The following is a 123,765-nucleotide window of genomic DNA, read 5'->3' as shown; positions in this document are numbered from 1 at the left end:
GGATGTGGGGATGAGGGGATGAGGGGATGAGGGGATGTGGGGATGAGGGGATGAGGGGATGTGGGGATGAGGGGATGAGGGGATGAGGGGATGAGGGGATGAGGGGATGTGGGGATGAGGGGATGAGGGGATGAGGGGATGAGGGGATGAGGGGATGAGTGGAATGGTAGAGGCAGGAGGAGGAGGAGAGATAAAGGGAAGGATGAACGTGGACAGGATAAGATTGAATAGTAACCATGGGAAGAATCAGCAGCCTGCTCTGAAGTGTGTTTGGAACTAATAGTGGAAAGTAAGAGCTCCCTTTGAGCGCACACACACATATATACACATGCACACACATATACACACACACACATATACACACACACATATACACACACACACATATACACACACACACATATACACACACACACATATACAAACACACACATATACACACACACACACATATACACACACACACACATATACACACACACACATATACACACACACAAACACTGCTGTTATGACAGTCTTGCCAAGATGAGTGTTAGACACTTCCCAAACCAATAGTAGCTTCTGATGCCAGATGTTTGGAAGCCATTCTGAACAATGTTCTACTGGCAATGACAAGATGAGGCCATTCACACACACACACACACACACACACACACGGAGGAGATGGAGCCATTAAGTTCATTGGCCAGAGTCCCTGCTAGTGTCCCTTTATGCAACTGTTTGATACGAGTCTAAAAACCCTAAACTGCTATTTAAACAGAGAAAACGAAAGAGCTGATGCAGGAGAGAGAAGAGAGACCAGATCGTGGTGAGGAAGGCACAGCTGTCCTTTTCCTTGGACTTTAACACTTTCATACAATTCAATTGATTGCATTTGGAAGTGAACAGCTAATAGGACCAGAGCCCCATGTCGTGCACTCTCTGTGTCCAGCCCCAGGTCTTTGTGAGGGAAATGTATGTCTTACAGTGGTTACCTGCTCAGGTGTCACCCAGGGGAAGTCAAGTGACATGAAGTTGACTGGACGGACAAGGCAGGTATGTGACAGGTGATATAGATGCCATACACTGCCCTCTGCTGGTGGCTATGCTGAATTCACATCACATGACAACATCGACAGTGTTATCATTGACTCAGACAGGCCCCTGCTGTGTGTGTGCGCGTGCGTTAGTGTGTGTGGGTGGGGGGTAAGCTACAGGGTCTTGTGAGGGGCAGTCACCACAAGCGCCATGTTTAATTATCAGCCTCTCTAAGACCATTAAAGCTGTCAATAGTTCCTTTCAAGTCAACCAGGGGCTCCAAAGCCCGCACGCACACACACACACTCACAGACAAGCAACACACACACCTCACACAGTTTGTCCTTTAAAACGGGAGACAGGAGAAATGGCCACAAGCGTTTCCATTTTATTCCACATCTGTTGATCTTTAGGGTCCTTTTAAATTAGCCCCCCTTACTGTGTAGGAGCCATTACTTATTACAGTATCCCTTCCCCCCTCCCTCCCTCCCTCCCTCCCTCCCTCCCTCCCTCCCTCCCTCCCTCCCTCCCTCCCTCCCTCCCTCCCTCCCTCCCTCCCTCCCTCCCTCCCTCCCTCCCTCCCTCCCTCTCTCTCTCTCTCTCTCTCTCTCTCTCTCTCTCTCTCTCTCTCTCTCTCTCTCTCTCTCTCTCTCTCTCTCTCTCTCTCTCTCTCTCTCTCTCTCTAGTTCAGATTCCTTTAAACAAACAGAGGTGCACAGCTCCACTTCAAACCGTCCGTGTCTGTGACCTCCCCCTTGTCCTTCACCGAGCGTCCTAGGAGGTCTACGCCTCCAATCTTTCAACCAGCTCCCTCCATCCAGGATCAAAAGATTACTGCCATCTCCTCCTCCCTGGCTCATCACCTGACGGTACCTTACGGGCACTCAGAGATTAGTATTGCACAACCGACATGACTTTGTATTCTGGGTGTGTTTGTGAGTGTTTTACTGTGTGTGTCTCTGTGTGTGTCTGTGTGTGTGTGTGTGTGTATAAACCTTGGGAAGTGAGCAGGGCATACCTCTTCTAAATTACATATTGGTTGTTCTTCATATTTCTGAGGACAGAAGATCTCTTGTCCAAACACAAACGACAACAGACAGTGCGTGCGCACGGGAAATACCCAAAACTTTAGATCTACATCTTTATAGTGATTGACGGTATACATTCACTGTATATCGAAAACTGGAGATGGCTTGAGATTGGATACGACTGTGAGCTGTCTGCTAAGGCGTGTGTGTGTTGAACACAGGCCTGCTTCCGTCTGGTCTTGCGTGCCTGCGTGCTGGATGGGAGCAGCTGTGTGCAGGGCTGCAGGTCTCTCTGAGCTTACTGCTGTCCCATCGTCCCAGACACAGGCCAACACATTTCACTTATCATCAAATGGATAGGGCACCTAAACCAATTCTCTTCAGACGCGCTATAAATACCCCCTGTCTCCTGTTGAATGAGCCTGCGCTCTGACAGAGAAGACACTCATAACCACCCCGGAACCAGAGAGACCAGCATGGGCCTGAAGGAGAGGAAAAGTTAGAGAGGGAGAGAGATAGGGAGAGAAAGACAGAGAGAGGGGGAGATAGGGAGAGAGAGAGATAGGGGGAGAGAGAGAGAGATAGGGAGAGAAAGACATGGCACTTGCCAAAAGTGTGTGTGCGTGTGTGCGTGTGTGCGTGCATGCGTGTGTGTGTGTGTGTGTGCCAAAAACACTTGGAGACAATTGGGATAGGTTCTGTGGTTACACAATGCCTCATAACTCAAACTGCCTCTGTCTGTCTCTCTCCCTATCTCTCTCTGTCTCTCTCTCCCTATCTCTCCCTATATCCCTCTCTCTGGAATATTTAGCGCCTCAGACACAGGCAGCTGATGTGACATGCTCTCCTTGCATCCTCAAACTCTCCAATCCTCAGGGGGCACTCTGCTGAAGGTAAAGTCCGTTCCATTTGTTTGAGGGGGCGGCACTGTTATCGAAGCACGTGGCTTGGGGATTCTGGGTGAACTAAAGGGCCGTACTCGAGTTTCAGATGTCACTCTGAGTCTAGTCTGACTCAGAGTGGACTGGTTGTGTTGTTGTGTTGAGCTGCAGTGGTTCAGCTGAACACAATGGACTGTGAAAATAGCCTTTCCAGAACATCAAGATGGTGCCAGTGTCAAAATACACACACACACACATCAATCCACACACACACGCACACAAGCACACACACACATTCCATAAATAACCCGAGTGGCATTCTGTTTCCTTGAAAGTGCGACGGTCAGAAAGCATGTGTTGGTCAACTAAAGGACACAAACACAGACATGTAAAATAGTGTGGAACAAACAAGCCAACTGACTGACAAACACACACACGTATATTCAATACACACACATACCCATCCACACATGCACACACACACACACACACACACACAATGGCACAAATATGCATCTGTCACTTGTGTACTAAGGAGGTCTCTTATAGAAGGGTAAGGGTTCAAGGAAACAATAGGGTTCGTTGGGCTTAACAGGAGGTCATGGTCCTGGTTAGTCAGAGCACATATGGGATGCATAAAGAACCACTACAGCAGCTCACAGAAACAAACCAAACCACGATGACAATGTTCAGAAAATAAGCAACACTAACCACTGACAGATACATCCTTACACACACACACACGCATATATAAATCCACAATACAAATCCACAATCTACTCTGTTATGGTATCAAACAGCACTTCATAAGTGAGAGCAACAGCTCATCCACCAAGTGAGTCTCTGTTAACCTCCACAATATGTTTCCTCTTCGTCCCTAAGCCTCTTTAGTCCTCCCTGTCCTAAGCACACTGCGTGCTGAAGAGTGGAGGATCGAATCAAACCCTGATCAGAGAGAGAGCCATCTGAGAAGGTCTGTGCTTTTAAATCGTATTACGTGGAGGGCTGGAGGTTGGAGGTCATTACGTGGAGGGCTTGAGGTTACTGTTGGACTGGAGTTTTGTTTCAAGTGTTCGGGCGTTCTGGTTTAAGGTGCAGAGCATTTGAAGCTTATTATTTAAGGAAGTTAATTAGTAGAGAAAAGCGAGGCTAAATTCTTCTGAATAACATACCACTTAAACCCACTTTTTCACCGATAAATGTCTCCGATAAATTATACAAGTAGAATATTTCTACCTTTTTAAATCCCTAAGCCCTGCACACACCATGCCAAGCGGAATTAGAAAACCTGAGTCTGTGTATTACTAAGATTACCTGAGCAAAAAGAAAAGATCAAATTGAAAAGATTAAAATTTTCTTTTGTATTCCGCTTGCTGGAACAGCAATAAGCGAAATGCAATAACACTAAGAAGTAGGGGAATGCAGCAAAGATGTTTCATAAACATAATCTACAGAAGATGAAGCTGGCATGACCCACTACAGTAATCCCCACAAAGAAGACTCCCTCCTCCCAGTCATCTTCAGGCATTACTCTATCATTCAGACACACACACACACACACACTCTCTCTAAAACACACACAATCACGTGCACGCTCACACACACACTCAATCTCCTCACATTTATTAAATCAAAAGATAAGCACGAAAGAACATGCTGTCAGTCTGTTTGTGTCCAAACCCAAACCTTGTGAAGGAACATGCCCATCCCTCCCAGAGCCTCTGTTTACAGCCTAACAACACACCTGCTGTAGGATGTTCACCTGTGGAGGATTCCAACAGGAAAGATGCTGGTGCTGTAATTGCTATGAGGGCTCGAACCTGGGTTGTTTTATTGCTGGTGCACACGGATGGAGCGCACGATTGTGTGAGCCACGTTCATCCATATGGACTAAGCATGTGTGGGTGGGTGTTGTTTGTAATGTTAATATTGATCAGTTGGTCTCGCCGCAGCTGATATGTCATCATCTGTATGAATCAGGGAGATGCAGCATCTGGAAACCTCCATAAAACAGGCATCTGTTCTCAAACACCTCTTCACACATACGCGCGCGCACACACGCACACACACGCACACCTCCTGCATAAGCAACCATCTGTCTTGATCCCACACATTCAATACCACAACAGCGATGGTTAAAATCCCAGCAAAACGCTCTCATCTGTTCAATACTAGGGAATTTGTCTGCGGTTTGTGTTAAGGTGTGCGTGTGTGCGTGTGTGTGTGTGTGTGTGTGTGTGTGTGTGTGTTTGAGGACATGTGTGAGGGTATGCACACAAATGCCTCAAAATGGGACGTCAATATATTTGGGGAGGAGGGAGAGAGAGGCCAGCCTCACCTGACCTGGCTGGGGGAGGAGGGAGAGGGAAGTGTCTCTGAAGAGACGAGATTTGAAGGAGGAGAAAAATAATAATATCTGACAAACAAGAGAAGGGGCACACGATCCTGATGATAGTCTAAATTGAGTGGACTCAGGGCCCAGTTAAGCCCGGCTGGGTTTTGTCGAGGGACGGTTTAGAGGGATGGACCGGGAAGCTGCTTGATTGAAATGCTTGATCATAACTGAGCTTCTCCTTAAGAAGTAAATCTACTTACGCTGTGGAGGGTTGTTTTTTTAGTCTCATTCCTTATCATTTTCTTTCATACAAAAATGACAATCTGGACCCATCTAATCCATCTTGGATTTATAATTTCCCCCCATACGCTCTTTGACTTTTTAAATCAAAATGTGTATTTTAGCGAGGGGCGGAGTGGAGGGGGGGTGGAGTGGAGGGGGGGTGGAGGGGTGGAAGGGGGGAGGGGTGGAGGGGAGGAGGGGTGGAGGGGTGGAGGGGAGGAGGGGAGGAGGGGTGGAGGGGAGGAGGGGTGGAGGGGTGGAGGGGTGGAGGGGAGGAGGGGTGGAGGGGTGGAGGGGAGGAGGGGTGGAGGGGAGGAGGGGAGGAGGGGTGGAGGGGAGGAGGGGTGGAGGGGTGGAGGGGTGGAGTAGCTCAAAGAAGCAGTGGCTCTTTTATTAATCAAGACAAGGAATCAAACGGTTTAGTAATATTCACAAATGGAGCCCCCCCCCCCCTTCCTCCACCACTGTGATTTCTGTGATAGTATTAGAAAAATGAAAACAAATTCTTTAGATTAGAAAGATTGAAAAAATTGAATTATGGCCGACATGTAGGGCGCGGAGGCGGGGCAGGGCGGGGCGGGGTGGGGGGTTAGATAATACTTTCAGACGCAGACGAGGGTAAAATCTTTGTCTCAAAACCAGCAGGGCAAATATGATGAAGTATGGGCGTGTGTGTGTGTGTGTTTGTGTGTCGAGATTGCATAGGTCAGCACCTTTGTCCTGGCTGATACCGTCTGGTTTCCATGCAAGCCGATTCCGATGTTTCAGCCCACAGCGCCACCTGCTGTTAGACTATCTCATCTCACTTACCCAGCTCAACATACCTTCTCGCTTCGTTAGTACAGTAGCTTGTATGTCTCTTGCTTCTGGGCGGAGAGTCTGCATTTGCCAACATCAACCACTGAGTGGCGATAGATGGTTATTTTTGCTTCTCTTCTCTCCTCTTTCACTCAGAGCTTTCACTGTTTAGAAAGGTTGAAGAAATATTTTCGATAAAAAGTTTCGTATTTTTTATTAATGTATTATTAATATTATTTGACGTCCAACAGGTGTGGTTATGGTTACTTTCTACTTAAGTATAAACTATGTCAAAGCCCAAGCTTCTTTCCTTTAAGTTGAGTGGAAATGTTTAGTCAGCATTTTAACTTTAATTTAAGTATTTTTAAACATGAGTATCTATCTGTGCTTCTACTTGAGTGAAGGATGTGTGTACTTTTGCCATCTCTGATTGTAGACCAAATGTACGTGTTGTATATGTTGCTTCCATAAGGACCACGCGGTGGCACTGTAAATCTAGTATTTGTTGTGTTTCCCTCTCAACATGATGAAACTCGACGGCTCTAGGACCTATAGCCTCCCTAACCCAGCCGTGTCAGTCTAACTGACCTGACAGCTGTGCGCGTACAAGCAGCATATGAGACAGGAGAGCTAGGCTAGCAAGCTTACTAGCTAGCTAGCTTTGCGAGAACTAGGACAACGTTCATGGGGTGGACAGGACAAGCTTCGTTGCTCGCCCATAGACCGACAGCATTTGCTTAATCCACGTTTTAAGATCAAATCTCCGGTCAGAGAGACCAGGACTGTTTACCAAGCTAGCCAACACAGCTATCTTGCAGATCCGTATCTTGTGGACGTTGTCAGAGCAAGCTTTACCGCAAGAAGCTAGCTAGCTAGCCGTCTAAAGAGAAGCCGAGTCAGACAGACTACCGGACCGTTACATCAAGATGAAGAACGAGGGTATTGAGGGCACCGAGAGGTTTCTCAGTCCAGGCAAAGGAAGGGGACTGCGGTCCGTTAAACACTTTGCGGTAGGAGACCTCGTGTTCAGCTGTCCAGCTTTCTCGTACGTGCTGACAGTGAACGAAAGGGGGGCACACTGTGAATTCTGCTTCACCAGGTATGGATGATCTGCTTGTCAGTCACTACAAGAAAGTCGTTTGATTCAGAATCAGAGTGGTTTCTGTTCGCTATAGTATATGAATCCCCCTCTTCCTTGACATCGCTTGCTACCTGGTTAATGTAGGGTACAGCAGCTAAGGATCTGACCAGCTTTTGTTTATACACTAAAATAAATGGGGTCGGCAAAGACCACGAGTGCTTTTAAATGGTACTGTCACTTTTCGGCTTGGTGTGCAGAACTTGATCGAAGTTCTCAGAATTGCAGAGAGATAAGTCAGTCAGTATTGCTTCGACATTCCAAAACTGCAAGACAGTTGGTTCTTAGAATGCAATGAACTACATTTCACAACCATCACTGTGTGGATGGCAGAAGGTGCAGAATAAAGGTCAGGAGTCTATATATATCTGGCCACGTCTCCGTCAACCTGCCCCACCTCCTGTTTTTTTGGACTCATTCTTAATTGTCAAAGGCCAGGATTCATTTTCATGCTTATCATGTTACTTCTCATGATTTCTTTCAGGAGGGAAGGTCTTTCCAAGTGTGGCAAGTGTAAACAAGCCTACTACTGCAATATCGACTGTCAGGTATGTGTGTGTGTGTGTGTGTGTGTGTGTGTGTGTGTGTGTGTGTGTGTGTGTGTGTGTGTGTGTGTGTGTGTAGAGAGGCTGAGTTGCCACCAGACATTTCTCTGTGATGTGAGAGAGAGACGATGTAGATTTGCGCTCACAGTTGCTATGACGATTCATCCCCCTGGCTCCTGTCACGTTTGGACCGTAACCAGGTCGATAAACATCCCAGAATACACCAACGCACGGCCCAAATTACTCACAATTGAGCATTCTTTATTGGTTCTCAGGCCCCAGGAAAATAAGCCTTTACCCCACGGGAAACTCTCTCTCTCTCTCTCTCTCTCTCTCTCTCTCTCTCTCTCTCTCTCTCTCTCTCTCTCTCTCTCTCTCTCTGTCTCTCTGTCTCTCTGTCTCTCTGTCTCCCTCTCTCTCTCTCTCTCTCTCTCTCTCTCTGTCTCTCTCCCTCCTTCCTGCAGAAGGGGGACTGGGCCATGCACAAGCTGGAGTGCTCAGCCATGTGCTCCTATGGGGAGAACTGGTGTCCTTCAGAGACCGTCAGACTGGTGGCCAGAATCATCATGAAACAGGTGTGTGTGGGGGGGTTTCATGTGTGTGTGCAATGTTATCCTTGTTCCCTTGTTATAACATGTTCACTTCTCCAGCGAGACGCTAGTATTTCGGCAATAGACTTGAGGCAGAGAGAGGCAGAGAGAGGCAGAGAGAGGCAGAGGGGAGATGTGTGTCAAGTAGGAGAGCTGTCTTGCTCTCTGTTATGTAGCTACAGTGGACGAAGACAAGAAGGAAAGGAACTCTCTCTCTCTGTCCGTCTGTCTCTCGCTCTCTCTCTCTCTCTCTCGCTCTCTCTCTCTATCTCTCGTGTGGTTGGTCATCAGTGTGCGTGCGGTTGGTCATCAGTGTGCGTGTGGTTGGTCATCAGTGTGCGTGTGGTTGGTCATCAGTGTGCGTGTGGTTGGTCATCAGTGTGCGTGTGTTTGGTCATCAGTGTGCGTGTGGTGCCAGTGAGAGATGACAGGAAGCGGTGGTCTGAGGTCACGTCACACACTCTGGCTTTAACATGTCACCCCCCCCCCCCCCCCACAGAAAGTCACCACAGAGCCAACACCATCTGAGAGGCTGCTGTTACTCACCGAGTTTGAAGCTCGTAAGTATCCCTGCTACGGTGTGTGTGTGTGTGTGTGTGCCTACATGTGTCAGAGTCCTCCCCTCACCCAGTTGGCAGGGAGTGGTGCTCTCTCCTGTCTAATAACACCCAGGCTGCAGGTCAAACGTTGTGACACCGCTGGGCTCTGTCTGGGTTCCATCCTCCACAGGCTTCTCCCTGACCCAGCACCCGTCTGCACGGCCACGGGCCGGGTCAGACCCTCCCTTGTGGAGGCCTGGAGCTCTGGTCCTCCTGACTGCATCTGACAGTCCCAGCTGGGCTAGTCAGGACCACAGCCACCCTCCCCCAGCAGTGCCTCATTCCTCACACCTGTCACACACACACAGAGAACTTTCTAGAAGCACATGGCATGCCTCTTGCCAACTTTTTCCCAGCCCAGTCTGCTGTGTGACTGACGTTAGCATGTGTGGCTAGCAGGAGTCAGCTAGCCTGCACTGTAACAGCCTCTGATGTGACACATATTGACCCAAAGCTACTCCCAACCACTCCCTTGTTCAAATCCTCCATTTGCAATTATTTTCTCTCTGTCTCTCTCGCTTTCCCCTCCCTCCCTCCCTCCCTCCCTCCCTCCCTCCCTCCCTCCCTCCCTCCCTCCCTCCCTCCCTCCCTCCCTCCCTCCCTCCCTCCCTCCCTCCCTCCCTCCCTCCCTCCCTCCCTCTTCTCTGTCTTCCTCAGATCTAGATAAGTTGGACAATGAGAAGGATGAGATGAACCAGACAGACATTGCAGCCCTCCACCACTTCTACTCCAAACACATTGACTTCCCTGACGACCAGGCTCTCACTGTGCTGTTTGGACAGGTGACTGGGGAGGGGGCGGAGTTAACAGAGGCAAGGGGCGTGGCCTCATGCCACTGGGCCCCACCCTTCACTTCCACGACCTTATATGGAAGTGACCTGGCACCCTGTGAACTGTAACATTCTCTAGTTTCTGTCTCTTTCGCCCTCTCACCTGCTTTTCTCTCCTGCGTTCCCAGGTTGATTTTATAGTCATTAATTAATCTCCTCTCGCTTGCCCGCATTCACACACACACACACACACACACACACTCAGCTGTCTGCTACTTAGCAGGTGCACACAGAAGCGCATAGCTGTTTGACATTAAGGGCTTGATGCCCTTAACACAAACTGCCCCAGCGGGACACTCAACACACACACACACGCACACACACACACACACACACACACACACACACACCTAACATTCCATGTCCCGCTTCATTGGATTTGTCAGTGCTGACCACTTTCACATTCCGCTGGTCTGCCCTGGTAGTACAGCTATATGTGGGTTTCTACCAACCCCTTCTTTCCTTCCCACTCTCTCTCGCTCTCTCTCTCTCTATCACTCTCTCTCTCCCCCTCTCTCTCTCTTCCCTCTCTCTCCCCCTCTCTCTCTCTTCTCTCTCTCTCCCCCTCTCTCTCCCCCTCTCTCTCTCTCCCCCTCTCTCTCCCCCTCCCTCTCTCCCCCTCCCCCTCTCTCTCCCCCTGTCTCTCTCTCCCCCTCCCCCTCCCCCTCCCCCTCTCTTTCCCCCTCCCTCTCTCTCTCCCCCTCCCTCTCTCTCTCTCCCCCTCCCTCTCTCTCCCCCTGTCTCTCTCTCTCTTTCCCCCTCCCTCTCTCTCTCCCCCTCCCTCTCTCTCTCTCCCCCTCCCTCTCTCTCCGCCTGTCTCTCTCTTCTCTCTCTCTCTCTCCCCCTCCCTCTCTCTCTCTCCCCCTCCCTCTCTCTCCCCCTGTCTCTCTCTTCTCTCTCTCTCTCTCCCCCTCCCTCTCTCTCTCTCCCCCTCCCTCTCTCTCCCCCTGTCTCTCTCTTCTCTCTCTCCCCCCCTCTCTCCCTGACAGACTATCTGGGTCTGGTGAATGGAGTGTAGTGAGTCTGGCATGTCGAGGGTATTTTTAGTCTTAACCAGGGTTGGAAGGAAGGCTTCTCTGAGGTCTAGTACAGTACAGGGTAGCCCAACTCATGTTTATATTCCCTGACGTTCCTGTTCCTCTCTCTCTCCCTCGCTCGCTCTCTCTCTCTCTCTTTCTCCTCCCCCCTCTCTCCCCCCCTCTCTCTCTCTTCCCCCTCTCTCTCTCTCTCTTCCCCCTCTCTCTCTCTCTTCACCCTCTCCAGGTTAACTGTAATGGCTTCACCATAGAGGATGAGGAGCTATCTCACCTGGGCTCTGCTGTGTTCCCAGAGTAAGTCCCACCTGGTTGCCATGACGTCATCTTCATCCTCCCTGCATCGTGCTAGTTAGCTTGGTGTTTGTTCATCTGTTAACACTGCATATGTCTTTCTCTCTCTCTATCTCTCTGTCTCATCACTCTCTTCTTACTGTCCGTCTCTCCATCTGTCTCTCCATCTGTCTTTCTCTTAAAACAATTCTCCACCTGTCTCTCTCTCCACCTGTCTCTATCTCCACCTCTCTCTATCCACCTGTCTCTCTTTCCACCTGTCTCTCTCCACCTCTCTCTCTCCACCTGTCTCTCTCTCCACCTGTCTCTCTTTCCACCTCTCTCTCTCTCCACCTGTCTCTCTCTCCACCTGTCTCTCTTTCCACCTGTCTCTCTTTCCACCTGTCTCTCTCCACCTGTCTCTCTCTCCACCTGTCTCTCTTTCCACCTGTCTCTCTCTCCACCTGTCTCTCTCCACCTGTCTCTCTCTCCACCTGTCTCTCTCCACCTGTCTCTCTCCACCTGTCTCCCCCTCTGTCTCCCCCGCAGCGTAGCTCTGATGAACCACAGCTGTAGTCCCAACGTCATCGTCACCTACAAGGGGACGGTGGCTGAGGTGAGGGCGGTCCAGGAGATCAACCCTGGAGACGAGGTGAGGGCACAACCACAACCCCCCTGACCTTAACCTCAGTCTGTCACGGTCGGAAACATAGGGTGCTTTCTACACCCTGTTCTCATTCTTCTCTCTCCCTGTCTTGCTCTCCATGTACCTCTGTGTTTTTCTTTTTTAACTCATCTCCCTTCCCTCCCTCCCTCCCTCCAGGTGTTTAACAGCTATATCGACCTGCTCTATCCGACAGAGGACCGGCAGGAGCGACTCGTCGACTCCTACTTTTTCTCCTGCGAGTGTACAGAGTGCAGCAGCAAGTCTAAGGTGAGTGAACAGAATAGCAGCACCTTACCCTGGCTCAGACCCTACACCCTGACTGTACTGACCCAGCTCCAGTCCTCTGCTTCAGTCTGAGGAAGGAGAGATGCTTTAAATAGTCTCTCTCTCTCTCTCCCCCCCCCTCTCTCTCTCTCTCTCTCTCTCTCTCGCTCTCTCGCTCTCTTGCTCTCTCGCTCTCTCTCTCTCTCTCTCTCTCTCTCTCTCTCTCTCTCTCTCTCAGGACAAGGCTAAGATGGAGCTCCGTAAGAAGCTCAGTCCTCCTCCGAAGCTCGAGGATGTTCGAGCGATGGTCCTCTACGCCAAGAACGTCATCGAGGAGTTCCGTCGAGCCAAGCACTACAAGAATATCCTTCCACACACACACACACCTCACCTCACACACACCTCACACACACACACACACCTCACCTCACACACACCTCACCTCTCATCTCTCCTTCTTCCGTGTCTCAGTCCTCTCTCTCTCTTCTGCTGTCACACACACACACACACACTTTCTCCTCGCACTCTCTCTGACCCCCCCCCCCACTCCCCAGTGTTATGGAATGGCTTTGACTCTCTGGCACCCCCTAGTGAGCTGCTGGAGATCTGTGAGCTGAGCCAGGAGAAGATGGGCTCCATGTTTGCAGACACCAACGTGTACATGCTGCACATGATGTACCAGGCTATGGGGGTGTGTCTGTATATGCAGGACTGGGACAGAGCCATGTGCTACGGAGAGAAGATCATCCACCCTTACAGGTTAGGAAGCCCCGCTCCCCCCAGAAGATCATCCTCCCTTACAGGTTAGGAGGCCCCGCCCCCCCCCAGAAGATCATCCACCCTTACAGGTTAAGAAGCCCCGCTCCCCCCAGAAGATCATCCACCCTTACAGGTTAGGAAGCCCCGCCCCCCCCAGAAGATCATCCACCCTTACAGGTTAGGAGGCCCCGCCCCCCCAGAAGATCATCCACCCTTACAGGTTAGGAGGCCCCGCCCCCCCCAGAAGATCATCCACCCTTACAGGTTAGGAAGCCCCGCTCCCCCCAGAAGATCATCCACCCTTACAGGTTAGGAGGCCCCGCCCCCCCAGAAGATCATCCACCCTTACAGGTTAGGAAGCCCCGCCCCCCCAGAAGATCATCCACCCTTACAGGTTAGGAAGCCCCGCCCCCCCAGAAGATCATCCACCCTTACAGGTTAGGAAGCCCCGCCCCCCCAGAAGATCATCCACCCTTACAGGTTAGGAGGCCCCGCCCCCCCGCTCCCAGCAGCAGCAGCTCCCACAGACCCCCCATGGTGCCACGCCATGCTGTTAGCTTCACCACACACGCCCAGGCAGTTTGGAGGGGAACGTTCTGGATGGTACTGGCAGGCGGTCGCAAGCTGTTGTTGATGATATCGCCATCACTCAAACATTAAGATTAAATACTTGGGAATTATGCTTCAGCGCTATGACGTGTCTTTCTTTCACGCGCTCTCTCTCTGCCTCTCTCTCTCCCCCCTCCTCCGCTCTGCCTCTCTCTCTCCCCCCTCCTCCTCTCTCTGCCTCTCTCTCTCCCCCCTCCTCTCTCTGCCTCTCTCTCTCCCCCTTCCTCCTCTCTCTGCCTCTCTATCCCCCCCCCTCCTCCTCCTCTCTGCCTCTCTCTCTCCCCCCTCCTCCTCTCTCTGCCTCTCTCTCTCCCTCCTCCTCCTCTCTCTGCCTCTCTCTCTCCCCCCTCCTCCTCTATCTGCCTCTCTATCCCCCCCCCTCCTCCTCCTCTCTGCCTCTCTCTCCCCCTCATCCTCTCTCTGCCTCTCTCTCCCCCCCCTCCTCTCTCTGCCTCTCTCTCCCCCCTCCTCTCTCTGCCTCTCTCTCTCCCCCCTCCTCTCTCTGCCTCTCTCTCTCCCCCCTCCTCTCTCTGCCTCTCTCTCTCCCCCCTCCTCCTCCTCTCTGCCTCTCTCTCTCCCCCCTCCTCCTCTCTCTGCCTCTCTCCCCCCCCCTCCTCTCTCTGCCTCTCTCTCTCCCCCCTCCTCCTCTATCTGCCTCTCTCTCCCCCCTCCTCCTCCTCTCTGCCTCTCTCTCCCCCCTCCTCTTCCTCTCTGCCTCTCTCTCTCCCCCCCTCCTCCTCCTCTCTGCCTCTCTCTCCCCCCTCCTCCTCCTCTCTGCCTCTCTCTCTCCCCCCTCCTCTCTCTGCCTCTCTCTCCCTCCTTCATCCACTCTCTCTAACCTCCCTCTCTCTGCCTCTCTCTCCCTCCTTCATCCACTCTCTAACCTCCCTCTCTCTGCCTCTCTCTCCCTCCTTCATCCACTCTCTCTAACCTCCCTCTCTCTGCCTCTCTCTCCCTCCTTCATCCACTCTCTCTAACCTCCCTCTCTCCTCCTGTCCCCTGGTGTGTCTAGTGTCCACTACCCAGCCTACTCTCTGAACGTGGCCTCCATGTACCTGAAGCTGGGCCGGCTGTGCCTGGGTCTGGAGAGGAAGGCTCAGGGGGTGAAGGCCTTGAAGAAGGTGAGGAGGAGAGCTGTCTCCTGGGGGAACACGTCATGGGACAGGGGGTCTACACACCAAACACATCAGGATGGGCTGAAGCCACAGTGACGCTCATTCAGTTTCCTGTCACCGACGTGTCATTTCCTGTTTCCTCTCGCCAGGCGATCGCCATCATGGAGGTGGCTCATGGCAAGGATCACCACTACGTCTCCGAGGTCAGACGAGAAGTGGAGGAGCAGAAGTAAGGATGGAGCGGAGGAGGAAAGGAGGAAGAAAGGAGGAGGAGGAGGAAAGGAGGAAGAGGAAGAAAGGAGGAGGAAAGGAGGAAGAGGAAGAAAGGAGGAGGAGGAGGAAAGGAGGAAGAGGAAGAAAGGAGGAGGAGGAGGAAGAGGAAGAGGAAGAAAGGAGGAGGAAAGGAGGAGAACAAGAGCCAGTGGTGGAATGAACCAGAGACCCTCCTTAACAAGCGACAAAACGATAGCAGCACGGCATGCATCTTACATTATACCTCTCTCTCTTTTTTTTTTTTTTTTTCATCTCCCTCTCAATCCTGTCTTTTAGCCAAGGTGATCATATCAGTTCTCATACAAGAGCCCTGTTTGACCTCGTCGAGGATTCCTTCCTGCTTTGACTCTCATCTTGCTGCCTGGACGGGTGAAAAAGCCTGTCACCATGTGGGTCTGTTCAAGACCTTCACCCAGGGCTGCTGGTTTGACAGGTCTGGTTCAGCTGGGCCTTCTGCTTCCTGGTCTCTGTTCTGGTTCTGGGTTAACTAGCAAATCATGCACTGTGCTCTTGGAATCTTTTAAACGTAATTAACATCTCTTTGTATTTATTGTAAAAAAAAACAATCTAGATGGTTGTTCATGCACCATTTTCTTGGTTGGTTCCTTCTCTCCCTGAGTAGCAAGTGAGAAGAATCTCAGAGAAGGAGAGAAGATTTGTCACAAAAAACAATATGTTTGTCTTACGAAACAAAAACACAAAGCCAGTTTTTTTTAACAAAAGCTAGGTACTATTGCATGACTCTCCTGAACGCACCCCCTCTCCTCTTTCTACTGAACACAAGGGACTCTGACAAGTGTCTAATGGTGCCCAAAGTCTTTTGTTTGTTACTGGTTTAATCTGGGGCCTCGGAAACATCCATGATCGTAGCAACCTTTGTTTCTTCTGTTACAGTTGACCTGTGACCTGGGGTGTGAACCCCCGGCCCCCTATTCTTAACCTTAACCAACAGGGGGACACTATCTGAGCCTTCTTCTTCGTTGGTTAATGGCTGAACTATAGTTTTCTTCTGTGGTGTTTTTTTTTTCGGTACGTGTTTTCATGTCGTTGTGTTTGGTTTGCGTGGTCTGTTCCCAGATATGTCACGGGCAGTTCAACACTTCTGGAATGCACAAACTCCCAGATATCTGAACCTTGCTGGATCAGAAAAACATAATAAAAAAATTGGACTTATGAGACGTTTAAGAAATGTTTTGTTTAGTTTCCTAGTTTGAATGGGATGTTACTGATAGACACATCAGACATTTCATTGCAATTTGATCATTTGTTTTAGGAAAAAACAAATTCAGTTATTTCAGTACTATACACTAGTACAGTAGACTAATATTATAGTTACAGTAATTCCAAAGTACCAGAAGACCTTGTGAAGTCAAATATACCCCCCCCCCCCCCCTCAATCCATGGTCTTCATATTCCATGCCATCGCCTTCTTCCTCGCAACTTCCATCCAAGATGGCTGATCACTCGGTGTCTCTGGCAGCTGTGAGGCCGCCAGTGCTGCCCCAGGTGAGGATGATGATGATGATGATGATGATGAGAACGATACATCAGACTTAGTGTTGAGAGTCCCAGCTTGACTTCTCCCAGACTCTGGCTGGAGTCAGAATCACACAGAGCAGTCAGGGTTACAGTTCAGACAAGGAAGGCTTCACATGGAGAGTCAGCAAAGAGATGGAGCACTTCACAGAGGAAACACTGGACCTTGTCAGCTGACATCAAATCAAGTTTATTGGTCACATAGAGTAACCGCACAGTACGACCTGGAGGGGAATTCTTGGTACGACTTTTTCTCCCCACAGTTTACGATAAATACATATCTATATAGATAGATATAGAGTAGAAGTACACGAAACAAAAATATATATATACATTTGAATAAAAACATGAACAAATTACCACAATAAATACACAATAAAATGTGAGAAAGAAGAAATGTATACTAGAAAGAATAAATATCTACTTACTCCATCTGTACTGTGGTCTGGTGTTGTTTGAGAGGGAGAGGATGTCCAGCCGCCTCCTAGTGGCCGTCTGTTCCTGACCCGCACGCTCGAGGGCGATGAGGAGGATGAGGAGGGCAGGGCGGAAGATTGAGATGTCTGAGGCTTCGCCTGCAGTGTTGGAGATGGTTGTCTGGGAGGCTGCTGTGGCAGGGTCGCTGCCCCAGGATGGGTGTGCGTGTCCTGGGGCACGTCTGAGGGCACTAGGCTGGTGAGGTGCTGCTGGAGGGTCTTACTCCTCTCTCTGGCCACGGACATCCAGGCGGGCTCAGGCCCGGCTGCCTTCCTCCCGACCTTCGAACCGGCCTCATCCTCTTTTTTGATTGGCTGGGACTCCGTGGCCATGACCTCAATGCTGTGACGCTTAATCCTGGCCTCTGATTGGATGGTCTCGGAGCGATGCTTCACAGACTGGGAAGTGGGGCGTAGCTTGACTCCGAAGACCCCCCTCCTGCCTCGCTCCTCCTGCTTCTCCTCCTCCTCTACATCCTCCTTCTGCTCTGTGATCATGGCTGCCTCCTGTTTCTGCTCCTCCCTCTGTCTCCCCCCCTCCCCCAGGACGGCCTCATGCGGTTTCAGCCCTCCTCCTCCTCTCCTCTCTTTAGGGTGGCGGCTGCCCCCACTTACCTGCCTGGACCGGTCCTCAACAGACTTCACTTCCTGGTCCTCAACAGACTTCACTTCCTGGTCCTCAACAGTCTTAACTTCCTGGTCCTCAACAGACTTAACTTCCTGGTCCTGATCTCCTGCCTCTCTTTCCCCCTTCTCCTGCCTCGCTCCAGGACGGCTGCCTCTGCCATTCCTGGAGCGATGTCTCGCTGACGAGACGGAGAAGCGCTGAGAGGAACTAAGTCCTTCAACGTCCTCTCTCTCCCTGATAGCGTCAGCAGGCAGTTCCTCGTCTTGACCAGCAGATGGGGGTGTTGCTCCTCCAGCCCGCTCCAGTGGAGCCCCTGTCGTCCTTGCAGAGGCAGGTCCTGCTGCTCCCCGGGCGCGAGGAGCAGGCCTCGCTCTCTCTGAACAGATGGAGGTAGTTCCCGGGGTCTCTCCTGCCTTTGCTCTTGAGGACAGCTCTCGTGTGTTTGAAGTGTTATCGAACCCGGAAACAGAGTTGAGAGAAGCGGACTTTCTCTTCTGGGATAAGGACCTTCTCCCCTGCTCTAAACATGCAATGACTTCTCTCTTACTCTGATTAGGCATCGTGTGAGGCAGGACAGGCTGACTTGGGACCAGCTGGGTGGGGTTCTGGGGCTCTTCAACAACCCCGAGGCTGGGTGTGGGAGTGGGGCAGGTGGGTGTGGGAGTGGGGCAGGTGGGTGTGGGAGTGGGGCAGGTGGGTGCAGGGCTCTTGGCCCTACTGGGTTCAGCTGAGGGGACACCTGTCTCCTGAGGCATGGTCTGGAGGAAGAGAGGGTTGTTGGTCACTTTCCTCTCTGGCTCTGAATACATTGTCTGCAGTACCATGTCCTCACCAGCAGGGGGAGTTAAAGACTCAACAGGGATGTTATCTTTCTTCAAGGCAGGGTTGAAGACCTGCTCTTCAGGAGGAGTACCAGCGGCCCTCTCCTTCTCTCTCTCTCCCTCCTCTGCTCTCTCCTCTCTCCTCGGTTCTCTCTCCGGTTCTCTCTCCGGTTCTCTGTCAGGTGCTGCGTTCGTTTCTCCCTCTGGTTCTTTGTCCTCCTCCCCCTCGGGCAGAGCCAGGTCCAGATCGCTCAGGCTCTCAGAGCGAGGCCTGCAGGCCCTCTGAGAAACACCCAGGAACACAGGAACAGTCAAACACAGTAGCTCAATCAAGCAAAAACTCAACAGCCTGCTATAGTTAGCGCTGTTAGTGCAACACAGCGACCACACGTGCAGTAGCTTAGCTTGCCGTATCTTCTGTGACTGTTTGCTGCCTTGTTTGCTTCATTATGATTTCCGAAAAATACTGTAGAACTATGCACTTCCCGACCCCCAATCTACTCCTGCTGCTTTGAATAAAAGCTTCTGCTAAATGAATCAAACGTCATGTGGTGTGAATCTCACCGGGGGCACTTTTCTTCCCTTGGCGCTGGCCCTCTGGTTCCTGGGCTTGACGGACATGCGGTGACGCGCAGCAGAGTTGTCCAGACTGGGAGTGTACTGGAGTGGACTGGTGAGGTCCACCCCAAGGGAGGCCTCCTGCTCAGAGGAGAGGGCAGGGCGGGCGAGGCCGGGCGTGGCAGGAGAGAGAGGCCGGGAGGAGGACTGTGAGGACCACTGAGGACAAGGAAGAAACACACTTCCTGGTTGCACACAGTTGATTCTTGGACGAGCTTGGAGTTTGTTGGACATGTGAAGGTTTCTCTTGCGTGCTTGCTGTTAAAACACATACATACATACACACTCACGCACACAGGAAGCTGCTTTACCTGCTCGTCTTCTTCACTTCCTGTCCCTGCTAAACTCAGAGAGCTGTGATGTCTGTAAGACTCGGTGAGCTGGGGAGGAGAAGGGAGAGACTCGGGTCAGTCGACCAGGAAGCAGCAGGAGATCACGGTCATAACAAACACACCGTATGTGAGGAGCCGAGGAGCCGCTGGGGTTCCTGGGCCTCCTGACTAACTTGTACTCTGGGCCCTAAAAGGACAATCACGCAGGAATGTACGGGGTTCTGCCGGGCCCCCTGTCTGACCAGGGCCCTTAGAATACCTCCCTCCCCCCCCCCCCGTCACGGTGCCCCTGGAGAGGGCGACAGAGAGGGCCCTTCAGTGTCACCTTAGAGGGGGAGCGCGGCCCCGCCCTGTCATGGAAGGACATGTCCTGGGGGCTCTGGGGCAAACCGTCGTCCTCCGAGGTGGCTCCGGAATCTTCCGTTCTCTTCCCGGGTATCAACAGCGGGGGCGGTCCCAGGCGCATGTTCTGCTGCTGCAGTTTGAGCTGCAGGGCTCGGATCTTCCCCTGGACGTTGTCCTGGGACAGGACCCTCGCAGGCCCCGCCGGGCCTGGGGCTTGGTCAGCCAGGAAGATGCTGTCGTGCGACAGGGCTCTGGACCCGAGACTTCCAGTGGGGTCCCTGAGTTCACAGTTCACAGATCAGTTTCTACACTGCAGAAACGATATCTGAGTGTGATGATCTTGTTTTTATTTTTATTAAACATCTCATTTTTTATCTAGTTGTACTTGCTTCTAGACTAAATGGCTCATCTAGTAAGTTAATGTAAGTACACAACACGTTATTTTGAGAGATCTCATCAAGTGAAATCTGACAGGTAAATCATAGACACTTACAAGCAGTCTTCCTCGGAGTCTGAGAATCCCTCACCGCCGCCCTGAGCGCCGACATCTCCGGCGGACTGGCTGGGCTTCATCAGCGCCTGGTTCTCCTTCCTCTTCAGACGGCTGAACAGACGGCTCTTCAGCAGCTTGAAACGAGACTTCTTCTTCCCTGGGAGAACCACCGCACAGTCAGAGTGAAAGGCTCCTAAGAAGGGCAGTACTGAGATGAAAAACATCCTGATAAAAAGAGGCAGAACCAGAGACAGGACCTGATCATCCATCGTCCTGTCATCTGTTGCTCTGCATCGTGGTGATGGACAGGAAACAATAACATCTATAGAAGACGCCTCAGGACGGCCTACCTGCATGATCATCTGCACTCCCCTCCACCGCCCCTCCACTGCCCTCCATGGTGCGGGCTGGCTCTTGATCACCACGACAACGCTGTCAGGGAACACAAAGATAGACAGGCGCACGGCTCTAGAGTCCATGGCAACAGTCCTCAAAGTCACAGAGGTGAGGTGTTCTAGTTATCAAGACGGTTTTTGTTCTCAAGCACCTTTTATGAACAAGGTGTGCTTTCAGGAATGACTTCAACACACTGTCTGACCTGCCCCACCCCACACTGCAGACAGTTTGCATTTTTGAACATTTGGCCTTGTCTGTAACTTATCAAATCAGATAAGTGGCATTGCTAATGCAGTGAGAAGTTGTTCAAGATCATCTGAACTTGAATGAGTGGATAACCCTTCTCAATCTAGATATTATAGTTCATGATACAATTATTCTCATGTTGTAAACTTTATCAGCTCTGTTAGCCTTGCTAGCTCACAGACCGCCAGCTCATGTACTCCTCTGTAGGATTCAAGGTGACGTTATTTTACTGCACTCACAAACTAGTTGTGTTTCACCAGTCAAAAGATTAAGGTTTGGTTTTGACCACCGATAAAAAGGTTACCCTACTGCATGTCGCGAGGACATTATTTTCAGCATCAACCTATTGTTCCTCTTTCAGCTTGCAATCCCGACCTGTAGAATGAAGTGAAGCAGGTTTGTCATCGTCAGTGTTGACTTTGGGCCTGCACTTCAACAGGAGTTGCCTAGCAATCCAGCGATGACGCGATGTGGCGTAAACTAAATAAGAGACAAATTAAACGTGGCATGAGATTGACCTTTCCCAGACTCATCTCTGCGCCCCCCCCCCACCCCCTCACTCCTTACACACACAAAGGGTCTGAAAGAGGAGGATGAAAAGCAATAAAGAGCAGAGGTTTGCCAAAGCACCAAGTGTGCCCAGAAACATCCAATCCATCTTTCAGCAGGACGCTGACCCTGCAGGCAGACTGAACTCACTAAACAGCAGAAGGGTATGGAAGCTTTGTGTCCTGATCTTCAACTATCCCACTCCCTCTAGGTGAAGGCGTGTAGCTGTACAGAACACCGTACTGAAACGCCCCAAACCAGACCCCTCACAGGGAACTTTGAAAGCCTGGTGTTCAGTCGTCCTGAAAAAAGATCTACCCTGAAAAGCCCTATAACAATAGTGAACAGCAGGCCAGTGTCTTTGGTGAAATCCTACCCCACTGGCTGCCACAGGATCTGCCTGCCCAGGACACAGCCTGCCAGGGCATCATCAGAGACACACTGGACATTCTCACTTCTCCTGGTCTGACACACATGTCTCACAGCAAACGCCTCCAACCTGGTGCGCCAGCCCAAAAATCACACCCAAAAAATGTATTCATGCAAACGCTGCAAATAAATTGCAAACATTTGCTGCGTTTCAAACCGAGGCTGCCAATAAACCTGTAGTTGCTGTAGTGAAGACTGACCGGGTCATGCCAGTGACTAAGGCATGAGCACACAGACGTCATGAGTTCTGTGTTGTCTGATTTTCTTCTGGTGTTATACCTAAAGGGTTCCCCCCTCAGGGCAGAGGAAAAGAAAGACCCATATATGGAGTTCCTGGCCACCTTAGGCTCACCTTAAGCCTCACAACAACTAGGGAGACACAAATCTGTGAACTCAAAACATGGAAACCCTCCGGCATTTTATACATGCTATAAAAATATTGTGTACTTTTAGCTCCCTGGAACGCTTCCAGAAGATGAAGCTGATCCAAGGCTTTCTCTCTGAACTTTCCATTTACCGTGTAGTAAAAGAAAATGTTTAAGTTACGTAATTTAAGCATCAAAACACACTAAGTCGATATGGTGTCAGCGCAAAAAGCTGCTATTTTAAGGCAGTGAACCTGATGGGGATATTAAGTGTTTTGAGCCCAGGGACTATTCGTCAGCCTAACAACCCATAATACCCTGGACACCCAGCCGTCGCCATGGTGTCGTCAACCCAGCCGCTCGTGTAGAATTAAACAGTGAAGTCAAAGTCTCTCTGTGTATGATCTGCTTGAAGTTTAGCATGCTACCACTGAACTGAGACATGGAAAATCTACCTTCATCAGGCTGTGATTAGGGTTCATTAGAACAACATGTACCCACGCAGAAAAGTTGGATGTCCTTTCCACACTGCGTTGAAATACTTTCCAATAATCGAATCTTTTAAAAGTGCAAGAGATATGTGTTATTTGGTGAACCTCCCATCTCCAGAGAGACGGCGCTGGTTTCTACCTGTGCATCAGTCCTGACCCAGTAGCTTCCCTCTCAAGACAGTGTCACGGAACACCCACAGCTGTATGTAGGCGCTGCAGACAAACACACAACGTGTGATCGTCCAGCAGGAGAGCAGGCTGCAAACACATCCATCACACACATACTCAGGAAGCGCTTTGTGTTGGACTCCTGCCGTGTTTGTCAAAGGCTGCGCTCTCCAAAGCGATGACAGATAGCTCACCGAAGATAAATAAAGGGGATCCTCTCGTTTCAAAACATACATGACAACCAAATAACCAATCGTTGTCTTTTCGAATGTACAATATTTACTTTTGCTGACCGTGTATGTGTTTCTGGATGTTCTGTATTTGACATGCAGCATGTGTCAAAGGACTTAAAGATCATATTTATTGTTTGGAATTCAAACAAAGTTAATATACTCTCAGGCAAACGTGTTCCCAAAAGCTACAAAACAATAAATACCTCAAATTCAAAGCAAGTTCAAAGTTAAATCACAATTCTCTCAGAACATATTCACGCTGCGGGGGGATTTCCTGAAACTAGGATCAGCCTCTCGGTTGACCTCCCATGTCTGTCTTTAACAACAGGTTTGAATTCCCAGATCAAGTTTGTTTGTTTGGATGTGCTTACCCTCTCACAAAAGTCTTCACTGGTCCCGCTCTGCTCCTCTCTCTTTCTCTTCTCTCTCTCCTCTCTCTTCTCTCTCTTTTCTCCTGGTCTTTATTTCTGATGACTTTCTTTTGCTTCAGGGGAGGATACGTCCTTGACTACGCACACACAGACACACACACACACACACACACATACACACACACTGAACAGCCCCATGTATGCATCGTCTGCAGTTGAAGGAGCGAGAACAGAGCAGAGAAAAAACACAGAGGGGAGGAGAGGGGGCGTAGAGAGAGAAAGAGACCGAGAGAGAGAGACCGAGAGAGTGAGAGAGAGAGAGAGAGAGAGAGAGAGAGAGAGAGAGAGAGAGAGAGAGAGAGAGAGAGAGAGAGAGAGGAGAGGGAGAGAGAGGAGAGAGAGAGAGAGACTGGTTTGTTAATCTAAGATTAGCAAACCAGTTACCACCCGGCACAACCCCTTCTCAGTCCATCTTTACTAACACAAAACAGAATTAAACAAATTACAACAGAAAACAAAAACTCCTATCTAGCAACACTAGATTTCCCAACACTGGGAAAAATAAACCAAAACACAAAACAAATTAGATTGATAAAAAAAGGACTACACAGACCTTGATGTAAATGAGAAATGTATTATATCTGTGGGTAAAGGGCCTACTGCCAGTCTTGCTGCTATATATATATCCCTTATATATAACCTTATATGATTGTTGAAACCTTTCTGTATCTTACCATGTATTTACCTGTTTAACTTTTCTATAATCACACTCACAGAAACCTTATATGTTATTTTGTTATTTTATTATTGTTAGTTAGACTCCTTGTTATCCTCTGAAGTGTTATGATGTGTTGAAAATAATATAGTGTCCCTTCACTGTGGGCTGCTTTTGCGATATTGTTTAACCTGAACATTCATGCCGATAAAGCATTCTGAACTGAACTGACAGAGAGGGGAGGTACATGTTGACACAGATGCTGAAAAATTACAGAATTACAACATTGAGCAAGGTGACTGCTATTTCTATAGGTGTACACTTATGGAATTATCTCAAACTGTTATTTGCTCAGTTGACCAAGAGTTCCCTGTATTGGTCAAGAGTGAATCATTATGGAGAATGATTCACTAAACCTGCTTTAGTCATAAAATCTCAGTTTAGTATGCAGGTGTCAAACATTATTCGCCAGTTTTCCCTTTTGAAAGTCTTACAGGTGTTAAAAGCAGCAGTGACAGGCTGTGTGTTTGAGACGTGTAGACAGGAATCTGAATGAGCCAGTCAATATGCAGTATTACCCGGGTGTAACATTAACCCTGGACCTAGCAACGCCAGCTTGGTCCCACCTGACCAATCATGTTCCAGGATCTGACGCAGGGCATCCCAGCTTGGTTCCCTGGACAATGGTGGGCTTTCAGGACTGACCTATCAGCTGACATACAAGCACACTGGCAGGTGGTTGGCAGATTCACACAGCTAAGTCGCATTGTAGATTACCTTGTTGATGCATGTAGACTGAATGGTTTATTAAATTACTCATTACATTAGATAAATGTAAATGTAATGTAAATGTAAATGACTCTAATGCCTGCCTCCCAGTCTGTCTGCCTCCCGGGTCTCTCTGGGTGTTAGACAGTCTGCCAGGCCAGTGTCTCACCCTTACAGAGTGGTATGGTGTACACATTAACCTTGCTGATGTGGTCCTGTGATGGGGCTCACACAGGAACTTGGACCGGGGGACAAGTATTGTCTCTGACCGATAATTAACCAGAACATTTCCTCTCCACTCCCACTGTCACCCAGTCCTGGATCATGAGCCAGTCCCACTTCAGCTGACAAGTTAACCAACTGGTTAACCAACTGGTTGCTTTGCTATTCCTGGAGGATGTTCAGTTGGAATCTATGCAGCCTGCTTCTGTATCCATGGAGATCCTAAACTTTCACTCTTCACTGAAGCATGCAGGTGCTAGTAACTGACCTTTGGATGGTAATTACCCTGGGCAGGGCCCGGCAGTAGCCAGCACCAAACACCTGTCATCCTGCAAGAAAACACACACCTGCTCCCCTGCTCCCCCTGTAGGCTCCTCAGGTCTGAACAAGATTGGAGGCACAGTGCATAATGACTTAGCAGAAGCTGATACAAATAGTGAAATTTGAGTTGAAAAAATTTGAGTTGGAAAAATCAGATGTGGACATTTTTTGATTGAAACAATTGGAGTCAAAAATTGGACTGGAATACATTTGTATTCAGACCCCAAGCTGTGATTAGATGACTGACTCAGACCCCAGGCTGTGATTGGATGACTGACTCAGACCCCAGGTTGTGATTGGATGACTGACTCAGACCCCAGGCTGTGATTCGATGACTGACTCAGACCCCAGGCTATGATTGGATGACTGACTCAGACCCCAGGCTGTGATTGGATGACTGACTCAGACCCCAGGTTGTGATTGGATGACTGACTCAGACCCCAGGCTGTGATTCGATGACTGATCTGCATGTATGACTGCCTGAAGCTACACCTGAATGAGAGGGCCCTGAGGAGAAAGGTCTGCAGTTGGACCCTTCTCAGAGAAGTGAGATCGTTCGATTGCATTCAGGCTTGATTTACCTATCCGTGGTATCCCGGATGTTGCAATCTGCCCACATTTTTGAGGATCTGAATTTTTCCGTTCACTTTTGAGCAACCTGAATTTCCTAACCTTGAATTTTTGGATCTGAATTTTAAAATAAATACATATTTCAATTTTAAAGAGGGAATTCAAAACGTAAGTGCTACGTGTGTCCACCAGATAGTGCTCTTTGTATCAATGGCATCCTAACCCCGCCCATCGGTCATCGACCCCGCCCCATTCCGCGGTCCGCATGAGAGTGTGTTGGTTTATTATGTAGCCAGTTTAAGCATAGGACAGTAATATATATATATATATATGGGAGATTAAACCTTTGCATACAAGAATAGCCATGACCCATGTCAATTTGAAAACATGTTTGATATGTCGTTGCCATTGGAAATTAATCGGGGGACGTAATATCAGGACTTTTATTTCGAAGACCTCACATACAGGAAGTAACTGTGTTACGCTGGGTTACGCTACCACCAAAACAGCGGTAGCAACGTGCGGGACATAAACAAGGTTGGGTAAATATCCGCGTGGCAACCAGTATGTAGAAGTTACAAGCAGCAAGCTACTACTACATCAATCTATTCATTATTTTGATAGCTAACCACCACGTTGTGCCGTCGTCCTCTTTAGATATGGAGACCGGAGATTCTAAGGTAACATACGAATTGGAAGTGATACCACTACTGTAATTGTACAAACAATTACAAAATAATAACTCCTTCAACTAATGGCCCGTTTTTGTTACGTTCTCAAGGCACAGAGCACGCGACGAAGGGATTTACCGCCCATCCCACAGGTACTGCCTGGAACATGATGATGTCCTAGTGCTCCATCCCTAGACCTGGGGCAGGTGGCAAACAGTCTCAGCTGACTGTCGTAGCAATGTGTGGAAATGAAATATCCAACGTTAAATTAACTATTTTAAAAATACGTTTTGGAAATGATCCAATACTTGATACACATTGTTTATTTGGCTAATTAAAGAACAACATCTCAATACACTGCGGTCATTCCAACGTTGCAGGAAATAATACTTTTATACTTGGCTAGGATGATCGTTTATCTGATGTCTTGGTAATCCCGATGCCTTGGCAGATGTATGCTGGTAGATTTAGCTCAGGATTAGACAGTCAAGAAGGCAGTGACACAAGAATATCCTTCGCCTTTCCTCTATACTTGACTAATATGGCGAGAAAACTGTTGGTGAGTTAATTAGTAGGCATCTTCGTGTTCGGTTAGTTCTGCTACTCTGGTTTAGTCATTGTGTACATTATTAATTTTGTGTGTAGGGCTAGTGATTTGTTTACTGTTGTTTGTGGCATCCACTCTGGCAATAAATTGTGGCTAGTATTGTCAATCACTGATACCTTTGAAAATATGTCATTTGATTGTGATTTTGCACGTAAAATCAACCAGTGGTTACCACTGAATTCAGTGCAAAGTAGGGAAATCAGTTTTTACGTCGTTCTACTCTACTGATTTTGTTTGTGTGACAGATTTAGTATGTTGAGTCATTAGCCCTGTGTATGTGATGTAACAGCCATTCCAACTTCATAGGGCAAAACAAACAGGCATAACAAATACTCTTACCTGCGTACATTATTAAAATAAATGAATAAAATGGCTACTTTGTTGTATATCTAACCAGAAATTATATTTGTATTTATCAGCGTGGACAGCGTACCTTGCCTCCTATGCCAAGGTGAGTCCCAATTCAGAGGTCATAATACAAATATTTTAATATATAACTTAATGTATTATAATTTCATTTTATCTTTCATTTCTTCATGTACGGTACATGCACAAATTAAGCCAAGATGCCGGTGGTGAGTTGACTATTAAAAATCATTTGTAGCTTTAACTATTTTATAATGTCACCATGAATCTCCGAGACATATTGAATAATCAGGGGTCATCGTCATGCTGTGCCTCCTGTGTAGATGACGTGCCCGTACCTAAGAACAAGAAGAAGAAGGTGAAACGAGGCGTGGACAGTGTGGATGACCCAGAGGGTGAGTTTAATATCACATCACACCCCTGCAACAGAGGGTGAGTTTAATATCACATCACACCCCTGCAACAGAGGGTGAGTTTAATATCACATCACACCCCTGCTGCAGAGGGTGAGTTTAATATCACATCACACCCCTGCTGCAGAGGGTGAGTTTAATATCACATCACACCCCTGCAGCAGAGGGTGAGTTTAATATCACATCACACCCCTGCAGCAGAGGGTGAGTTTAATATCACATCACACCCCTGCAGCAGAGGGTGAGTTTAATATCACATCACACCCCTGCAGCAGAGGGTGAGTTTAATATCACATCACACCCCTGCAGCAGAGGGTGAGTTTAATATCACATCACACCCCTGCAGCCACCAGCACTTTGCACCATGAGAGAAGGTTGCTACAGATCAGTGTTGGAGATCGGATTACAGATCAAGAGGTTCATACTTTATACATTTGACTGCATATCAAGAGATACCAGGTTCAATCCCCCCTGTAATGTACTTCACTTTGGATAAAAAAACATTGCTAAATGGAAGTTAGGTGGCTGAGCGGTTAGGGAATCGGGCTAGTAATCTGAAGGTCGCCAGTTAGATTCCCGGCCAAGCCAAATGACGTTGTGTCCTTGGGCAAGGCACTTCACCCTACTTGCCTCGGGGGAATGTCCCTGTAATAACTGTAAGTCGCTCTGGATAAGAGCGTCTGCTAAATGACTAAATGTAAATGTCAATGAATACATAATATCTTGATCTAGAAATCTGGTAAAACTGTCTGTGCTCCTAATCTTTGCCCTAGTTCACTGCACACACAGATCACAGATAATTGTCTCTGTGAAGAGCACAGATAAGTAGGCCAGTGACTGTATTTCAATGTTTATTTTCAGCCGACCCTGGGATAGAGATGGGGGGTGTAAACAGTCGCAGGGCGTCGCAGGCCAGTAAGCCCATGACCCCTGACCCCGAGGACGCACCCCAAAAGAGGAGGAGGAAGAAGAAAGCCGCCACTATAGGTGGGGTTGTATTTTAATTTAACTAATAATACAGTAATGTAGTAACCGATTAGGGCTGTGTTTCCCGATAAAGATGCATCGAAGCAACGATCGAGCCATAAACTAAACCATCTATATTTCTTACGTGCGTTTCCCAACATGCTCCTAAGGAGTAGGCTAATCTATGCGCTTTCAAGACCTACGAATTTTCAAGAGACACTTTAGCTACGATGGCTTTGAGAACGGCCCGTAAAACTAAGATTCGTCCTACGATGGATTCTACAATCAATTTAGGCTTACGACGCTTTTGGGAAACGCAGCCCAGTGCAGTGACCACCTGCTCTCCTATCATTCCTCTGCTGCTCTGTCTAGTGACCACCTGCTCTCCTATCATTCCTCTGCTGCTCTGTCTAGTGACCACCTGCTCTCCTATCATTCCTCTGCTGCTCTGTCTAGTGACCACCTGCTCTCCTATCATTCCTCTGCTGCACTGTCTAGATTGTTTTTGTTAGACATATGTTCACCATCATCTCTCTTCGTTGCTGTCTCTCTGGTACATCTCTCTCTCTCTCAGTCCATCCATGTATGTATATGTGGTCACAGTGTTTGTATTTGTGTTTGTCTCAGATCTGGAGGACGATCAGGCCAACCTGGTCAACGGGGGCAGTGCAGATCAGAACACGGACGGGGAGGAAGTCGTCAAGAAACCAAAAAAGAAGAAGTACGAGATAGCAGAAGAAGTCGCTGTCACGCTCACTACCCACGGTTACACTCCCACAGCGTGGTTCTCACTGTCCTCTCTCTCTCCGTCTCTCTCTCTCTCTCTCTCTCTCTCTCTCTCCGTCTCTCTCTCTCCTCCTGGTCGTCTTCAGGAAGCCCAAGGGGATCGAGCCTCAGTATACGGAGGATTTGGACGTTGAGGAGGATGACATCATCAGCGATGGCCAGCCGCCCATCCCCCACCATTCCCTGTTTTCCGCCCCTCTTGGTCAAAGCCAGCCGGTGGGGAAGGTGTTTGTGGAGAGGACCAGTGAGTAGCTCTCGGATCAGTGATGCTACTTCCTGTTGACTCCATCTTGGATGTAGTCAATGTTTTGGCCCATTTTGACTTACAACAAACCAGTACTGAGATGAAACACAACACAAACATTGTAGCCATAACAGTACGGCCAAAACATATATAGGAAATACACGTATCCAATGTACAGGTAAATGCGGTGAGGCTCAATAAATGTACTGTTTTACCTTTACATTTGATTAATTTATCAGATGCTTTTATCCACTGCGACATGCTGTACAGAGTGTTTAAAGGCCCTGAGCTCAGTGTGAAGTAGTTTTTCACGGTGACCGGTTCTTCTGCAGAGCGGTTTCAGCCGGCTGACCGCTTGGAGCGACAGAAGATCAGCGATCAGACAGACAACCACTACATGGAGATCCAGCCCATGTGGACCACCAGGGACGTCTCCATAAAGGTGCACTCTGGATTCAGGTAGGGGAGGGAGGGAGGGATAGATAGATATGTAGAAAGGTTTTATAGACTAGGAAACATTGTTCTGTGTGTTGTCTTTGTGTATCTTTGCGTGTGTGCCCATCTGTCTTTTCTCCTCTGGTCCTGTGCAGGGTTCTTGGTCTGTTCTGCCACGGGCTCCTGGCAGGCTACGCAGTGTGGAACATCATCATTGTGTACGTTCTGGCCGGGCGGCAGCTGAGCGCCCTGCCTAACCTGCTGCTGCAGTACCACACCCTGGCATACCCCGCCCAGTCCCTGCTGTTCCTGCTGCTGGCTGTCAGCACCGTGTCTGCCTTTGACAGGTACGTTGTGTGTGTGTGTGGTCTTATTTACCCACCCTTGTGGGGACCAAATGTCCTCACAAGTTTAGTGAAACATGAAAAACCTGACCTTGGGGTCCTTTTTCAGATACGACTTTAGATTATTTTGTCAGCGGGTGTAAGGGTTTAATGGTTAGAATTAGTGTGACATTAAGGGTTAGAGTGAACACAGTTCTGAATGGGAGGGAAAGGTTGGGCCCTATTAGGATAGTAAAATCAACCTGTGTGTGCGTTTGAAATGTCCAAATGACGGAGCAGTATCAGGAAGTACTGGAATTCTCTTGTGTTTTCAGGGTCAACCTGGCGAACGGCTCCTCGGTTATCAAAGACTTTGTTACTCTGGACCCGGTTGCTTTAGCCTCTTTCTGTAAGTGTGAACGTTTCTCAGACGGTTCTAATCTACCAGACAGTAGGCAGGTTGTTACTGCCTTCTAAGCTGTAATCTCTTCCTGTGTGATCCCTTGTGTTGGCACTTCAAACAGCAACTTTGTTAGACTAAAAATGCTTACCCTTATAATTCTCCTCCTCTCTTCCTCTCCCCTTCTTCCTCTCCTCTCTCCTCCTCTCTTCCTCTCCTCTTCTCTCCTTCCTCCTCCTCTCTTCCTCTCCTCTTCTCTCCTTCCTCCTCCTCTCTTCCTCTCCTCCTCTCTTCCTCTCCTCCTCTCTCCTTCCTCCTCCTCTCTCCTCTGCAGTGTATTTCTCTGCTCTTGTCCTCTCTCTCAGCCAGCAGATGACCAGTGATCGCATCAACCTTTACTCCACTTATAATCAAACACTATGGTGAGGATATAGTAATCCAGAGCATATAGGGGGCAGGGGATGATATATTTTTCTAAGCGATGCACATTATAGTGCTAACAGAATAGAGCATCAGAAGATCAAGGATCAGAAGTGGGTAGTTATACAGTTATGAACTGTTGATGAACCTTGTGTGAATGAGGTTCCTCTCCTCCTCCCTGCCCCCCTCCCCCAGGCCCCCTGGGTCCGAGCACCAGGTCCTACACCCCTGGGTGATCGTCAACCTGGTGGTGGCCCTGCTGGTGGGGCTGGCCTGGATCTTCATCTCCACACGCCCCGAGATGGACTACACTGAAAGTAAGCATGGCAACAGGTCACGGACGGATGGATGGAAGGGAAGGGAGGGGAGGGGAGGGGAGGGGAGGGGAGGGGAGGAAGGAAGGAAGGAAGGAAGGAAGGAAGGAAGGAAGGAAGGAAGGAAGGAAGGAAGGAAGGAAGGAAGGAAGGAAGGAAGGAAGGAAGGAAGGAAGGAAGGAAGGAAGGAAGGAAGGAAGGATGAATGGATTGGAAGGGGTGGGGGAGAGAAAGGATGGATGGATGGAATCAAGAAAGCATGTAAGAAAGAGAAAGAATGAAAGTACTTTATATTTCATTTGTATCATTAAATACCAAATCGACAATGACACTGAATTTATTAATCATTTATTAATATATTTTTTTTTATGTTCCTCTTTGTCTCTTCAAGATTTCCTGATGGCAATGAAGATAGACCCAGAGAAACCTGAGGAGAAACCACAGACGGCTTAAATAGTTATTGTTTTTGTGTTGCACATATTCTTTTATACTGTATTTTTGTTACAAAATGTGATTGAATGTGAAGTTGATTTTGTATGATAAATGGAAGAAGTACCATGGGAATTTATTCTTAAAAGATTTTCTTCTAAAATACGTTTTTTGTCAAATTTTGTAATAAAATGTATCAAAGTACAACGTGTTGACATTCAATATTAGTAGTTGCAAGGATGCACAAAAAATACACAAATACAAACACGTTCTACTATTTAATCCCGGTTCGAGCTCATCCGTGTTCACTATTTATTAATACTGCCTTTTCAGTCCCAACTAGTCAAACAAAGACGACGTGATGGAACCCGTGTGTACGTGGTAGCCGCTGCAAGAAATACATTCTCAATGTAATAGTTGGGAAAAGTTTTGTTGTTCATATAAACAATCATGCTGGACTTTGCCATTTTTGCCGTTACCTTTGTTATAATTTTAGTTGGGGCGGTTTTGTATCTATATCCGGTAAGTATTTTAAGTAGCGTATTAACTTATGTAAACAATCACAGATGCACAGTTTCAGACAACAGCATGCTAGCTGGTTGAGGTATAACGTGGTCCCGGTTCTTGGGACACCACCGGATAGAAAATCAGGAAATGACGTACTCGAATGAAGAGAGTTCGTGTAACTTCGGTTCTTTATCAGGAAATGACGTTCCCATATGAAGAGAGTTCGTGTAACTTCGGCTCTTTAAATCGATTTTCATTGGTTTGAGCGTTTCCATGGCATTCAGAAATACAACCGCGCAAATCGAAATATTTCTGAAATGCAGGAGCCGGCATCAAACAAAACAGGTACTTTAAGTAGCAACTTTTGTCAAAATATGTGTATTTTATTACTAGAATTTGGTCGCTTTTGAAGTCAGAAGTTGTTTGCAAAGTAATTTGTTTGCGAGTTTTTAATTAATGACTGATAAGGCCGTCAGAGTTCTCCTTGATGCTAGCTAACGTTGTTAGTTATTGGGTTGATGCTAACGTTGTTAGTCACTTTTTTGCATTCAGATACATGTAGGAACATCTATCTGTATTACATGCTTAGACATATCCAATGTTTATCAGTGTTTATTATGACCAGACCATCCTCAAATCTCAAAGCAGAACAGCTATTTATCAGCCTGCCTTTCAGGTCCACAACCCCTGGTACCCTGAGTGTGCTTTCTGCCTACCAACCAGTACCCAGTAGGGGTACTAGTAACCCCTACCTCCTGCTCTGCATCCAGCGCTGGGCCCAGCCTCCTGCTCTACATCCAGCGCTGGTCCCAGCCTCCTGCTCTGTATCCAGCGCTGGTCCCAGCCTCCTATCCCTACCCCCTGCTCTGTATCCAGCACTGGTCCAGCCTCCTAGCCCTACCCCCTGCTCTGCATCCAGCGCTGGGCCCAGCCTCCTGCTCTACATCCAGTGCTGGTCCCAGCTTCCTACCCCCTGCTTTGCATCATGCGGTGGTCCCAACCCCCTTGCTCTGTATCCAGCGCTGGTCCCAGCCTCGTAGCCCTACCCCCTGCTCTGTATCCAGCACTGGTCCCACCCTCCTGCTCTGCATCCTGTGCTGGTCCAGCTTCCTACCCCCTGCTTTGCATCATGCGGTGGTCCCAACCCCCTTGCTCTGTATCCAGCGCTGGTCCCAGCCTCATAGCCCTACCCCCTGCTCTGTATCCAGCACTGGTCCCACCCTCCTGCTCTGCATCCTGTGCTGGTCCAGCTTCCTACCCCCTGCTTTGCATCATGCGGTGGTCCCAACCCCCTTGCTCTGTATCCAGCGCTGGTCCCAGCCTCATAGCCCTACCCCCTGCTCTGTATCCAGCACTGGTCCCACCCTCCTGCTCTGCATCCTGTGCTGGTCCAGCTTCCTACCCCCTGCTTTGCATCATGCGGTGGTCCCAACCCCCTTGCTCTGTATCCAGCATTGGGCCCAGCCTCCTACCCCTAACAGCGCTGGTCCCAGCGTCCTGCTCTGCATCCAGTGCTGGTCCCACCCTCCTGCTCTAGATCCAGCGCTGGTCCCAGCCTCCTACCCCTACCTCCTGCTCTGCATCCAGCACTGATCCCTACCTTCCCCTCCCGCTTTTAAGCATTTTATGTTGAATGTCATGCTGGTTTCAATAAATGTTGATGCCTGATTGAAATATTGTGCTTAGTTACTCTTGAAACTTTCATATTTCCCTCTCAGTCCAGGATCTTGAGGATCAGGCAACCCAGGAGGGTGATCTGAGTCCAGAAGAGTGTCAGGAGGATGTTCTTGCGTCAGGGCAGCAGGTATACTAAATGATGATTGTACAAATTAAATTTAACTGATGTTAGTATTTATAAGTTATATTATTTTGTATCTTTATTACGTAAGTATGCTTCTGGCCTATAAAGCATAAGCAGCTTAATATCGATGTATCCCCTCACCATGTACCCATTAAGTATGTCATAATATCTCTAATGCTGCACAAATCCTTCTCTGTCCCCAAGAAGCAGCCAAAGTTTCGTCCTAGAAACGAGAGGCAGAAGGAACGCAGGTTCCATCTCACACGTTGGCTGTCCATTGAAAAGAAGGTAATACTATGTATCTTTTGTGTTTGTCTATGCAGTGTATCAGTATCTCACTTATTCATGGACACTAACACTTGTATGCATGAGGTGAACCATAAAAATGATATTCGTCCATATAGAAAAGGTAGAATGAGCCTCTTAAAGCGATACAAATTATCTAATGATTTTCTGAACAGATAAATGCATGGTGTAGGGAGAGTGAGGAGCGTTTCGGGCATTCACCTCTGGTGAATGCCACTTGGGTTAATTTCCCCTCTAAGGGAATTGAACCCATATGGAGGCATTCAGGTATTTTGGTAGAAAATAAGAAACAATTTACATGAAAGGGAACATGGCCTTACTACTGTTTTACTCCAATATTATGTTACTGTACGAAAGTACATGCCCTTGTTACTAAACAGTAATTGCCTTCATGTGAAATGTTATTGTTCTTTTGCAGATGTTCATACTGCAATGTTCCATATAAACTCCTCAAAAACCATTTTGGTCGATTATTCCTCCCCTTCAATAATACCAATTGGTATTGTATTTTAAATTGTTAGAAAGCCTGATTAGTCACCTTACCAATTAGTTACAACTTGTAAGGATCGTGCATTTGTGGAATGAGCAACACAGCTAACCGTGTGGGTAGCGGACCAATTTTCTTTGCCAAAATCCCCTGCAATATTCTTCTGTTGGTATTCACTCTCATTTTGAGTTGCTTGGTGGATTGGATGATTGCACTCTCCCACAGGAATAATAAAGGAAAAAAACAACACATATTGGCAATTTTATTACACTTTATTCATTTGACACTGCCAGGGACCTCAGTAGCGTGTGGAAGATCCATATGCAGCCACAACAGCTTGGCACCTCCTCCTCATGCTGGTCACCAGCATGGTCACACACTACTGTGGGATGGCATCCCATCCCTCCAGCAGGATTTGTCGCAAGTCAGCCAACATGTTTGCGTTGGTCACTCTGGCACGTACAGCGTTCCAACGATATGAAATACAATACCAATTGGTTTTAATTGAAGGGTAGGAATAATCGACCGAAATAACGTTTCAGAACTTTTTTTGAGGAGTTTATTGAAGTGTTGTTCTGAGCATAAGCAATTCATTGACTGGGTGTTAAATACCTGTGATGCTGGAGAATATAAGCAGTTTCAGTGTTTTCAGCTTCACTTATCAACACAAAGGGCATTACATTTATTTGGCCGTAATTTGATCGCTTTACAGTTTTGTTACTATAGTTTAGGTATTAAAAAATGTTCTAATAATTTATCATATGATCAATAATACAGTGAGAGATTTGATCCCCTGCTGATTTTGTACATTTGCCCACTGACAAAGAAATGAGTCTGTAATTAGTCAAAAATTGTTATGGTATATTTTACATGTATTTGAACAGCGATAGACAGAATAACAAAAACATCAAGAAAAACGAATGTCAAAATTGTTAAAAAATGGTTAGCATTGTGGCAAAACGTACAAAATCAGCAGGGGATCAAATCATTTTTTCCCTCACTGTATATGTCAGAGTGTAACCTCATGGTTTTTTTTTGTATCCTGACACAGCTGCATTATAATGCATTTTTACTTTTGCACATGTTGTATATGCTTATTGTACTAACAATATGTAGAAGGTTTCATAAAAGGTGATATAAGGTATGTTTGAATATATGCAAAACCTGCTAAATAATCCCAAATTATTTCATTAGGTGCTGAGTGCCTGAAATCATTTTGGACCTGTGAAAGGAAGAGTGAACTGGTTATGGTGTTCAGGAATTCGAAAAGGATACGTGTGGCTGGTAATTATTAATTTATGAGACCAAAGAATAGATAAACAGACAATGGGCCTACTAGAATGCAACAGGTCATCTGTTTTAATAATGTGAGGTATTTGTTGTATTTTGTATCTCAGGTGGACGTTCCATCAACAAGGAAAGGGTTTATATTAACCCAGATATTGAAATAAGTTTCTTGCGCTGCCTTGTGGGGCAGCTTGTCAGACAACATGGTGATTTCCTACTATTATTATTTAAATTTTAAATTTGTGTATGTACCCGATACCTGATTAAACTTAACTGTTGTGTGTGATGATATAAATAATTCAAATTCATTTGACTTTTTGTTAGCCAAAGAAAACAATATCCATGGAGGTCCTTACATGGCCGGTTGCCCGCCACCGTGGTGGCCAGAGGACTTGCCCTTTTCCTCTCCAAACAGTGGTGTGTGTGTAGATCACAACTGAGGTTTTGCTGCTTCAAGCTAACTACAAATCCAATGTCCAGCATCATGTACTCCCCATATCACTCATGACTTACTACTTTTTCCCCCCACATTTCTAGGGGAAAACAGGGGCATGTTTACAGCATCCATACTACGAAAAATCATCTCCACATACAACAATTTGTACGGCTTGACTCCAGATGTTAGTATTCAATTACCAAAATATTTGTGTATCTATGCTCAATTTCATCAGTAAGCCATTGAGAGTTAAGACACTCATCTCTCGTGAAAAAATACACCTTTGTACCCTAAATTCACTCCACCTGCGCCCAAACACTAACGCATCATACCTGCCCTCAGAAAAGTACTTTTTTTATCTTACCCCCACTTTGAGTCTTGAACCACATATTATATCACACACACACAGCTCATTGTACAAACCTGAAGTTAAAGGTTAACTGTAATTTAGGTTCTAGCATTCCTATAGATACATCGGTGTACAGGCTTTAACATTATGAAGCAGGGTTGCAAGCCCCTGCAGTGTTTTTACACTATTTGTGTGGGTTTTTTCAGGTTGACAATGTAGAAATGGAGGTTGCCAGCTATCCAAATAGCTCTGAGGGAGTGCAGCCACTGTAAATTAACATGTAAATAAATGTGAATAAATATTGTATAAAATGAACTTGACTCATACTTAGTCTTTGGTTTTTGAGTAGCCTAGTTAATACAACAGTTATTGACACTTAGTTCCAATCTAGTAATTGGATTGGACAGGGTCATTCCATTCGTTACGATACACAGGGCCTAACGCTTTTGCGCCCACTTCAGGCGTATTTGTTTCGCAATTTGCGTATAAAAGCAAGGCGAGGTATGTACAAACATGCAGCAATGAGGTAAAAACGCAGACTGCCTGTCGCGGGAACTGAAAATGGCAAATTGCGCTTGTCCGTGTCATGCATATAGGGTCAGGGAAAAGTGGGAGTTTCCCATAAAGATATGGGAGGGGATGCGCAAAGTGCGCCTAATTGTGTATTCGGCGGTATGTACAAAAACCGCCTGTGAAAGTGCGCTTCTATTTTGCGTTGAAAATTATCCGCCTTTTAAAAGCAAGCGTAAACCAGGATGCGCAAATGCCTCCTGGTGAAATGGCAGCCGTAACCCGAGCAAGACGAAGACATATATAGGCCAAATGATTTTTGCCACAAGGATCACACTTTTTGAGTTGAGTGAACACGAAATCATTACACGTTACAGATTAAGCAGCCACACAATAGCACAGATACTGGAAGAATACATCGAATCTCCGACTCAGTGTTCACATTCCATTCCAGCAGTTGTTAAACTCCTCGCTACATTACAAATATTGGCATCAGGATCATGTCAAACAGTCATGCTGTTTTGACTTTGGTGGCTGATCCATGATAGAAAGAGAGAAGGACGCCCATTCAATTGCGCTTTTAAATGCTCGCAATGTACGGTAAAGTGGGTGGAGAAAGGCGTTGATTACCTGATGACCTGCAAGTTTCGTAAATACGACGTAAACTAAAGTTTCACAGCGTGCACAATCTGCGGGTTGGCCATGGCGCTAATAACGCTACGTCTGCGAATGAGGCCCACAGTGTTATCAGTGTAATGTAGACAAATGTCTTTATTTTTATGAACTTTATTTAGAAGAATTCCTGCATTAATGATACTCTACAAACTAATACATGGCAAGGCATGTCAAATTTAAATAATAGATACAAGAACAAGTCCGTCCGTCATTTGCCGCTTGTCCCGAGGCGTTCCCAGGCCAGCCAGGGACATAGTCCCTCCAGCGTGTCCTGGGTCTTCCCCGGGGCCTCTTCCCAGTTGGACATGCCCAGAACACCTCACCAGGAAGGCGTCCAGTAGGCATCCTCATCAGATGCCCGAGCCACCTCAACTGGTTCCTCTCGACGCGGAGGAGAAGCGGTTCTACTCTCTTCCCAGATGATTGAGCTTCTCACCCTATCTCTATGGGAAAGCCCGGACACCCTGCGGAGAAAACTCATTTCGGCCGCTTGTATACGCGATCTCATTCGAGAACAAGTACATACAGTATAACATATGAGACAATATGAGACATCAGACAAAATAAAATGCTAAACATCCTCATAGGTAGCTACATCACAGACACATCAGATCCAAATTGTTAATCTGTACACATAAAATTAACCCAAATAAACCCTAAATTACATTTGCAGCAGAGCCAATAAAAATACAACCTTTAATCTCGATCAAAACACCATTGCAATTGAGAACTACCCAAAGTGAGTTACCGGACCTTAATTGGACTACAAATACGGGGTATTCACAATGCAATTGTATTGCGGGCATGATGGGACTTGTAGTTCTTTTTTTTAAAGCTATATTTTTCCATATCCTCATCAAATCGGACTTGTAAAGGAATGTTTAGGTTAATTAGACACCAATAAATGTCACACTTCTAGTCAACACTCACCAATGCAACTTCTACGTACATTGTATTATATTATCTTTAAAAACTCAATTTCTGTTAATATTTATCATGTGTTTCCAACCAAATGCATTAAGGGTGTGATAATGGATCTTCTATCTGAATTTCAAAAAGATAAGAGCTTATATGTGACTACAAAGCAGGTTTTCAGTTAAAAACAATACCACTTCTAGGTGGCGCTATTGAGTCCCAATTCGGGCTAGGGGTTTGATATTGAAAGAGAGAGTTTAACTAACCCCTGTTTTTTACTGTACAAAGACATGAATCTGCACCTTGAAAGGAACTCTTAACCCTAACCCTAATTTTTGGCCAAAATGGCATGCTTGAGTGTGGGTATTAGACACATTTGCAGGAGGAAATCTGTCAGTGTCAGTAGAATATTACAATACGATATAACAATTCATATCTGTGATGATAACATGATGACACAAAATAGATTCATTCAATCATTTGAATATAGGCTATGAGTGCTGTAATCTCGGATTATGGATGTAATTACTAGTCAATCCACAAAAACACATTGACATAAAGTTCGATACCACTGTCACTGCAGCGAACCTTTCTGTGGCAATCGGGTAGCGTGCGTCACCCGCTCATCATTACACCTGTGCCACAACCGATAAGACGGCCTTAAAAGGACGCGCAGATACGCACACTCACCCCGATTGTTGTATGATCAGTGCTGCTGCCGCCCTGCACCATCCCCTTCTCCCCCTTGCTGTTTGTATGTTATATCCATCAGGGGGATATTGCTCCCTGCCTCATATGTCGTGTATGCATGGTAGCATCGAGGAGTCATTCCCTTAGATCAGGGGTTCTCAACGTTTTGGAACTAAAGCCCCCCCAAGTCTTCCACATCATGTGTCAAGGCGGCATCAGTCAACTGAGGATATTCAGTAATCACACTCAACCAAAACGAAGGCAGAGCAAGAGCTAAAGAGGTGTCGCAATCTGGTGTCACTCTTTAATTTGACTAACTGCTCCTCCATGGCAACTTAAATGTATTTTCATGAAGAACACCGAGTAGCCTACATAAAATATTATTGTATTCTTTTCTTGTAAAGTAAACCAATGGCGCCGCCGTAATGATCTCTCCGCGCCCCCCTGTTGAAAACCACTGCCTTAGATCATGCATTCTGCCAAAGTCAAACCATTTCCATGTCATGGTATCAATAAACGCTCAAATCTAATAGGCCTACGTGATTGTCTTTAATGAAATGCATCCATGTCTCACCTATTTCTAAGCCTATACATATGTGTGCAAGGTGTACTTATGCATAGGCTATCTGTATTTGAACGCCATAAAGATTATTGGCTTATAATATGGGAAAGGATTTTAAAATGATATATCCTTCCAGATTGATAGGGGGGTTTATAGGAAACACAGATACATTTGTTTAATTTGTTTATGTAACAGGGCCAATGAAACAAGTTGATTAAACAAACACTTAAAATGGGAAAATAAACAATACAGATGGAAAAATGACTTTTGACATATTGTGGTTGAGTTGGCTGCCGATATCTTTTGGTTGATGGTCTTGGGTGTATTGCTCCAAGTCATTACATACCTTTAAAGTGAAGAAGGGATAGATAATAAAAGTAGATAACAAATTAATAAAAAGATAAAAGTATAAAACTATATATCATTGAATTGTAGTCTGAATGGGCGCATGCTTGCAGTCTTCATCTCCACACACACGTTGCATAATACATGTTTACCTCAAAGTTTCGTAATGACTTTGCATGATCTGTGCCACAGGAAGAGCATCAGATGCCTGATGAAGTTCTCCCTGTTCATGTAGGACAGTTGTCCTTTCATCTTCTTCAAGAGCGAGTTATTCTGCTCTGCCACCTGAGAATTTATTTTCTGGAACTGAGGATAGCTGTCCAGATTGTATCCAATGTTACACCCTTAAATAATTAAAAAACACAACAGTTTCATTGACTCGCATTTGCAATATAAAAAGGCAAGTACCCGGAATAAAAAGCACTGCAAATCACCTGAGTGGTTGCGCCAGTGCAAACGATCCACAAGAAACCAAGTCTCTCTAAAAAAACCTGGGTCCCTCCGCAAGCAGTAGGTTTGCAGCTGACAGGCGTTGTCATATATGACTGTCTTGGGGCCTAAATGGGGTGCACACAGATGATTACGGACAACAAATTCACAGATAATTAGTCACACCAATGCTAAGCAAAACCTGAACTTACATTGTCGAAAACGTGTCCGGAGTATGGTAAACGGCACGTTCACCGACTCCACTTGCTCCATTATTGAAAACCCAAGACAAACACCTGAAGTACAAAAAACATTCCATTGTGTAACAAAACAGTAAAACAAAACCTCAATAACCTTACCAGCAGTATTCATTAATTTCAATAGTGTAATGTCAATGTTCAAGTAAAGTAACCTCACCATGTGTGCAGAACAGGGTGAATATGCCAGGGATCAGGTTAGGGTGTCTGCCTGCTGTCTTCCTACAGTCACTGGCCTCTTTTTTACACTTGTCTGTAGTGTACAAGCCTCTGTCTCTCACAGGAGGCAGATTTGGGAAGTAATGCCCAGGATCCTCTGGGGAAGTTAGGGGTGTCGAGACCGGAGGTGTGGACACTGTTTCCAGTGCCTTTTTATAGAGGCACTGAAAGATGGGTACCACCTCCTGAGGAAAAGTCCCTTCCATCCCAACCAAGCTAAAAAACAAAGGGCATTCCTTGGCAAGTTTCCCTAAAAGTGCTGGTTGCCGCTCGATCTGGCTGTACTTCAATCCCTCCATCTCTGACATCAACTCCCCGAGTTCTCTACTGGGATGTAGCAGAGCACAGGCAGGGGAGTTCTTGCTGACTTGTGTTAAGAGAGGGCGGTAGGGCTCACTTGCGTGTGTGGGTGAAGTCAGGGCCAACTTCTGCAAAAGGGGCAGGAGGAATGGGGCGCTTTTGGCACTCTGTGACATCATTTCCCTGTGTTCTCCAGGGAGGAGCCCGTCTGCACTGTAGCGCTGCAGCAGCTTACGGAGGTCTGGCTCAGGAATCAAAGTTCGCGTTCTGTGACTGGTAAATTGAATGAAGGAGAAACAAATTTAGAAAGGTCATAATAACATAAGGCCTTAATCATTTAAATGTAAAAATTATAGAGGTAACATTGGCGTGCACACACACTGAGACACACAATGATTAAAACAAGAAAATCACAGACTTATCTTCCACTGTTCATTACAGTTTGGCCAGGAACAAGCCTTTCTTTGAGGCCATACCGCTGCTGATACCCCAAAGAGGTGCCATCCATAACAACCTCACTATTGAGACAATGTACACATACATCACATACTTAATTACAAGCTCCAAACATTGTTGTGATATTCAGCCATGGAAAAAATTTAAAGACCACTCCAAAGTCCACAATCAATGTTAAGTGGTCTCTTAATTATTTTCATGGCTGTATATCCAGACCATTTGCAACTTTGTTACAGAACTAACTTGAAGTTATCTTGGCAGATGGGACATTTGAATCCCCAGCTAAAGTCTGCAGACAGAAGCTGCAAAAAGGCTATGACTGCATCCCTCAACTTGCGGTAGGACATCTGGAGAGAGTCCTGTGTCCCTGCATCTCGCAGATGAGTGTTGTACACTTCTAAGAAGTTGTACATTGTTGTGCTGTAACAGATAAAGAACAAACATGTTGAGCACCAAAGGTTTGATAATAATCTGTGTTTCTACACATAATTACATATCATATTTAGTTAACTTGCCTTGAATTTAGGAAATGATAAACATAGTCCCTGAGGACTTCATGGTGCACCATGTATGTGCCCATGTTTAGAATGAAATCACATCCACCATCATAGTTATGAGTTTTGGGACACATTGTGCATGTGAGTTGGTGGCCTTTGGAAAAAACAAACACATTGTAATTGCATTCCATGTACAAAACCAATCATCATGTCAGAAATAAACCTTTGGAAAATCTTAATAGTTCTAGAAAATTCTCAGTGAATACCTTTCACTTTGTACACATGGCATCTGGTGTACAAATGTGTATCTTTCTGAGGGGTCAATGATAATGGCCTGCCACAGTCACATTGTTCCTTGGGGGTGGGATACAGGAGGAACACTCCATCCTTCTCTTTGTGAAGATTAGGAACAGCAGTCCCATAACGAACCTGGAACAGAAATTGAGTCAGAATCGGATCATATACAGAGGGGAAAAATACCTAGACCTTTTACAAAACTACATGGTCAACAAACACATACCCTATCTGGTAAAGGAATGTGAAAGAGGACTGGTTCTGTGGAAACAGCCTCTTTCACAGTGTCAGGGTATAGAGACCCCTCTTTCATTGCCTCCTTAATCCCTAACGATAAAAGGTGTGCTTCATCGTTGAGGATGTCCTGCAGGATTTGCACGTGGCAGCAGTTCCTCTGGTGCAAACGGCACGTCTGACACCTCATTGCGCCAGCACTCACTTTGATGATTGCATATCCATCTTTTTCAACAACAAAGTAACTGCCGGCAAACGGAATACGTTTGACATTGCTGTTCTACAGTGAGAAAGAACAATTGGTGACATGAAGTTACCTACTGTATGGCACGACTATTACCAATTACTGTCACCATTACCTCTGTTGTTCCATTAGTAGCATAACTGTGCTCTGAGAAGAAAATAAATAGTACAGTAAACAACCACTGTTGCCTCCGTAACAACATTGGTCCAAATAACGCAGCTGTTTAAACAAAATGTTGTGATGCTTTGGCTATATTTTAGAGGCATGGAGTAGAGAAGTGAATAATTACCCATTTCACTGGGACTATCCGGGACATCCTCAATACTGGGCAAAACCCCATTAAATGCCTTGATGTGGAGACAGTCCACCCAGGCCAACTCTGTCATGGTCGAGATAACAGATATATTTGTAAAAGGGGAGTTTACATACTGGACATTCATTAACATATTAAGTACAATATAAACGTAATACCATCAAAGGATGTGTCCACGTGTGTAGACAGTGCCAAGATGTGCCTGGCATGGTGGTCATTGCATGAACACATATATATCCACCTGCAGCCCTCTGGAAACTGCATGGCTCTTCTAGTGATTATGGCAAAATCATCATTCTGCCAATTCAAGAAAAGATAAGAATATAATCACATGCTTCATCACAGACATTCAAAGACACTTGCCGTCAAATAGATTATAAAGTATAAAGTGGGCAAAAAAAATGACTCACATTAAGACGCTTGGTGGAATGGTTGAATGTGTTGATGATGAACACTTTACCCTCCTCATCTACCAACATAACGTTTTCTGTTTCCAACAGAAGGCAGATGTATTTGTCTAGATCGCTAGACAGTGGTACCTGGGATGGAATACATAGATATGCTTCAATCCTCTACAGGTAGGTAAACAGAGATACCGAATCTTTAATTCACAATTATCCACTGGCCAAAAGGTAAACATTGAATCCTATGAAATTGTCAATATTTTCACAAATAACTGTCTTACCCTGTTCTCATGAATGGTGGAATTGGCATCAACACCAGCACCAGCACCAGCACCAGCATCTATACCAGCACCAGAATCAGCACCAACACCAGCATATATACCAGCATCGACACCAACACCAGCACCAGCATCTATACCAGCACCAACACCAGCATCAACACCAGCACCAGCATCTATACCAGCACCAATACTAGCACCAGCATCAACGCCCGCATCAACACCAACGCCCGCATCAACACCAACACCGGTATTCACGGATTTCTTCTTGTGGTCCTTAAAGCAACACAAATAGGACAACGTGGATAAGCGATCCTTCTTTCTGAAGTAAAACTGTAAAACATTACTAAACTAACAAAAGATTGGTATTTACAGATTTACGTCTCAGTAGTCCAGGGATACGTTTAACATCATACTTGACGTTGGAAACTTGCCCAGGGAGATCCTGACTTAGGGCCTCGAAGGCCCGTCTTTTTTTAGATGGTCCTTAAATACAAAACAAACAATAATCAGTTACTTACACAAACATACACAAACATTTCACGATAATAATAACAACATATAATGAGGTTAGTGGCTGGGTGCAGTGCAGGGGTTAGTGGCCAGAGGCCACTAAGGCCTAGGGGTAGGGGTAGGAGGCTGGGACCAGCGCTGGATGAAGAGCAGGAGGGTGGGACCAGTGCTGGATGCAGAGTAAGAAGCTGGGCCCAGCGCTGGATACAGAGCAAGGGGGTTGGGACCACCGCATGATGCAAAGCAGGGGGTAGGAAGCTGGGACCAGCACTGGATGCAGAGCAGGAGGGTGGGACCAGTGCTGGATACAGAGCAGGGGGTAGGGGCAGGAGGGTGGGACCAGTGCTGGATACAGAGCAGGGGGTAGGGGCAGGAGGGTGGGACCAGTGCTGGATACAGAGCAGGGGGTAGGGGTAGAAGGCTGGGACCAGCGCTGGATACAGAGCAGGGGGTAGGGCTACGAGGCTGGGACCAGCGCTGGATACAGAGCAAGGGGGTTGGAACCACCGCATGATGCAAAGCAGGGGGTAGGGCTAGGAGGCTGGACCAGTGCTGGATACAGAGCAGGAGGCTGGGACCAGCGCTGGATGTAGAGCAGGAGGCTGGGCCCAGCGCTGGATGCAGAGCAGGGGGTAGGGCTAGGAGGCTGGACCAGTGCTGGATACAGAGCAGGAGGCTGGGCCCAGCGCTGGATGCAGAGCAGGGGGTAGGGCTAGGAGGCTGGACCAGTGCTGGATACAGAGCAGGGGGTAGGGATAGGAGGCTGGGACCAGCGCTGGATGTAGAGCAGGAGGCTGGGCCCAGCGCTGGATGCAGAGCAGGAGGTAGGGGTTACTAGTACCCCTACTGGGTACTGGTTGGTAGGCAGAAAGCACACTCAGGGAAAGGCAGGCTGATAAATAGCTGTTCTGCTTTGAGATTTGAGGATGGTCTGGTCATAATAAACACTGATAAACATTGGATATGTCTAAGCATGTAATACAGATAGATGTTCCTACATGTATCTGAATGCAAAAAAGTGACTAACAACGTTAGCATCAACCCAATAACTAACAACGTTAGCTAGCATCAAGGAGAACTCTGACGGCCTTATCAGTCATTAATTAAAAACTCGCAAACAAATTACTTTGCAAACAACTTCTGACTTCAAAAGCGACCAAATTCTAGTAATAAAATACACATATTTTGACAAAAGTTGCTACTTAAAGTACCTGTTTTGTTTGATGCCGGCTCCTGCATTTCAGAAATATTTCGATTTGCGCGGTTGTATTTCTGAATGCCATGGAAACGCTCAAACCAATGAAAATCGATTTAAAGAGCCGAAGTTACACGAACTCTCTTCATATGGGAACGTCATTTCCTGATAAAGAACCGAAGTTACACGAACTCTCTTCATTCGAGTACGTCATTTCCTGATTTTCTATCCGGTGGTGTCCCAAGAACCGGGACCACGTTATACCTCAGCTGGTTAGCTAGTTTGGCCTCTGTCTTGCGCTGTCTGCGAGTGTATGGTTGGCGAGTGTATGGTTGGCAAGAGCTAGTATGTTAGCTGTACTAACACTTGTTGCCATTTGCTACTATAAAATAGTCAGCCATAGTCAGCAAATATAAATAGCCATAGCATGCCAGTATACTTTCTCCCCACTTCAGTTCTGTCAGTGTGTTGAGGGTTGTAGTAGGCTACGTGTCAAGCAATCAGACATGTCCCAAATGCTTCTGCCAAATTTGACAAGAGAATGCTGCAACGCAAGACTTGGTCTGAGATATTAAGTTAAATAAGCCAGACAAGCAGCATTACTTTGTAAACTTGATCAATAGAGCATTCTTTCTTCCCGCAGTCGTCAAGACGTGTGTCTGGAATACCGGGTCTCAGCCCAACAGAGGAAAAGTAAGCATCAAAGCTGTCACTATGTACCACCATCATATCGTTGGTGAAATCAAATAAAGATATGTGTATAGCACCTTTTACCATTCGAATTTGACCATCCTGAATCTAGTTATATTTGAAAATCTGAAGCTTGAATTTTTGGATCAAAATCATTTTTGTTTAAAATTCAAAATATTATGTCACAGATTTGCTTCCATGGCTTTGGAGTTACAGAGAAGACCAGGAGGGAAAAAACTCCCTAAAATCTCGAAGAACTAGTCTAGTATAAATCATTTTACTTTTCCCCCATAGGGATGGGAACCTCCAAGATATTGTAAACAGAGGCAGTCTACATGAGTTCCTGGACAGTCTGCATGACCAGTTTGGCCCTGTGGCCTCATTCTGGTTCGGAGGTCGTCCTGTGGTCAGTTTGGCAGCAGTGGACCAGCTCAGGCAGCACATTAACCCAAACAGGACCAGTAAGTACGGGAGAAAGATGTCAAACTTTTTTCTCACTCATCATATATGCGTTAAGTGTCTAGGATATTATGGACACAGACACGTTGATAGGAATACGACTTCACGTTGATCCTTGTGGTTGAAGATCTAGTAACTGGGTCTTTCATCTTCTCCCCACTCCAACCACACTTCCTCGGCTACCCCTGCCTGTAGCGGACACTTTTGAAACCATGCTGAAGTCGTTGCTGGGATACCAGTCAGGAGGTGGGGGGGCCAGTGAGGCCGTGCTACTGAAAAAGGTGTATGAGAACGCCATCAACCACACGTTGAAGAACAACTTCTCCACATTGCTCAAGGTTTGTGTTTCGGGCGGCGCTACAATATCTTTACTGTAGCTAGGCTACACGGTAGTTCATGTAGCCTGAATGTAAAGTGTTGCCGTGTTTTGTAAACCGCATCGCTGTTTGTCAGTCGAACGGCTGTTTGTCATTTAATCGGTTGTGTTTGTTCTCCCTCCAGCTGGTGGAGGAGTTAGTGGGGAAGTGGCAGTCGTTCCCTGAAGGGCAGCAGACCCCCCTCTGTGGTCACCTCCTGGGGCTGGCCATGAAGGCCATCCTTCCCCTCGCTCTGGGGGAGCGCTTCAGAGATGATGCCGAGGTCATCCACTTCCGCAAGAACCACGACGCAGTGAGCGATTTAATTATGGCACACACACACACACACACAAACAATTTTGAGGGTAATTCAAAAGAATTGTCCATGTCTGGCCTCAGGTCGTTTTTATCTAAGGCTGTTCGGTCCTCCAGGTGTGGTCTGAGATCGGTAAAGGATACTTGGATGGTTCCCTGGAGAGAAGCACCAGCAGGAGGGAACACTATCAGAGTGGTGAGAGAGGACCACAGTTTGGAGTTACACTTCGGAAGTTTAGGAAGTTTACTTTAAGTACAATGTGTTGTTTCTTTGGCTTCTTCCGCTCTGTGGATCATAAACTCAGAGCGTTGATATTGGTTTCAGTTTTCAGTTATATTTTCTACGTGTTGCTCATTGTGATTGTTTCACAGCACGAGCTGAAATGGAGTCTGTGCTTTTGTCCGTGGCCCGGGAGAGGAAGGTCCAGAGCAGCCAGGATGTGTTCATGGACAGCCTCCTCCAGTCTAGCCTCACAGACACACAGGTGCCCGGAAAGAAAAAGACATCTGAGATTTCAGTGTTGAATACATCCATTAATGTGCTCATTTAGCAGACGCTATCTTCCTAAGGGAGGAGGATTCAAACCTGTGACTTCTTGATATGCAGTCACAGGCTCTTACCACTGAACTATATGTGTACTTACCTTAACGTGGTCCTCATGTGGTTATTGTTCCAGATCATGGAGGACAGCATGGTGTTTAGTCTTGCTGGATGCGTCATCACCGCTAACTGTGAGTAATGATCCTACCATAGCCCAGTGTCCATTCCATGATCACATGGTGGTCATCAGGAATTAGTGAATGCTTTTTGATGTGTGGTCTCCATCTCTCTCACCCACAATGCCGTTTTCGGGGCATTTTCCCAGTGTGCATCTGGGCGGTCCATTTCCTGTCTGCCTCAGAGGAAATCCAGGACAAGTTGTATAATGAGTTTAATGAGGTGCTGGGATCTGAGCCGATTTGCCTGGAAAAGATTCCTCAACTCAGGTAACATTGATCATAAAAAAAAAAAAAAATATTTCATAATTTTGTTTATAGTGTGCCCTGCATTATGGAGTCAATCCCGGGGCAGTTGGTAGAGCCAAACACTGGAACTTTATCAGAGCATGTTTTCTGACCGTCGACATGGATGATGACATGGTACGTGTTGACGTTTTTTGTGTGAATTGGCAGGTACTGCCAGCAGGTTCTGAAAGAGACCGTGAGGACAGCCAAACTGACGCCCATAGCAGCTAGACTGCAGGAAGTGGAGGGGAAGGTGGATGAACATGTGATTCCTAAAGAGGTCAGTTCTGTGTGACTTTTCCCCTCCCAACACCTGGACAGGAGAAATATCCTGCGGGTGTACGGGTGTATGTGAAGCCCTCTGTGACATTGCTTGTAAAAAAAATAAAAAAAATAAAAAAGGGCTGTACAAATAAATTTGATTAGATTGGTAATATAAACATGTTGAATAAAACTTCGTTATTTTCAGACTCTTGTGATCTACGCTCTGGGAGTGGTTCTGAAAGATGCTGACACCTGGAGCATTCCGTACAGGTGTGTTTGTCTAAATATGTATAATTGTAAAATGTATAATTTTTGTTAGGCATGTGTATACTACGTGTGTCAATTGTTTTAAAGGCTCACTACTTCCTTAATAATCCAATCAGGTTCGACCCAGACCGGTTTAGCGATGAATCGACCGCGAAAAGCTTCTCTTTACTTGGGTTTTCTGGAAATCAAGCTTGTCCTGAGCTTAGGTAAGGACCGTCTTGCCAAGTCATGAGAGCTGAGGAATAATAAAGTCAGTTATGTCGAACGACTCCCCTTCTGCCTCCCCCGCAGGGTCGCCTACACCGTAGCAACTGTCTTCCTCAGCAGTTTGCTACGCCAACTGAAACTACACAGAGTCGGGGGCCAGTCGGCAGAGTCCAAGTTCGAACTAGTCACCACTCCTAAAGATGATATCTGGATAACTGTGACCAAGAGATGAAGGATCATTGTCTCAAATGTGACCCATGAAATCCACTGATACATGAGGAATGTAGTCAGAGGTTGATAAGCTTAAGTGTGCGATGTACTATTTGTCCACGGTTTAATGTGTGGGCCATGACTTGTGATATGGTAAATTAACCAACGCATTGATCAACTCAGTTAAAATGTTATAGGTTTATCTGCACACTATCGGACTTCTTGCACTAACATTCCAGATGGACTGCTGTTTTCAAACCGTTATTGAATATTGTCAATAGTATTTTCCTAACTATTCACTTGAACACCGCAGTCAAATTGAAAAGAAAAAATAATGCCATTAACTAAACATTGTATGGAATGTTTAATATTTATTTTGGGTTTCAATACGCTTGACATTTAGATACGTTTGAGTTTAGAGAAATTGAAAACAGGAAGAAACCGGATTATTGCCGGTGTAGACAGCTCATTGCTCACTAATGGGAATACCCGAACACCTACCTGCATCTGACTTCACAACTCAGGACTCCGAGCGGTGACGCTAGCAGGCAGGCTAGCTAAAGATGTGAAAATGGCGGAGTTACAAATGCTTTTGGAAGAGGAGATTCCAGCTGGACGCAGTGCATTGCTTGACAGTTTCACCAATTTGGAGAGAGTTGCCGAGTACTGCGAAAGCAATTATGTCCAGGTAATAACCAAATGTTTTCGCAATGAAAGAATTCGAAAGAAAGATTCGTAGTAGGCGATTTGCGAAGTGATATGGCTAGGACGGGCTAGCTACCTACCGAGCTCTGCCAATGATAGTGGCAGCAAATGCTAGTGCGATATAGCAATTTTGCTGTTTGTTTCTCATACGGAATGTCAACATACAGCCAGCATAACCACATAAATTCCAGGACATTTTACGCAGACCATTAGTCAGCTTAGTGTCATAATAAACGAAACTGTTTTCCTGCAGTCAAACCGTAAAAAAAATCGCATCTAACACATTAGCTAACCAACAGCAGCCTGGTATTAGGGCCAGGCAATTGCAGAGGAAAACAGCTAGGTTGTCTTTATGCTGGTGATGATGGTGAGACTGAGAAACAAGCAGATAGACAGATAGCTAGTACTGCGGCTGCCGCAGCCGCAAATTGATCGTTAACAATTTGATGTGATGCAAACTGATTTTATGCAACAGCTAGCGAGTCATTCGGTTTGCCTCATTTTCCGTTTCCTTCAGTTGCATTGCATTTATTTAGGAATAAACAAGCGGTGCTTATCATTGAGATTCATCTGACCTGTCAGATTTGAGCTAGCGTTAGCTGTCTAACGTTAGCCAGCTATAGGTTTAGCACAAGCTACATGTGAACACGACTCAAAGCCATCACTAAATCAGACTAAACATGCTTGTAAAAAAAAAAAAACTTTAATGATTGTCACCATGAGTGAAACATACAGAAGTAGAGCTACAGTACAGTCTTGTCTTCGGAACTAGTGTTACAATTTGTGAACTGGATCCTACATCCACGAACTACAATTATAAGTCCACAGGAATGCTACTGCCATGTCTAGGCAATGCCTCCGGCAAGAGATGTGACTGTACAGTAAAGTTGAATAGCCTACTAATCTCCGGCCTTCTTGAGTCACATGAGACGTCAGTTAGATGTTTTTCTTGTGTTTCAAGAGATGACAGCGCGTGAGACCCATCGTCCTTGTAAACGATAGAGCTCGTTGAACAGGTTGTCTTTTGCCTCGCAGCGTTTCGCTTTCTCCCTGGAGCAAAATTACGTAGTTTGAACTCTGTTTTTATCCATAAATAAACACGTGTTCAAAGTGTGTCGAGCTGCATTATTTCCTATTTTAATATACAGGCCGATCCGTTGCTAAAATGGAAAATTGAGATGGGGGGCACTGCGACAGAAAAAGTAGGCTGAATGGTTCTTTTTTCAGTCTGTTATCAACGATTTGTCTCGCTTATTTGCATGTCCACTAACATTACAGTGATCTTCTTCTTAACGCGTATCTGTAATTGCGTCAATAATACGACCCATTTGTACAGGTTTTAGAAACATATGGGTCACAATATGCACATTTGTGCTAGGGAGTGGTTGTCTAGATTAATGTGCGTTGGGGCAATGGCCTACGTGTTGTTTTTGTTGCCTGTGTTATTTGAACTTGTGATTGACGCCTCTATTCAGGGAGCAACTCTCGGAGTTAATTCAGCTGTCTGGCGCGGAATCAAAATGAGCGACGAGGACGTCAAAGGCGTCCTCAAAACGCGCTCGCCTTTTTTGTGAAGCTGGCTTTTGTGATGCAGTATCTGGATTGAAATTCCATCGCACATCTGCAGCCTTTGATGCTGATACCGACGCCTTTTTAATCTGATGGAAATGATCATTAGATTTGCTACAAATGCGGCTCGTTACTCGTGTTTGTCCCGTTCAACGCCAGGTGATTCACTGCCACCCTGCTCTCTGCCAGATAACCTGTTTGTCTCGAAGATGTAATCGAGTAAAGTGGCGCTCATCATGCCCTAGAGACACGGAGGAGTATTTGTGAACATTGCGTTGGAGTGTGAGTTTCGGATTAATTTCACGATTCACACAAAGGTGTACAGTGTGAAATGATTGGCTTTCAGGAATGTATCATGAAGGAGAAGTCCTAGTCAAGAGATAGGGTTAAAGGTCATTCAAAGGAAACCCCTGTTTCCCTGTCAAAACATGTCCTCATCCTGCCTGGCCTGAACTTCTTATAGAGAACAAAAGTTTGGAATCTTAATGTTCCCTTCATAGTCATGATAGTCTACCCTCTCTCCCCCTCTCCCTCTCCTGCCTCTCTCTCCCTCTCCTGCCTCACCCTCCTCCCTCTCTCCCCCTGTCCCTCTCCTCCCTCTCCTGCCTCACCCTCCTCCCTCTCTCCCCCTGTCCCTCTCCTCCCTCTCCTGCCTCTCTCCCCCTCTCCCTCTCCTGCCTCTCCCCTCCCCCTCTCCCTCTCCTGCCTCTCTCTCCCTCTCCTGCCTCTCCCTCCTCCCTCTCCTGCCTCTCCCTCCCTCTCTCCTGCCTCCCCCTCCACCCTCTCCTGCCTCTCCCCATCCTCCCTCTCTCCCTCTCCTGCCTCTCCCTCCTCACTCTCCTCCCTCTCCCTCCTCCCTATCTTTCCCTCTCCTGCCTCTCCCTCTCTCCCCCTCTACCCTCCCTATCTCTCCCTTTCCCTCTCCTGCCTCTCCCTCTCTCCCCCTCTCCCCTCCCTATCTCTCCCTTTCCCTCTCCTGCCTCTCCCCCTCTCTCCCCTCCTCCTCCTGGTGTTTCAGTCCCCAGACAAGCACAGGGCCCTGGAGGAGACTAAGAACTACACCACCCAGTCCCTGGCCAGCGTGGCCTACCTGATCAACACTCTGGCCAACAACGTGCTGCAGATGCTGGACATCCAGGCCTCGCAGCTCCGACGCATGGAGTCCTCCATCAACCACATCTCACAGGTACACACACACACCTGGACACACACACCTGGGCACACACACCTGGACATACACACCTGGACACACCAGTAGTCCTCCATCAACCACATCTCACAGGTACACACACACCTGGACACACACCTGGACATACACACACCTGGACATACACACACCTGGACACACCAGTAGTCCTCCATCAACCACATCTCCCAGGTACATATACACACCTGGACACACACACCTGGATATGCACACAGGATGACCCCCTAACACTGAGGACTTCCTGGTTCTCTTCCTGCTTCTCTGGTGTTTCCAGACAGTGGACATCCACAAGGAGAAGGTTGCTAGGCGGGAGATTGGCATCCTGACCACCAATAAGAACACGTCTCGCACGCACAAGATCATCGCCCCGGCCAATCCCGAGAGGCCTGTCAGATACATCCGCAAGCCCATTGACTACAGCCTACTGGACGACATGGGTCACGGAGTCAAGGTAAGGCACTGGGCCATTTGACCTCTGACCCGCGACTAGCCTGTCCCTCGTACTGAAGGATTGTGAACTGAATGTTCAATTCATTGTTTTAGATGTTAGGTGTGTGGTGCCTGTCTCACACCCAGAGAGGTGGGGCTGGCAGAGCAGAGTGAGTCACTGATGAGAGGTGTGTGTGTGTGTGTCACAGTGTGTGTGTGTCACGGTGTGTGTGTCATGGTGTGTGTGTGTGTCACGGTGTGTGTGTCATGGTGTGTGTGTGTGTCACAATGTGTGTAGCTGGGGTCTCACACAGACTGTGTTGTAGCGCTAGCCTGGCAGTGTTTCAGTGCGTTTCTGCTCCCTGTGTTCTCGCTAATCCTCTGCTTTCTCTCTCTTCCTCAATGCATCATTTGTAACCTTTTATAATGAACCATAGTGGTTACTAAGGTTTAAGGTAAGAATTTCCTAAGCTTGTGAACGTTTTCGAGTGGACTCGTGTGTGTGTGTGTGTGGGTGTGTGTGTGCGCGTGTGTGTGTGGGTTGGATTTCTTCAGTCATCTCCATGCCTGTTACCATACTTTAACCCCTGTGTGTGTGTGTGTGTGTGTCTTGCAGGCCAGTGGTCAGAACATGAAGGCGGGAGGAGCTCTCCCACGCACCAACCCCCCTACTCAGAAACCCCCCAGCCCACCAATCACAGGAAAGGGAACACTTGGGTATGTAAATCCCTCAGGTACCTCACTTCTTGTCCAGACAGGAAGTGGACAGTGTTAGACCTCTACCCATCAGCATCTGTGATTGGATGACTGTCTGTGTGTCCTTTATTTAGTTTTTTCTCTCCATTTTAGTGGTTGTAGTTTTTCCCTCAGAGGGACAGCACCCTCCTGACCATGTCATTAACATCAATGTGGAGATGTCATGTGACTGTGGTTACTGTTGGGGGTTGTCCCCCTCCAGTCTGTCTGTCCTGGGGGTGTTGTGTGTGTGTGTGTGATGTCACCAGCGTCTGGTGATCTGCGCGTGCTGTCTCTGTGACCCCGCTGTAACCACAGTGACCCATCACTTGGGGCGGGGCATCTCTCCTGGCTGGTCATGCTGTTACAAGTCTTCCTTTTCCAGTCCATATCATTATTGTTTGGTTGTGAGAGGGAGGGGCTTTTGTTTGCAACATGCGACCAACACAGCAACTCAGCCCCTGTTCTGACGCCTGACCCCTGAGGTTGACCACATGCTGCTTTATCTCCCCCCCCCCCCCCCCCCCCCCTCGCGTCAGTGCCTGACTACAGCCCCAGTGGGCAAGTAGCCGTGTACTATAACAATGCCTTTCTCCACCAACACCCAGATTTTTGAGTTTATTTTGTTTTTATTTCTTGCTTCCCTCTCCCAACTTCCCCCTCCCTCTTTCCTTCTCCACCCCCCTCTTCCCTTCTCCTGTCCCCCATCCTCCCTCCCTGCCCCCCTCCCTCCCTCCTGGTGGTGGTTAATCTCCTCCCTACCCCTCGCAGGCGACACTCCCCCTACAGGACCCTCGAGCCTGTTCGTCCTCCTGTCATCCCTAACGACTACGTCTCCAGCCCGACACGCAGCGCCCCGCCCCCCCTGCAGAGCCCCGCCCACCCAGCGTCTCTCCCTCAGAGGAACCGCACGTACAGGTACCCCGCATGCTGCCAGCACACCTGTACCCTACCCCCCCCCCCCCCCCCCCCCCGCACACACACCTTTACCCTGCCCCCCCCCCCCCGCACACACCTTTACCCTGACCCCCCCCCCCCCCTCGCACACACACCTGTACCCTGCCCCCCCCCACACACACCCTCTGAGTCCTAACCCTCCAGAGACACTGTCCCCCTCTGAGTCCTAACCCTCCAGAGACACTGTCCCCCTCTGAGTCCTAACCCTCCAGAGACACTGTCCCCCTCTGAGTCCTAACCCTCCAGAGACACTGTCCCCCTCTGAGTCCTAACCCTCCAGAGACACTGTCCCCCTCTGAGTCCTAACCCTCCAGAGACACTGTCCCCCTCTGAGTCCTAACCGTCCAGAGACACTGTCCCCCTCTGAGTCCTAACCCTCCAGAGACACTGTCCCCCTCTGAGTCCTAACCCTCCAGAGACACTGTCCCCCTCTGAGTCCTAACCCTCCAGAGACACTGTCCCCCTCTGAGTCCTAACCCTCCAGAGACACTGTCCCCCTCTGAGTCCTAACCCTCCAGAGACACTGTCCCCCTCTGAGTCCTAACCCTCCAGAGACACTGTCCCCCTCTGAGTCCTAACCCTCCAGAGACACTGTCCCCCTCTGAGTCCTAACCCTCCAGAGACACTGTCCCCCTCTGAGTCCTAACCCTCCAGAGACACTGTCCCCCTCTGAGTCCTAACCCTCCAGAGACACTGTCCCCCTCTGAGTCCTAACCCTCCAGAGACACTGTCCCCCTCTGAGTCCTAACCCTCCAGAGACACAGGTAGTCGTGGCTCACTAATTTCTGGCGTAAACTACGCAGGAATCAAAGACTTTTCTCTCAGGTCAAGCTTTTCTTCTGCGCTCCATCTATCCATCCCTCCCTCTCCCCTGTCCTGGCTGTTTACTCAGGTCCTCCTGCTTGGTCATGTTTTGATGTCTCTGTCTCTCCATGTCACCAGCGCTCTGCTCCCTGTGCGTTTGTGAAGCTTCAGTTTTCTGTACGCTGTTCCTGCCATCCAGGCACAGCTAGTCCAGGACCTGCTCAGGGTCCAGGCACAGCTAGTCCAGGACCTGCTCAGGGTCCAGGCACAGCTAGTCCAGGACCTGCTCAGGGTCCAGGCACAGCTAGTCCAGGACCTGCTCAGGGTCCAGGCACAGCTAGTCCAGGACCTGCTCAGGGTCCAGGCACAGCTAGTCCAGGACCTGCTCAGGGTCCAGGCACAGCTAGTCCAGGACCTGCTCAGGGTCCAGGCACAGCTAGTCCAGGACCTGCTCAGGGTCCAGGCACAGCTAGTCCAGGACCTGCTCAGGGTCCAGGCACATCTAGTCCAGGACCTGCTCAGGGTCCAGGCACAGCTAGTCCAGGACCTGCTCAGGGTCCAGGCACAGCTAGTCCAGGACCTGCTCAGGGTCCAGGCACAGCTAGTCCAGGACCTGCTCAAGACTGGGGGGGTGGGGGGGATGGTGGATTCACACCCCAATGGAGAGAGAGGGAGAGCTTGTTTAGTGATGCTGTTCGTGCCCCCAGCAGTGGCAGCAGTGGGGGCAGTCACCCTAGCAGCAGTCGCAGCAGCAGCCGGGAGAACAGTGGGAGTGGCAGCGTGGGCTTGCCCATCGCCGTGCCGACGCCGGCCCCGCCCAGCGTGGCGTTCCCAGGTAAGGACCTGTAGTTTCTCAGTATGTTCCCTTCTCTCTCTGTGTGTTCCCCTCTCTCTCTCTATGTTCCCCTCTCTCTATGTTCCCCTCTCTATGTGTGTTCCCCTCTCTCTCTCTATGTTCCCCTCTGTCTCTCTCTCTTTCTCTGTTCCTCTCTCTTTCCCACGGTTCCTCTCTCTCAGTTCCTCTCTCTCTCCCTCTCTTTGTTTCTCTCTCTCTCTCTCTCTCGCAGTAGTGCCTCTAGACTCCTGTCTTTACCTCCTTTTCTTGTCTTTCCATCCCTCCCTCCTTCTCCTCTCCTCCCTCCATTCCCCTGCTGCTGATGTTCCAGGCCCCGCCCCCGCCAAGCCCCCCCCCACCTCCACCACCACTCCCGGCCCCCCCAACTCTGCTCTGGATGCCCCCCCCCTGGCCCCCACCCCCCCCACTGAGGCCCCGCCCGCCCCCCCTCCCCCCCCCAGCTGCCCAGCTCAGCACCCTCCAGCACAAGCTCTGCTGCTTTCAGCACCCCTGCACAAGGTAAGTCACCCCCGCCCCTCCTCCATCACCCCCAACACCCCCGCCCCTCCATCACCCCCGCCCCTCCATCACCCCCGCCCCTCCATCACCCCCGCCCCTCCTCCATCACCCCCGCCCCTCCTCCATCACCCCCGCCCCTCCTCCATCACCCCCGCCCCACACAGCGATCTCTGCATCTCTCCTGTCCTCCTCTCCCCTTCCTCCTCCATCTCTTGTTACTTCTGGTCTCCGTGCTGCTGCTCCCTGATCACATGCCTGCCCTTGTGTGTGTTGATGTCATTCAGACATATATGGATCATTGCATGAGGTGTGGTGGAGCCCTGGTTAGGTAGTGCCTGATGTATTGGTGCGACGTCAACTGAAACAAGGTCATATTATCATGACTATGTACATAGAGATTATGTACCAGTGTCTCCTTCTCACTGTCTCTCTCTCTCCCCCTCTCTCTCTCTGCTTCCCCCTGCTGTGTGCTCCAGGTACTGCTCCTCAGTTCTTCAGTATGAACCGCCCCCCCCAGCAGGTGCAGCCTGGGCCTCAGGTGGGGGGCTCCCTGCCCTTCCGCCGCCCCTCCTCCGTCACCGGGCAGCCCGGCCCTCCCCAGACCCAACTGAACGGAGGACCGCACTTCACCCAGAACCCAGGTACACACCCAGCCACCCAGACAGACAGCCACCCAGACAGCCAGACAGACAGCCAGACAGACAGACAGACAGACAGACAGACAGACAGCCAGACAGACAGACACCCAACCACCCAGACAGCCACCCAGACAGACAGACACCCACCCAGCCACACAGACAGACAGCCACCCAGCCACCCAGACAGACAGCCACCCAGCCACACAGACAGACAGCCACCCAGACACACAGACACCCAGACAGACAGACACCCAGACAGACAGACACCCAGACAGACAGACAGACAGACACCCAGACAGACAGACAGACACCCAGACAGACAGACACCCAGACAGACAGACACCCAGACAGACAGACACCCAGACAGACAGACACCCAGACAGACAGACACCCAGACAGACAGACAGACAACCAGACAGACAGACACCCAGACAGACAGCCACTCACCAGACAGACACAGACAGACACCCAGACAGACAGACACCCAGACAGACAGACAGACAGACAGACAGACAGACAGACACCCAGACAGACAGACAGACAGACAGACAGACAGACAGACAGACAGACACCCAGACAGACACACACCCAGACAGACAGACACCCAGACAGACAGACACCCAGACAGACAGACACCCAGACAGACAGACACCCAGACAGACAGACACCCAGACAGACACCCAGACAGACACCCAGACAGACACCCAGACAGACACCCAGACAGACACCCAGACAGACACCCAGACAGACACCCAGACAGACACCCAGACAGACAGCCACTCACCATCCAGCCACCCAGACAGCCACCCAGACAGACAGACACCCAGACAGACAGACACCCAGCCAGACAGACAGACACCCAGACAGACACCCAGACAGACAGACAGACACCTAATGTCCACCTAATGTCTCATGTCCTAATGCATCACCACCTCTCCTCTCTCTCTGCCTCCCTCTTTTCTCTCTCATAATTTGTATCCGTTTTCTGTCCCTCCCTTCCTCCCTTTTCTTCACTTCACTTCCTCTGCGTCTCTCTCTCCTTCCCCTCCTCTCCTCCCCCCCTGTGTAATGGTAGCAGGGCCCCTGGCCCCCCCTCCCCCATCCTTGCAGGTCACCCCCCAGCTGCCCCTGATGGGCTTTGTGGCCCGGGTCCAGGAGAGCAGTGAGTAGCTGTTACAGCGCCCCCTGTGGCGTGGCATGTTACAGCGCCCCCTGTGGCGTGGCATGTTACAGCGCCCCCCTGTGGCGTGGCATGTTACAGCGCCCCCCTGTGGCGTGGCATGTTACAGCGCCCCCCTGTGGCGTGGCATGCCTACATGTCTGACTGTGATAGTGTCTCATTACTCTATATCTAATCTACTCTGTATCTACCTGAATCTCCTATCTTATGCTGGTCTGTTCATTTGCGTCCTCTGTCTTTTCTGTGATTCGTCCGATTTGAAATCAGTTTGCTTCCTCGTTGTCATGGCTCTCGACAAACACCTCAGCATGGACCACACCAGCCCAGCCATGAGTCGCACGCATAGGCATGCACACATCTAACCAATAAACCTGATCCTTCCGTGACGGTTCTGGTTCCTGATTGGCTGCTTGTGCTGTGCCCTCCCAGTCTCAGACGTGCCCCCTCCCCCTCCCCCCACGGACGAGACGGTGTTTGAGGAGGCCACGCCCCCTCCGCCGCCCCCAGAGGACTATGAGGATGAGGAGGATGAAGAAGAGTCGGCCGTGGTGGAGTATAGCGACCCCTACGCTGAAGAGGACCCACCCTGGGCCCCCCGCAGCTACCTGGAGAAAGGTACACACACACACACAGCTACCTGGAGAAAGGTACACACACACACACACACAGCTACCTGGAGAAAGGTACACACACACACACACAGCTACCTGTAGAAAGGTACACACACACACACACAGCTACCTGGAGAAAGGTACACACACACACACACACACAGCTACCTGGAGAAAGGTACACACACACACACACACACAGCTACCTGGAGAAAGGTACACACACACACACACACACAGCTACCTGGAGAAAGGTACACACACACACACACACACAGCTACCTGGAGAAAGGTACACACACACACACACACACAGCTACCTGGAGAAAGGTACACACACACACAGCTACCTGGAGAAAGGTACACACACACACACAGCTACCTGGAGAAAGGTACACACACACACACAGCTACCTGGAGAAAGGTACACACACACACACACACAGCTACCTGGAGAAAGGTACACACACACACACACACAGCTACCTGGAGAAAGGTACACACACACACAGTCACACTTACCGACCACTCTCCCCCTAGTCTTTTCCCTTATTTTCACACTCCTCCACCCTCTCCCTCTCTCTGTCTTTCATCCCGGCTCCTGATTGGCCCTCAGTGGTGGCGATCTACGACTACGCGCGGGACAAAGAGGATGAGCTGTCCTTCCAGGAGGGAGCCATCATCTACGTGATCAAGAAGAACGACGACGGCTGGTACGAGGGCGTGATGAGCGGCACCACCGGACTGTTCCCCGGGAACTACGTCGAGTCCATCATGCACTACGCTGACTGAGCCTGCTCTCTCAGGGGGGGAGGGAGGGGGGAGGAGAGGGCAGAGGTCAAAGGTCAAAGACTTTGTCGGACAGAGCATGATCACATTTGCGGGTTGGTCACAGCCGAGGACTCGGACGGCACGAATGAACAAGCGGGTCTTTGAGACAAAGTTGGTTGTTCGACGGCCACTATTGATATTTCCTGTGTCTGTTGCTTTAACTTGATTTCTTTTTTCCCCCTGAATGGAGAGACTGTTGGGTGGTGTTGTTTTTTTTTTTTTTTTTTTTTTTAACCGTGCTTGGGAGATGATTTTGTCTTGACCAACAGAAAAAGCCACAAGGAATGTTGTGCTTCTTTAGCTGCTGATTGTGTTTCGATGCTCTGTTTTACCCTGTGCTCTGAATCTGTTTATGGTGACATGGTATTGTGTGGAGGGGGAGGGGGGAGGGGGGTTCTACTGTGCTCCTGTGCTCCAGCTGAACAACCAGGGAATACCTCAGAATCCTGGAACGCCACACTTCAACACTCAGATATTTACTTTATCACAAACCTGAGGCGCTGAGGTCTAGGTCAGCGTGAGGGGCAGAGGGTCATGCTTCAGTACTTTATACCAGGTCAGGAAAACACTGACAGTCACTGAGATAAGCACATCATGTCTTAATCTGACAAATATGAATATATATATATATATATGAGAGATATATATATATATGAGATACATTATCATGTTTATGGTTATAGATTATAAATTAAATAATGTTGCTTGCTCTCATGAGCCAGTTTTAAGCCCTTCTGTCTGAGCCTGCTTTGTAACAAACTGGCTCTGGGCTCCAGGCAGATTAGTGACCCGTCTAAGGAGCTACGGGGGGGGGGGCCGGCACAGGAGAGGATGAGGGCGGGGCCAGGAGAGAAGGAGGGAGGGGCCAGGAGAGGAGGAGGGCGGGGCCGGCACAGGAGAGGAGGAGGGAGACACAACAGATGAAGTGATATGTTACTGCCTCCATCTGAAGTCACTAGCCACTCATGGAGTGTGTTAGTGTATAAGAGGTTTCAATATTTGGGCTTTATTTCCTGTTATATTGATCCTAGTGGATCTTATTTAAGGAGTCTGCTGGGTTATGGAGGCAGTGGCAGACTGCATGTTTAGATCAAACTTATTTCTTTATTTTTCAGTTATATTGATGATTACCGTCTTAATATTTTAGATATGGTGTGGTTATTGGTTTGGTTTTGATATTCACCCATATTACCATCATTGAAGAGGGAGGGGGGGCGGGACTGATTTATGCATTTAGATGGTTAATGACGCTTGTGCCATATTGAAGTGTGTGTGTATGTGTGTGTGTGTGTGTGTAGGTGTTTCAAAGGCATCACTTCCATTTGCAATAAATTGTTTGGTGTAGGATCAGTTGGAAATTTAGCCTAGTCTTTGAGATTGTCTTGGATTGAAAGCACGTTTGTATTGCATATAAGACAACTAAAACTAAATTGATAAATTAAGCTGAATTATTTGCTCGACAGGATTGATAAACTGGAATAATCGGTAATCTCAAAGTTGAAAAAAATATATATATATAACAATCAGCAGAAGTTTAATAAACACCTAAACATTGTAAAACTCCAGACCAGGCCCAGTTGTGTATAAACAGAGTCTGTTTGATGTTAATGAAACAGTGATTCCAACATGCGTGGCTGTTTGAGGGGTGGGGGGCGGGGTTGAGGGTCCGCGCTTGTCTGTACGTCAAATCTTTATTTTATATTAAAAAGTGGTTCTGTGTCAGTCTTGCATGCCTTTGTTTTTCTTCTGTACCGATTTTGGAAGCCGAATCACCACATGTGAAGGCAACCCAGACGTCATACGGCTCCTCGGCCCAGACGTCATACGGCTCCTCGGCCCAGACGTCATACGGCTCCTCGGCCCAGACGTCATACGGCTCCTCGGCCCAGACGTCATACGGCTCCTCGGCCCAGACGTCATACGGCTCCTCGGCCCAGACGTCATACGGCTCCTCAACACCACCAGCCTCATCCAGAGATACTGAAAATTCAGCGTTGACCCAGAGAGCCTGTGCTGGTGCTGGGGAACAAGCCCTGACCCACTCCTACAGAACGCATTTAGAAAAAGGTACAGTTCACTCAAAATCAAAGCATTGTGGTTGTACCCATTACCTTGATATTAGTTGGTTTCCACAGTTTAAGCTCCAATATTTGGCTACATGGTGACTGTAAACTTCCAAGTAACCATGAAGCACAGGCTAGTGGAACTCTTATTGTTGCTATCAGGGCCTAAATTATGACTTTTTCCCTGTGAAATATTCCTTTCATATTGTCACTGGCGTGCAAGAGTTCCCTGGAGTCACACTGAAAAGTTTACAGTCCATAATGCCATTGTGTTGCACAGCCAAAGTTGAACTGCAGAAGTAGAATATTTGTAAAATAATGACAAAGAAATAAAATGATTAAGATTTATTGGTGTGTTAATCTTTTTTTCATTTTTTTTTTTTTTTTTTACATACAGGCTATATACACGTTAGTGCCAGACACTCTGATGACCAGAGCAGCTGTGCGGTGGGAGTCATCTTGCAGTGCACAGGAAACATCAGTAGATACAAAAAGTTAACATCTATACTAGAACTGCAGGACCTCAATAGGAATACATCAAAACTGGTCAGACCCCTTTAAACCAGTGTCATAGTTGTGACTTGTTGTCAGGGTTCTGTAACATTTCACCCCAGAGTAGATATACAAAAAAGACACCCCACAAACAAAAAGCTTAACACAACTCCTTACACCTCCAAATAGATAGTTCACTAAAATACACGACAGTATAATTCCTCTTACACCGAGCTGTGGTTTGCTCCTTGTGAACTACGCCTTCAAGAAAAGTTTCCCCATAAAGTGTTTTTACACAGTGAAAAAGAAAATTGTTTTATACCTACCCTTACACACAGTTATTGCCTGGAATTAGCCTTCATTAGCCTCACTGTAAGCAGTGAAGGATCTATGATGATGGTAGGACGAACAGGAGGAGATGAAACTATACATGGCTGGACAGGAAGATGTCTGTCTATCCGTCCAGCCCTCCTCCCCATATTAAGCTTCACAGATCTCAGTCTCCACCACAAACTTGTTCTCGAAGTGGCGGATCTTGTGGCAGTTCAGAGCCTCGCGCTTTTGGATACCTGGAGGGTAGGAAGGAAAACCGGAAGAATCAACTGGTGTTCAGCCACACTGAATCATGTTCTGACCAGTAGAATATTAATGAACCTTCTTCGTGGTAAAGTGCAATGTGTTCATGTGTAATGTAGTTGACACTTAACTAAAGTGAAGTATAGGGAGGGGATCCAAACCTCTTAATTTGCAGTCAAATGTATCTAACCACTGAGCTGTACCCATCCCCGAAGTGTGCCACTCCTGGATTCAAAAGGCTAGGCCAGTCGTAGCAGCCTGGCCTCTACAATCTTATAATCCACATAGAACTATCTAGGTTTGGTGCATGCTTGGGAGAGACCTAAGGCCCAGATATACTGACCAGGGATGGTCTCTCTGCGCTCCAGTCTGTAGGTATCTCTTCCTTGGCAGAGGGAGTGGATGAAGAAGCCAAGCTCCTCCATGTTGTCCAGACGCTCGGTCACTATCATCTGCTCGTGGACCAGGTAGGACTGGGGCAGGTAGGTACCGGCCTGGGGCACAACACAAGATCTCATCACATCATACACACCGTGGGTGGGTCATCTGTAGGGCAGGTGGTCTAGCTGCAGGTGGTCTAGCTGCAGGTGGTCTAGCTGCAGGTGGTCTAGCTGCAGGTGGTCTAGCTGCAGGTGGTCTAGCTGCAGGTGGTCTAGTTGCAGGTGGTCTAGCTGCAGGTGGTCTAGCTGCAGGTGGTCTAGCTGCAGGTGGTCTAGCTGCAGGTGGTCTAGCTGCAGGTGGTCTAGCTGCAGGTCGTGGGGGCGTGTCCTACCTTGATGTTGACCAGCAGTTCCAGGAGGTCTTTAGGAGGCATGACGACGGAGGTGTTGAGGGAGATGACGTAGCACCTGTTCAGGTTCAGGTCCAGGTAGGCTGTCAGCCTCTGGGATGGGGAGGGAGGTTGGGAGGGGAGGTTGGGAGGGGAGGAAGAAATGTGTTATACAGGGGTGTAGGTTTGTTTTCAAACGTGGGTGAGACAGCTTTTTTTAAATAATTGAAGATGCTGGTGTTAAATCTGTTTTATCTTAAAGAAAGTGGAGGGGGACAGATGATCTGTTTTTAAAAACAGTGTGGGACATATCTGACATGGGCCATGGTACTGATATAAGATACAATCACACGTTAAAGCAAGTGTTACCACATGGTGTTTTTCTTTTTTTTACAGTAACTGAATTTTAACCAAATGGCCACTTCCTGTCATTTGGCTTGTAATGAGCGTGTGCAGGAGACCCGTCTCCAAGACTGTCGAGAGACAGGAAGTGATCTCACCCTTTGGAAGTCATGGACAATGTCCGCGGGGTCGCTGTCAGAGAAGTCGGGCACGGGCACGCTGATGAGCTCCACCTCCTGGTCCTCCAGCACGCGGATCCTCTCCTGGATGTGGCGGAGCTGGGAAGGGAGCCCCTCCTCCCCCTCGTCCTCCTGGACCATGTAGTCCTCTGCTCTGTAGTCCACGCCACAGAAGAACACATCCTGCAGGACACACGCAGAGTCACCTCTCACACACACACACACACACACACACACACACACAATCACCTCTCTCTCTCACACACACACAGGGAGTCAACTCTCACACACACACACACACAGTCACCTCTCACACACACACAGTCACCTCTCTCTCTCTCTCTCTCTCTCTCACACACGGGGAGTCACCTCTCTCACACACGGGGAGTCACCTCTCTCACACACGGGGAGTCACCTCTCTCTCACACACACACACACACACACACACACACACACACACACACACACACACACACACACACACAGGGAGTCACCTCTCACACACACACACACACAGTCATCTCTCTCTCACACACACACACAGGGAGTCACCTCTCTCACACACACACACAAACACACACACACACACAGGGAGTCACCTCTCACACACACACACACACACACACAGGGAGTCACCTCTCTCACACACGCACACACACATACAGTACACGCAAACAGGGAGTCACCACACACGCCTCACCCTCATTACGTAGGACTTGTAGAGGTAAGCTCCTACAACGACCACTCCAGACAGCATGACAGCCAGACCCAGACGCATACACCAGCACCAGGCTCTGGACTGGTGCCTCACCGGCCGGGCCTCCTCCAGGTCCTACACACACACACACACACACACACACACACACACACACACACACACACACACACACACACACACACACACACACACACACAGAGTCAGCATCTGTCCAAACTGCAAGCCATCATGTAGGTATCTTCTCCCTTCATCTCCAGCATGAACCCCGTCAGGTGGAGCATTAAGGAAACCCATGGTGTAGCCTACTCAGCCTGCCACACTGACACTCTGAAACAGTTTGGGTGGGGGTGAAGATTTGAAACAAGGGCATTAATTGAGCTGTGTGTGATGGTGAGATCTGATCTGAGTTTGAGCGGTGACAGGGTGGTCTGACTGTGACGCAAGCTGGCAGCTCAGGCAGGAAGCTGAAGGCATTAATCCCCCCACCTCCCCTACAAACCTCCATCTGTTGGCTTCTCCCTGGACTTCCACCTCCTCCTTCCTCACCCTCCTCCATCTTCACTTCCCCTTGATGAAGCAATCTGATTGCGACATCGCTCCCATTTCCACTGAACTCTCGACGGCTTTCTTTTTGGTGTTAATTCTTTCAACAGCTTGCTGTTTGAATGCAGTAGTTTTACACGTAATCTGGTGGCGGCTGGCCCTCATTCTTGTTGATTCTGATTGTCTCTGAGTCACTGAGAAACCCAAGCCTTGAGGTTACAGGAGATAAGGAGCTCTAATCTATTTTAGACCTACGAAGGCAGCAGAGAGTGATTCAGATGTTCTTATGGTCTCAATTGGATACTGCCAGTATGATTTTTTATACCCGTTGGACTCATTACTAAAACCTGATCTGTTACTTATCTTCAAGATCAACCTTTAATCACTCAAACCTCAACTCACATTCTCTTTAAGCTCTGCCCACCTCCTCACCTAGCCTGACCTCCTATTCTTGTCCTCTTGCCATCTCGTCTCCTATCCTAAATGTACCAAGGCTTCTACTCTTTGTCAGGATTATTTATACCTTCCAAGGACGCACGTATTCAGGCCGAGCATCAGTCCCCTCGTCCTTTTTTACAGAGATCTACAACATAAACATGAACCTTCCTTCATTTGAAGCAGTCTTAGGGGTGTCTATCTGGGGTGGTCATTGTCATTCTTTGACAAACTTCAATTTGGCATTTCAAAAAATAAATAACACGTACAAACTCTGGCCAGGGAGAGTCACTGTCTTCACAATTTAGCGTCCGTCTCTCATCACAAACGTTGACCTCCAGCCTACTGCTGTGGACATTTTAAAGCGTTTTCGTGCCAGATTTCATTGTTGCCATTTCGGCTTCTGCATAAAGTCCAGAGCGTCCCCAGTCACTTCCTCTTCTGCAACCGACTGATACCAAACAATCACGATTATTGTCAAGCTATCGTTTTTCCCTTGTAAACGACACTGCTCAAACAAACAGAAAGCGGAGGGTTGAAAGCAGGAGCAGGCCGGGCTGGTCAGCCATTTTCAGAATCTTGAGAAACTGGCACCAAATAATAATGTGTTCAATTAAAAGACGTGTACAAGTGGGTGTACATTTGCGAACATGCCATGATAAACGGGTTACATAACACGGACGACCAGATTATGACCACTTTGAATTATGTCGCTTTGTGATCTTGTCTGGTGGTCGCTTGCTGTTACAGAAAGCTGCTGGATGCAGTTGTCGACGTCCCAGACAACTCTTGTAAATACCAATTTTCTGCACGACATCGTTTTTTATTGCAAATGTAGCTTTGTCACGTTTGAGTTCGAACAACGTTTCTTAAATTGTTACATAATTGCATTCTTAGCGAAACGTTCCATAAATCCAATGTACATTTCCATTTAATTTAAGACAACTTACCATTTCAGTAGGAATAAGCGCCTCATCGGTGCAAGGTTTTTCAGATCCTTTTGTCCAAAGGACGAGTTAAATGTTACTTTCACCATGGTCAAAGCTCAATGTTGTCCTTGTTGCGCGTGCAGGCCTATCTCCGTAACCAACCCGTGCAGTATCTGGTAACAGTGACGCAGATAACAAACACGAACCTAGCGGTCACGAGCGGTCACAGCTAAAGCTCACATGTAAAACATAAAAACGATTCTTTTAAACTATATTGTGATCATATTCCGAAAAATGAAACCTTAAAAACATGTGTTAACTTACCTCTATTTTCCTGTAAAATGTTCCTCGTTAAACGGTTCCTGCTATGATCGACCCTGAGTAAATCGAAAGCGTTCCAAAATTCTATTTTTAAGGGTAAACAAACAAAAAAAGAATAAAAACAACAATATGAATTTCTAAGTGTCAAGCTTTTTGTTGATGGTTAACCACATAAAGTGTAAAATATCCTTTGCATAAAAAAAAAACGCTGTCTAAGAACTGGGTGGTCGTTCGTTGGCAATTACACAATTCACGTAGGTCTATAATAATCATTGCAGTTTATCCCCCCGAAAAATCTAACTGAAGTAAATAGATCAAAATTATACCACAATTTGTTGTCCATGTGCAACTTTTTGTTCTTAGTGCATCATTCACGTCTTGACGGTCAATGCCCTCTGGGAGGCAGTATAGCCTGCAGAAGTCCATAGGCCACAACAAGTGACCATGGGCAATTAAGACGTGAGTAATTACGAGGCGAGAGACATTTGAAGACAAGTGTAAACGTAGCCTTTTCCAGTCCAGCAATTCCGTTTGTGTATTGGAACTTCCAGAACGGTTTGGTCTGGAGCGGCAGAGTTCCAGAACGCGCCCAAATAGCGTGCGGAGCGCGCGGCGCTTCAGGTGTTGGAGCTGAACGGCTCCTGTCGGTCAGGACCAGGTTGTGATTCTCTCCTCACCACCCCGTAGAGACGCAGAAAGTGGTGTAAGGTATTTGACCAATTCGCTCAAAATACCGAGGGAATCCAGTCCTGTGTTACTGATTAGATTATTACAATCAAAATGGCTAATTTTTCTCTCTTCGAATTGATTGCCCATGGGACACTCCAGCCGTCCTAAGTAGGTTACTGACGAAATAATTTGTTTTGTATGGAGCCCTATTGACTCTCTAAACACCATGGACGTCGTTGATTACCGGACGGACCTCAGACTTTCGGCGGTAAAGGTCAAGTGGTTTCAAGATGTTGGCCGACAGAAGAGTTCCGGAGAAGATGACAACATTTATAAACTTGTCGATGTTCATCTCACCGGCGGGGCGCCATGGGGATTCACTCTGAGGGGGGGTCGGGAACACCGCGAGCCCCTCATCGTAACCAAGGTAATAAGGATGCTGATGTGGTTTTAAAATAATAATTAACTACATTCATACTCCTTGGACTGTGATGGATCAGTGTGTGTTTGTGTGTGTGTGCGTGCGTGCGGTTGTAGCAAATGTGTTTCGGGCATTCGCACGCACGCACGCACACACACACACACAAACACACACTGACACACACTGAGACCACTTCTTCAGTAAGCACATCATTATTTTGCTGCATAATTTGCTAAAGGCTCCGTTATGACTGTCTGCAGTCCATTCAGGATCGCTGCCGATTCCAACGAGACATGATTCTCTTTATGCTTTTGGTATTTAACACTCTCCTGCCAGATCTCACAGTCAAAGAGACCTTATGTGCTAGCTCCCGAAGAGAACTGGAGGCCCTTGCCAAGTATAATACAGTCTTCGCTGACCTCTATCTGTTGGCGTTTTTTTTTTTTTTTTCTGAGGCGAGGTGCAGCAGTGTGTTTCTCCCTCCCCTCTTGTACCAGGGACCAGGAAGGAATGTTCGGGCAGATAAGTGCGAGCCTCCGAACGCGCTGAGTTTTCCCCAGGCCCTGAGCCCGCCAACAGGGTGGACATGCAGACATTGAGACATCCAGGCTAAATTAAGGATGGGATTAGACCACATCTCCCTGAGGATAGAATGCTTTATCACTCCAAGCTGTTGATGAGTCCTATAAAACAAACGAGGTGTAATAACATCACGTCAATCGCGTCATATCAGCATATCATATTAAATAGGCCTATATATCTGAGATGTAGGCTAGCCCTACGGAGGCCACCAGCGTGGGTTTTGTAGCTTGTCATGTGATCAGGCTACATTTAAGACACTCATTATTATCATATTTCCGTGTGATGTCCGGGCCTTGTTTCCAGTGTCAGCGCTGTGACATGTCTGCATGGTCTGTGGGCAGCAGATTGGCTGTGAGAAGATTACTGACAGACGGAGGAAACATAATGTTTATCTGGAGCTGCTGACATCTTCCGCTCGTGCGAGAAGGAGGCACGTGTGATGGAATGTGCAACAAGTCTTCACTCTCAGGTTTCCAGCCTGGTGGCTAAATATTTAACGAGAGATCTCAGATTGCCTCCACATCATTGTTGTGGGCGGACTGGAACCAACATATGAGCTGGCATCTTATTCACAGACACGACAACAAAAAAATAGAGATTAAATATGACTACAGCAAACATGATTGAAGTATCATAATTAATGAGAAAATCCTAATCCAATTCTTATAAATGTGAAATGTAGATATTTCCAGTAGGCGTATTAATTTCTTTCAAAGAGCTGCAGCCATGCATGAAATGTTATTTACTCCTGCAAGGTTGGACTGAAGTGGAGTGTAGCAACGCCACAGTTCATCTGGATCACAAACTGACGTGCATCACTGTGAATATCAGTCAGAAGGTGGTCCTGTCTGTGTGTTGCAGGTGGAGGAGGGCAGCAAGGCTGCAGCAGTGAGTCTGCAGGTGGGGGATGAGATCGTCAACATCAACACCATCCCCCTCAGTGGCTCCAGGCAGGAGGCCGTCTGCCTGGTGAAGAGTTCCTACAAGAGCCTGGCGCTGGTGGTGCGGAGGTAAGACACCCTCCCCACACCCTCCCCACACCCTCCCCTCTTCTCCTGGCTTCTATTGGGGTCATCTCAAACTTGTTTTTCATTCCTCTCATCCTCCTAAAATTCAAGGAGGAAGAAGAGAAACGTGAGGAAGAACTTTGTTTTCTTTGTGTTCCTTATGATCCACAGTGTGGGTTCTGTGTGTTCTGTACGTTCTACATATTGTGTACGTTCTACAAACTGAAGCTACTCATAGAAGCGACTGTGAGCGCATTGTAGTTGTAGGATTACCAGGTGCTGGATATTACAATCCCAGAGGTGAGATTAGAGCTGTGATTGGCCGAGGTGCGGGATGACCTTTCCCCCCAGTCCAAAGGGGGGGGTGGGGGGGGTCATGTGACTCATCTCCTGGTGCTAGGCCCCTGGTGTTAGGCGCCCGCTATTATCACCGCCACGTAACAGGAAGGAGTTGAACAAGAAGGGGACGCCCTCTGTGGTGATGCGTCCGTGACTTAGCAGGGGCCATGTTTTCAGGGGGGGGGGTTACGGAGAGCCCTTCACGGCCCCAGCAGTGAAGGTCAGGCCTTGTGCTCCCATGCTGAATTTCACACGACAGAAATACCCTGGTCCATGACTCAGACGGGGGCACCCACCCAGGGCTGCCCCCGTCACACACTGGGCCCCTCTGCTCTCCTTTGCTGAGGGGTGGGGGGATGGAGGGAGGGAGGGATGGTGGAGGAAAGACAAAAGGAGCATTGTCCAGTCTTCAGCCCATCACTGCTGTTAGTCCAGGTTAGATAATGACTCTTAAACAAGACAAGGGAGGGTCTGGGGGCTTGAGGGGGCAGGACGGAGAGAGAGAGGAGAGAGAGAGAGGAGAGGGAGAGAGGGGGAGAGAGAGAGGAGAGAGAGAGAGGAGAGGGAGAGAGGGGGAGAGAGAGAGGAGAGGGAGAGAGGGGGAGAGGGGGAGAGGGGGAGAGAAAGGCAGAGAAAGGCAGAGAAAGGCAGAGAAAGGGATAGAAAGGGAGAGAAAGGGAGAGAAAGAGAGAGAGAGAGAGAGAGAGAGAGAGAGGCGGGGATTCCAACATGGCAGCATCTGAACTGGGGTCCACTTCTTCACAGTTCTGCCCTGAATCCCAAAGAGGTCTTTACTAACTCCTAGCTGCCAGCGACTGACCCTGGCATCCGCCTGTTAGACAGAGCTACAGTCACACTCCTGAAGGCTGTTCTTCTAACCCTACAACACTGGTTTCAACATACTATAGCTTTTGGGAGTTGTTTTCATAAAGGACCTTTAGTCCTGGTCACAGTCCTCCATGGTTCATGGATCATCTGCCTGAGCCTCACATACAGTACGGACTCATGGATGACGTGCAGGAGCTGGGGAATGACAGCATGATGGTCAGGGCAGGACAAATGGGCTTCAGTCTCTGTTTGTTGTGCGAGTGCACACTGTCACACAATGGGGGCTTGTGGGCTGGGCATTGTCAGGGAGATGCAAGCTAGCCAGCAGTGGGTCATGTTGACTACTTTGTTAGGATTCCAGTTGTCTGGTCTGGTCTGTCCTGGTCTGGTCCGTCCTGGTTTTAGACTGGTCTGTCCTGTCCTGGACTGGTTTTAGTCTGGTCTGGTCTGTCCTGGTCTGGTCTGTCCTGGTTTTAGACAGGTCTGGTCTGGTCAGTCCTGGTTTTAGACTGGTCTGGTCTGGTCAGTCCTGGTTTTAGACTGGTCTGGTCTAGCCTGGTCTGGTCTAGCCTGGTCTGGTGTAGCTTGGTCTGTTCCAGGGGCGGATCTAGATTTTTTCATTCGGGGTGGCAATGGGGTGGCAGAAGGAAGTTGTTGGGTGGCCTCCTGGAGGCGAATCAAAACCCAGAGTAGGGGGGTACAGTACTTCCTGTGGTAAATGATTAGGCTAGAACATTGTAGTTTAATTAAACAGAAACATTAATATTATTTATTGAAATGTTCTGTAATGTACAAATAATATTTTTTTTATGTGAAGATTGAGGTTCATGTTGTTTAATTGTAACTTGTTTCACTACATGCTCTTATTGTTCTTCCTTTTGGGACTATTTTTTCACAATGAATGCTTCATGTTTTGGCTACCCGCAATGTTTGGGGCTATCTCGTTGTTATGATCAGAGACCTATGCACTTTTGTTCTAAGAGACCTAAGCTCTCTCTTGGAAGTCGCTATGGATAAAAACACCTTCTAAATGCATTTTTTTTTTTTTATTAAAAATTTGGGATGGCAGTATTTTTTTATTGGGGTGGCAGCTGCCACCCCTTGCCACCCCTTAGATCTGCCACTGGTCTGGTGTAGCCTGGTCTGGTGTAGCCTGGTCTGGTGTAGCCTGGTCTGGTGGAGCCTGGTCTGGTGGAGCCTGGTCTGTTCTAGCCTGGTCTGGTGTAGCCTGGTCTGGTGTAGCCTGGTCTGGTGTAGCCTGGTCTGTTCTAGCCTGGTCTGGTGTAGCCTGGTCTGTTCTAGCCTGGTCTGGTGTAGCCTGGTCTGGTGTAGCCTGGTCTGTTCTAGCCTGGTCTGGTGTAGCCTGGTCTGGTGTAGCCTGGTCTGGTGTAGCCTGGTCTGGTGTAGCCTGGTCTGGTGGAGCCTGGTCTGGTGTAGCCTGGTCTGGTGTAGCCTGGTCTGGTGTAGCCTGGTCTGGTGTAGCCTCATAACAAACTGAGGTGGTAGATTCAGGATGTTTGTATGTGACACATCAGACCTCTCCTGAGGAGAAGAACATTAATGCCTGAATCCAATTACAGCCACGGCTCAGCTCAGAGCAGGCGCAGAGTAAACAAGACGAAACGGTGGGCAGCTTTAATCCTAACTTCACCTTCTGTTAAGACTTCCAAGTGAACAAAGACATTTTTATTCTTTATTCTGGCTAAGTACTACAGCATTCTCAGGCATTCCCAAGGCCTTAAAGGATTTAGTAAGTAAGAATTGTTGCTTCTTTTTTGCATGTGTTGCAGATTTATGTCCCCTCCCCTCTCCCCCTCCTCCCCTCTCCCCCCTCCCCCCCACCTCTCCTCCCCCTGCAATGCTCAGTGGAATGTTCTGTGTTGCCTAGGTGAGTTCACAGTGCTCTCTGAGATAGGCTGTCTCTCCAGCCTGCATTGTTGTCATGAACGTTGGGATAGCAGTTGGGTTCTGCTGTTGACAGTCGCACTAGAAGAGGTTTTGGGTCCTGAAGATGAAGTTGTCTTCCTTGACTGAGTGAATGAAACTTTATTGACAACATTTCAGGTAAACCCTCTCCTCTCCATGTTCCTTCCTGTTTTTAAATGTTGGAATTTATAGCCTAATAACTTTCTAGGGATTATATCCCATTATATTATGTACAATTGTTTGTGGTTTATAAGAAAGTTCAGGTATTTCTGTTTGTATTATACATGGGTTAGATTGTGGAGTCTGATTTATAGTTTTTATTTTAGGAATATGCTTTTTTTTTTTATAGATTAGATTTTTTTTTTTTGCACCACTAATTTTTGTTTGAGAAAAGTGTTACTTTTAATCTTAAATCTTATTGTTGTGTGACTGTAAGTGAATGTGTGTGTGTGCATGAGTGTGTGTGTGTGTCTTGTAATTGATCCAGCAGGTTTGAGCAGAGGCCAAAACACGTGAATTAGAAGCAGCTAAAAATGTGAATTAGAAGCAGCTAAGGAGAGCTGACCTTCCCTAGCAGCGTGCTTCATTAGCACCCAGGGTTGTGATGGTACCACTTGACTACATGATAAATCTGTGGGATCGAAGCAGAACTTGGCTGTCATATGTACCCTTCCTGTACCCACTCAGAACCTGTGTTCCAGGCTGTGTCTCTGCCTGCACAGGTTAGAGAGGGCTGTGTTTGTCTATAGAGGGCTGTACCTGTCTATAGAGGGCTGTACCTGTCTATAAAGGTCTGTACCTGTCTATAGAGGGCTGTGTCTGTCCTTATAGAGGGGTGTGTCTGTCTATAGAGGGCTGTGCCTGTCTATAGAGGGCTGTACCTGTCTATAGAGGGCTGTGTTTATCCTTATAGAGGGCTGTGTCTGTCCTTAGAGGGGTGTGTCTGTCTATAGAGGGCTGTGCCTGTTTACAAAGGGCTGTGCCTGTCTATAGAGGGATGTGCCCGTTTACAAAGGGCTGTGTCTGTTTATAGAGGGCTGTGCCTGTGTATAAAGGGCTGTACCTGTCTATAGAGGGCTGTGTCTGTGCTGTGCCCTGGGTAGAGTGGGCTGTGTCTGTGCCCAGGGTAGAGAGGGCTGTCTCTGTGTCTGTTCCCAGCTAACAGAGAGCCGTGTGGAGCGAGCCAGTCAGATGTCGAGGGTCTCTCTCTCAGAGAGTTTGATAAGCCCCCGCTGTGATGACGCCGGCACTTTCTATTGTGCTTCCCGCTCCAGCCTCCTATTCACAGCTAGCGTGTGGCTCGGGGGGCTGCACCGCTGGCTGGCTGCTCCTCTGCTGAATCACCAGCTTGTCTGACAGACCCACCTAGGCCCGGCCTAAACACCCGACCACTCGCTGCTGAACTGGGGGTGACAATGTGTCAGTAGCATTGAGGGTGTTGGAGCAGGGTCTGGGCTATTGTGCTGTGATCCGTGGTTTCTAAGGGCTGGTTGTGTTTTGCTTGCGTGCAGCCAGTCCTCTGTCAGTGCTGGAATGCAGAGTGGAGGGAGTGTCTGGTCATCCGGTCTCTGGTTCAGACCTAAACAATCTGAATGTGCCCTTCTTCTGTCCTGTCAAGATACTCTGAGTCCTGACAAACATCAGCCCAACCAGGAGGTCAGACTTCTGTCTCAGGGAGGGGGGGGGGGATAGACAGAGAAGAGAAAGAGAGAGGGAAAGAGTATGCATGTAAAGCAGAGAGAGAGGGGTTGATAGTGATGGAGACAGTCTAGAGACCTTCTAGAAAGTATCACAAGCCTTATAGTTTTCTCAAGAATTGATCAAGCTGGCATTTATCAAGGTAAAATGTTTCAAGCTAGCATTTTTCAATGCACTTCTGGTTGTAAACCTGTTTAATCTGTCTATCAGAGACATGTGGTGAAGAGGGGTTTCACTTGTCAAAGGCTTCTCACTTCCAGACAGACAGTGTCACAGATCTGACACCCCATGTTGAGGTGAGCAATATTACTTATTCAGCAATAGTAGTAGGTCAACACCTGTTAGCCAATAAGAGAGGCCCAAACACTAGATTAACACAAGGGCACCACAACGACTCCACCTCCTCCTTGTAAATCTCCCATAATCCCCTGAGGAAATCCCCTGACTGGTCCCACAGGGAGGGAGGGAAGCAGGGAGTGAGGCAGGCAGGGAGGGAGGCAGGGAGGGGGGGAGGTAGGCAGGGAGGGAGGGAAGGGGGGAGGGAGGGAGGGAGGGGAAGAAAGGACAATGCGGAGGAGTGTTCAGAAAACAACACACTCTCACCACCATCACCCCCCCCCCCCCCCCCGGTAAATTCGTTCTCATTTTAATATTCAGCTGCTTGAGATTTGCCATCACTGTCTTCTCTCCTCTCTGCAACTATGTGCCAAGGAATAGATTCACAATTCTCTACAAGTTAGGAGTTGCTTTAAAGGTTTGCAGTTTGAAAGATGTGATGTTGTGTTGTCGTCTCCCACACCTGCTGAGGACAGCTTCACTACAATGGGGTCAGCTTTGCTACAGTTTCATGTTTGTTTTCTTACACGTTATTTTAGCTGAAACCAGAGCCTTTTTCTGAAACCCTCCCTCTCTCCTCCCCCCCCCCACCAGAGAAACCTCATCCTCCCTCTACCTCCTCCCCCTCCCCCGTGGAGAGACCTTCCCTGCCCCCCCCCCCCTCCCCCCTGAAGAGTATCTCTGACAGGCCAGCTGGTGTCTCTGACTGTAAAGGCTCATGGCTACAATGGCCATTTGCATTTCCATTGTCAGCAATGTTAGTGCTGCAGCATAACACCGGGACAACTACTGAGAAGGGGGAGGGAGGGAGTGAGGGATGAAGGAGGGAGGGAGGCATGAGGGGGGGGAGGGAGGGATGAAGGAGGGAGGGAGGCATGAGGGGGGGAGGGAGGGATGAGGGGGGGAGGGGAGACAGATAGACACACTCCCTAAACGTCCCAGCTCGAGTATAAGAGTGCTTCTTACATGACTCTCTGGTGGCTGTGCTTGACTCCCAACATTGGGTCTGTGCCTCCTGGGAGATGGCCAGCTTTGATGTGACTCACAGCTTTGATATGACTCACAGCTTTGATATGACTCACAGCTTTGATGTGACTCACAGCTTTGATATGACTCACAGCTTTGATATGACTCACAGCTTTGATATGACTCACAGCTTTGATATGACTCACTCCAGGCTGCGTTTGGGCTTTGCCAAGCCAAATACCGCCCTGCATTCCTGTGGTGGAAGAATGTGCAGTTGTTGCTGTGGGCTGGTGAGGTTTGGGAGGCCCTGGACCTCCCTTTGCTCTCCACAGCCCCGTCCCATGGGGTATGCAGGTGATAGAACTAAGCTCAACATGATGGGATAGTTACAGGGATAAGGGATGGGTTTATGAGCATTTGACTACAAATCTAGAGGTTATTCTGCAGGTTATTTCCTTTGGACAGTGGATAAATAGACCGTTGGCCGGTCAGGTGTGGTTGAGAATGGTATATCTGTCCTCATTTAATGTCTATGATACATTAATGATGTTCCTTCTGGTTCTGGGCTAGAATGATTGTTCACTAACAGCTACCCTGTTGCTGCAGGAATATGAAAATGGTGGATATTGTATCGCAGACAATGCCATCAGAAAGTGACGTGAATGTGGCCAGGAACTTTCTCACGAAGATTTTACGAAGTTCTATGAGGTATTGTGTGCCAGGAATTGCCCAGTGCAGTAGGCTAGTCTAGCTGTGTCGGATCTAGCTTTCCGACACTGGATCCCCTCTCTAAATTCCCCATTCCCAGATCCTAACTCCGTCTCAGTGTGGTGGTATGGTAGTCGTAGTCTACTGCTGTGATACACACACTTTAGTTTATCCATAACAAATTCTGAATGAAATCTAATCCAGATTGTATTCTACATGCTTCAGGAAGAATCGCTTCAAGGGGTACGTAGCCTACGGCCTAACTGTCGAGTGACCTTTGAATTTTTTTGGGGAGAAAAACCCTGATGTTGTTTTATTAATTTGTTGGGAGTGCGTGTTTGAACAATGGATACAGTTTAGCTTCGTATAGTTTCATTCGCTTTCTTGTGTTCCGTGTGCAGGAGTGATGAACCAGTATCACGGCCTCATTCCTGGCACTCAGCCAAGTTGACGGAAGACCAACCAGAGCCCTCTGACCAGAGCCCGACCGGCCCCGCCCCCACGCCCGAGCCAGTGTGGCAGCTGAAACATGAGGCGAGGTGAGCTGTTCGTCTGAAACATGAGGCGAGGTGAGCTGTTCGTCTGAAACATGAGGCTAGGAGAGCTGTTTGTCTGAAACATGAGGCTAGGAGAGCTGTTCGTCTGAAACATGAGGCGAGGTGAGCTGTTCGTCTGAAACATGAGGCTAGGAGAGCTGTTTGTCTGAAACATGAGGCTAGGTGAGCTGTTCGTCTGAAACATGAGGCTAGGAGAGCTGTTTGTCTGAAACATGAGGCTAGGAGAGCTGTTCGTCTGAAACATGAGGCGAGGTGAGCTGTTCGTCTGAAACATGAGGCTAGGAGAGCTGTTTGTCTGAAACATGAGGCTAGGTGAGCTGTTCGTCTGAAACATGAGGCTAGGAGAGCTGTTCGTCTGAGAACCGTCCGCAAAGCCGCCACATCACATCCAAACTCAAATTATTTGTAGAATTTCATAGATTTCCATCTCATGTTATCTTAATAGTAAGGTTTGATGTCACATTCGCGTTACCCCAATACTCAAAACATTACCTTCAGATGGTTTTGGTTTGCAATTCGTTGCTAGTGTGGAAACGATCGACGAGATACCAAAATACTGAACCTTTCTTGACTTATGGCAACAATGTACATCAGAACCTTGATCATGTGCTGTACTTCCTACACGCGTGTGTGCTGTGTGTGTGTGTGTGTCCAGGCCCGGCCCCAGGTCTGGAGATCCCGCCAACCTGCGCCAGCTATCCAGCCAGTTTAGCTCTGTGAGCAACATGGAGAGACTGGATCGCCCCTCCCCCCCCAGGCCCAGCAGCCCGACGCCCGGCAAGAGAGACTCCAGCTTCAGCTGTTTCTCTGCCACCTCCAGCCCCCCGGACCCGCCCCCACCCAGCGCCAACAGTTCCAGCACAGAGAACATCTTCTACAAGGGGCTCCAGAACGAGGCGACCAGGCCGGGAGAGCGGCCCAGGTTCCTGCAGCTGCCCCTGGGGAACGGAGGCTGGGAGAGCCCCAGAGCTGAGGACCAGCCTGGGTCTCGTTTCTCCAGCTCGGGCCGGTCCAACATAGGTCCCGTGTGGCACATTCCAGAGAGGAGGAAAACCTCCCCTTCCTCATCCTCCTCCTCTTCCTCGCCACCCCCGCCCCCTCCTCTACGCAGCGACAGTTTTGCTGCCACCAAGGTCTTCCCCTACCCCGAGGGCCCGGGTGTGTATGCCCACTCCAAGCTCCAGGGCAGGAGTATGGACCGGCTGTCGGACACCCACAGGGGCCTCCCCGGCCCCCATCTGGAGGAACCCTCGGAGGCCCGACGCACTTACAACCCCCCCCAGAAGGACTTCCTCCACCCCAGCGCAGCAGCTGAAGACCGCAAACACGACCATCTCAACCCCAAAAAGATGTTCTCCCAGTCCAGCCTAGACGTGAGGCAGAGCCCGTCGCCCTTCGCCCAGCCTCCCCACCACCAGAGGCAGTACAGCGACGAGAGCACCTTCTACCTGCACACCAGGGTGGCCCCTCCGGCCAAGCCCCAGAGTGTGGGTAGTTACTACCGCAGCCTCCAGGACCTCCCCACCAACAGCCCCGGCCAGGCCAGGACCTCCACAGCCTCCCTGTCCACCTCCACCATCGACCAGTACCCAGACCTCGGGGGCCACATCAGGTACTACTGCATCACAGCCAAGCATCCAGGGCACCAGGAAGAGACCCCAGCCTGGCAGGCCAAGGCAAACGGAGGAGGAGGGGGCTGGAGGATGAGCGCAGAATCAAACCAACGCCTCGGTCACAACGACAAGAGTTCCTCCAGCTCGCAGACGGGCGGGAAGATCAGGTACTCTCCGCCTCAACCTCCGCCACCTCACGCCGACGGCAGGGAGCACAACGGACAGTTCAGACCAGCCAATGGGCACGCAATCTCAGGCCTGTCCTCCAACGGCAAACCCAGCTCGGAGGAGAAGGCGGGTCCGAGGAAGGGGCTCGGTGTGGAGACCCAAGGGAGAAAGTCGTCTCCCAGCGAGGCCAAGGTGAACCCGCCCAGGGACCTTCCGCAGGACCCCTGGCTGGTGCAGGAGGACCGGAGGTTCTGCCCCCAGAAGACCCCTCTGCTCCACAGCCTGGTCCAGGAGGGCAGGAGCCTGGTGGAGAGACCGCTGCCGCCGCCGCCGCCCGCTGGCGAAGCCCCCACTGAGCCCCCGACCGGCAAACTGGCCAGGCGCAGCGACCGCTACGCCACCACCCTCCGCAACGAGATCCAGCTGAAGAGAGCCCAGCTGCAGAAGAGCCGGAGCGCGGCCACCCTGAGCTGCTCCGAGCGGGCGGAGGAGAAGACCTCCACCTCCTCCTCCTCAGAGGGCTCCTTCTCCACCTCCTACAAGGACCACCTGAAGGAGGCCCAGGCCAGGGTCCTCCAGGCCACCTCCTTCAGGAGGAGAGACCTGGAGCCCCCCGGAGCTGAGCCCCCCGCGGGGAAGCAAGCCTCCAGCAACGGCCACGTGACTCGCATCGGCGGCCGGAAACGTTTCCCCCTGAACAAGAGGATGCACTCTTTCTCTGAGCCGGACCAGATCAACAAGGTCGGGATGGACGGCGGCCCTCAGATCCAGACCCCAGGCTCCTTCGTAGACCGACAGAAGTTCTTCGAGACGACGTCGGCACAGCCGGCCTTCTCCAGACCGCCACCGAAGCCCGGCCAGCAGGGCTCCGGCAGCGCCGGCGCGGTGGAGCCAGGAGAGGGCAGAGGTCGAGGGAGAACCCTGTCAGGGGAGCCCCTGGAGGGCGGGAGGCTGGCTCATGTTGGGGAGCCTTCCTCCTGGCTCCACCCCCAGGGCCCAGACCCAGGCCCCCTCAGCCCCCGCAGAAGGCAGGCCCTGCTGGACCAGCAGAGGCTGGGAACATTCACAGAGTACCAGGCCACCTGGGGCATGCAGAGGAAGAGCTCGGACACCTGGACACACGGAAGGTACCACTCTGCTGAGAACATTCTGGACCCTGAGGTCGAGGAGAAATCTGTCTGTGTGCACGAGAGGTCCCGCTCCTCACCTTCTGCGGACTTTCATGGACAGGTAAGGCTGTCCATCCATCCATCCATCTATCCATCCACTCATCCATCCATCCATCCGCCAGTCCATTAGTTCATCCATTCATCAATCTATTTCTCCATTCCTCTCTCCTGAAACCACTCCCCCAGCAGTAAATGTGTTGTTCCCCTCCAGAACCCTCCTGTTCCCTGGAGAGAAGCAGCAGACCAGTCCTCCCTGGAACACAGACGTGACCATCCCTGCTGCCCCCACAGGTATCTCATCCACATCAGTCATATGATCATAATAATGATAATAACATATTGTCAGGAGACGGTCTCAACCACATCAATACCCAGGGGGGATTTGAGCCCAGGACCTCTTGATCTGCAGTCAAATGGTCTACCACTGAGCTAAACACCCACCCTCACCCCCCCCCCCTCCACCCACCCACCCCCTCACCCCCCCTCCACCCACCCACCCCTCCCCCATCCCTCAGCAGACCTCGGGTCCTGTTTCAGGTGTTTTCATGGATTCTCTCCAGGCTCCATGTGCCATGACAGACTGACAGGTCTATCATGTTGACAGGTCTCATATAGAAAGATCTCTATCTTAAGTGGAAAGTAAGTCTGGCATTAACAAGGGCTTGGGAACAATGTGTGGTGAGTTGTGGAGGGAGGGGGGAGGGGGCATGGCTCAGGTGATCAGCACTGAGGAGGACCCACCCACGCCCAGCTTAGACTACAGGTCTCATGTTACCTGATCCTCCTACTGGCTCCCCCACACACACCCACACACACACCCACACACACACCCACAAACACACACACACACACGCACACACACAAATGCATGACACACACACGCACATCTACACAAAATAACATGCAAACACACACATGTGCAGACACATACAGACACATATATATATATATATATATATATATATATATCATATCAACTTTTAGTTTTGTTTCTTAGGTTTGGGATTATGGGAGTGATTTTGTGGTTTTAGCTCAGTGGTAGAGCTTCTGATCGCCGATCAAGATGTCCCAAGTTAAAATCCCCACAACCAGTACGACCAAAGCATCTGCTAAATGAACACATCATTAACAGAGTTGTTCTGGTTGTTCTTCATGGACAGAGAGACCAGTGAGTGCGGAGGGGGAGAGAGACCAGCACGGTCTCCCCAGATCCCTCCCTTGTCTCCTCCCTGGAGAGACTCCCGTTCCAGACAGGTCACCACATCCCCTCCCCCGACCACGCGCTCCAGCCAGGCCCCGGAGACCACGCCCCCACGCTCCCCCCAAACCCCCACAACCACATCCCCAGCCCTGCGTCCGAGTCTCCAGCCAGCCAGCCTCCCAAGAGCCTCCCCCTGCCACAGAGGCTGCACGTGGGCCTGGAAACCACAGCCTCCTCCCTGGAATTCCTGCCTGACGCACAGGCTCATCCAGGGCTCCGGTCCAGCCACCCTGGCACCCAGCTGGATCCTGCCCCAGCCAGGGGCTCCTCTCTGGGCTCCGCCCTGGCTCCCGCTCCCTGCCCTGGGAGGGGCTCTGGTCTGGAAGCGGGGAGACGGCCAGAGGAGGAGGAGACGGCGGAGGAAGAGGAGGGGCAGAGAAGAGCTACAGAGCCACCGCCCTCCTCTTCCTCCTTCACTCATCTCTCCTCCAAGCCTGCGACACACACGCTGAGAGCTCCCTCGTCAGACGGGGCGCGTTCCCCCTCGCCGCACGCCGCTCCCCCAAGCGAGGCTACTCTGACGCTGGCGGACAAGGCTTCGCTCTCCGTGCAGAATGACACTCAGACCAGGTAAGCAGCTTAGCTCTGTTTGTGCCGGCTCCTCCTTGCACCACAGTCACGTACAGCTGTGGCCTCCGTTGTCCTGCAAGGTCTACCAGTATTCACTCTGCTTCACTTCCCTCTACAGGGTGTCATTAAGAGAGAACTTCCTCTGTCTGGTGGTTACATCTTACATTAGTTTTTTTTTTATCAGATTTTGCTCTGCTGTGAAACAGGCGTTACCGTGGTGTCATGGCTAGCCGGGCTGTTGAGCCTGGAAAAGAGGGCTGTAATTTTATTCTGTCTTATGACTGCCCTTTAATTAGTCTGGATCGATGACGAGATCTTTCCACTGGAAGGACGGAGCAGGACTTAGAGCAAGCCTCGAGCCTGACACACAGATCCCCCTAAACTAGACAAAGCCTCGCAGAATTAGTGGGGAATTAAGGAGGATGTAATTACTGGGTAGAGTATGATGGTTCATGTTTTGTTGTTTTTCTGTGTGTCTTTTCCTGTGGTGTCCAGGCCAGCCTGCAGGATAGAGAGTGTGATGGAGTCGTCTGGTCCTGGGAAGAAGTTTCCGGTGAAGGTTGTCCACGCTGAAAGCAGCGAGGAGAGAGAGGGTCACCGGTCTCTGCTCCAGGGTCCTCAGGGGGGCCCAGAAGGTGTCTGCCCCCGGAGATCACCCTAGGCCCCCTGGACCTCCACAATCCTCTCCCCACCCCCACCCCAGCTCCCATGCCCTGGTCTGTGCCTTCACACGCCCCCTCAGCACACCAGATCCCAGCCCTGCTAAGGAGACCCTGTCTTGGGCCACAGACGAGGGCCAGAATCACAACCAGGACCAGGACCAGGGGCCTTCTCCGCCTGCCGCCCTCCCTCCGTGCGTCACCGTCCTGGGCCGGCGCTGCGAGGAGGACCTGAAGAGAGAGGAGCTGGCCCGGGACATCATGGGCAAGGATCGCTCCCTGGCTGACGTCCTGGACCAGAGCAGGAGGAGGACCACCATGGACCTGATGGAGGGTATCTTCCCCCAGGGGCCTCACCTCTTGCAGGGGACTCACCAGCGTAGGAAGAGCGCCCCCAAGCAGACCTCTCACAGGGCCGCAGACAACAGGTGACAAGACAATGGATTACATCATCATTATATTGATTACATTATTATATATAGCAGGGTGGGGGGGGGGGGGGGAACCTTTGTATTTTTTGATCTGTAGTTCAATTCTCATCCCCTGAGCCATACCCCCCCCCACCATCCACACAGCCAGATTCAGAACTCTGCTTATTTCTTTGTTGCCCTCTGGTGGGGAAAACCTGAACTGCAGCGTTGCTCTGACACTTTCAGAAGACTCATCAATACTGACCCATCTCCTCCATCTTTCTGTCTCTCTTTCTTTCTCTAACTCTCAACCTCACCCTCCCTCTGGCACCCTCCCTCCCCCTCTCCCTCCCTCTCGTCCCCCAGGGATGAGGAGGAGGGTCTGGGTGTGTCTGCCTCCGTCTCCCTGGTCCCCAGCTCCTCCTACTACAGCACGTCTGCTCCCAAGGCGGAGCTCCTCATCAAGATGAAGGGCATGCAGGAGCAGATGCAGGAGCCGGACCAGGAGGACGAGGAGGAGGAGGCTAACCTGGCCAGCAAGAAGGTAGCCGCCGTTAGCTTAGCATCAGTGCTAGATTCCTCACGGTAGACCTCCCTCCCTCCTTCAAAAGGTTGAAAAAATATTTTGGAACAAAAACTTTTGAAAAGTTAAAAAGACATTTTTAAAGGAATATTTTATTTTAAATGAAAAAATTGCATCATTGATGAGTACTTCGTGAAGACTGTATCATATACTCCACTGTAAAAAAATATATATTTTTGAAAAAAGTTTTGAAGGTTGAACAAATGTATTATATTTAAATATATTTTTAAAGTTTACCTATGCCCCTCCCCCTGACCACGACCTATGCCCCTCCCCCTGACCACTACCTATGCCCCTCCCCCTGACCACTATCTATGCCCCTCCCCCTGACCACGACCTATACCCCTCCCCCTGACCACTACCTATACCCCTCCCCCTGCAGCAGGAGCTGATTGACAGCCTGAGCAGGAAGCTGCAGGTGCTGCGCGAGGCACGGGAGAGCGTGCAGGAGGACGTGCTGGACAACAACGCACTGGGCCGCGAGGTGGAGGCCACCGTGCAGCAAGCCTGCAGGCCCAACCAGCTGGACAAGTTCCGCATGTTCGTTGGCGACCTGGACAAGGTGGTCAGCCTGCTGCTGTCGCTGTCGGGCCGGCTGGCCCGCGTGGAGAATGCCCTCAACAGCCTGGAGCAGGACGCCCCCGCTGAGGAGAAGGTGGGATGGGGGGAGGGACGGAGGGGGGAGGGAGGGAGGGTTAGTAGGAGCTGGGCTGGGGAGAACATGGAGATTTGGTGTTTTTTTCTGGCTTTTTCTCTAACACCCTCCCTCCCTCGTTCAGCGCACTCTGATGGAGAAGAGGAAGCTGCTGATTCGCCAGCATGAGGACGCCAAGGAGCTGAAGGAGAACCTGGACCGGCGGGAGGGCGTGGTCTACTGCATCATGGCTGCCCATCTCTCTCAGGAGAGCCTGGACGACTACCAGCACTTCGTCAAGATGAAGTCGGCCCTCATCATCGAGCAGCGCAAGCTGGAGGACAAGATCAAGCTGGGCGAGGAGCAGCTCAAGGGTCTGACTGACAGTCTGCCTCTGGAGCAGAGGATGCTGTTCTGAACCTCCACAGCCTGCAACACACTGGAGTGTCCACTAGGAGGCGTCTGGGACCTGCACAGCACTGGACTGTCCACTAGGGGGGCGTCTGGGACCTGCACAGCACTAGACTGTCCACTAGGGGGCGTCTGGGACCTGCACAGCACTAGACTGTCCACTAGGGGGCGTCTGGGACCTGCACAGCACTGGACTGTCCACTAGGGGGCGTCTGGGACCTGCAAAGCACTGGTCTGACCACTAAGGGGACTGGCTCTGTGGCATCGCAACAGTGGAGCAGTTGCTGTTTAAGCTGACCGACTGTTGAAACTAGTTGAGAGAATGTGTGTGTGTGTGTGTGTCTGTGTGCGTGTGCGTGTGTGTGTATCATGTTGTGTGTGTTTGAATGATTCTCTGGAAAGTCCAGGGCTTTGCTTGAGGTCGACTGTCTGTTTTATATCATTCATGTGTTAAATAACAGGATATGTTTTTAGTAATTTATTGTAGACTTTTTAATATTTCCAGAACATTTGAAAGGGCCTATGATGCACCGTCATACACTAACATACTCAACACACACTCGGTTAACTGAAACACAGCTGTATTTATTTTCTTGTCAAGGTTTTGTGAAAACATAATCTGTTTTCTTGGATTTCAAGATGTCCTGGTTTTGATCAGCAGTCAGAAATGTGATTAAACATAGTTACATATTGGATAACTTGTATATATTTATAAACACACACACCCTTAGACCATGACAAAGCAACATTTGTGTTACCTCACCTTTATTTCTGCCCTGACGAAATCCCTTTTCTATTTCTGTCTTTGTAAAGGGATTGATTTTCTGTCTGTTGTCATAAATGAGCTTAAAGGTCATTGTACAGAAGAAATGGCCTTGAGAGCCATATTGCGAGTTAGCAGCACTTTAGCCCTGAATGTCCCCCTGGACAGAGCCCTGTACCTACACCAACCTGTGCCTGGGCACAACAGACTAGTATGGAAAGGTGCACTTGTACTGCGTTACGGTGTAAACACATACACATACACACAGTGTATTCTCATCCATTTGAACTTGATTCGAAATTAATAAAAAATAATAAAAAAAAGGTTTCTTGAAAAGCAAGAGAGACTCTTCTTGTGCGTTTGAACCTGCCTCTTACAGAAACCTCGGCCCAGCGGGTCCGGACAGGTCTGCAGTGAGTGAGAGACGTGTCAGAAACCTCAGGAACTCAGAGACGACGACTCAGTTCATCCTCCAGTCTTCCTCATCGGATGTTAATGGGAGGAGTCCCTAAGAAGTCCTTTATGGAGCATGTGACCTACTGGAAATAATGTATCAACCCTTCCTGCCTGCTCGCTCGCTCGGCGAGCGGTCAATGATTGACAGGATGGGAGTGTTACTGAAGTTTCTGGATGATAAAGCAGGGATGAGGAAGTGGAGCGTTTGTGTGTCTGTCACAACAGATATCTGTGGGTCAGGTTAAGATGCGTTTCCAGAACACATGGTTTATTTACAGACATCTGTTCATCTGCGCAGTTCAACATCTGTTCAACTACAACACAAGAGGTAATGTTTTGTTTGTTAAATGAAATTACGTTAAATCAGTTCAGGGTTTTTCTCTAAATGTAAATATTTTTTTATTTGGAGTTTGAGTTATCTTGTCACTAAATGTCACCTCTATTTTCAATTAGCTTAATCAGCCACTTAAATCACAATTTATCGTTGTTCAGTTTGTGTAAAATGTACGTGGTTTTAAAGGATGCAGAAACCTGTGGCTAACCTACCTTCTTTAAACCCAAGCTGGGTTCTCTTCACTCTGTTATGTCCATCCCAGGGCCGACCCTGGTCCATCCAGCACTAACAGCTTCAGACTCAGACTTCACTCATCGTGAAGGGGTTAGCAACTGGATTCACACTGTACCATGTGGTGTTAACTGTGTTTGTTTGTGTGTGTGTGTGTGTGTGTGTGTGTGTCTCTGTTTGTCTCCCAGAGTGAAGTGGATGCTTTGTTTGCCAGGTATCTTAGAGACGGTAACTGAGGACAGGCAGGTGTGTGAGGTGAGAGGGAGTGTTTACCTGCACACACACACACACACACACACACTCTGCTGAGTGCATCCTGACAGCGAGGAGTTCGTAGGAGGAGCAGCAAGACTGACAGAGGAGCCCATTCCCTGGAGATGACGCTGTGAAAACAACTCACCGGCCAATAGAAACGATCACAGCCTCCATGGCCTACCTGGTCCACACCGCACACGCTCAGTGCCTGGGCCTATGGGTGGGCACGATGGGCTGGATCCTGATTGGCGTGACACTGGGATTGGTCCAGTGGAGGGTGTGGCAGGTAGATGACCTCTCCAAGATCTCCTCTGGAGTGGCTTGGGTGGGCGTGTGGAGAGTGTGTTTCTACAGCCACGTGTTGGTCACCCCGCAGTTCAAAGTCATGTACTGCCAGAGAATGGGACTGGCTGAAGACTACACGCCTCCCGAAGTCGCGGCCGCACAGGTGCTCATGCTGGTGGCGCTGGGGGCGGGGCTGTGCGGGAACGCCTTCGGCTTGTACGGCCTGAGGAGCATCTACTTCGGATTGGAGAAGAACGTTCCCGCACGGAGAGTCTTCACCGCGGCGGGCGCGTTCTGCCTGCTAGCTGCCACGCTGGCTCTCGTGCCGCTGCTGTGGAACCTGCACTCTGTGGTGACGAACCAAACCATCGCCTTCCCCGAACAGTTTTATATGCCGCAAGCTCCCGTCGAGCAGCACACCGGCCCGGCTATCGGAGTCGGTATTGTAGCCTCCACGCTGCTCATCGCCAGCGCGGTCATCTTTTTCTCTTACCGGCTGCCGGACCAAGGAGGCCGCAGTGTCGAGCCCTTCCCGGCGGAGACGACCCTGGATATGACGAGCCGCGTAACGTCTCTGTCTCGCGACTCTGTAGACACGGGTCGGTACACACCGAGGCCGTCACAGGCTCGGGACAACCCCGCTTTTCAGTCGGACGAGAACTTGTAAACAGTCATGAACGATGCTCTGGATTGGAATCCAAGTCCTTTAGGTGTGAAGAACATTTCGGTGTTGATTGAGGACGATCATTTAATGATCTGATGAATGATGAGCATGCAGCTAACTATTTTACCATTAATAAGAAAACATGTAGGCCTATGTTATGAGCAGTTTACAGCCTGCTTCTGTTTTGTTATGCGTTTTAACCGGTCAATGTATCGTCAATAGTGTTTACAAGCTACAAGCCTTGGGGGGGGAAACATGAACATTCTGGAATTTGTCTCCGCCACCACTCCGAAGGGACATTCATCCTCTCTAATCCAATTGTAAAATGTTCATTTAGATTCCTTAGGGTTTTTTCGTCACATAAAATGTCATGTTTAGTTTTTTATATTTCCAGTGGTCGGGTGCAATAGCTCAACAACAGCAAAGTCCCTTGAGTCTATTCTGGTATAACCATGCGTTATTTTGTCAGTTATGCATTTTATATTTGTTCAACTGGTGAAGTTTCTTCCTAAGACTTTTTTTTCTTCTTTTTTTCCACACAAACATTCTCCAGTGAAAGGCTTTGATTTTCCCAAATGAGGAGAACTTCATATTTCATAAAGTGTCTTCAAAATCAAAGCTTTCGTGCACCTAATGAATCAATCCTGTGTAAAGGAGTTGAAGCCACAGAGATGCACGTCCTTCCAGGTGTGCTTCTGTGGAGAGGAGAGCCCGCCGGGATTTTAAGGATGTCTGATCCAAAGGCAGGATGTGTGTGTGTGTGTGTGTCCTGCGCAGATAGAGCTGTGTGTGTGTGTGTGTGTGTGTGTGACGCAGATAGAGCTGTGTGTGTGTGTGTGTGTCCTGCGCAGATAGAGCTGTGTGTGTGTGTGTCCTGCGCAGATAGAGCTGTGTGTGTGTGTGTGTCCTGCGCAGATAGAGCTGTGTGTGTGTGTGTGTGTGTCCTGCGCAGATAGAGCTGTGTGTGTGTGTGTGTGTCCTGCGCAGATAGAGCTGTGTGTGTGTGTGTGTGTCCTGCGCAGATAGAGCTGTGTGTGTGTGTGTCCTGCGCAGATAGAGCTGTGTGTGTGTGTGTGTGTGTGACGCAGACAGAGCTGGCCTCAGTGAGCTCCTGTCTGTTCACATTAAGACTCAGTGTTTCCTTCTTAATGAGGCTGGAAGCTGCTCTGGCCTGGTGTTATCAAACTCAGGTTCAACCCTGCTTCTGCTTCTGGCAGCAGGTGTCAAGAGACGTCCCACAGTTTCCCAAGCCTCTCAGTGGTATAAATCGTCTGATTCCGAATGATAAAAGAGGAATAACAGAGGGATTATCGTTTACATTAATCTCTTGAGGATTTCGAGGTTTTTGTTTAATCTGGAACCAACTTTGATCAAAGTGTGCATCCTCCTGAAGTGCTCTTCAGTAGGAGAGGGAGGCAGGGGGGGGCAGAGGGGGGGCAGAGGGGGGCAGAGGGGTGGCAGGGGGGGGCAGAGGGGGGGGCAGAGGGGTCCCATTAGTGGACTGAATCAAAGTACAGTAGTGCAGCAAGAACCGAGAGAAAGGTCTCTGGTCCACCTCCAGCACCATCCAGTTTTTCATACCTGATACCAGCCGTCAGAACGGTAGCCAGGAAGGAAGTGATGCGGTTGCTTAGCAGCCTCTGATGTCCCTGACTTCCTGCGGCCAGTGGAGGCAGGCGGTGTGGAGAGAGAGGCAGGCGGTGTGGAGAGAGAGGCAGGTGGTGTGGAGAGAGAGGCAGGCGGTGTGAAGAGGCAGGCAGGTCCATACCGAGGCAGCATACCTCCTGGAGCAGGAGGGGGACACAACAATGGGGACTGTCCCCATGGACATGACGTCTAGCACCCCCTCCCCCCGCCCCGCACCCCCCCTGCCTCCCCCCTAGCAGGGAGGTTTCTGGTCTGGTTGCAGAACTATGTTTAGTTGTACCAGTTACACTGGTTGTGTTTGAGAAGCTTGTGGAGAACGTTTTGGCTCCCAGCACACTCATGGAGGAAGGCTATACTTTGCAAAATGTAAAATAGATGTAAAATACATCTAAATGTATTCATAACATCGGCTTATTAGCATTGTTAATTTGAATACTTGTGATACTTGTGACATCCGATTGCTGTTTGGGAATGAGAGAATAGATTCAGAGATAACAGCTCTGAATACATGGATTCAGAAATCTCCTGAACGTCTCAGACCTTTAGACCTTAACCTTGACCCTAAACCACCACAATGGTCCTCCATGTGATGTGACAGAGCAAGGTTTGCCGCAAAGAAAACCAGGCAGTAGTAGAACAGAACTGACTTTGTGCGGTCGTTGAATCTGAAACGGCTTAATGTTAACTTTCATTGTTAAAGTAACGTGACAAACCAAACACACTGTTTAACATAGAGGGTCGGATCCATGTGCTTCTCTGATGTGAACCAAACCACAGCTCGAGATAGATATTGAGATTAGCATCGCGAGCTAGAATGATTTCATTGTGATGCAGCAACAAAGGCATCTTTCAAGGGGCAACATGGACACAGGCTGTGGCGCGCGGAACATTTCAAAGTCCAGGCGCCGCGCCGGTGGACGGAAGTGATCCGGATTGGACGGACACAGAGGCATGTCCGCAATTACAACAATGTAAAAAGACGAGATGTACCAAGAAACAGAATAACATTCAGCAAAACACGGCCTTATCGAGCCTGCGTAACACTGCCAAAGTAATGAGTTTAGTGAGCACTGCGTCACACATTCTTCCAGTGTAGTCCTTGAGGTGAGGTGCCCATTAGGCACATATTTGTCCAAGGCCAGGAGAGGCGACCAGCAGGCTTCAGACATAAGCTGTGTTTCCGCTGGACTGGCTCCGTCACCTCACATCACACACCGACAAACCGGAGGCCTCCAGGAACAACTGGTCATGTGCAGAACGGGAGCTCGTTTATGACAATGTGTCAACTCCAATCTGAATTATAGGTCACAAACATCATAGCCTATAGGCTATTTGTGATGTTAGTGTTGCACTGGGTCTGGTAAAGAAAAATAATATACGAACTGTTCTTTGGCAAGAACTGTTAAAATACTGTGCACTACTTGTCCTAGATTATCTACGGCACTGTTTGATGTCGCTTTGGATAAAAGCGTCTGCGAATGGCAAAATAATTGTACAATTGTAAGGTGTGATGAACCGATGAAGTGAATTGCTCAAACAAACTGATAGTCTAATTTGATAAATACAACTTTATTCGAGATCTCATAACAGTATCTTTGGTAACCTGTGTAGGATTGTGAAAATGAGCTGAATTTAGCATGAGTTTCGAATGTGCAAAATAAAAAAGCTTCACGTGGGCTATGATGCAGGGTATTTGATATTGCGCATCAAAGTAATTTACGTGAAGTTGACACCTTGGTCAGAAACAATGAGATGGATGTAATCAGATCATCAATCATCAAAACACTCACTGCCTTTTCAACCAATAAGCCGCTGAAAGCAAGTCATAAAATAATAAGCTATTTGCATAAAAGGTTCCTCTACTTAATTGGGACGTTTCCAATATCATCAACATATTCCTTGCTAGATAATTAAATATTACTCATATCAAGACGAGATTGACAGTAAACAATCTGTGCTGATGTAACAGAGATAATTAACTTTACAAGTAATAAAACTGCCGTGACAGATCCCATTCAAGCCTACGTGTGTCCAACACTGGCACCACTGTTATTGCGCGAGGATGTCAACAGAGACAGGGGAAGTGGTATTGATAGGAGGAGATTCCTCAACATTCATTGGCAATAAAATGTAGCTTGCAGACGTTGAACAGGTAAAATATATTGCGAACAGTAGTGTGATATAAGTGTCCTACGGTACAATATTGTTATAATATAGAGTTTACATACATATTCAGTTCTAACAACGGAGGAAACACGATCACATAAAATACTGATATAACGACGGACCAAATTATCTGTGGTTCAAAATCAATAGTTTCCATTTGATATATTTGCCCCGATATTTTGAGCGATAGAATACAAAAATGAAAGTGAGAATATATCTACAATAGCAGCTCGGTGTGCATTGTCCCAGCAAATATACTCGAACGTAATTAGACAAGCATGTGATAGGAAGTTAGTAAGCAGCGTTTCTTTCACCTTGGTGAAAAGAAAGACAGAGGAGAGAGGCCACATGTGGTGGTCAAACATACTCAGGTATCTTCCTACGGGCGGCCTGACTGTCCGCTCGCCCCCCCAGCCTCTGCAGGGGAACGGACAGGGCACAGCGTTCCTCCTGCAGACACACGCAGGAAGCGACCAGCAGCAGCCCTGCCACCAGATGCAGCAGTGCCGCGGTCCAGCCACAGAACAAGGCATCGCCAAACTCCCACCGCGGCACCACGGCCGGCACCGAGTCATCGAAGAACCTCAGGACGGTCAGGTGAGCGATGTAAGACACGGGGACCAGGCCCATCACCCCGGCCACCAAGCACAGCACCCCGCCCAGCATCTTCAGCGTCCTCTTGAGCCTCAGCCCCTCCGGCCTGCCGTCACAGCTGTTGATGAGGTAGATCCCGGGGAGGGAAAGGAGCAGAGCCAGCAGCCCTGTGGCCAGCGTCACGCACATGAGGATGCGAGCCAGCTTGATGTCCGGGGGCAGCCCCAGCAGGCTGTCGTACGGCCGGCACTCCGTCAGCCCCAGGTCCTGCACCACGCACGTCTTCCACAGCCCCAGCTCATAGCTCTCTGTTGGGAGCAGGTCGGTGGACAGGGTCAGCCAGGTGGACATGGTGGTGGTGGCCAGCGAGCACAGCCAGGCCCCGATGCAGAACAAGACTCCCAGGAGCTCCAGAACGCACAAGCCCGTGTCCATGGCCACCGAAGCCGGACGCTCTCTCCCCAGCTGCCCCTGGCTGCTAGGTCCAGGCTTGCTGTGAGGGGCCTGATTAGCGCTGACAAGAGGGTAGCTTCTAAGCCCTCGCTGCTAACACACACTCGTCGGCTGGGGCGGAGAGGAAAGGGTTCTGACGTGCAGCACTCCCCTCAGAGGCACCCTACGATGCCTGGACAGAGGACAGGAGGAAGTGAGAGGCTAACACAGGGAACAAGAGCACCATTCATCTCTCGCTCTTTCACTATCTGACTCTCTCTTTCTCTCTTTCTTCTCTCCTTGTTGCTGTTTACACTGTGTGAAGTGTATGGGATGCTGTAAACTGAAAGACAGGATGCTATCAAAATGCAGTTGTAGTTTTCACAGCACATAAACAAACTACATGTAAAGTTAACAGTTAATGCTCCTGTCCTTCCCTTTGCTTAGTCCTTTTAGCAACCGTGTGTGTGTGTGTGTGTCTCTGTGTGTGTGTGTGTGTGTGTGTGTGTGGGGGGGGCAGGGTTTCCACATTCATAGAATAAAAGGCATTGTAAAATAACATTTTACAGAAAGAGAAGAAAGTAAAATAACATTTTACAATGTGTACATCTATCAAAGTCTGTCTGAACTGAGACACACATTTCTTAGATATACTAGTTTGGTGTCTGTCCTTGTTAAAAGGAAATGCAAGACAAGACACTGTGACCTTTAGACACTTGTCACAATTTCTCAACTTGTCTTTCTGATCATTAGTCACCTTATGTTAGATGTATTTTCTCTCATCAGTAATAATTTACCTAAGGAAAATATTGACAAATCTATTCTATTAAAATTGTGTATTGGTTATCCATTACTGAAGGTGATTCACTTTTTCAGAATCCATATCAGTAAAACCAAGGACAGTGCATTAACAGTTTAACATGTTTAAGGTAAAATTATCTCTTGACCTTGGGTTTCTCAGGTTTATGTGGGCTCAATCTTAAACAAGGTTGGAGATAATCTCCTCCTCCTCCAAATTACACAACCCCATAAAAAAAATACAGAAAACGTTTGGCTTCGAGTATTATTTTATGGACTAGTTACACGCCAGTATATGGATTTACCATGATACAATGTTGTCTACTGTCTTTGTTACTAAAACTAGTTACAAATGGCTACAGGAATGTCTAGGACACTGGTAAAATATCCACTGCAGGACATGCAATGGTGTGTAAAATGTTTTGATCAAAACAAGCAGTTGCAGCTTTCAAGCCTCTTCCTGCTCACAGCGTGAAGTCGACAGGACAAGTGCCAGAGTCAAGGCCAGTTCACACTGACCCAACGATGTCCAAAAAACACCAAACATTCAAAAGCATTCTACCCTCGGCTGTCCAACAACAAACACCAACAGACACATCACACCAAACCAACACAACCCGACATCCGTTGGCTTGTTTGGGCAGTGTGAACCGGCCTTTATGCGACGGCCTTTGCGGGTAGGATGGCTTCCTTGAGGAGCAGGTAGTCGGCCACCATGGTGGGCATGTAGGACAGGGGCAGCCAGAAGAATTTGGCGTCCCAGCCAGGAGAGTAGCGCTTGCGAGGGTGACAAGCAGACACGGCGTGCTCCATACAGCTGACCACCTTCATCAGGTCCCCGTCAGACATCTGGGACAGTTTCTGCTTCATCAGCACCTCCACTGATGGAGAAGACGAGAGGAGAAGATGTTTGGGTACTATAATACTGGTTAGCTAAATGGGTACCATCGAGTTGAACCCTTTTCAAATGATTTTTTTACAATGCAGATTTTCATTGTCATTTTATTATTATTCTTTTTATCTAAATGTGAGGTCTGCTTTGTTAAATAATTTTGTGGGAGTTAGAAAGCCACCCTTCATGGAGGATACACTTTACCCTTGTCCAGATAATCGTGTCCATATTCGTCTTTGAGCTCCTGAGGAAGTTTGTCCCACAGTTTCTTGACGCTGCGCCCCAGCACCTCAGAGTCCGTCACCGTGGTCTTGAAGAAGCCAGGCTCGATACACAGGACTTTCACCCCAAAAGGTTTCATGTTCAACCTAAAAAATACATAATTTAATACACTGTGTTACAACTCACTGTCTCTCTTTCAGACGCGCTTCCAAAACCTGCAGGCTGTCACCTGTCATTGCTGGCTGTCTTAGCTCACTCTCCTCCCTGGCTAGGCCCAGATCCTACATACAACTGATCTTTATATCACTTCAAACAAATGCTGGAACAAGACTGACTAAGAAAAACAAAAACACATCTCAGATGCTTGCAAGAATTCAGAGTCGCAGGCTGGAACAAACAACAGCAGTGTGAACATTACCAGACCACGTGTGAATCTACGTAAACACATGAAAATATACCCTAAAAAGTAAAAATGTTTCTTCTTTTTAAGAAGCCTGCAGTGTGTAAGTACCTGAGGCTGTCGTTGAAGGCCTCCACCCCGTATTTGGAGACAGTATACGGCCCTCCGACCGGACTGATCCTGCCGAACACGCTCGCCACGTTCACCACGCGACCCTGGGCCTTCTTAATGAGTGGCAGCACACTCAGCGTCACGGCGATGACACCGTGCAGGTTCACCTCCAGCATGGACTTGTAGTCGTCGATGGTCAGCCAATCACAGGGAGCGGAGGGCACGGCCACGCCCGCGTTGTTCACCACGGCCCACAATCCTGGGGGTCAAAGGTCATCCAGTTAGGGTTAACCTGATCCAAGGGGATGGGTGTAGCTCAGTGTGTGTGTGTGTGTGTGTGTGTGGAGGATTTGGCTGTAGTTCAAGAGGTCACAGGTTCGAAACCACCCCTGTATACTGCTTAGTATGAAACCCTTCTGCTAGATAAACGCATTGTGTCCATGTCTGAGTGTGTTAAGTAATTATTAACAGTTTCTCTACGTAAAAATCCATAGGATAACACTGGATTCATAAAATCAGGTATATTTACTTAACATCTGACAGCTGCTTAATCTTTACACCTAATCCAAGTGCAGCTTCTGGGTATAGTTAATATGTATGTGATCCTAACCCAGCACAACAAAACCTACTCACCCCTCGCCCCGACCTTGTCTTGGATGAAGGCTGCCACTTTGCTGATGCTGTCGTTCTTGGTGACGTCCAGGTGAGCGGTGGTCAAGCGCTCGGAGCAGGCCTTCCTCAGATCCTCCTCGCCCTTCTCCGTGAAGCAGGCAGCGATCACACTGAAGCCCAGCTTGTCCAGGTGTCTGGCCAGGAGGTTCCCGAAGCCCGAGTCACATCCTGTGATGTAGACGTACTTGTCTGATTTGTCGGAGACTCGAGGGATCTCCCTGGCCCAGCGGTACAGGTAGAAGAACACCACCAGGCCCAGTAGGAACAGGTACATGTCTGGACGTGGAGAGGACTGGCTCTGGAGATCAACGACCCACAATCAAACTGAAACCTAACGCCTGTTAGGAACTCGCAGGGCTGAATCTGTTTTGTGATAATCCCTGGGTTCCAAAACACTTGCAGGATGCAAAGTAGCAGCTATCAGACAGAATGCCCAAGGCTGAGTGAATATCAGAAGTTGTGTCAATTTCAAAGTGCAAACTGGGGTACGCTATCTGATGAAACTGCTCTTTGTCAATGATCAACGCATAACTACGTTTGCTAAGGTCAAAATCTGAACGTCTTGAAATAATGACATGCATTAGCAGATTATAAAAAATAACACAACTAGCCTTATTAAAAAGTAAGCTAAATAATCTTACTTTTTAAAGTGAAATAAAATAATTATTTTGCACACGATTCAACTACAAATTACACATTGCACAAAAACAAAGGCAAAACCTTTGAAAACATGATGTGCGTGTATTAGACGCTTCAAGTTTCTTAAGATGTCAAACCACTACGATTTTTGAACTATTAAGACTACAACGCAACGACTTAGTTGGGACAATAGGACCGACCGTTGTCTGCTAGTTAGCAAATCAAATCAGTCAACAGAATGTTTTATAATTACCTGATAACTGTGTCGTCGTTTCCCAACAAGGAAATAGTTATCCTGTTGGTTAAACTCAAGTACCCAAGTTTGTTATTGTAAGGATATCACATGGTCAAATCTGGCCAATTAAATCCCGACGTTTACCGCTAAACGTTTTCACAAGACCCTCTTAGAAAAACTGTCATACAAACACCGAACACTAGATGACGTCAAACACCTCAACAATACACAACCATAAACCCGTCTCGCACGAAACCGCCCTTTAGATATAAACGTCAGTTAAATTAATATAGGCTAGTATATAATATAAGCTAAGATAGAATGTAAAATGTAACAAACTAACATCGGTCAGTAGGCCTACGAGGCGGTTGGTAAATGTTGCCTGTCTCCTATTAGGCCGTTTAGGAAATAGCCTAATTTAGACTGTTCTTAGACAACGCATATGAAAAACAAACACATTCACATAAAAAACGTAACAATTCTTTTTTTACATAAAAGATTTGAAAGAAGTTTGAAAGGTTGAAGGTTGAAACAACACTTGCTAAAAAAGGTTTGAAAAAAAAAAAGGTTTGCATTATTGATGAGTACCTACTTGATGAGGACTCTACTGTATATCTATTGTGCTCTATCTACTCTGCTCTGCTTTCCTCTGTTACAGGCTTTCTCATCTGCCATCCTGTCTCCTATCCTTTACATTTAAAGACTCTGCTTTCACTGTGTATGTGAAAAGAAAGTTTGGAAAGGTAAAAAAAAAAAACGTTTTTGTGTCGTTTCGTGTGTGACAAAACATTTCGAAAGTTTTTTTGTTGTTGTTGCATTTTCCACAAAAATAAATAAATGGAAATACAATTAATATTCATGTTCAAGTGTAAAATGTCAAACAGAATCCGTTTGTGTGAGGAAATGTTTGCGTAAATGCTGCTACTCACACAAACCACGTGCAGACTTGATAATGTTTTAAAGAGCGTCTCAGATGCTGGAAAGCAGTCAGAGCAGTTTGACATGAGCAACACTGAGAGCAATGACCTCGGGGATGTTTGGAGCGTTCCTCAACTCTGAGACTATGCTGTTTATTATTAGTGTTTATTTGTGTTTAAATCCAACTCGTTCACTTTCATAAAAACCTAATGTGTACATTCCTCACAAATAATAAATTAACGATTTTGACTTGTAACTAACAAATTGTACTGATTGCACCATTTTCAACAGGTCCTGACAACAGGTCACCAGTACAGGCAGTAATCTACTCAGTGTTGGAACTGCATGAGTTTGCCTCTATTTTCTACCCACATTCATGATACCCGTGCAAGGCCAGATTAGTACTCCAAAGGGCCCCTGGGCACAGAAGCTGATCATGCCCCACCACATCATACTTAATTTTTTGTAATCAACTTTTATTTTATTCTGATTGGATAATTATCAAGGTCGACGACCAAAGCCTTGTGTAGACTGTTTTTCTGTCGTCAAAAATAAATAAAAATAAAACACAATTCTCCGATCACGGAGGGCCCCTCTTAGCCCATGGACCGCTGATTGCCCATATGGTAGATCCGGCTTTGTACCCGTGACAACACAGAATACTTCAACGGATTTTATGTCCTGTGTTAGGTAGGCCTACTGTAGGTCTATTAAATACTCTTTGTTGCAGTTGCTTTTGAAGTGTAGGCAGACAATCTGACGGCTCTCCTGAAGCAGAGGAACCCCGCAGCTAAAATGATTTATCAAAACATATTTCAGTGTGGTTTGCAGCTGTTTACTTGGTTACAGTGTCAGAGACAGGTATGTGTTTGCCCGGTAGTTGTCCCTGCTATTCTTTACATAGCGGGTTCATTGGCCTCTTTGGCAACAAACCCGCAGGACACTTACCTCCAAACGAATCGCGTGACCCCAAATTCCAGTTATGCATGCACGTGTCCCCGGAATAAAGGCCTCAACAAGCCTTAAGTGACACTGGCTCGAACGCCCCCGAGAACAAAACCACCTCATCCGGACACTGTGTGTGTTGTCCAGCTAATACCTGGAGGGGTTGTTACAGTGTCAATGGCCTACCTCTAGAATGAGGCCAACGTTTAAAGTTTTGGATTGAATTTAAGAATTTTTTGGCTCTGCCCAAATTGGCTGGGATCCAAGACATCGCTCCAGATATTATATTCGTTGAGCGGTTGTGTTCAGACACAGGTGGGTGAGTTTATCTGTTTTTATTACTTCAGTGATTATGTTTATGATTTTGGTCTAACTTGACATTCAAGTCTTCTATAAATGTTAAGTTGCTGCTGTTTAAATGTTCAGTTAATGGTCTGTATATGACTGTTCTGCGAATTTACATTTTCGTCTCTTTGCATGATTTCCAGACAATCCAAGATGCCTGGATCTGTGAAATTACGCAGCATCAAAAAACTCGGACTCGAAAATAACGGCTACGATTTATCTGACGAAGGTATGATTGCATTTATTTGTATATTTAAAATATTGCTGTTCCCCAGTAATGATTGTTCATAAATTAAATGTGTCTAATGTATGGTCAACACATTACAGAAACAAATGGCTCCTACTTGTAAGTATGAAAGTATTCATCACAGATTTCCGTTTGTCATACATAGTGAGAAACACAAGAACATAAAACAACATCGTTTCACATTCAGTTCTTTCTGTCATCGTGCAGGTCCATGACATCCCCAAAACAGGACACAAAGTGAGCTGTACTTCACTCCTACCCTGCCTTATACAAATGTTCCTGTTTGGGAACTTTGTACATATTCATATTTGTAACATTGTTTCAGGTCTTCGGGCCAGGATGAAACAGCTGCTATCAGAGTTGGCTTCTTCCAGCTGGTAAAACTTTGAATCCATCTTTGAAACTTGCTGTTCTTCAAAGTATTTGAGTTTTGTTTTCAATTGGTTATTTTGTGTTCAGACGTGTGTTTCCTCATGTAAAGGATGTGTCTGTGTGTGTCTCTGGATGTGCACATATGTGTACGTGTCTATGTGTGTGACTGTGTGTGTGACTGTATGTCCACAGTTCCGCTTTGCCAGCTGCAGGGAGGTTCTGATGATGACGCTGGGCGGGTTCTGCGCGGTGCTCCATGGCTCCGCCCAACCCCTCATGCTGCTGGTGTTCGGCATGCTGACCGACACCTTCATTGACTACGACATTGAGCTAACAGAGCTGAGCGACCCCAGGAACGAGTGCGTCAACAACACCATCCAGTTGAGGCAGAACTACACCAGCCCGGATGCCCACAACCACACCGACCACTTCAACCAGATGGGGATGAACTTCCTGAACCAGACCGGGGTGTGGGATGGGAACCAGTCCAGTTGGGCCCAACTGAACCAGTCAAAGGGAGGTCGATCGTGTGGGTAAGCTGGGGTTGGCTGACTTGGAGAGATCTCTAGGCCTCTCAGGGAGACTGAGAGGGTCTCTGTTGAGATCGAAGTCTTGTTGTCTTGATGGAGAACTAGAAATGGTGCCAGATGAATAAAAGAATGAAAATGTTTGTCTGTTTTTGAGAGCTTTTCTGAAGCGCCCGTTGAACGAAAGCTATCAGGGTTTATTTCCTGTTGTTTCGTCTAATGCCTTTCTGTCGTTTGTTTACAGGCTCCTGGATATTGAATATGAGATGACCAATTTCGCCTACTACTACGTTGCCATAGGAACGGCTGTTTTCTTACTGGGTTACCTTCAGGTAAGCCTGACAGACACGTACCTCAAAATGGATTTTGTCGCAAATAATGTTGTCTGTGCCTGTCAATAGAGATTCTCCAGATATTCTCTGGTGTGACAAAACAGCCTCTGGGTCCTTTTTGCCTGCGCCTTATCGTGTTCGAGTGCTTTGAGTGGCAGAACGGAGCGGTCTGAATGGATTCCCTGTGCTCTGATTGGCAGATCTCCCTCTGGGTGTCGTCTGCAGCCAGACAGATCCAGATCATCAGGAAGATGTACTTCAGTAAGGTGATGAGGATGGAGATTGGCTGGTTTGACTGCAACTCCGTGGGAGAGTTGAACACCCGCATGTCAGAGTGAGTAGAACACATGAAGAAAAGGAACAAGCATCATGATTATAATGTGTTTATTTACTACACACTATACACTCACATTCGTCCAAAGAAACACACTGAACCAGTGACCCCTCTGCAGTAGTTACACAGTAGTTCATGGAACCTTAATGCACGAGAGGAGGGGGAGGGGTCCCGGAGCGTAGTGCTAGAGTTGTAAAGTTGACCAAGAGTTGGCAGGTTCAAACTCCTGCCTGTACAGCGCTTAGGATAGAAGTGCCTGCCGAATACATGAATACATGACATAGTACACTACCCAGAACTTTGTTTAAGTGACATGAATACTATCAAACACAGACTTGTTTGTTTTGGTCCTGCTGCATTACAGCGACATCAATAAGATAAACGATGCGATCGCGGACCAGGTGAGCATCTTCATCCAGCGCTTCACCACCTTCGTATGCGGCTTCCTCATGGGCTTCGTGAAGGGATGGAAGCTCACCCTGGTCATCATCGCAGCCAGTCCTCTGATTGGTGTAGGGGCTGCTCTCATGGCTCTGGTAAGACCCACACTGTGCTGTGCTCCCCTCCCCCCTCTCCTCTCCTCCTCCCTAACTCTCCTGTCTGCTCCTCCCCCCTCTCCTCTCCTCCTCCCTAACTCTCCTGTTCTGCTCCTCCCCCCTCTCCTCTCCTCCTCCCTAACTCTCCTGTTCTGCTCCTAGTTCGTGGCCAAGCTAACAGGTCAGGAGCTGCAGGCGTACGCCAAGGCGGGGGCCGTGGCCGATGAGGTCCTGTCCTCCATCAGGACTGTGGCGGCCTTCGGAGGGGAGAAGAAGGAAGTGGAGAGGTACGGCTGGGTCAGAACTTCACTCTCACCTTCATCTGTGTAAAATCCTCTGTCTCTGGCCTTTGACCCCCTCCGTCTGTCACCCAGGTATGACAGGAACCTGCTGTCGGCGCAGCGCTGGGGCATCAGGAAGGGGCTGATCATGGGGTTCTTCACAGGCTACATGTGGTTCATCATCTTCCTGTGCTACGCTCTGGCCTTCTGGTACGGCTCCAGTCTGGTGGTGGACTCTGGGGAGTACACACCTGGCACCCTGCTACAGGTAACACCTTCCCCCAGTATACCCTGCTACAGGTAACACCATCCCCCCAGTATACCCTGCTACAGGTAACACACCTTACACTAAACCCTGCTACCGGATTAGAGTGTATACCATGTAGGCTAAGGCCTTACTGCAGCGGCCTGGTTTAAGATCCGGCCTGAGCCCTTAGCTGCATGTCTCTCTCTCTCTCTCTCTCTCTCTCTCTCTCTCTCTCTCTCTCTCTCTCTCTCTCTCTCTCTCTCTAAATACTAAAGGCAGAAGTGCCTCTAAAAATATATCTTACAAAATAAAGAAGTGTGTGGTAGTAATCCTGGATGTGTCTCCTTGCAGGTGTTCTTCGGCGTGCTGATAGCAGCTCTGAACCTGGGCCAGGCCTCTCCCTGTCTGGAGGCCTTTGCCTCCGGGAGGGGCGCGGCCACCATCATCTTCGAGACCATCGACCGGGTGGGAACCCTTACATTCATGTTCATCACACTTTGACCCTCCAGGGAAATTTGAACCTGCGACCTCTTGATCTGTCGTCGTATTCTATACCACAGAGCTGTACCCTTCCTGTTTTTTTGTGTTTTTTTAAATTCTACATTCTCCTGTTTTTTTTTATAATGTCTGAATGTAGGTGTATTCTCCATCGCTCCACGTTGTTTAAACTTGATTATTCATTTGTCTGTTTGTCTCTGTGTGGCAGGAGCCAGAGATTGACTGTTTTTCGGAAGCAGGGTACAAACTGGACAAGGTCAAGGGAGACATTGAGTTTCACAACGTGACCTTTCACTACCCGTCCAGACCGGAGGTCAAGGTACACCCGCTTCTCATCACCTCTGTCTCTCTCAGATCTAACCCTCGTCTCACTGTTCTCACGAGACGTGACATCATCAGTGACGTCGTCAGTGACATCATCAGTGACAGTCATGGCTTCCGCTTTAGAATCAATTCATATTTAACATGTAAAAATTGAAACATGGGGTGGTTCTGCTTTAGATTCTTGTCGTATGTGACTTATAAAAAGCCAGACAAGTGGATGTCTGTCAGTCCTCTCTGGAGGAGGGTTTCTCAAATGTTTTTTATTAAAATCTTTCCTGGGGTTTTTTCCTTGTCTTCCTTGAGAGTTTAGATTAGTTTCGATGCAGTTCTCTAAGACTCTGTGAAGCCATCTGATCTGATGTGACGTGTCTCAGATCCTGGCCCAGCTGAGCGTAGCGGTGAAGTCTGGGGAGACGACAGCCTTTGTGGGCCCCAGCGGAGCGGGAAAGAGCACAGCTGTTCAGCTCATCCAACGCTTCTACGACCCCAAAGAGGGCATGGTACGTCTAGCTAGCCATGGACACCAGGATACAACATAACTCTATCTATGCAGTCCAAACGCCTGTTTCTTTTAGGGTATATATACAAGTAGACCAACAATTTGGGTAAAAAAAAAAATGTTGTCGACGTTGTTTGTTTTCTTCTTCTGCTCCAGGTGACCCTGGATGGTCATGACATCAGAGGCCTCCACATCCAATGGCTGCGCTCCCTCATCGGCATCGTGGAGCAGGAGCCCGTCCTGTTTGCCACCACGATCGCGGAGAACATCCGCTACGGTCGCCCTGGAGTCTCCATGGACGACATCGTCATGGCAGCCAAGGAAGCCAACGCCTACAACTTCATCCAGGACCTGCCACAGGTAGGTGGAGACAACAGCACTTTAGTTAGGTTGAACAGCCTTTTAAAATGTAGTTCACCTAAAACACAGACTTGACATAAATAATCCTCGAGGTTAATCGACATACAAAGCATGTTACTTTCCCGGTGGATAAACCAACCTAATACATAAGAGGTGTAGATACACAGACACTAGCACAGGTAGCACAGGTACTGAAGCTCACCAGAGGAAACCCTGGTCTCTGCTCACGTAGAAGTTTGACACGATGGTGGGCGAGGGCGGAGGGCAGATGAGTGGAGGGCAGAAGCAGCGCATCGCCATCGCCCGGGCGCTGGTGAGGAACCCCCGGATCCTGCTGCTGGACATGGCCACCTCAGCCCTGGACAACGAGAGTGAGGCCGTGGTGCAGGAGGCCCTGGATAAGGTGAGACACACCTGGGAGGGGAGGTGAGGGTTAACGTAAAGGTTAGGGTGAGACAGCCTGATCTGTCACTTTTTGAAGTTTCAAAGCAAAGAAACCTCCTGCACAAATCCCCCAAATCTTTCAACCGTGGTTCTGGATGTGTGTCCAGGTCCGTATGGGGCGCACCACCATCTCCATCGCCCACCGCCTGTCCACCATCAAGAACGCAGACGTGATCGTGGGCTTCGAGCACGGACGGGCCGTGGAGCGGGGCAAGCACCACGAGCTGCTGGACAGGAAGGGGGTCTACTTCACCCTGGTCACCCTGCAGAGCCAGGGAGACAAGGCCCTCAACCAGAAGGCTCGCCAAAGTACGCCTCCACACCCTCCTGACCCCTCCTCACCCTCCTGACCCCTCCTCACCCTCCTGACCCCTCCTCACCCTCCTCACCCCTCCTCACCCTCCACACCCCTCCACACCACTCCCCCCCCTCCTCACCTTTTCATCCAAAAAATTATTTTTTATTAAAGAATGCATTTTTATGTAAAGATGCATTTTTCATGTAAATATGCATTTTTTATGTAAATATACATTTTTTATGTAAATATACATTTTTTATGTAAAGATGAATAAAAACACAAGCATCCATACAGTACATGTACAAGAGCAGCTCTCTGGATGGCTGCATGTTGTGGCGTCTCCCTGCTAGACCGCAGCAGTGTGTGTGATGTGACAGTGATGTGATGTGACAGTGACCTCTGACCTCTGTGTTGTGACAGTGACCTCTGACCTCTGTGTTGTGACAGTGACCTCTGACCTCTGTGTTGTGACAGTGGCCGACAGCGAGGCAGCCCGCCAGGAGGAGAAAAAGAGTCTCTCCAGGGCAGGAAGCTACCGAACCAGCTTCAGGTACCAAGGAACTACATCTCCCTTCAGCCACCACAGCACCACATCACAGCCTCGCTTGAACATTCTAGAACCCAGCTCTCCTTCCTTGGGAGGATTCTACTTGTGTTGTGTTTTGGCAGCCATTATGGGGCCTCGTTACCACTGAATGGAAACCAGTCACGTTTGGCAGCCATTTTGTGTCAGAGCGTTGTGCTGCGTGTTGATCTGATGGTGATCTGTCCCCCTCAGAGCCTCCATCCGCCAGAGGTCCCGCTCCCAGCTGTCCAGCCTCGTCCCAGAGGCCTCCATGCCCATCGCCGCTGAGCTGGGCCCCAGGGCCTACTCTGTCTCCCAGGGCGATATGAAGATGGTCAGTGTGTGTGTATTTGTCTGTGTTGCCAGTTTGGAAAAGTACAGGCATGTTAGGTGCCCTGCTCCTCCTTGCCATCTCTAACAGCTGATCTAAACCGATAAGAATAATCCAAACCTAGAATTAGGTAACCTAGAATGAGTGTGTGTGTGTGAGAGAGTGTGTGTGTGAGAGCTGGGGATCACTGACCGTGTGGCCATGTAGGTCAGTCGCCTCCTGTCAAACACTGTGACGTGTGTGTGATCGCCCTCTCTCCTCGTGAGGTCACGCCTGTGCACACTGCTGATGGAGGTCCTTATTTAGGATCTATTTCTGGGCACTGTGAGCATGTATGAATGCAATTATATATATGTCATTATATACATGTATTTTATGTCTGTATTTGTATGCATGTGTGTGTGTGTGCTTGTGTGATTGTGTGTGCTTGTGTGTCTGCATTTGTATGTGTGTGTATGCATAATCATGTGTGTGTGTGTGTGTTCAGAGTGCCGTGGTGGAGGAGGAGGAGGAGGAGCACGTGGAGCCGGCTCCAGTGGCCAGGATCCTGAAGTACAACGCCGCAGAGTGGCCCTACATGGTGGTGGGCACCATCGGAGCCGCCATCAACGGAGGGGTCAACCCTGTGTACTCTCTGCTCTTCAGCCAGATCCTGGCGGTATGCTGCGTGGGTGTGGCTGTGAGAGAGAGACAGAGTCGTGGTCAACGTGAAGGTTTTCTCACACAAAACTCCTGGAGAATGTGATGTGGGCTCAACATTGTTTGCGTGTGTCTGTCTGTGTTTGTCTGTGTGTGTGCGTGTACCTGTGTGTGTGTGTGTGTGTCTGTGTACCTGTGTGTGTAGACGTTCTCCGTGTTAGACCCGGTGGCTCAGAAGAAGGAGATCGATGGGATCTGCATGTTCTTCGTGGTTGTGGGCGTGGTCTCCTTCTTTACACAGATGCTTCAGGTACATCCTGGGCTCTTCCTCTGTTTCCATGGTGATGGTGATGATGACTACCACGTGCGTGTGACTCTGTGTTCCTGTGTGTGTCTGCAGGGCTATGCCTTCTCCAAGTCGGGGGAGCTGCTGACCAGCCGGCTGAGGAGGCTGGGCTTCCACGCCATGCTGGGTCAGGAGGTGGGCTGGTTCGACGACCACAGGAACAGCCCCGGGGCGCTGACCACACGCCTGGCCACAGACGCCTCCCAGGTCCAGGGGGTGAGTGTGGATGCCCTCCTGAACCCTCCTGAACCCTCCTGAACCCTCCTGAACCCCCCTGAACCCTCCTGAACCCCCCTGCACCCTCCTACGCCCTCCTGAACCCTCCTGAACCCCACTGAACCCTCCAGAACCCTCCTGCACCCTCCTGAACCCTCCTGCACCCTCCTGAACCCTCCTGCACCCTCCTGAACCCTCCTGAACCCTCCTGAACCCCCCTGCACCCCGTCACATGGATGTGTTTTTGGTTGACAAATGTTGTAGTGGAATTAGCTTCTCTCCTTCCTCTCTCTGTTGTGATAATGACGTATGCATTTAGCAGATGCTTCTATCTAAAGCCATGTGCAGGGGGGGGGGTTTGAACCTGCAAACTCTTGATGACGAGTTGTTCCTCCTCCTCCTCCTGCAGGCTACTGGCTCCCAGATTGGCATGATCGTCAACTCCATGACCAACATCGGGGTGGCGGTCATCATCTCCTTCTACTTCAGCTGGAAGCTCAGCCTGGTGATCATGTGCTTCCTGCCGTTCCTGGCTCTGTCCGGAGGCTTCCAGGCCCGCATGCTGACCGGCTTCGCTAAGCAGGACAAGCAAGCCATGGAGACAGCCGGGAGGGTGGGCTACACACACACACACACACACACAGGCACACACACACAGGCACACCCACACACACCATTACATGTCATTAGTTGTCTTTGCTCGCTAATCACATCACTCCGACTGTTCCAGAGTCCGTTCGGTTTCAGCTCATTCCTGTCTCTCGATGCCAGATCTCGGGCGAGGCTCTCAACAACATCCGCACCATCGCTGGTCTGGGGAAGGAGAGGAGCTTCGTCCAGATGTACGAGGCCCAGCTGGAGAGCCCTTACCAGGCCGCCCTGAAGAAAGCCCGGGTGTACGGAGCCTGCTACGGCTTCGCCCAGTGCGTCGTCTTCATGGCCAACTCTGCCTCCTACAGGTTCGGAGGCTACCTCGTCAAGCAGGAGGGCCTGCACTTCAGCCTGGTGTTCAGGTGAGCCTGTCTGTCTGTTTACCTGTCTGTCTGTTTACTGTCTGTCTGTCTACTGTGTCTGTTTACCTGTCTGTCTGTCTTCTGTCTCTGTTTACCTGTCTGTCTTCTGTCTCTGTTTACCTGTCTGTCTGTTTACTGTCTCTGTTTACCTGTCTGTTGTCTGTCTCTGTTTACCTGTCTGTCTGTTTACCTGTCTGTCTGTCTACTGTCTCTGTTTACCTGTCTGTCTTCTGTCTCTGTTTACCTGTCTGTCTGTTTACCTGTCTGTCTTCTGTCTCTATTTACCTGTCTGTCTACTGTCTCTGTTTACCTGTCTGTCTACTGTCTCTGTTTACCTGTCTGTCTACTGTCTCTGTTTACCTGTCTGTCTGTCTGTCTGTCTGTTTACTGTTTCTGTTTACCTGTCTGTCTACTGTGTCTGTTTCCCTGTCTGTTAACTATTCCCTGTGTTCCTGCTCCAGGGTGATCTCTGCCATCGTGACCAGCGGCACAGCGCTGGGCCGGGCGTCCTCCTACACACCAGACTACGCCAAGGCTAAGATCTCCGCCGCTCGCTTCTTTCAGCTGCTGGACCGCGTGCCCACCATCAGCGTGTACAGCCAGGGCGGGGACAAGTGGGTGCGTAATGGGGGGAGGGAGATTAGGACGAGGGCCCACGTCAGACAGAGCCCCACAGAAACCCTACTATCCTGTTTGATCTGGATCTTGGGGCCTGGAGTACACATTTTGGGGAGCCGGGGGAGAAAGATGCAGAAGAAGAAGTTTTGAAACACTCTTATTTTTCTATGACTCCTCTTCCTTCTTTTCTCTCTCTCATTCGCCAGGATAACTTCAAAGGCGACCTGGAGTTCATCGACTGCAATTTCACGTACCCCACCAGACCAGACATCCAGGTGCTGAACGGGCTGAGCGTGTCGGTGAAGCCTGGCCAGACTCTGGCGTTCGTGGGCAGCAGCGGCTGTGGGAAGAGCACCAGCGTCCAGCTGCTGGAGAGGTTCTACGACCCTGACCAGGGCAAGGTGGTGAGTCAGGCCGTCGCCGCGGCAACGCGCAGCTGGAGATTCTCACGTGCAGATGTGCATATTAACACACACACACACACACACACACAACCATCTGGAGACTCACAAACAGACATGCATGTAAAGTGTGTACACACACACACACACACTGAAATACACGGTTCTGTTACAACACACACGCACAAACACACACACCCCGTAAATGCAAACCCAAGGCAGCTCGACCCTAACCCTTCCATCTTCCTGCGTCTGCTCTCAGCTCGACCCTAACCCTTCCATCTTCCTGCGTCTGCTCTCAGCTCGACCCTAACCCTTCCATCTCCCTGCGTCTGCTCTCAGCTCGACCCTAACCCTTCCATCTCCCTGCGTCTGCTCTCAGCTCGACCCTAACCCTTCCATCTCCCTGCGTCTGCTCTCAGCTCGACCCTAACCCTTCCATCTCCCTGCGTCTGCTCTCAGCTCGACCCTAACCCTTCCATCTCCCTGCGTCTGCTCTCAGCTCGACCCTAACCCTTCCATCTCCCTGCGTCTGCTCTCAGCTCGACCCTAACCCTTCCATCTCCCTGCGTCTGCTCTCAGCTCGACCCTAACCCTTCCATCTCCCTGCGTCTGCTCTCAGCTCGACCCTAACCCTTCCATCTCCCTGCGTCTGCTCTCAGCTCGACCCTAACCCTTCCATCTCCCTGCGTCTGCTCTCAGCTCGACCCTAACCCTTCCATCTCCCTGCGTCTCCTCTCAGCTCGACCCTAACCCTTCCATCTCCCTGCGTCTGCTCTCAGCTCGACCCTAACCCTTCCATCTCCCTGCGTCTGCTCTCAGCTCGACCCTAACCCTTCCATCTCCCTGCGTCTGCTCTCAGCTCGACCCTAACCCTTCCATCTCCCTGCGTCTGCTCTCAGCTCGACCCTAACCCTTCCATCTCCCTGCGTCTGCTCTCAGCTCGACCCTAACCCTTCCATCTCCCTGCGTCTGCTCTCAGCTCGACCCTAACCCTTCCATCTCCCTGCGTCTGCTCTCAGCTCGACCCTAACCCTTCCATCTCCCTGCGTCTGCTCTCAGCTCGACCCTAACCCTTCCATCTCCCTGCGTCTGCTCTCAGCTCATCGACGGTCATGATTCGACGCGCGTCAATGTCCAGTTCTTGCGCTCCAAGATCGGCATAGTGTCCCAGGAGCCCATCCTGTTCGACTGCAGCATCGGTGAAAACATCAAGTATGGAGACAACCTGAGAGAAGTGGGCATGAACGATGTGATCTCCGCCGCCAAGAAAGCCCAGCTCCACGACTTTGTGATGTCGCTGCCAGAGGTACGCACCAGCCGCTCGTTAACTAGCTAACGACCCGTTCATTAGAAATCAGGAGTGTCGGAGCAGGGGAATGTATAGAACAGGCAGGACAGGGGACCCTGAGGACCAGGGTTTAGAAACACTGCCTGAGGAAAAACATAATCTGCTGAATGAAGGCACCGTCTCCTCTCAGTGTTGATTTACATTTAGTCATTTATCAGACGCTCTTATCCAGAGCGACTTACAGTAAGTACAGGGACATTCCCCCCGAGACAAGTAGGGTGAAGTGCCTTGCCCAAGGACACAACGTCATTTTGCACGGCCGGGAATCAAACTGGCAACTTTCTGATTAATAGCCCGATTCCCTAACCGCTCAGCCACCTGACTCCCCCTGTTGATGTTCCCGTCCTCAGAAGTACGACACCAACGTGGGCTTGCAGGGTTCCCAGCTGTCCCGCGGTCAGAAGCAGCGCATCGCCATCGCCAGGGCCATCATCCGGGACCCCAAGATCCTGCTCCTGGACGAGGCCACCTCCGCCCTGGACACTGAGAGCGAGAAGGTACCAGCCCTCACTAACACCACATACCACCTCCTCAAACGCCACATACCACCCTCCTCAAACACCACATACCAGCCCTCACTAACGCCACATACCACCTCCTCAAACGCCACATACCACCTCCTCAAACGCCACATACCACCTCCTCAAACAGCAACATACCACCTCCTCAAACAGCAACATACCACCCTCCTCAAACAGCAACATTGGAGTGACGATCGGTATACCTCAAGGGGTTCCAGGTTCCCTTTGTAAGCAGCTATGGATTAAAGCGCCCGCCGAATGAATGTGTTATTGTTTAAATCAAATACTACAAAATGTATTGATCGTTTTGAACACATTCAAAGTATAAGAGGCGGTTGAGATTCACTGTTGGTTATTATGGCTGCTGCCATTGTAGCTACTTACAGTAAATGCTCTGGAAACGATACCACAGGACATGCATCGCTCTTTGCTGAGCTATTGGAAAGACGGTGTGTGTGTGTGTGTGTGTTACAGACGGTGCAAGACGCCCTGGACAAAGCTAGGGAGGGCCGAACCTGTATCGTCATCGCTCACCGCCTCTCCACCATCCAGAACTCTGACATCATCGCCGTCATGTCGCGAGGCTTCCTCATGGAGCAGGGATCACATGACCACCTCATGTCCCTCAAGGGGGCCTATTACAAACTAGTCACCACGGGGGCACCAATCAGCTAACTGCTCAAAGGGATGGTAACCAATCAAGAGAAGGAAACGGAACCAGGAAATGCTCTTCCCCTCCAGTCGGATCTGTTGTATTTATTTTTGCAGCTTGAGTCTTGCTGTGAAGGGTGAAAGTGGGTGAACCTAGAAGAGGTTTACTGAGTTATTGGTTTTGGTCATCAAGCTCAATGTCTTATAATCTTCTCTTTTTTTAAGTTGTCAGATATATATATATATATATATATATATATATATATATATATATATATATTGTATATATATATTGAGTTTCAATGTTACAAACACTTAGGTGAATGATACTATTGACAGATAAATTGAATTGAGTATGTTTACGTTTAAATCGTTTGCGTTCTAATTGTTCAATGTTTCGAATTGACAGAATTTAGAAAAATAACAACATAGCCAAGAACCATTTTAGGGATTTCAGTGATACGCCAGTGAGCGCTGAGGTCTGATGATTGTCTACTTTCTCTCAGTTTCCATATCCTCCTTCCTTGTCTCTAAGACTGTTTAAAAAGTCAGTCATTACAATGTCAAGTAGGTAAACAAGCCAGCGGCTGTTTTGTTTTTTTACATACATTTTATTCCTCTTGCTGTGTCGTATCTCACCAAATATAGGCATGCATAATCCATAACAACAGGAAAATTGCAACACAACTTCAATGTTGAGTTTGTTAGGATTTCATTTTCCGAGGATGCTGGAAAACAAGTTTCGCAGTTGGTCTATTAGGAGGTAAAAATATTTGATTGTCCAAAAAAAAGATTGGGGCCTACCCTACCATTGTACGGCAAATGCAATGTACTGTTTTTCGTAAAAATACGTTTTCTTAACAACCAGTGTTAAATGTTCTATTTTTATGTGTGTTTTTTTTCAATAAACAGAATACGCTTCATTAACATAGGCCTAACTATAATTCCTGAACGCTTTCAGAAGCCAGAGCGCCACCACTTTGTATACGTTGGCTATCGTTTAATTCGTACCTTGTGTGGAAGCCCCAACGATCTAGCCTATTTCCTTAGATTAATGAAAGTGGTGAAAATGGTTCGTATAAAGGCATAGACTGCCTAGAAGACTTAAGGCAAGCAGGCTAGGCCTAACCTGCGTCCACATCTCATTACACAAGGTTACTTATCGCTGGGGGCTATCAGGTGTTGATTCGACACAACAGCTATCCTCTCTGGGGTACGACGGATGAGACCGGCGGGTAGCGGTAATGTGTGTTCACACCGCAGGACCTTTGGGGAATGGAGTCTTAATCACAACAATCCAGAATAACAACATTTGAATTAGTATTCCGGTGAAGGAATCTAATCTGTGCTGTTCGCCGCCGCCAAGCCATCCACGGTCGTTTGACTTCGTGCCATAGCGCCAATAGCATATTGATTGATACTGCCGCATAAAAACGGGTGATGGAAATCGAGTGTCGCCTGCATTCCTGAAGACGTTGGGGGTGAGAAGGTCAGAATATGTCCAAATTGGTATTGCCATTCGAGGAAGGCTATGCCGAAGTTGATTTGTTTAGGCTATTGCTATTCACCCTGCTACAGACACTATAGACCAACCAAAAGACTACAGCCTCAACGGAAATACGCTTCCAGATAGCCTAGGCTTTTATAAACTTCCCTTGAAAATGATGACGTTCATATCTAGCTATTTACAACCAATAGCAAACAACCAACAACCTTATCAAATAATAAAATATAGGCTAACCTAAGTGATAACCACCTGCCCAGACACTGTCATTATTATTCAATCCAAGGCCTGTATTGTTGACAATACCCCTGTCTATCCAGCAGGGGGCAGAGTTCCCTCTTCCAATCTGCACTAGGACACAAAATCGACCCGTCTTGTTTCCAAGAACCTGTCAAGTCCATAAAGCATGTAGGTGTGGGTGTGCAGCTGGCTAGGATGGTAAACCCAGGGACCGTTGGGAGTATGAAACAATGCGCTACATAGGTCTAGTTTTTAACAGACATTCTACTGTCAAGGTTTGTATGCTGTGTGTGAATGTGTGTGTATGTATGTGTGTCTATAGGCTAGTGTGTATGCCTACGTGTGTTTCTGTGTGTGTGTGTTTTTATGAGGTTGACAAGGTATAATTTCTGTGCTAAGCCGGTTTGCATAATGACAGAGTCACAATTGTGTTTTTCCCACATTTAGTCCCCGTAGCTAACACATGCAAATCAGCGTGCGGCAAGATCACAACAGTCCAATCAGAAACAAAATTTCCCCCGATGATATCTTTAGGGCCTACCCAACTCTATTCAACACACCTGGCAACGAGAAAGCAGTTAGTAGCCTAATATTCGAAAGACACTGAACCATAACAAGTCAATAGCAGGAAAAGAGGCTACAGTATGCAGACCACATTAGCGTTGATCACAGGAGGATTTACTGCGGAGGCAAGGCAGCCGCCTCTACGGTTCTGTGTCTGGGTTTCTTTATCCGCGCCCGAACGATCTTTACAGCCCCCGCTAGGTGTGTAGGCCTGCAGAACGGTGATTTGTCATGATTGGGTAAGTGTTGAGCCTCTTTAACTGTGTGTTTGGAGTCAATACTGGCCCAGGGGGCGGCCTTTCAGCTGACAGTGACATAATTCAGCTCTGTGTGTGTGTGAGAGAGAGAGACCTAGAGAGAGACAGAGAGAGAGAGACAGAGAGAGAGACAGAGAGAGAGAGAGAGAGAGAGAGAGAGAGACAAAGAGAGAGACAGAGAGACACAGAGAGAGAGAGACAGAGAGAGAGAGAGACAGAGAGAGAGAGAGAGAGAGAGAGCGAGAGAGAGAGAGAGAGAGAGAGAGGAAGAAAGAAAGAAAGAAAAGAGCAAATCAATAATCTCCATGTTTAAACAGTACCCATGCATGAGAAAGGCATGACTTTCTGTCTGTGTGACAAGGATTGGAGCATATATGATCTAATCAGTATTCTAATGCATGTGTATTCAATGTGTTGGTGCATGTGTGTGTCAGCATGTGTGTGTGTGTGTGTGTGTGTGTGCGTGTGTGTGTCACCTTGCAGTGCTGGTCTAGGTTATTACAACCATAAAGAACCGTATTCACAGATGACCTCCCATCAACCAGCAGCAGCCAAATCTCCCACAGTCCCCCAGAGACAAGAGTTACCACTACCCCTTCATTTCATATTCCATTATCCTGCAGAGCGGAGTGGACGAGGGTTTGGACTGAGGAAGTGTTCCAGAAACAAACCCCCCCTGATGATTCAAGATCGCTGACCTTGTGTCTTGTGTCCTGAGCTTTTTCTCACTTTCATTTTGCATCTTCTAGTAACAAAGTCACGGCCACACAGACTAACAAGTACTGGTACACTTATTCTGCCAACTGCCCCTTTACACACACACACACACACACACACACACACACACACACACACACACACACACACACACACACACTCACATACACATTCTCTCACATATACACACACACACACACACACACACATACACACACACTCACATACACATTCTCTCACATATACACACACACACACACACACTCTCTCACATATACACACAGTCATGTAGAGGGGGCATCACAACCTTGAGCCTTGAGCTGGGGATATGACAGTGATTAATCTGGCGGATACTTGAAGTCTGATAACATTTTCCAGACCGATCCTTTCCTTTGACAACGTGAACGATCTGTGAATTTAGATCTTGATCAGTGAGCTCTGGAGCTGATTAACAAGGACTTCATTGTGATGAAGTTGGAAGCCTCGGATTAGTGCACACAGTTCTACATTTGAAAATAAGGAGGATAGACAAGAGTTGTAGAGATGGAGAGATGGGGAAAGTGAAAGAAAAAATAGAAAATGATATATGTAGAGAGAGATACAGAGAAGGGGGAGAGAGAAAAAGAGAGAAATAATTATACATATATAGAGAGGGAGAGAGATGGAGAAAGAGGGAGAGAGAGAGGGAGAGAATGTTTTGATTCCTTGCAGCACCATGTTTCAAGTCAGGAGGCACAGGGACAGAAACGGGCTGATATATTACAATGTCAGCATCGCTCCTTTACCTTCACAGGACCATACAGAACCATGTGTTCCCCTTCAGAGGACCGTAAGAACCATGTGTTCCCCTTCAGAGGACCGTAAGAACGATGTGTTCCCCTTCACAACACAAGAGCACAGAAACAGCAAAACCTTCTTCTTTTGTCATGTGCAGATTTGAGATTTTTAGAGTTTATACATTCATACACTAGCATTGTGGAATCAATGTAGCAGGAGGAATTCAATGTTCTATATAAAGCTAAATAACCTTTCGACCATAGAGTGCCACTATCAGGTACACTTGTGTTGTCTCTACATTTTAAAGTAGTTTTTGCTGCGCTGTACTTTCTAATTGTCTACTATAGCTGAAAAGTTATTATTTTTATTGTTGCACTGTGCCTGGTAGCTGGGATGTTGTTTTATCACACTGCTCCTGGTAAACACAGAACCTTCCTCAACTCTGAACACCAAAACGCTGTTAGAGACAGAGATGGCGTCTTCAAGTTTCTGAGCTGGTTTTCCTGATTACAGGCGTTCAGCCCATATCTGTGACACCCACAGTAATCTTAGAAAAACAGGGAGAGGGGGAAGAGGGAGGGAGAGGGATGGAAAGAGAGAGAAAGCCAGAAGGAAAGAGAGGGAGAGGGGAGACAAGAAGGAGCTACTGTGGTTTAGAGTTGGGGAAGGAGAGATTCATCTTCTTCTCAAGCTAGAAGTCTTAGAGGTGAGCTTAAAGTATGTACAATTGGACAGCACTTCTTCTTTAAGAGGTTTCAAATTCACAGCACCAAAATGCGATTGTGAGGTTTCTTTGATATCTCAATCTCCCCACTCGTCCTTCACTCTCCCTCCTTGCATCCACCCCTACCCTCTCCACCCCCCCTTCTTCCATCTATCATTTACACTTTCACCCCTCCCTCCTCTCTCTCTCCTCTACGCCACCTCACACCTCCTCGCACTCCCCCACTCCTCTTCATTCCTCCCTTCTGCCATCTCTCCTTTAATCCTCTTGATCCCTACCTCCTTCCACCTCTCCCTACTCTTCTTTTTCTCTCCTTCCATCTCTCTACTTCTTTTCATCCCTCCTTCATTCTCTCATTCCATCCCACCCCCACTCCCGTTTACCCCCCTTCCTCTCTAAGTTGCTCTGGTGGCAGCTAGCGTCGAGGATGTAGGTCAGGTAGAAAGCGAGATGGATGAGATTTTAATAGAGATTAATTACATCCCAAATGAGGCACCTAATTCTATGCAGCCTGCATGTCTGCAGAACTCGCCTCTGCTAATGACTGTGAAACTCAATTTTCCCTTTAATCTTGAATGCAGAGAACGACCACTTTGCGGAAATGCGTTCTCGGCCCTGTGGATGATCCTGAGCGCGAGGTATCACAGATTCGCAAGGAATCACAGACTCCAAAGCAACAGAGAATGAGTGTAAATGACAGTGTTATTAGTCCGTCCAACAAACTGCTGTAAAAAATAAAATGCGGTTAGCCAATTTATGCTGAAGGTGTTTATCTAGTTTAATCACAGGACCTTGCCTTAGGAAAAATTATAAATGTTTGTTTTCATTAGGCCTACTACTGTATATTAAGTTAATAAAATTTGGATTCCAGCTCGACTTTTTCAAAACATTCTGTATCCACTTTATTTATCACATTACATTGACCCCACCCACGCACCCAAATCCCTCAACTCACACCCCCTGTTTCTCTAATGGGGTACAGGTACTGGGGTCGACTATGTGAGAGAAAGTGGAAAATTGACAATTAAATGAAATAGTAAATAATGAAAAAATGGATGTGAATACGTTTTAATAAAAAAACGGGCATATGGGGAACTTGTATTCAGAAATCAGGAGCCGAGTTCTCCGGCCTTGTAAGGGCCGGAGTCCTGACGCGGTGATGATGATCCCTTTATTCATGATGCTACCCGGAGCTCAGGTACACTCTGTCTGGGCTGGTCAGGAACACTGCTGGGAACCTCTGACATGAAACGCAGCAGAGTCGAGCGGAGAAACACGGCCATGACCTGGATGAGCGACACACAGAGACGAGCAGAACAAATAGAAGGATTTACCGGAGCGAAGCCTGCCTAGCCTGAGGTCAGGGTTGCGTAAGCAGAGCGCTAAAAAGAAGATTGAGAATAGGCCTGTGAGGCCTAAACAGTTATGATAATGTAATATAATCACACACAACACTCATGTACAGTTCCACACCTATCAAGCCACCAGGCCCCTCAGGCAGAGAAAGCTACAGTTAATGATAGCATGTTTTTGTCGCAGAATAAGTACTATACTAAAGGAGGCATTTGAACATTAAATGTCGTTAGCCTTAGGTTAGGCTGGTGTTTTACCTAATGGAGCGACTATGTGATTTTGAGTATATTTGAAAGCCTAGCCCTGACAACTATGAAACAAAGGATGTGCTTTATGAGTTGCTGGTATTTAGGCCTCTACCACACACACACATACACACACACACGCACAAACACAAGCTTACACATACATAAACACCAGAGATGGGAAGTAACGAAGTACAAATACGTTATATTATATCATTGTGACCCCCCCACGTATTCCAACAACTTTACTTCATAAAAAAATTAAGTGAAGCATTTTCTTCTAACACCGTCGACTTTATAAAGTAGTTTTATCTGTATTTGGTGGCATGATCATTATTGTTTCTTGTCATTGAGCCTTCATTTCTTGGCTATCATGCAAACGTAAGCCAGTCTACGAAGCTACCATGGAGCGAGGCAGGAAGCAAGAAGAAGAATGGCTAACGTTATGGCTGACACACACACACACACACACACACGCACACACGCGCACACACGCACACACACACAACTCGCAGTGGTTTTCAGGCCTGCAAGCATTAATATGAGTCAACTGCTTTACTATGCATTGAAACCCATACAGGAGGGATGTGAAGAGTAACTGCCCTTCATCAAACCAGACAGAAGGGGTTCATTCTGCAGTTTAAACCGTTAATTTATTGGCATGGCATCGTAGATTTTCCCCTCGCGGTGCCGCACTTATCTCCGCCAGCCGCCCCGCTCAGCTCTAACCAACGGATGTATGCTCTCCATTTAAATCACATCCATCTATAAAAGATGACAGAAAAAAAATCTTGACCTGAAATCCTGTCCGTCAGAAGACAAGGACGGTATGACAGAGCCTCTGAAGGCACATATCAATATTAATGTCTGATATCCATATTCATGTTTTTGTTTGCGCTAGTTTTTCTTCGCGCATGATGTAAAGAGCATGCATTAGAAACAGAGATCTTCTGCCTCTACAGTGCCACAGCCCCACATGAAGAGTTTTAAAAGCATGTGCTGAAACAGTAGCTTTGTCTCATGGTAGGCCGTTGTAACAACATCACTCATCCGTAGTTTCCTCCGGATCTGCCCATGGCGGGATGTGAACGCTTTAACCAGCGGTATTTATGCTGAGGATTGATCACGAGTGTAACCAATTCAATTTAGTTACACTGTTATGAAATGATTCCCTCGTAAAACGAATGTATTTGTATTACTATTTCTATTTGTCATGTCCTACTATGACCCAGAAACCCCTAGGTCCTAATCTAATGTGAGACTTTGGGACGGGCGGTTGTGTGGTGACACGTGCCTGCGCTGCTATACCAGTAGTACTTAACGACATAACAGCAACAGGCATTAACTAATCGAGACCGCTTACGACTGTGTCACATCGATGACACAGTAGTAATTTTCCCTTTCTTTAACGAGGTTTACTTTTTTTTTTTACACCGCTTCTTACAAGGCTCATTTCCCTGAATCCCTGAATTTGTTTTATTAAGTCTTTGTTTTACTCTCTGTGAGCTTTACCCTATTAAACGCTCTACAGAGAAGTTATTTACTCAATTACCATGCAGGCTTTTCATTAGTTTGTCATTTCAGACAATAGAATTCAACTGTGTGATGACAAAATAAGTGAGCAGAACTCACAGATTCCGACTGAGAAACAAAATGTCTAAAAATGATATTGTTTCGACTTGACTACAAACCCTGCAAGGTAGCCTCAGTCAACAAACAACAGTACTTGCAATCTGCAACCCTCTGTGGTTCTCAGTGAATGGTACATACATAGAAAGTCTTCTTTGTAGTCCCAAAAGATGTGGTACCATTTGTTAAGATACCGTAGGTGTCTGAATCCCTGTGACACCTGGCAGTTTTCTTTCCTCGGAAACACCAGAAGGCCGTGGATGAAAGGAGCCGGTGCTAAAGTGCTCTCCTGCCACACAGCCATCAGTCTGCAGGGGAGACCACGGACACACCCACTACACCCATTACAGGTGTTGGAGCCTAATGTCTGACTCTTTGACACATCACAATGCTTTCACAGAGCTTACACACACACATAGTCCCTTACTTTGACATGGAGACACAGTCCCTTGAAAACACACACACACACAATTCCAACAAAACAAAGTCTTGTAAAACATCTTTTAATCCAAAAAATTTAAAAACAAAAAAATAAATGCACTCAAACATGAACAAAGTTGGCAATGCAATACAACAATGGAGTCCTTCTGGACGAAGTCATACCAATAATACTGTGATATAACACCGCTTCTACTGACAGCAGCTGGAAAGAGAGAAACAAAACGACACAGACTAATAACACCCCCTGTGGGAACCCAAGTGGTTCATATTTTCACAACGCTGTTTGTTTGTCCCAAAGGAGAACCACTGGTGTTCAAGAGATACAGTCATAGGTGATAGATGTATAGCACAACTCTGAATTAGCAGTAAGAAAATATGTCTGATCTTTAAAATAAAAATGTACAACTTAATTACAGAAGCAAACAGGACCTTGAAGTCATACATATGACTGTTACATGGTCTTCTCACAATCTAAGATCACCTGTATGATCAGTACGGCGATGAAGCATCCTCTGATATAAACACAGAACGTGTCATGGTCTTCACTAAAACCGTACCAAACAGTACATCCCACATATACAATACATGATCTCGTAAAACCAGAATGAACAGAATACATTCTTCATCAATCTTACAGATGACCTAGTGAGTATTAGTGTGTATCGGTGCATCTAATGTTTTGCACTGGTAGCATCTCAGTGCATAGGGGACGGCGATATCTATGTTAGCAGTTATCAAGCTGTGTGTCTATGAGTCTGAAAGCATCCAAGTTCATCATATTCTATCAGCTCTGTTACTAAGCTTCTAAGCCTTCACTGATTTGTATCTTCTGTTGCTAAGACTGTGGACAGTGGAATATACTGTCATTAGATTTTTGTTACACGCTTGTTCAACTTATGAACAGACGAGACAGGTTGTTGCTGTAGCCGCGGTAACATCCTTTGTTTGATTTGGTCTGTGTGAAGGAGTTAGAAGCCTGCTAGTCGGACACACTGGTTAGATATTCAGTGAGCAGAATCGTACAGAGCTGGATGATAGAGAGGTTATCTGTGAAGAGAATAGCCCCGGCCTGGTAAAAAGGTGAAATTATCCGATGCCCTGACAAAGGTCAGACAGTTACATACACACTGTGTCATGTGCTATACATAGCCAATGAGAACCTGTGAGAGGCAGGGAGAGGGGCAGGGAGAGGGGCAGGGAGAGGGTGAGGGAGAGAGGCAGGTAGAGGGTGAGAGGCAGGTAGAGGGTGAGAGGCAGGGAGAGTGAGAGGGGCAGGTAGAGGGTGAGAGGCAGGGAGAGGGAGAGAGGAAGGGAGAGGGGGAAAGGCAGGGAGAAGGAGAGAGGAAGGGAGAGGGGGAAAGGCAGGGAGAAGGAGAGAGGCAGGGAGAGGGAGAGAGGCAGGTAGAGGGTGAGAGGCAGGGAGAGGGAGAGAGGCAGGGAGAGGGAGAGAGGCAGGTAGAGGGTGAGAGGCAGGGAGAGGGAGAGAGGAAGGGAGAGGGAGAGAGGCAGGGAGAGGGAGAGAGGCAGGTAGAGGGTGAGAGGCAGGGAGAAGGAGAGAGGCAGGGAGAGGGAGAGAGGCAGGTAGAGGGTGAGAGGCAGGGAGAGGGAGAGAGGCAGGTAGAGGGTGAGAGGCAGGGAGAGGGAGAGAGGCAGGGAGAGGGAGAGAGGCAGGTAGAGGGTGAGAGGCAGGGAGAGGGAGAGAGGAAGGGAGAGGGAGAGAGGCAGGGAGAGGGAGAGAGGCAGGTAGAGGGTGAGAGGCAGGGAGAAGGAGAGAGGCAGGGAGAGGGAGAGAGGCAGGTAGAGGGTGAGAGGCAGGGAGAGGGAGAGAGGAAGGGAGAGGGAGAGAGGCAGGGAGAGGGAGAGAGGCAGGTAGAGGGTGAGAGGCAGGGAGAGGGGCAGGGAGAGGGGCAGGTAGAGGGTGAGAGGCAGGGAGAGGGGCAGGGAGAGGGAGAGAGGCAGGGAGAGGGTGAGAGGCAGGGAGAGGGGTAGGGAGAGGGAGAGGGGCAGGTAGAGGGTGAGAGGCAGGGAGAGGGGCAGGGAGAGGGAGAGGGGCAGGTAGAGGGTGAGAGGCAGGGAGAGGGAGAGAGGAAGGGAGAGGGAGAGAGGCAGGTAGAGGGTGAGAGGCAGGGAGAGGGGGAAAGGCAGGGAGAGGGAGAGAGGCAGGGAGAGGGAGAGAGGCAGGAAGAGGGAGAGAGGAAGAAGGAGGAGGGAGAGGGAGAGAGCGTACCAGCGTAGCTAACACTTGAGGTGTTTCTTGCTGGTCATGTCGTTCCAGATGCGATGCATTTCCTCCGGTGAGATCTGGTGGACCGTAACGACCCTGCGGTACCTGCACAGGCTGTAGGCCATCTTCCAGTGGTTGAAGCCACTGTTCTGGAAGGGGTGGACCCCCAGCTTGCGCAGGCACAGCCCCACGTACACGTCCTCCAAGTGGAGCAGTCTGGTGTGCAGGGAGGTCTTGTAGATGAGCTCGGCCACGTCTGCGGAGAACACGTACCCCGTCCCCGAGCAGAATGGGGGGTACTTGCTCTCGGGGTACAGATCTCTGGGCATGTACCACTTGCTGCGCATGTCCCTGATGGGCCCTCCGTTGATGACGTAGCCCGTGAAGTACCTCCTCCTGGGCTTGGTGGTGGGCTTCAGAAGGTTGAAGATCAGGTTCTCCATGTTGACG

The 123,765-nt window shown here is 48.5% G+C and overlaps 13 protein-coding genes, 1 long non-coding RNA gene and 1 pseudogene across 27 annotated transcripts in view; 8 read left to right on the top strand and 7 right to left on the bottom strand.

Moving 5' to 3' along the window:
- Positions 1-6,919: 6,919 nt before the first annotated feature.
- Positions 6,920-16,214, top strand: LOC146260653 (N-lysine methyltransferase SMYD2-A-like). The gene is made up of 12 exons (XM_084668002.1): positions 6,920-7,443; positions 7,967-8,030; positions 8,492-8,602; positions 9,117-9,177; positions 9,874-9,998; positions 11,310-11,377; positions 11,903-12,005; positions 12,177-12,287; positions 12,523-12,646; positions 12,869-13,043; positions 14,665-14,773; positions 14,917-16,214. Exons 1-12 carry the CDS (start codon positions 7,271-7,273, stop codon positions 14,998-15,000), a joined length of 1,308 nt encoding a protein of 435 aa, XP_084524128.1. The 5' UTR covers positions 6,920-7,270; the 3' UTR covers positions 15,001-16,214.
- A 32-nt stretch (positions 16,215-16,246) lies between these two features.
- cracdlb (cracd like b) lies at positions 16,247-20,688 on the bottom strand. The gene is made up of 7 exons (XM_084668565.1): positions 20,640-20,688; positions 20,290-20,446; positions 19,777-20,074; positions 19,431-19,499; positions 19,066-19,278; positions 17,005-18,783; positions 16,247-16,634 (listed from the first exon to the last, which is right to left on the bottom strand). The coding sequence occupies exons 1-7, from the start codon at positions 20,686-20,688 to the stop codon at positions 16,434-16,436; spliced, it is 2,766 nt and encodes a 921-aa protein (XP_084524691.1). The 3' UTR covers positions 16,247-16,433.
- A 5,926-nt stretch (positions 20,689-26,614) lies between these two features.
- Positions 26,615-32,714, top strand: LOC146260651 (transmembrane protein 237B-like). Its single transcript, XM_084667892.1, has 14 exons — positions 26,615-26,813; positions 26,915-26,956; positions 27,831-27,862; positions 27,973-27,986; positions 28,101-28,172; positions 29,052-29,177; positions 29,784-29,877; positions 30,029-30,186; positions 30,519-30,645; positions 30,777-30,968; positions 31,280-31,353; positions 31,679-31,766; positions 31,960-32,081; positions 32,470-32,714. Exons 1-14 carry the CDS (start codon positions 26,793-26,795, stop codon positions 32,529-32,531), a joined length of 1,224 nt encoding a protein of 407 aa, XP_084524018.1. The 5' UTR covers positions 26,615-26,792; the 3' UTR covers positions 32,532-32,714.
- A 125-nt stretch (positions 32,715-32,839) lies between these two features.
- On the top strand, positions 32,840-51,132 carry cyp20a1 (cytochrome P450, family 20, subfamily A, polypeptide 1). Its single transcript, XM_084667891.1, has 13 exons — positions 32,840-33,029; positions 47,654-47,703; positions 47,995-48,161; positions 48,355-48,497; positions 48,661-48,828; positions 48,948-49,026; positions 49,203-49,315; positions 49,508-49,562; positions 49,697-49,817; positions 50,004-50,115; positions 50,305-50,369; positions 50,483-50,572; positions 50,658-51,132. Exons 1-13 carry the CDS (start codon positions 32,958-32,960, stop codon positions 50,803-50,805), a joined length of 1,383 nt encoding a protein of 460 aa, XP_084524017.1. The 5' UTR covers positions 32,840-32,957; the 3' UTR covers positions 50,806-51,132.
- On the top strand, positions 33,119-38,000 carry LOC146260650 (uncharacterized). Of its 6 annotated transcripts, XM_084667894.1 has the most exons (9): positions 33,129-33,359; positions 34,733-34,818; positions 35,020-35,103; positions 35,277-35,388; positions 36,803-36,892; positions 37,006-37,101; positions 37,220-37,312; positions 37,433-37,515; positions 37,887-38,000. In XM_084667894.1, exons 1-9 carry the CDS (start codon positions 33,332-33,334, stop codon positions 37,950-37,952), a joined length of 738 nt encoding a protein of 245 aa, XP_084524020.1. In that variant the 5' UTR covers positions 33,129-33,331; the 3' UTR covers positions 37,953-38,000. The 6 variants fall into 6 exon arrangements, 1 of the variants encoding a protein (XP_084524020.1); XR_014724745.1 differs by lacking the exon at positions 35,277-35,388 and having other exon boundaries at positions 33,120-33,359; positions 33,691-34,818; XR_014724748.1 differs by lacking the exon at positions 35,277-35,388 and having other exon boundaries at positions 33,133-33,359; positions 35,023-35,103.
- On the bottom strand, positions 41,203-47,174 carry LOC146260649 (uncharacterized). Its single transcript, XM_084668341.1, has 17 exons — positions 47,027-47,174; positions 45,676-45,788; positions 45,306-45,578; positions 45,031-45,159; positions 44,779-44,917; positions 44,597-44,686; positions 44,423-44,454; positions 44,056-44,343; positions 43,802-43,964; positions 43,554-43,689; positions 43,282-43,458; positions 43,005-43,100; positions 42,224-42,858; positions 42,019-42,102; positions 41,812-41,934; positions 41,530-41,721; positions 41,203-41,378 (listed from the first exon to the last, which is right to left on the bottom strand). Exons 1-16 carry the CDS (start codon positions 47,052-47,054, stop codon positions 41,531-41,533), a joined length of 2,697 nt encoding a protein of 898 aa, XP_084524467.1. The 5' UTR covers positions 47,055-47,174; the 3' UTR covers positions 41,203-41,378; position 41,530.
- Positions 51,133-51,161: 29 nt separating the features above from the next.
- Positions 51,162-63,165, top strand: abi2b (abl-interactor 2b). 7 transcript variants are annotated; one of them, XM_084667887.1, is made up of 10 exons: positions 51,265-51,471; positions 54,076-54,243; positions 54,539-54,715; positions 55,310-55,410; positions 56,200-56,346; positions 57,900-58,024; positions 59,020-59,184; positions 60,260-60,343; positions 60,791-60,976; positions 61,589-63,165. In XM_084667887.1, exons 1-10 carry the CDS (start codon positions 51,355-51,357, stop codon positions 61,762-61,764), a joined length of 1,446 nt encoding a protein of 481 aa, XP_084524013.1. In that variant the 5' UTR covers positions 51,265-51,354; the 3' UTR covers positions 61,765-63,165. The 7 variants fall into 7 exon arrangements, with proteins under 7 accessions (XP_084524015.1, XP_084524014.1, XP_084524013.1 ...); XM_084667886.1 differs by having other exon boundaries at positions 60,257-60,343; XM_084667885.1 differs by having other exon boundaries at positions 57,897-58,024.
- Positions 63,166-64,196: 1,031 nt separating this feature from the next.
- Positions 64,197-69,583, bottom strand: LOC146260646 (integral membrane protein 2B-like; annotated as a pseudogene). Its single transcript, XR_014724743.1, has 8 exons — positions 69,497-69,583; positions 69,174-69,254; positions 68,871-69,022; positions 66,925-67,056; positions 66,204-66,407; positions 65,707-65,817; positions 65,278-65,428; positions 64,197-64,927 (listed from the first exon to the last, which is right to left on the bottom strand). The product of XR_014724743.1 is annotated as an integral membrane protein 2B-like (transcript).
- Positions 69,584-69,605: 22 nt separating this feature from the next.
- On the top strand, positions 69,606-87,788 carry LOC146260645 (protein Shroom2-like). The gene is given in 12 exon segments (XM_084667895.1): positions 69,606-70,266; positions 71,704-71,852; positions 79,052-79,189; positions 79,863-82,218; positions 82,369-82,448; positions 83,318-83,447; positions 83,450-83,988; positions 84,484-84,633; positions 84,635-85,075; positions 85,424-85,601; positions 86,023-86,295; positions 86,420-87,788. Coding segments are annotated over 12 exon segments (4,908 nt in total). The 5' UTR covers positions 69,606-70,065; the 3' UTR covers positions 86,693-87,788.
- A 1,032-nt stretch (positions 87,789-88,820) lies between these two features.
- Positions 88,821-90,272, top strand: LOC146260644 (claudin-34-like). Its single transcript, XM_084668236.1, has one exon. The coding sequence runs from the start codon at positions 88,897-88,899 to the stop codon at positions 89,674-89,676; it is 780 nt and encodes a 259-aa protein (XP_084524362.1). The 5' UTR covers positions 88,821-88,896; the 3' UTR covers positions 89,677-90,272.
- A 2,607-nt stretch (positions 90,273-92,879) lies between these two features.
- On the bottom strand, positions 92,880-95,091 carry LOC146260643 (claudin-24). Its single transcript, XM_084668108.1, has one exon. It carries the CDS (start codon positions 94,513-94,515, stop codon positions 93,844-93,846), a length of 672 nt encoding a protein of 223 aa, XP_084524234.1. The 5' UTR covers positions 94,516-95,091; the 3' UTR covers positions 92,880-93,843.
- A 470-nt stretch (positions 95,092-95,561) lies between these two features.
- On the bottom strand, positions 95,562-98,653 carry LOC146260642 (retinol dehydrogenase 7-like). Its single transcript, XM_084668688.1, has 5 exons — positions 98,500-98,653; positions 97,569-97,905; positions 96,936-97,194; positions 96,407-96,570; positions 95,562-96,191 (listed from the first exon to the last, which is right to left on the bottom strand). Exons 2-5 carry the CDS (start codon positions 97,879-97,881, stop codon positions 95,968-95,970), a joined length of 960 nt encoding a protein of 319 aa, XP_084524814.1. The 5' UTR covers positions 97,882-97,905; positions 98,500-98,653; the 3' UTR covers positions 95,562-95,967.
- A 1,205-nt stretch (positions 98,654-99,858) lies between these two features.
- Positions 99,859-100,436, bottom strand: LOC146260641 (uncharacterized). The gene is made up of 2 exons (XR_014724823.1): positions 100,348-100,436; positions 99,859-100,189 (listed from the first exon to the last, which is right to left on the bottom strand). It is a non-coding gene; the product is annotated as an uncharacterized LOC146260641 (long non-coding RNA).
- A 66-nt stretch (positions 100,437-100,502) lies between these two features.
- Positions 100,503-113,567, top strand: abcb11b (ATP-binding cassette, sub-family B (MDR/TAP), member 11b). Of its 2 annotated transcripts, none has more exons than XM_084668686.1 (29): positions 100,503-100,663; positions 100,833-100,918; positions 101,017-101,035; positions 101,144-101,173; positions 101,262-101,313; positions 101,501-101,841; positions 102,080-102,167; positions 102,368-102,501; positions 102,866-103,037; positions 103,200-103,324; positions 103,412-103,586; positions 103,917-104,030; positions 104,272-104,382; positions 104,762-104,887; positions 105,043-105,246; positions 105,479-105,649; positions 105,798-105,999; positions 106,463-106,538; positions 106,767-106,887; positions 107,372-107,542; positions 107,729-107,833; positions 107,924-108,085; positions 108,495-108,698; positions 108,857-109,098; positions 109,560-109,716; positions 109,923-110,120; positions 111,220-111,426; positions 111,819-111,965; positions 112,464-113,567. In XM_084668686.1, the coding sequence occupies exons 2-29, from the start codon at positions 100,843-100,845 to the stop codon at positions 112,662-112,664; spliced, it is 4,131 nt and encodes a 1,376-aa protein (XP_084524812.1). In that variant the 5' UTR covers positions 100,503-100,663; positions 100,833-100,842; the 3' UTR covers positions 112,665-113,567. The 2 variants fall into 2 exon arrangements, with proteins under 2 accessions (XP_084524812.1, XP_084524813.1); XM_084668687.1 differs by having other exon boundaries at positions 100,514-100,659.
- Positions 113,568-123,257: 9,690 nt separating this feature from the next.
- The window catches only part of b3galt1a (UDP-Gal:betaGlcNAc beta 1,3-galactosyltransferase, polypeptide 1a), a 1,306-nt gene continuing 798 nt past the window's right edge, over positions 123,258-123,765 (bottom strand). The window contains exon 1 of the mRNA XM_084668186.1: positions 123,258-123,765. This exon is cut by the window's right edge and continues 798 nt beyond it. Coding sequence (XP_084524312.1) covers positions 123,327-123,765 — 439 coding nt within the window. The 3' untranslated portion in view covers positions 123,258-123,326.

This window comes from Hypomesus nipponensis, chromosome 12, assembly GCF_054491055.1.
Source record: "Hypomesus nipponensis isolate SF chromosome 12, ASM5449105v1, whole genome shotgun sequence".
Classification (NCBI taxonomy): Eukaryota; Metazoa; Chordata; class Actinopteri; order Osmeriformes; family Osmeridae; genus Hypomesus; species Hypomesus nipponensis.
This window is presented reverse-complemented; position numbering and strand designations above follow the sequence as displayed.

Coding starts and splice junctions, on each gene's coding strand:
- LOC146260642 (XM_084668688.1), bottom strand. CDS start 97,881: ATGTACCTGTTCCTACTGGGCCTGGTGGTGTTCTTCTACCTGTACCGC. Junction 97,195..97,568: donor AGACAAGGTCGGGGCGAGGG/GTGAGTAGGTTT, acceptor TTTGACCCCCAG/GATTGTGGGCCGTGGTGAAC. Junction 96,571..96,935: donor GCCTTCAACGACAGCCTCAG/GTACTTACACAC, acceptor TGTATTTTTTAG/GTTGAACATGAAACCTTTTG.
- cracdlb (XM_084668565.1), bottom strand. CDS start 20,688: ATGGAGGGCAGTGGAGGGGCGGTGGAGGGGAGTGCAGATGATCATGCA. Junction 20,075..20,289: donor GACTCCGAGGAAGACTGCTT/GTAAGTGTCTAT, acceptor CTGTGAACTCAG/GGACCCCACTGGAAGTCTCG. Junction 19,279..19,430: donor GAAGTGAAGAAGACGAGCAG/GTAAAGCAGCTT, acceptor CCTTGTCCTCAG/TGGTCCTCACAGTCCTCCTC.
- LOC146260649 (XM_084668341.1), bottom strand. CDS start 47,054: ATGCAGGAGCCGGCATCAAACAAAACAG. Junction 43,101..43,281: donor ATCTGCCAAGATAACTTCAA/GTTAGTTCTGTA, acceptor TTGTCTCAATAG/TGAGGTTGTTATGGATGGCA. Junction 42,103..42,223: donor CACCCTGTTCTGCACACATG/GTGAGGTTACTT, acceptor TTTGTACTTCAG/GTGTTTGTCTTGGGTTTTCA.
- LOC146260651 (XM_084667892.1), top strand. CDS start 26,793: ATGGAGACCGGAGATTCTAAG. Junction 28,173..29,051: donor CAGTGTGGATGACCCAGAGG/GTGAGTTTAATA, acceptor GTTTATTTTCAG/CCGACCCTGGGATAGAGATG. Junction 32,082..32,469: donor CGAGATGGACTACACTGAAA/GTAAGCATGGCA, acceptor TGTCTCTTCAAG/ATTTCCTGATGGCAATGAAG.
- LOC146260650 (XM_084667894.1), top strand. CDS start 33,332: ATGCAGGAGCCGGCATCAAACAAAACAG. Junction 37,102..37,219: donor GCAGCTTGTCAGACAACATG/GTGATTTCCTAC, acceptor ACTTTTTGTTAG/CCAAAGAAAACAATATCCAT. Junction 37,516..37,886: donor TGTACGGCTTGACTCCAGAT/GTTAGTATTCAA, acceptor GGGTTTTTTCAG/GTTGACAATGTAGAAATGGA.
- abcb11b (XM_084668686.1), top strand. CDS start 100,843: ATGCCTGGATCTGTGAAATTACGCAGCATCAAAAAACTCGGACTCGAA. Junction 108,699..108,856: donor CCATGGAGACAGCCGGGAGG/GTGGGCTACACA, acceptor TCTCGATGCCAG/ATCTCGGGCGAGGCTCTCAA. Junction 111,427..111,818: donor TTGTGATGTCGCTGCCAGAG/GTACGCACCAGC, acceptor TCCCGTCCTCAG/AAGTACGACACCAACGTGGG.
- abi2b (XM_084667884.1), top strand. CDS start 51,355: ATGGCGGAGTTACAAATGCTTTTGGAAGAGGAGATTCCAGCTGGACGC. Junction 58,025..59,019: donor GCCCAGCGTGGCGTTCCCAG/GTAAGGACCTGT, acceptor TGTGTGCTCCAG/GTACTGCTCCTCAGTTCTTC. Junction 60,977..61,588: donor CCGCAGCTACCTGGAGAAAG/GTACACACACAC, acceptor ATTGGCCCTCAG/TGGTGGCGATCTACGACTAC.
- cyp20a1 (XM_084667891.1), top strand. CDS start 32,958: ATGCTGGACTTTGCCATTTTTGCCGTTACCTTTGTTATAATTTTAGTT. Junction 49,818..50,003: donor GAAAAGATTCCTCAACTCAG/GTAACATTGATC, acceptor GTGAATTGGCAG/GTACTGCCAGCAGGTTCTGA. Junction 50,370..50,482: donor ACCTGGAGCATTCCGTACAG/GTGTGTTTGTCT, acceptor TAATCCAATCAG/GTTCGACCCAGACCGGTTTA.
- LOC146260643 (XM_084668108.1), bottom strand. CDS start 94,515: ATGGACACGGGCTTGTGCGTTCTGGAGCTCCTGGGAGTCTTGTTCTGC.
- LOC146260644 (XM_084668236.1), top strand. CDS start 88,897: ATGGCCTACCTGGTCCACACCGCACACGCTCAGTGCCTGGGCCTATGG.
- LOC146260653 (XM_084668002.1), top strand. CDS start 7,271: ATGAAGAACGAGGGTATTGAGGGCACCGAGAGGTTTCTCAGTCCAGGC. Junction 12,647..12,868: donor TCGAGCCAAGCACTACAAGA/ATATCCTTCCAC, acceptor ACTCTCTGGCAC/CCCCTAGTGAGCTGCTGGAG. Junction 14,774..14,916: donor GGGTGAAGGCCTTGAAGAAG/GTGAGGAGGAGA, acceptor TCCTCTCGCCAG/GCGATCGCCATCATGGAGGT.